This window comes from Talpa occidentalis, unplaced genomic scaffold (assembly GCF_014898055.3).
Source record: "Talpa occidentalis isolate TD23 unplaced genomic scaffold, MPIMG_talOcc4v2.1, whole genome shotgun sequence".
Lineage (NCBI taxonomy): Eukaryota > Metazoa > Chordata > Mammalia > Eulipotyphla > Talpidae > Talpa > Talpa occidentalis.
The window spans coordinates 79,565,658-79,701,465 of record NW_026555331.1 but is presented as its reverse complement, the minus strand read 5'-3'; the positions used below and the strand labels follow the sequence as shown (position 1 = coordinate 79,701,465).

General features: G+C 43.2%; 2 gene segments (V, D, J or C); both read right to left on the bottom strand.

Annotated features, from left to right (window-relative positions):
* The window catches only part of LOC119241772 (T-cell receptor gamma chain C region C7.5-like), a 16,821-nt gene extending 7,149 nt beyond the window's left edge, over nucleotides 1-9,672 (bottom strand). Inside the window, 3 exon segments of the C gene segment in view lie at nucleotides 8,146-8,171; nucleotides 9,213-9,522; nucleotides 9,630-9,672. Coding sequence covers nucleotides 8,146-8,171; nucleotides 9,213-9,522; nucleotides 9,630-9,672 — 379 coding nt within the window.
* Nucleotides 9,673-14,603: 4,931 nt separating this feature from the next.
* Nucleotides 14,604-113,036, bottom strand: LOC119249988 (T-cell receptor gamma chain C region DFL12-like). The segment is given in 7 exon segments: nucleotides 14,604-14,746; nucleotides 16,954-16,962; nucleotides 17,250-17,270; nucleotides 20,807-21,141; nucleotides 24,755-24,803; nucleotides 112,566-112,877; nucleotides 112,994-113,036. Coding segments are annotated over 7 exon segments (912 nt in total).
* Between the last annotated feature and the right edge of the window lie 22,772 nt (nucleotides 113,037-135,808).

The following is a 135,808-nucleotide window of genomic DNA, read 5'->3' as shown; positions in this document are numbered from 1 at the left end:
ATTTTTCACTTTTTTTTTTTTTTTATTTTATTTTTTTTAAATAATAAATTTTATTTTTTATTCCCCCATACAATTGCAAACGCCCCATTCTGACCCCAATCCCTCCCCTCCCGCCCCCCCCCCCCCAAAAAGTGTCTCTGGTTCATAGTTTTTGTTGATTTTGATTTTCACTTTCTTATATTCATTTTCCTGGTCCCTTATTTAAGTTTTCTAGATTCCTGCTATGAGTGAGACCATCCGGTATTTTTCTTTTTTTTTGGCTTATTTCGCTGAGCATGATCCCTTCCAGCGCCATCCATGTTGCTGCAAATTGCATGTGTTTATCTTTTTTGAATGCTGAGTAATATTCCATGGTATATATGTACCACATCTTCTTGATCCAGTCATCTATTTTTGGGCATTTGGGTTGTTTCCAAAGCTTAGCTATTGTAAACAGTGCTGCTATAAACATAGGGGTGCAGGTGCTCTTTGGAATTGATGTTTCTGTGTCCTTTGGGTAAATACCTAGGAGTGGAATTGCTGGATCATATGGAAGCTCTATGTTTAGTAGGTCCAGAAATCTCCACACAGCTCCATAGTGGTTGGACCAGTTTGCACTCCCACCAACAGTGCAGAAGAGTTCCTTTTTCTCCACACCCTCGCCAACATTTGTTGTTGCTAGTTTTTTTAATATGTGCCATTCTCACTGGTGTAAGATGGTATCTCATGGTAGTTTTGATTTGCATTTCCCTGATGACAAGTGATGTTGAACATTTTTTCATATGCCTGTTGGCCATTTGCATTTCCTCTTCAGAGAAGTTTCTTTTTAGCTCTTCTGCCCATTTTTGACTGGATTATTTTCTTTGTTGTTGTTGAGTCTCATCAGCTCTTTGCAGATTTTTGTGATCAGTCCTTTATCATTAGTGTTGGGTGCAAAAATGTTCTCCCAGTTGGTGGGGTTTCTCTTTGTTTTTGTTATTGTCTCTTTTGCTGTGCAGAAGCTCTTTAATTGATGTAGTCCCAGCTGTTTATCTTTGCCTTCACTATCACTGCTTTGGGTGATGTGTCTGTAAAGATGTCTTTGATGTGCAAATCCCGTAGTGTTTCGCCTATATTTCCTTCTATGTATTTTATGGTTTCAGGTCTTATGTCTAGTTCTTTAATCCATTTTGAGTTGATTTTTGTGTATGGTGTTAGGTAGTGGTCAAGCTTCATTCTTTTGCATGTAGCGACCCAGTTTTCCCAGCACCATTTATTGAACAAACTTTCTTTGCTCCAATGCATAGTCTTTGCTCCTTTGTCAAAGATTAGTTGACCATAAATCTGTGGGTTTATTTCTGGATTTTCTATTCGATTCCATTGGTCTGTATGTCTGTTCTTGTTCCAATACCATGCAGTTTTGATGATTATGGCTTTGTAGTATAGTTTGAAGTCTGGGAGTGTGATGCCTCCATTCCCTTCTTTTTTTTTTCAGTAGAGCTTTGGCTATTCGGGGTTTTTGGTGATTCCATATGAATTTCATCAATAATTGTTCTATTTCTTTGAAGAATGCCATTGAGATTTTGATTGGAATAGCATTGAATCTGTATATTGCTTTTGGTAGGATGGCCATTTTAATAATGTTTATTCTTCCAATCCATGAGCAGGGGATGTCTTTCCATTTCTTTGTGTCTTCTTCTATTTCTTTTAACAGTGTTTTATAGTTTTCTTTGTATAGGTCCTTTACCTCTTTTGTTAGATTTATTCCCAAATATTTGATTTTTTTGTTTCAATAATAAAAGGGATGGTTTTTTTGATTTCTTCTTCTTCAGATTTATTGTTTGTGTATAGGAAGGCTACTGACTTTTGCGTGTTGATTTTGTATCCTGCCACTTTACTGAATTGATTGATGAGTTGAATTAGTTTTTCTGTGAAGATTTTGGGGTTCTCTATGTATATTATCATATCATCTGCAAATAGTGATAGTTTGACTTCTTCTTTTCCTATTTGGATTCCTTGGATGTCTTTCTCTTGTCTTATTGCTCTGGCTAGGACTTCCAGTATTATATTGAAAAGCAGTGGTGAGAGTGGACATCTTGTCTTGTTCCAGATCTTAATGGAATTGCTTTCAGCTTTTCACCATTGAGAATGATACTGGCTGTTGGCTTGTCATAGATGGCCTTTATGATGTTGAGGTATGTTCCTTGTATCCCAAGAATTTCAAGGGCTTTTATCATGAATGGGTGTTGCACTTTGTCGAAAGCTTTCTCAGCATCTATTGATATTATCATATGGTTTTTATATTTCTTTTTGTTGATGTGTTGGATAACGTTGATTGATTTTCGGATGTTAAACCATCCTTGTGCCCCTGGAATGAATCCAACTTGGTCGTGGTGAATTATCTTATGGATACATTGTTGGATTCTGATAGCTAAAATTTTATTGAGGATTTTTGCATCAGTGTTCATTAGGGAGATTGGCCTATAGTTTTCCTTTTTTGTGTTGTCCTTATTCGGTTTTGGTATTAGTGTAATATTGGCTTCATAGAACGTGTTTGGTATTGTCCCTTCCTTCTCAATTTTTTGGAAGAGTTTGTGAAGGATAGGCACTAATTCGTCTCTGAATGTTTGGTAGAATTCATTTGTAAATCCATCAGGTCCTGGGCTTTTGTTTTTGGGGAGGTTTTTAATTACCATTTCAATTTCGCTGCTTGTAATTGGTCTGTTTAGGTGTTCTATTTCTTCTTTATCTAGCTTTGGGTGATTGTAGAGTTGTAGGAATTTGTCCATCTCCTCTAGATTGTTGAACTTGTTTCCATATAACTGTTCATAGTAGTTACTGATTATTCTTTTGATTTCTGCTGTGTCCGTTGTGATTTCTCCTCTTTCATTTATGATCCTGTGTATTTGTGCTTTCTCCCTTTTTTCCTTTGTGAGCCTGGCTAGGGGTTTGTCTATTTTATTTATTTTTCCAAAGAACCAGCTCTTGGTTTCATTGATCTTTTGGATTGTTTTTTTAGTTTCAATTTCATTTATTTCTGATTTGCTTTTTATTATTTCTTTTCTTCTACTGGTTTTGGGGTTTTTTTGTTGTTCTTTTTCTAGATCTTTGAGCTTTGAGATTAGGTTGTTTCTTTGAGTTCTTTCTTGTTTTTTGATGTGAGCTTCTATTGCTATATATTTTCCTCTTATTACTGCTTTTGCTGCATCCCATACATTTAGGATATTGGTGTCCTCCTTGTCATTCAATTCAAAGAATTTTTTAATTTCTTCTTTGATCTCCTCGTTAGTCCAGTGGTCTTCCAGTAGTGTGGTTTTTAATCTCCATGAGGTAGGATAGTTCCTTGCCTTCTTTTTATGATTTATTTCTAGTTTGATGCCTTCGTGGTCAGAAAAGATGGTTGGTATGATTTCAATCTTGGTGTATCTGTTGATGTTTGTCTTGTGCCCCAGTATGTGATCGATCCTGGAGAATGATCCGTGTGCGCTTGAGAAAAATGTGTACTCCATTTTTTTTGGATTTAGTGTTCTATAGATGTCTGTTAAGCCCAAATGCTCTAGGTCCTTATTTAGAGCTTTAGTTTCTTTACTTATTTTTTGTCTTGTTGATCTATCCATTGTTGATAGTGGTGTGTTGAAGTCTCCCACTACGTATGTGTTTTCTCTGATGTCTGTTTTCAGAGAGGACAACAGTTGTCTGATATATTTTGGTGCTCTTTCGTTTGGTGAGTATATGTTAATGAGTGTTATTTCTTCTTGAAGTATTGTCCCCTTAATCATAATGTAGTGACCATTGGGGTCTCTTTTTATTTTTTTGAGTTTGAAGTCTGTTTTATCTGATATAAGTATAGCTGTTCTTACTTTCTTTTTTGGCCCATTTGCTTGTAGGATTGTTTTCCATCCTTTGACTTTGAGCCTATTTTTATCTTTTGTAGCTAAATGTGTTTCCTGGAGATAGCAAAAGGTTGGGTTTTGTTTCTTAATCCAGGCTGCAACTCTGTGTCTTTTATTGAAGAGTTTAGTCCATTTACATTTAGAGTTAATATTGATATGTTAGCATCTGTATTTGCCATTATGTGTGTCTTTCCTTTGATTTTATTTATTTATTCTTTTAATAACTTTTTTTTTTCTGGTCTTCTTTCGTGTTATTCGTCCCTCTGAGGTTCTGGCTTTAGTATTCCTTGTAGTATTTTTTGGAGTGGGGGTTTAGTCGTAATGAAATTCCGGAGTATCTCTTTGTCTGGGAAGGTCCATATTCTTTCTTCATGGAGGAAAGAGAGCTTTGCGGGATAGAGTATTCTTGGTTGGCATCTGTTTTCTTGAAGTCTGTTGACTATGTCCCTCCACTCTCTCCTTGCCCGTAGTGTTTCTTCAGAGAAGTCTGATGTCAGCCTGATTGGTTTTCCTTTGAATGTTATCTGTGTCTTCCCTCTTGTCAGCTTCATTATTTTTCCTTGTCCTGGATTCTTGGGAGCTTTACTATTATGTGTCTTGCTGTGTTTTTCCTTTCGTTGTGGAAGTTTGGTGTTCTTCTTGCTTCTGTATATCAATTTTCAGCTCCTTCTTCGCATTTGGGAAGTTCTCTTCAATTATCTCCTGAATATTTTCTCTGTTCCTACATCTCTCTCCTCTCCTTCTGGAATTCCTATAACTCTTATATTTCCTTTCCTCATGGAGTCAGATAGTTCCCGAAGTCTTTCTTCATTCTTTTTCCTTCGTACTTCTCTTTCCTTTTCTGTTTTGGTTCTTTTTATTTCTGTGTCTTCAAGAGCACTTATTCGTTCTTCCATTTCATCTATTCTGCTTTCATTGCTTTTCCCAGAGTTCTTTAGTTCCTCCATTAATTCTTTGATCTCCTGCATTTCTTTTATTTCCCTCTTTAGGGACTCTATTTCCTTCTTCTGATCTATCACTTTTTTAATCATGGCAATTTTAAATTCTCTTTCTGGAAGGCTCAGAAGTTCTTCCAAGTTGCTGTCGTTGCAATCTGGGGAGTGGTTTTCTTTTTGTGGTGTGCTTCTTTCCTGAGGAGTTGTTAGGTTGCGTGTGGTTCTTCTACTCCCTACTGTCTGTTTTCTAATTTGTCGTATGCGTTGGGACACTGTGTTGCTCGGACTGACTGGCATCTTGGGTGAACTTCTCCGCTCCCCTCTGGCTCTTCCAGGAGCCATCTCTGTCTTCTGGGGGAGCTTTCTGCTGGTTTTAGGCAGTTTTTACTGAAGCAATGTCCCTGTTCTAAAATGGCGAAGCGGGATGCAGTCCCTGCGCCTCCGGTTTCAGGCACACTCTTCTGCGCCCCCGGTCTGCCCCGGACGTGGGTGCCTGCTCCCTCTGTGGGCTCAGACTGCTGGTCGGAAGGGGCCTGGCGTGGGGTGGGCTAACTTCCTGGCTGGCCACTGGGTCCTCCAAAAGCCTTCTGCCCTTTTCAAGCAGTCTTAAGAAATTTCTGTTCTATGGGGTGTTAGTGACTTTTTTTTCCTGGTCGCTAGGTGGCGCCAGAGATCTCTCCTATTGTCCTTGGGGGGCTGTTTTTCGCCCCCCCCCCCCCCGTGGGACAGGGAACAGAGCGGGAATGGTAGGGTAAACCTCAACAGCTTTGGGGTGCTGTGTCTGCCTTGTGCCCCACCATCGTGGGGAACCCACGCCCCTAATTTCGTGCCCCGGGTCTCAGTTCAAAGCCCTTAGGTCCAGGATGCGGGCTGTAGCCCAGGTCAGTGGCGCGGGAATGGCGCCTTTTGCACTGCTCCCGTGCTTGGGCGCCTGGTTCCTGCTCACTCAGGGAGGGACCTTCACCTCAGTGAGGACCTCCGCGTCTCCCCGCAAGCCTAGGTCGCAGGCGCGGGGACCTGGGCCCCTGTGATCCCGGTCCGCGTTTTCTTTTCAAGCGCGCCAAGCGCGCCGCTTTCCGCGCAAGCTTACCGGCAGCCCGGGCTGTGTGCGCGTCTCCTGGGGTCTTTGTTCTTCTCTAATGGCGCCTGGAGCTGTTCGCTCACCACCGCGGCGAATCCTGCAGGGTTCGCCTCAGCTCCCGTTCACGGGGTGTGGTGGCTGCAATAGTTCCTTTCCACTCACAGTCCCGCTTGCTGCATCGTTTGTTCTTGTTGGTTGTTTTGGTTTGTTGTTTTCCTCCTCTCTGCCGGTCGGAGAGTGCCGCCTCTGTGGGCGGGGGAGGGGAGCAGGGTTCTGCGCTTCCCTCCCTTCTGGTCCTCTTTTATGGCCACTTTTTTCTTCGGGCAGTTTGCTGGAGTCACCCGTTTATCTTCCGTGTCCCAGTTCTCTCTGGGACCTGCCGCTTTTCCTCCCTATTAACTTTTTTTAATGGGAGATCTTACTCGCAGCGTCTCCTCGCCGCCACGTTGCTCCCGAGAATTTTCTTTTTTTAATATACGACAATTATCTTTTCCCTTAAGAACTCTTTTGTTGTCTTCCATAGATTTTGGTGATTTGTAACAATATTTTTGTTTATCTCAGTGTATTTTTTAATTTCTGCTCTGTTTTCCTCTTAAGGCAATTATCATTAATCATATGCTCATAGTATTTCCTGTATTTTTATTTTAATCTAATAGTTGATTTTCTAGTTTCCTGTGTCTTTGTAAGTGATGCATGTCTGACTAATATTATTTTATTTGGGCTCTTTCACCTCTTGAGTCACAACTTAGATTCTGTTTCCCAGATTGACATGATTATTTCTTTAATTATGTTTCCTATGCTTTTTTTCTTTTTATTCTTCTGGGATTACCATGATAACCATATTTATTTCTCTTTAAGTGGTCCCAGAGAGCCCTCATACTCTTCCCATTTTTTCATTATTTTTTCTCTAACTCGTTTTTTTCTTGTGTTCTCCAACATTGTATTTTCAAGCTCACTAATTCTCTTCATTGCTTCCATTTGTCTGTTATTGAGGCCCTCAAGTGAATTTTTATAATCAACTATAGTGTTTCTTAACTCCATTACTTCAGAATCCAACTGCCTCATATTTTTTTGTTATCTAATTACATTGTTGCTTAATATGTTGGTTTTTTGTTTTTGTTTTTTTTTTAATTCCACCAGCATTTCCAGTACTGTTGCCCTGATTTCTCTTTCTCTCGTGCTGTATACCTTTTCAGGGATTATTTCCATAGTTTGTCTTTAATGCTCCATAACCTCACTGAGAGAGGGCTCATTTCAGGGTTCTCTTGTTCTGGCATTTTTACTCTTCTCTTCTGCCTTCTCTATTCAATTTTGTATGAATAGTGGGGGTAGGTTTTCAACTATTGTTTTTGCATCTGCTGGAGTATTTGGGGATATGGTACTGAAGGAATAATAGGTTAAAAAAAAAAAGGACAAGGTAATAGGCATCGAAAATTACATCCAATAGACTCAGGAATTTGAACTTCCTTCTGTGAGCCCTTTCTTTTGGGGAGAGTTGTAGGTGTTTTGGTGTCTGAGCCTGGGCTGGTTGGTGGCTGGTGTTTTGCATGTCTATCAGGAATTTAGTGATAGGCTTTTCCATAAGGAAGTCCAGGTACTCTGACCCAATTCAGGCTATATCTAGTCTGTGTTATGAACATCACATTCAAGTAGGTCCTCTGTGGCCCCATCACAAATGCTTTGCAGTAGTGCACAGTTGATCTTAGATGTGTGCTCATTCCCCTCCTTATCCAGTGCAGTGCTAAGTCTTAGGAGTTCTGGTGCTAGCATGTGCCTCAGTCAATAACTATATGGGGCTCTGCACCACAGCCTCTCCTCCCTCTTGTGAGCTGTAGTGTCCCATTATTACTCTAAAAACATTGGCTTTTTTCCCACCCATTTCTGATGGCTGATGCCTTTGTGTGTTCTGAAAATTAGTTTTTCTCTCATAAGTTTTTAGCTATTCTTTGAATCAGTTTTGTTGTGTTTATATGGAAGAGGCAAGTTTAGAATCTTCACTCTGACACCATCTTGCTGGACAGCCATACATTATCTTTGATTTAACTTGTTTTACTTTTTAGTATGCAAGCTTTGTTTTCACTCTCATGTAGTAAAATGTATCAATATTTCCTCCTATTTTATTTTGAATTTTATTTATTTATTTACCCCCATGGCACAGCAGGGCCTGGTAAAAGTTCCCTATAGAGGGTCAGAAAAGAAATATTTTAGAAACTGTGTATCATATGGTCTCTAAAGAAATTATTCATCTCTGCCATTGAGCTCAAAAACAATCATGGACAATATGTAAATGAATAGGTGTAGCTGTGTTCCATGAAAACAGGGTTGGGAAACAAACTTTAAATTCAAACTCATCATAAAATAGTCCTCTATTGTTCAGTAATTAATTTGTGAATAAAAATTTGTTTATTCTTTCTTAGTGGGAATTATAAATTAGATGCTTTTTTTTTCTGCTTAGGTTTCATAGGCAGGATGCATAGTGGTTACAAGGACAGATACTGAAACAAGAAACCAGCCCTATACCCCTTCACTAACTCATTGACCACAAATGAATAAATAGCCTTTATATGACTTTTTTCCCATTTATAATACATGTGTATCATGGTAGTGTCAATGATAAAGTGTCATTGAAGCTTTTAATATAAAGCATTTAGAATAGTGGCTGAGAAAGAGCCGTAGCTCTGAAGGAAAAGTCACAGTGATCCTGGGCAAGCTGACAGCAAAACCCTGGGATGAGGAAGATGGTAGGGAACCCACCTAATATCACTGGGTGTGATATTAGGTAACCCCCTAGCCTCCCAGGGCACATGAGAACTGCACAAAAGCAAGTGCACCGGCAGGGCCCTAACAATCCATCAAGTAGAAGGAATATCTGTCTTCCTCCCCCATGAGGAAAGGAGGTAAGCTCCACCCCCCCATTCTCATACAATATATATGGAATAAATAAACACTGGTTTCTTCTTGATGGCCTGAAAGAGTTGAGGAAGCAGGGAATCTTGTAGTTTTAATGTGATTTTATCTCTCTTAGGCTCAAATTATTCATATTCATGTTGAACAATGAAGGTGACTTTGCGGAAGTGCTGTGATGACTGTAGAAGATGAACTATCTGGACATTTCCTGGCACTCAATGATTTTCTGTTTTGAGTCTGATACATATATTTACAGGTTATAGCTGAACAGTGATAAAATAGTTCACAACTCCCTTTCTGTAGGAAAGGGTGTGCAGGATGGGCTCCCAGGTGTGAGGCCTCTGTGGTACCCATATTGGGAAGGATGTGGGTGGGCAAAGCCCTGAAGCTGGCTTTTGTGAAGGTGATCTTGACAATTGTAATGGTGTGTGAAGTGGGGCATAGTAGTACGTGGCTTCATCTTCTTTCTCTAAGAAATTAATTTGCAAAGTGGAAGTGGAAGTGGAAGAGTCTTTACTTGCTTCAAGTTTGATCTTCGAACCTATTTTCTCCTGAGTGGGTTTTGTTGTAGATACAACATATGTTAGATGTTCTATATTCTGGTTAGGCTTCTGTCGGTACCAGTGTATGTAATCATTGTTAAAGTCATACTGATCGCTGATGTACACCTTACAAGTTATGCGGGAACTCTTTTCTTTTATCTTGGAAACTAACATTTTAGGCTGCTCCAACAACTGTCCAACACCAACTGCAAAAAAATAAATGAAATTCCCATGAACAATTGATTGACACGGAGGCAACAATAAAAATTTTTCTTAGTGTCTCCTGTAAATGAAAAGGAGGGAGGCAACTTACAAGCCCAGAGGGAAGAGAAGATGACAGCTTCCAGGAGAGGCATCCTGTTGGCTGGCTGGCTCCCAGGGAGAAGGTAAAAATGTGAGGTCCCTGTGAGCAGGAGGTCTGAGGCCAGTGCTGGGAGGGTGGAGCTGGTGCTGGTGTCTGATGGGGAAGAAGTGGTGACTGGTAGTTTACTGGGGTTCTGCATGGTCTGCTGCAAATATGAGAAGCTCTGTGGTTTCCTGCACCATGAGAGCTGACAGGTGTGGCAAGAGGGTTCAAGATCTAGGAAGAGATGCCTGGTATGAAATTTCACAGGGCCAGAAATATTCTCTTATCCACTCAGCCGTCCCCCCGAAATGCCACAATGTGAGATCATGATACAAACATGTGAGGACATACCTGCTCTGTTCAGCCCCTATGTCTGTCTTTCTGCAATGTGCTGGTAATTCAGCTCTTGTGTATTAAACCTTAACTTTCTATAACACAAGAAAACAAATTTGGAAATTGTACTATCTCATCAAAGCTTTTTAATGTGCCTTAGGCACATGTATTGGGTTATTTTTATGTTTTTTCATTTAACAAGATATTTCATACAGATTAAGACTCAGACATCAAATTTCATTTATATTCTGGGTAACTTCAAGAAAGGGAAGGTCTGCAGTTGCTGTGAGACAGAGCAAACTGTGGAAACCAGCTTCTACTCACCCTGAACCTTGGAACTCTTGTCTTAACATGGATTATTAGCAACGAGGAGCCGGTGTGCTCTGTTACTGCTGCGGCTGCGGCTGCTACTGTGGCTGCTGCTGCTTCTCACCCTGGTCTAGCTGTGAAAGCCAGGAATTTAGTCCTTAAACCCCTGTGAGTTCTTGTTCCATGAAGCCATAAAAAGGAATTCGTAGGCAGACTCTCAGATAAATAAGTGGGGAGAAGCAAATCTTTAATTAGAGAGTAGAAAAATGTTTATTTAGAGGAAAAAGAACAAAAGCGAAGACTCCAAAGTAATGATGCCAAGGAGCAGGAAAAGACGCCGCCATGAGCCCGTGTAAAGGGCATATTTAAACCTTTTTTTTTTTTTTTTGGCCTATTTTAAAATATGTAAAGAGACAGTTCCCTTCGTTAGCTCTTAGCCTAATAAGGAAGAAAACTTTATGTTTTAATTGAGACTGAAACTAAGCTGCTTCTATTCTAGTTGTAACTAACAGGTTAAGAGCAGGGGTCCTGAAGCCAGGCGGCTTGGATCAAATTACAATTTGTGGCTTATTAACTGCCTGACATTGGGGATGTGCTTTCACCTCTCAGCTGCAGTTTCCCGGTTATAGATCAGAGATCATTGTTCTGGCTCACCGGGCTCTTGTGAAAATAGTTAGCATGTACTTAGGCCAGTGCTCACTCCGCTCTCTGTATTCTTTAGAAAGTTAAACCGTGATTATGTAAATTATAGTATTAATTGAAGTTATTGAATTTAAACACTTTCTTCCAATGGTGGTTAAACTCAGTGCAGGGTTTGGAAGGACAGAGAGCAGGTTTTCAGATCCAGCAGACTGGGTAAAGGAGGAGTGTAGGGTAAAGAAAATATCAGGCTTTTCTGCCCTTCCGCCATTAGGATAGATGATGGATCCTTGTCCTGAATGCATGCCTGATGGCGGGCACCTGGAATAGGGTGTGGGCATAGGTAGATGGGATTCAGCTGAGCTAAGACTGTGCTTTTAAGGGCGGCGTCACGGGGGGACGCCAGCAGCCCCAGCCAGCAGCAGCAGAACCTGAAGGAGAAGCCGACGCAGAAGCAGAGAACGCCAGAGAGCCCAGATAGAGTAAAGATTTGCTGGGGGCTGGGAGGCCTGCCAGCCTCCCAGCCCCCCAGCCAGCACCCCTGCCTGCCATATGCCTGGTGAACCCCAATAAAGGACCTGCAAAACTACTGAGGACTCTGACTCCTCCTTTACCCGGTCTGCATGGGATCAGAAAACCTGCCTTGTGCCCTGTCCTGCCCCTTACAAGGAGTCAGGCACATGGCAGGCAGGGGTGCTTGGGGGCTGGGAGGCCGGCAGTGCTCCCAGCCCCCAGCAAATCTTTATTTCTTTACTCTATTTGGGTTCTCTCTGGCATTCTTTCATGACCTTGCTTCTCTCTCTCTCTCTCTCTCTCTCTCTCTCTCTCTTTCTCTCTCTCTCGGCTTCCGTTCGTTCTTGGCTTCTGCTGGCATCCCCATGACGCCGCCCTTAAAAGCACAGTTTTAGAGCAGGTGTACCCACTCCAGGTGCCCGCCATCAGGCATGCATTCAGGACCACATGGTTCCCTCATCTATCGATATAGCGGGAGGGCAGAAAAGCCCGGTACTTTTTACCTTACCCTATACTCAGGTAATGTGACGTGGTCAAGAACAAATGACACAGTGAGAACATGGCCCAATGTCAGTCTTTCAGGGGTCAGAAATTACTGGGTCAAGAAGATAGTTAACGTAACTCCTACCTCACTGTAGTGGTGGGAGGACATGGACTAGGATCTCTATGACTCCAGCAGACAGGTGAAGGAGGAGTCCTGGAGCCCTCAGTGACTTTTTAGGCTTTTATTGGGATTTACCAAGTACACAGCTGGCAAGGACTGCCAAGGGGCTGGGAGACCTGCCAGACTCCCAGAGCCCAAGTCTTCACTCTTCGTGGGCTCTCCGGCGTTCTGTGGTGGTCTCTGCTTCTCCTTAGCTCTCTCTTTTGCTTTCGTTCTATCTGCTTCTCTGTTCTTCTTGTGGTTCTTCTGGCATCCCCTTGACACTGCCCTTATAAGCCCAGTCTCACAGCCCAGGTATACTCACCTACACATGCCCACACTCCACTCCAGGTGCCACCATCAGGCATGTATTCAGGACCTCAGGGATCCGTCATCAACCCTAATGGTGGGAGGGCAGAAAAGCCTGATATCATTTACTTACCCCACACTCACAAATATAAGTGGACATGCCATGGTCTTCCACAAGGTAATTCTGAGCACCTCAGAGTCCACTCAGTCCATGGGAGGACTGGGGAGTCAGTGGGGTACATCTGCAGTGCTCCCTCATGTTATGCCTGAGATTCTGAGTCATTTCTTTTACGCCTCCCCCCCCCGCCCCCCATAGAGTAGCTGTGCATGGAGGACAGACCCCTCAGAATCAGGCAGGTTTCCTGTACCATTCATAACTAGGGGAGAAAATCCAGAGTGTATATGTGAGGAGATAAAATAGAGGCACCCACAAAGTCATTAAGAAATTCCCACTGACAACTGGAAGAATGTCTAATGAGAAAGCAGTGCATGTTTTGTCTTTCAAAATGAAAAAGAAATAGTAATAATGGGTTACAAAATACAGGCTTTGAGTTCAGAGACACAAGGTTTTAAGTATGCCAATTAGTTTCAAAACAGTAACTGAGCAACTAACTTAGACTCTCCAGTCTCTTAAACTGTGCACTATAATTGTTCCTACATCTAAGGTATCCTACATGGTTAAAAGGATGAACTAGTATGTGGTAGAAATTCACCAGCTCCCTACTCTATACACATCTGACCTCTATGCAGGGTGACAGGATGCATATGATTGTCAGTGTTTGTGTGTTTGTGTGTTGGTGGGGGAGTATCTACTATTAAAGAAGAGTCACCAATAGTAGATACTAATGTTGTGGGTTGCATATGAAAGTACTAATAATTCATCTAATCCCATAACACCTAGGGGCAGGGTGTTGTAACTTCCTTTTCAGATGAAGAAGGATGGCACAAAGATTCATGTAGCTTAACCATGGCCACACAGATGCGAACACCAGGCCCAGGATTCAAACCCAGGTGCACTGCATGCAGGTGCAGGAGCTTCCCCTCCTCCATGCTGCCACTCCCATGTTTGTGCGGCTCTCATGGATTATGTGAGGATCAGGAATCACGAGGCTTGTGAAACACTTCTGCATATTGCAAGTCATGGTTGATTTATTCAGTTGCCGTGGAAATAACCCAAAACAAATGAATCTTAAAAGTTTGCCTTTGAGGGCCTCCCCGGTGGCGCAGCGGTTGAGCACTGGGTTGCGAAGCTGCCCGCAGCCTCTGTGGCGCCGGTTCGATCCCCGGCTGCTCCCCGGCCACTGGAGGAGGGTCCCACATGGCGCGCAGACCTCTCCTGCCGCCCGCTGCTCCCCTCAGCAGTGTACTTCGGTCCTTCTGCCTGCTCTGCTCCCCGCTCTGGCTCTGGTGAATTCTCTCACCCTCCCGCGCTTCTGACTGTACCCAGTGCATGTATAAACAAAACAAACAAACAAATAAATAAATAAATAAAGCATGCCTCTATAAAAAAAAAAAAAAAAAAAAGTTTGCCTTTGCAAGAGAAGTAATTTCTACCCCTTCATTTGTCTGTGGCTTCCATAGAGCCAATGTCCCATAGAAAGTTCATAATTGCTATTTCTGGGAAAGAACTAGAAATATGTATTGACTCAGTTGTATGTATTGAGCTCTCTCCTTTTCTCAACTTCAACATCAATCAGATTTCAACAAATTGAAATACACAAGGACAAAAGCAGATTTTCATTTTTTAATTTGTTGTATTTATTATACAAAACAAGATACAGAATTGAAGAAGCAGAGAGAGCAGTTTCAGGGTGTATCAGATGAAAATCTTCAAGGCATTCATGTGGCTAAAGCGCACTAAGGGGATATGACTAGAAATTGCATCCTGACTAGTTAGCAGGCAGAATAAACGGGGTGAATAGAACAGTTTATGGAGGTTTTTGAGACATTAGAACTAAACAAACCTTCAGTCAGATATCCCTTGTCCCTGACACTGAAAATGGCAGAATTTGTTACAGAGTAAAATTTTCTGTTTGTTCAGGTTTTGAAAAGTCATTACACAATAATAATGAAGAAGAAGAGTACAAGAACTAAAATAACCCAAACCCTGAAAGCCGGTATGGCAGGATCCTCAGCAGAATCTTCCAGTGATAATAAATGATGAAAACTGCTTTACTGTTTTGTGCCACCATCTGTTAGGGAATCTTCCCATTGCAACAAGCTCCTCGTCTCCTGAACAGACTGAAGGCGATGATGGCAAAGTAGATCACGCTCTTGAGAAGGAGGAGGACGTAGGTGTAATAGGCAGAGGTGTGGGGGAACTGCAGCTGCAGTGACCCTAAGAAAAGTGCCGTAATTAGTTGTGGGTTTTTTTGAAATAAATCAGTTAATAAAGATGGGGGTCACAATAATTTTTTCCTGATAGCTAACACTGAAGTGACATTCACGTGCCACCAAAATCTGAAAGAAACAGCTACAGCCACCACCAGCACCAAGGACCACAGCAACAACAGTCTCAGGTCAAGTTCAACAACCTCCGCTACATTTTCATAGAACATTACAAAATATTGAAAAATAAGGTTCAAGTTCTTCTAAAAGAGTCTTAAGGGGAAAAAAATTGTGATAAGTTTTAGCATTTCTTCACCCAGACCATTTCTCTAAGTAAAAATAGGACTAAAATAATAATTTGTCCTTGATCAAATGCCAAAAACTTACTTTGAGATCTTTGCATGCAAATATTTAGTTTTCACTAAATCTATGATATTATTATCTTCCTTCCAATGTTATAAATCTGATTGTCAGAGAGGGAAGTAATTTGCATGATGTCATGCATTTAGTAAGTACAAGAAGCCAGATTTCAACTCCAACAACCTAACAATAAAGAATACATTCATAATGATAATTCTCTGTTTCCAAATGTAATATATACCCATACTTCAAAAGATTAAGCTTATGTGTAAGATTGAATTGCTGATTCAGAAGTTGTCCCACATTATACATGTAATGATAGTCTGAGGAAAAGTAATCCACTGTTGACCCGGTGGGAGATCTTAGAAGAGGTTAATCCAAAATCTCTAAAACTTTTGGAGGTTATGGCTCACGCATTTCTCTTTCCTAAATGCATCTCATCGTGCTGATGATGTTATAGGATAACTTCATATAATATATTCACAATGTTCCAGGAAACATATGATGTCAAGAAATAAAAAGAGACAATGACTCTGGCCAGGCAGGCCACTCAATGAACCAAAGGGTGATTAAGTCTCTTCCTTTGTAAATCTCCCTTTCACATGCTTATCTTGATAGAGTCAGAACTCTAAAAGCAGTGATAAAAGGAATTTCAAGTGGGGATTTGTTTATGATTCCCTACCGTCATCAGGTAAGGCATTAGATAAGGTCTTAGCCCTTTTGATACTGGAAGATCAACAAGGTTGGAGCCATTGCTATTAGTCATTTTCTTTATACATATGCAGAGGAAAGAAATAGAAACTGGTCCTAATTCTGTGCCAGCTAAAGGAGACATTTCACAAGGTCACTTTATCTCTTCAACATCTGAGTGAGGTGTAAGTATTCCCAATTGATAGAGGAAAAGCATTGCTCAGAAAATGTAAGTTGTTTGTCCATACTTATGAAATGAATACTCAAAGAACTAGAGTCAAAATCGGGTCTGCAGTACTCTCAGGCCCATGCACTTCTCCTCCCTACCTCCAGGTGTCCACTATATCTCAGGACCTTAATGTTGGGATTTCTTGCCCCGAAACTGTATCTTAGAGGAAGAATGGAGAAGTGATTAATTGAAAATTCAAGATCTAACTGTGTGGCAGGGTACAAGGAACTTCATTAATCTTTGTTCATTGTTCTCTCTAAAACAATCTGGGGCTGGGGCGTGAGAATACTGCAACACCTCATGAGAGAATTATGAGAATTCAACAGAAAAAAATGCATTCCAAACATAGCACCATGAAGCTCTCAGTGTCAGTTCATGCCACTAGCTACTGGCAAGGACAAAAGACTTAAAAAATAATCTAAAAACAAGCTGATATCATGTTTTCCCATAATATTAGAAACCAAGGTAACACAAGTGAATAAAATAATTCAAAGCATAGAGCTGTGCACTCTAATCTCAGTCATCTCATACCCAAGCCAGTATTTACTGTGTTAAGATGCACATCACTCATTCTATTATATAAATCCATAGATTTTTTTCTACCTTACAACAGGGAAGCTCAAAAGCCAAGTGTGCAGAAGAAAAAATAGGTTATAGCAGACATAAAAACAAAGATGTACAAAAACTTACTACTTTCATCTTCCAGACTAAACTTTTTAAGGTAATTATCAGTATCTAGAAGGAATAAGAGCATGTACTAATTGTTCATGTTCACTATTTGACAGTGCATTTCTGTGTATGAAAATGATAGATAGATAGATAGATAAGCAGATGGATTGAGTAATTTTTTCTTTTTTACATCAATTTGAAAGTTAAGCTGATCAAGTGAAAAACGTGCTGTCGCGTTACAGAAAATCAAGGCATGTGCAAAAACTTACTGTTTTCATCTGTTACCACAGCGGGGGTGGTGTACTCAAGACCGTCTTCTTTTCCTGTTGGAGTCAGAGTTCCTAGCACGGTGGTTGTCTCAGTGTAGGTGTTCGAAAAATTCTCCTTGACTAGAAAAAAAAGAAGGGGCTGCTTTACAGTCTTCAGCACACACCACATATTGCTGACTTGAATGATCTGTACCAAAATGATTTATTTTATTCCTAGAGTCTACACCAAAATCTAACAGGTTGAAAGAAATGTGTTTTAGGAATAGTCTCAGCTATGCAAAGTGAAGCAGCCATACTTTTCCAAATTGTTGTAATGCCTACTCAGACACATGATTTTTCAAAGTTGTGGGTTTTGTGGACATGACAAAAATAGTTTTAAAAACCTTTAATCTACTATGATTATTACTGTGCAGGACCTGTGCTAAATTCACTATCTCATTTAATCTCCTAGTCACACTGAAGAGAATTGTGTCCTGGAGGGCTCCAGGTTACACAGGAGGAAATAGGTATCGAGTCACATCCGTGGTTGCAGAGTCAGCATTCAAAGGGTCTTTGTTGGAATTGAATGAGATAAGGCAGGTAGAAATCACTTATTAAAATTAATCCATAAAAAGAGAAAATAATCCGTAGGGAAATAACATAATTACACCGTTATGGGCAATGAAAAGAGCTTTTCTTCTAGAGGTACTAATTATTATTAGCAAATGACATTTTAACAAAAATCTACAAAGAGCTGACGAGACTCAACAAAAACAAAGGTAATAATCCAGTCAAAAAATGGGCAGAAGAGCTAAAAAGAAACTTCTCCAAAAAAGGAAATACGAATGGCCCACAGGCATATGAAAAAAATGTTCAATATCACTTGCAATCAGGGAAGTGCAAAACAAAACTGCAATGAGATACCATCTCACACCAGTGAGAATGGCACATATGAAAAAAACCAGCAACAACAAATGTTGATGAGGATGTGGAGAAAAAGGAACTCTCCTGCACTGTTGGTGAGAGTGCAAACTGGTCCAACCACTATGGAAAGCTGTGTGGAGATTCCTCAACCTATTAAAGATGGAGCTTCCATATGATCCAGCAATTCCACTCCTAGATATTTTACCCAAAGGACACAGAAACATTAATTCAAAAGGGCACCTGCACCCCTATGTTTATAGCAGCACTATTTATAATAGCTAAGCTTTGGAAAAAACCCAAATGCCCCAAAATAGATGACTGGATCAAGAAGATGTGGTACATATACACAATGGAATATTACTCAGCAATCAAAAAAGACAAACACAGGCAATTTGCAGCAACATGGATGGAGCTGGAAGGGATCATGCTCAGTGAAATAAGTCAGAAAGAAAAAGAAAAATACCAGATGGTCTCACTCATAACAGGAATCTAGAAAACTTAAATAAGGGACCAGGAAAAAGAATAAGAAAGAAAAAATCAAAATCAACAAACAACTATGAATCAGAGACACACTGTGGGAGGGGCAGGGAAAAGAGGGATTGGGGTCAAAATAAGGGTGTTGCAATTGTATGGGGAATATAAAAATAAAATTTTAAAAATATATTAAAAAAATGACATTTTAATTATAGGAACAGCATTTAGTAAACATCCTTCTAGGGAAAGGATGATAGAGCAAGTCATAATCATAGCTCTTTGATCATAAAAACCTTGAGGTGAGAGTTGTACTTACATCAATGTAGAAATGCAAAATAGCAAATATATATAAACATTTTGCAAATTTCAAATTTTTTAAAAAAATAATTGAACGCAGAGTGGAAGAAACAGTCACAACTGTTGTTTCAGTTTATCCTCTTCCTACCAGATGTGTTCTGTCCATAAGGACTTGGGTCTGTTATGCCATTTTACGCACTCAACGATAACTTTTTTAGATGTGTTCTACCAAAGGGGGTTTGAGGTTTAGGTTTTGGGTAAATTCCAAGAAAGAAATGTTAGTAAAATTATGTTTAGATGTTAAGTATCCTCAAAAACTGCCTTTTTATGTCTCGTCTTTTTGCTTACAGTGACTTTATTCATTGAAATGTAAATGACATCTTTTCATCATATACTGATTGAGGTAAAAACAAGGCAGCATTATTTTTCATAGTAAAATCTATGTATTCTGAGTTCTTTTTCCCAATAAAGATTAGCTGAAAATTTGGGTGAGACTGGTTTAATCTCTCTTCAAAATTACTTCATTTATTTTTGTAATACTTTTAACTTTTATCAGAAACAGAAACTAATAAAAAATCTTCCAGAAATGGCATTAGAAAGATCTTAACAGAAACAACCTCATCCCTTTTATTTCCATGAGAAGCCAATGGAAGACATTTTTTTCAGAACTAAGCACCAAGTAAAACACAGTATGAACTGAACTTCTCTCCTTGAAGGTAACCATTACCATGAATCTTGTTATGTTTCTCACTTTTCGCCATCACTTGAATAATCTAATAGGCATATAAGCCCAATCATTTGGCTTCAATCAAATACAAAGAGCTTACACTTTGTATTTTTGTTTTCCCTCCATTTCTTAGAATTAGAAAATTAGGCCACATTTTGTAATCTTACTTTAGCTTTTTTTAGGAAAAGATGTGCATAATACACACACACACACACACACACACACATATATATATATATATATATCATTGTGTTTTTAAAAACAAGTGTTTCACTGATGTTATTTCATTTTTTCTTTGTACAGTTCCAGGACAAGGCCAAGATTTGTCTCTGAATAAAATTTTATTGATGAAGAAATTTAGAATCCAAGAAGATAAAGGTTTATTTAGTTCAGAAATTTGGACAAGTATACAGAAAATATCACATTCAAATCTCTCCCTATACCATGTGGATGTGCACAGCCTTTGCATAAAGGGGCTTCTTTGGAACATCATTCCTTAATCACGAGTGACCCTCAGTGACTAGGATATGAGTATATCTATTTATATCTGTATGTAACTTGTATACAGTATATCTGTATGTAACTTGGACAATGTATAGTGTGTGTGTATATATATATATGTATATATATATATATATACACACATATATATATATATATATATATATATATATAAAACTGGGGATAGTAATTAATCTTAGTATATTCACTCCCACATCCCTTGCCAGGCCAGAAACATATGATTTACTACAATAAATGTTTGTGGAGCTGAATTTACCAATGGCAAGAATACACTCATTACATAGAATCAAAGTATGTTTATAGACATTATCCGCACCCATTTTAGATGAAATATATGCTAGTTTACAAGATACCTTAAAAAAATAAAAAACCTATGACCATAACAAAATTGCAGCAACCAAATTGAGCAATATTTGTTGAGACGTGATGGCTTCCTCAGGTCAACATGATTTTGTTGCCTAATAACTCATTTTTTATAGATTAAAATTTGAGCATAGCAAGATTAATGTAAGAGTGATGTTGCTTACAAAGTAGAACAGTTCTGAAAGGCATATAATTGTTTTTATTTCCTCATCAAGCAAATCATCAAAAGTGAAATCTCTGTGATATTATGTGCTAATTGCAAGATGCCTCCATGTATGTCTGTTTTAATACACTGGAAAATCCTAAAAAGCATCATTGTGACCTTAATTTTTTGGATGATATGACTGAAACTGAGAAAAATAAGTAAATTTTTCTTTTTTATGTTCAAAGCCGATATTGTTTTGATTCTGTAGGGAAATAGCAGCACGCTTATGCTACTGTTGAATTTAACATACTGGAAAGATGTAATAATTTTTGTTTTCATTCATATTTGACAGTCAAGGCAGTATCATCCTTTTGGGAGCAAAAGGTTTTTAGGGATGATGTAATTTACATTTATATACATACCTTCCATTATTGAAGGAAAGAAAATCTCTTGATCAATCCCTTCTCTGTTAAACTCGTGTTTGACAACACAAACGTGGCCTTTATCCATTGATGTTTCAGTTACGGTCAGCCAGCTGAACTTCATGTACGTGATGTACGTGTGAATAGTCCTGATGGTATCTCCCTCCTGTGACTTCAAAATTTTATCACCATTCTTTTCTTTCCAATCTATCTTAATAACATCAGGGTAAAATTTCTCAAGAATACAAAGATATGTTCCAGCCTTATGGAGGTTTATTTCAGCAACTGAAGGAAGAAAAACTGTGGGCTTGGGCGAATAATCTTCTTCAAGGTTTCTGTCTGTGGGGGAAATGGAAGAGCATTAAAAAGAACCGCTAGGGAAACCAGCATTGTGTTGTTTGGAACAACCCAGCATGAAGTGAAAGGAAGAAGAGATGTCATAGTATCAATGCTGACTTTAAGTGGTAATTTATCCACAATAGCTTGCGAAGTATTTATTGCTGTGCTTATTATTTTCAGTGGGAGTTTCAAGAGATTATGAGACTTGAGCCCGAAGTAACAGCTATTCACAGAGCCTGGATTAAAACCTGCCCTTTGTTCTCTCTCTGCATACTTTTAATTGTTCCATATCAGGAACATAAAATTTTTAATTGTTCCATATCAGGCTGCCAGCATTCAACACATTTATTTTAAAAAAATCTCTATTGTAATAGAACATGTTTTGAAGGTGGATGGTAGTGGAGATGGGAAAGGAGACCAGATAACTTTGGTGATACCTTCAAAAATAAAACTATTTGATCGCTTTTAAAGTAACTTCCTTGCAATTCTGTGAGTTTTGTAACTAAAGCACTTTGACCAAATAATACATTCTCAAGTTCTACGCACTGTGGACTATTACTCTTTACCTAACTTTTCTGACTGTGCCACATTTACTTTATTTCACATATAAATAAATGTCAGGAGCCTCCCTGGAGGCACAGGGTTAAAGACAGTGCTAATAAGCTATCCAGCCACTGAAGCATGAGTTTGATCCCAGGTCAAGAAGCTAACCCACATGGCACAGCAGACCTCTCCTGTCTCACCCCCTGCTCCCCTCAGCAGTGTATTTCAGTAGATCTGCCTGTTCTGCTCCCGTCTCTGGTGAATCCTCTCAGCCCCCTCCCCCACCTCTGGCTTACACCCCAGTTCTTGTATGCATAAATATAAATAAATCTTTAAAAATAGATAAATAAAATAAATGTCAGGTGGAAGACTGACTTTTTAAAAAAATTTCACAGTCTCTTGTTTTAATGGAATATGCTTCCAAGTATATTTATCAACTTATCGATGTATGAACAGCATATCAATTTATGAAGTTTGAAGTTTCAGCTTGAAACATGAATCCCATGCCTACTTTGATTCAATAGAGCTCTCCTAGTTAATTTCTAATATTTTATAACATTTGGGATTTTCAATGGGACAATATTAAATCTGGATCTCCAAAGCATAGAATTTAGATACAAAGTAGATATATTCTAAAATGTCTATGAAAAATTAACTGATTATTTTCAGAAATGCTCCTATATTATTCTTATCAAGTAATGTATCATAATTTTCTTTCAATTTAGGAAATGCTCAACAAAATCATATTTTATTTATAATTTAATTTGAAATTTAATCACAACCACCTTTTTTGACTTTATCTTTTCCTAGTTTGTATCTGCTCTGTGCAGATGGCTGCTGAGCTGTCTCAGAGTGCCACAATTTCCTATTTTCTTTTCACATGCTGAATAAAGTATCTACATAATTGGTCTCATCTTAAAAGTTATGGTTCCAGAGTTATTTGTAGACATAGTGTCAGACTAGATCACAAAGCATCATATATTTTAAAAGGTCTTTCATTTGAATACTAGAATGTTACTTGTTAATGCATTTATTATTAATTAAATGATTGAAATTATAAATGTTATAACTCTTCTAACTTGAATTCCAATAGAAACTCATAGTTTTTTAACTAACAGTTTCTTTGGGTTAGCTTTGAGTTAGTTTAATAATTCAGTGTAGCAAATGCTCATGAAAAAAAGAATTAGATTTCTCTTTTAAACTAAGAAGGAAAAAAATTACTGAGGATTTCACCTGTGTAGCAACGCTTGTGATAGTCACACTAAATCAGGAAGCAAATAATGTTGACTTTTGATCATGTTGAAAATATAACTAACTCACCTTGTGCTTCTATCACTTTCATACATTCTGCTTTTAGTGAAATAGTATTGTAGATTACAATCAGATTATAACTGTAAATCGGTGTGTATTTCTCCAAACTTATACTGTCTTTTTAATTTAAAAATAAGTTAAAGTTTTTCAATAGTACATTACATTTACAAAATTTTCATCTCTACTATATTACATAATCTAATTTGATTCTTAGAAACCCATTTTCTTCATAGGACTACTTCTAATCATTATGCTAATGAAATGGAAAATTAGTTGGTACATCAAGTTTCTATATGATAACGCACTATTCTAGCTTCCTATTCCTTTTCCTTAGCTAGATTATTTAAATTTTATTCTTCTTAGGATAAAAGTTTTAAATTTCCATAACTTTCCTCAAGAAAGAGATAACTAGATTATTTATTATGCAGTTACTGCTTACATTTTAAATCTTTATATTACAAGATTTTTTCCTTAAATATAATTTTTAAAACTTATCAATGTTAGTTTTATTGTGGTCAAAAAAATTTTGATGATACATAGAAAGGAAAACAGATTTAAAAAATAAAATAACTGTCCATTAAATTTTCATATTCAAATAATACATTTGAGGTAAATGTCTCAATTGTTTGTATTTCATTAAAATCAATGAAATTTAGTATGGATTTCATATAAATATACCAATTGTTAAATGTTTTCAATCGAAAATGTGATTCTCCAAAGCTGTATATTGATACTGACTTACGTTCTATCTATGTAATACATTCTATCGATGTAATACTGAGTGGACAGCAAGATAACACTTCATTTGAACAGCTAGAAATGCAGCTGAATCCTTTAGAAAATGTCTGATCAGTCAGTGCTATTGGTTGTAAACAATTCTCCCCTGACATTTGACATGTATCAGCCTAGCCCTCTCATGTGTTAGACAATGTTTCGAATACTTTGTTCACACTACCTCATTTGGTTCTCACCCAACCCTTGCTGGACACATACTGTTTATCTTATTTTATGGGAAAAGAAAATGAATCCAGAAAATCAACACCAAGCTCTAATAAGTGGAAAGGGTTGGAACCAGAACTCCAGGTGGGTCTGACTCTAAAGTCCTTAACTCTTTTACAATAACATTTCACCATCAGAAAAGAAAATTTGTCAATTTGTAAAACTTATCTGTAATAATAACTTTGCCCTTGGGGGCCTTCCTGGGGGCACAAGGGGTTAAGCACAGCGCTATGAAACTATCCGCAGCCTCTGCAGCATGAGTCGAGTTCAAGCCCTGTCAGGGAGATACCCACATGGCACAGCAGACCTCTCCTGTCTCGTCCATTGCTTCCCTCAACAGTGTATTTCAGTCAGTCTGCCTTTTCAGTTCCCCACTCTGTCCTTTCAGTTCCCCACTCTGTCCCTGGGGAATCCTCTCCACCCCACACAACACTGGCCTGTACCCCAGTTTTTGTATTCATAAATAATCTTTAAAAAAATGAACTTTGTCCTCAGGCCAAACATTTTCACGTAACTACATAGATTATATATGCAGCACTTTCCACAACAGCACATGTACACAAAACCAATCCTGTTCCAGTATCTGCACAATGTCCATGAGATCATTTAATACAAAAGTGTTTTAATATCTCTCCTAAGACTTCCAAATCAAATCCTCATCACATTCCTGTTTTTTTTTAATATTTTTATATTGTTCCAATATAATTATTTCATGCCTTTCCCTATTAATTGAAAAAAGATTGCTTTCTCTGATACTTACATGTAACAACAACCTTTGTTCCGTCACCGAATTTTTTTGTATAATCAGTCCACAATGATTTAACCCATTGCAAAAACTTCAGTAGACTAAGCTAGCTTCTCTGAGCACCTCAGGTTCTAGTGTAACTATGATGGCCTGCAATTGAGACCAAGTTTCTGCTGCTGATTTATTTTGCTCAAAAAATTTCCATGGTTGAACAAATTAAGGGAATTAAGTTGTCGTGTTTTATTATCTGAAACCAATAAATTTAGTGTAAGTCTGTTCAAATCCCTATCTGTAGTGAAGTGAAACAGATCCAAAATGAAACCAAAAAACACCAAAACGAACACGGTCTGAAAAGCAATTTGACTAAAAATGCAACTGAAATAGAAGATTATCATTGTTATTATGCATTTGTTTGATGGGTGTGTGCTCTGACATGACATTTCATCTTATGCCCTTTACTAACAGGATTCTATATGCTGGGGTTGCAAATAGATCCAAAGTAAATTAGGAAAAAGGCTCATTACTTCAATTGGACTCCACTTTATTCTAATATGTCCTGAATTCATAGCCAAAATCAGAGTTAACCTGGCTTTCACATGTCACTTAAGGCAATCACGTCTCTTATCTACATTAACCTTTGGCTAATAAAATCAAAGAAGACTTCATTTATAGTGTAATATATGTGATCAGTGCATGAAACTATTTCATTTGTGTTGTCCACATAAAATGGCTCTTTTCCCAACCCACAGTCTAATCTACTTGCATTCTACCTTCATCAGAAATTTCACACTGAAACTGCCATCTATCTAGCTCATACCTAAAGTTCAGCTGCAAACTACTTACCACAGGCCTTCAAGATAAATGCCTAGAGAAATGCCCTCCTCGAGTCACCTTAGGTCACTAAAACATTACCTGCCTGACCATATCTGCTGAGGGTCCCACCTGTAAAAGCCGGCCCAAAACAAAGTTGCAACAGAGTGTAAAGTGGGTTTGTTTAAAGACCATTATCTTTTATTTTATAAAATGGATATTGATGTGAATCCATGTCTGCTTCAATTTTCTTCTCAACAACTTATGTATTGATTACATTGTAGGGAAAACATATCATATTTGAAAACTTGCGGTACTTCACTTAATCCAACGATAAAAAGTATTGGATCCACTGCATTTTTTTCTCCTACCTTTGAACTCACTTTACAAAATTTTACCCTGAGCTTCTTGCTAGATGATCACTGTCCTTTTCTCATCTGCTTTCCTTAGTGCTTTTGCGCTTCTATTTTTTATTTCGCTCTGACAGTATGTGTGTATTTTATTTTAGGTCTTTTTGCGTTGATTTTGGAAATGGGCACTTTAAATAAGTGACAAAAAGTTTGTACAGTTTAGTTTAGTAAGGTCTATCTTCAGTATGATAAGATGGATGGAATAATATATTTGTAAAATCCAGTTTTGTGATATAAACAAAAAAATATGCTGAATGAAAGTGCCAGAACATAGGTGAGACATTTTTACCCCAAATCATCCCTCATACTACATGGTTTATCTTGTTTAGGTCTTGTGCAAATTTTCACATTAAAAGATGTTCTTCTAATACTGTATTAATTAAGAAAATTTACTGCTTGGACAAGACAACACCCTGAAATAAACACAGTTTGTGCAGTTTTGTTGCAAGAAATTTAAATCCGGGCTTCCCCGGTGGCGCAGCGGTTGAGCGCGGGGTTGCGAAGCTGCCCGCAGCCTCTGCAGTGCCGGTTCGATCCCCGGCTGCTCCCCGGCCACCAGAGGAGGGTCCCACATGGCGCGCAGACCTCTCCTGCCGCCCGCTGCTCCCCTCAGCAGTGTACTTCGGTCCTTCTGCCTGCTCTGCTTCCTGCTCTGACTCTGGTGAATTCTCTCACCCTCCCGCGCTTCTGACTGTACCCAGTGCTTGTATGAATAAATAAATAAATCTTAAAAAAAAATTTGGAAAAAAAAAAAAAGTGTATCTTAAAAAAAAAAAAAAGAAAAAAAAAAAAAAAGAAATTTAAATCCAATGAAGAAATTTTAACATGGATTTGATAAACATTACTTGGAGTTAAAGTCACTATATTTCATGTTGCACATATGCCAAATGAGATAATAAAAGGAAGAAGGGTTTTTTTGCAAATAGGTTAATTGTCTCATCATATAAAATATCCAGTGACATTATCATATAGGGATCCAAAGCAAACTCTCAGATATATAGATATTTCAGATATATGCGAAGATTCTGAACAAAAATTTTAATGAAATTGAGGACAAAAATATCATTCTTCAAACGATATTTTCATTTTTATAATTTTTGCATTTGTAAAAATATTTAATTACTATTGTGTCTTTTAAGAATTGCTATACTTTGGGCATCCCTGTTGGCTCAGGGGTAAAGTCTCAGTGCTGTTAAGCTATCGTCAGCCACTTTGGCATGAGTTTGAGCCCCAGACAGGGAGCTGACCCACAAGGCTCAGCAGACCTCTGCTATCTCCCCCGCTGCTCCCCTTAGCAATGTATTTGAGTAGACACACCTGTTCTGCTCCCCACTCTGTCTCTGGTGAATCCTCTCATCCCTGCACCTCTGGCTTACATCCCAGTTCTTGTATGCATAAATAAATAAAAATAAATCTTTTTTAAAATGAATTGCTATATTTTATAGTTATAGCTAATTCCAAAATTTATATTTTCTGTAACTTTTCACAAGTTATACCAAATTGCATATTTAGCATAGGAATTATACAATATTTTTCTTCATCTAGGATGAAACATAAAATTATGAAAGAATAGCTTAACCAAGTGATAGTATTCGTGTTTGACGCTTGATCATGGGTTTTCACTTGAGGAGATAGGTTTTAAGGAAATATATTTTATTTTTAATTGATGTAGCATTGGTTTCCAACAGTATAAATGACTTAGGGGTATAATGATGTAATTTCAAACTCAATACGAATAATCCAATTAAGATATGAAATAATATAAATGGGTACTTGACTTTTTATTTGTATCATTATGTTTATATATTACAGCTTTAAAACATAACCATTTCTTTTTCCAGATTTGTCCACCAGAAAAATGAGGGCTCTCACCGGGCAGGTTGTAGGGGCTTCTCAGGCCCTGCCTCCCACTGGCCCACCTGGGGTTCTGATTGGTGTACTGGCCCCTCTTCCACATGGTGAGTCCTGGGTTGCTTAATGAGCAGACCAACAGCCATCTTGCATGTGCAGCTTCTGCTTCTGCTGAGAAGCCAGGTGCCTTCTTACATGGAAAGTTCCTGCTTGGACTTGCATCTCTATACCAAGGACACCAACTTGGGTAGGAAAGACTTTATCCAGCCACATGTCAACCTATAAATTTTCTCTCTCCTCTCCCATTTTCACATTTTCATTATTACTTATCTCTATGTGATGGATTTTGGTCCTGTCCTGTATTATTAAGTGCAACAAGTGAGGACCCACCAACCATGACAGCTCCTCTCCTCAGTATTTCCTCCATTTCCAATTGCTTATAGTTTTGCATCATTTCTTCAGTTTTGATTATAACTTCATAGTTCACAAATTTCATCTGAATTTGGCAGATCATCAAATGCTATGAATCTCAGATGTCATTTAATAATTTGGTTGCCATCTTGGAACAAAAATATAATTTGTGCATTTTTTGTCATGTTGATTTTAATTTGGAAATTTCGATGATGTCATAAATTTAGTACATGAGAGCCTCCCCAATGGATCAGGGTTGAGCGCAGCCTTGTGAAGCTGTCTGCAGTCTCTGCAGCATGGTTTGAGTCCCCACCGGGCAGGGAGATACCCACATGGTGCAGCAGACCTCTCCTGTCTTGCCTGCTGCTCTCCTCAGCAGTGTTTTTGGTCGCCTGCCTGTTCTGCTCCCCGCTCTGTCACTGGTGAATACTCTCACCCTCCTGTGCCTCTGGCCTATACCCCAGTTCTTGTATAAATAAATAAATCTTTTTAAAATAAATAAATAAGTAAATTTAGTATATGAATAAGTTCTGAAAAGAAAGAAATCTAGGGTTATAAAAAAAAAGTAAACCTATTATCTGACACATGCAAGAGGTAAAAGTATATGCTATGTGTGAGCCACCAGCTTTCTCAGTTTCATACAATACACAATGATTTTACCCACTGCTTACATGATATCAGATATGTTTTCATAAATCACAGAGGGTCATTGGAAAGTTCTCAGTTTACTTGTTTATAAAAACTCAGGGCAGTTTTGGGGAGAAGACATTTCATTTTATTTTCATACTATTTCTTCAACTTAGCATTTTTACGGTTTGTGTTCCTTCTTAACTTTTTGATCTTTTGGTCTCTTATGGTGTGTTTTTGCACTTTGGGTACTTAATGTGGCACTATTCAAATAGTTCTTAATTTATACAACACTCAAAGGCAAACATGTTTGATAAAACACTTATTTGTCTTGTTTTTAAGTGATATGCATGAAACACACTTGTATGGGGGAAATTTTTCTTGGGAAGTAAACACTCTAATTTAGCTCCAAATTTCCTGTCCACGTTTTTTCCACCTCTGGTATAACATCACAAGCCATGGCTTTGGAAGTGAAAGGAAGAACATTCATAAAATGGGGTCTGCTGTGAATTAGGCACCATCCTAACATTCATTTCTATTCAGCAACACATATAAAATGGTTAATGCTCTTCAAAAGGAGAGAAGGAGCTCAGAGTTATGATTTCAGACTTGGCAGGAATTTGAGTTCAAGTTTATAAGATTTAAATTTTTTTACTATATTACCTTGGAAGAGTTGCAAAGATGTGTATAGCAGGGACATAATTTCCAGATTTGTGTAATATAGAGGATCTGTATCTAAAATGATCAGGTAGAAGCTACTGGTTATTGCTTTATGAGAATCACAAGAAATATCAACACAAATGAAGCAGGTTAAGTAGTTTGTTTGTATATCCCAAATAAGACATAGGAAGTGAGTGCCAGCAGCTAGCAAGAATCTGTGAAGTTTGGCTCTAACTCAATATGACCATCTCATGAAATCCCATAATTTAGCTTCTTTTAACTTGTCATTGAATCACAGTAGGAGATTAAAGTGTCTACAGGAACATTTGAGCTACACAGTTCAGAATTATAATTATTACTTAGATGAAGTGGTTATTTCTGTCAGGGGCTTGGATTCAAACTTTGTCAAAATTTTGCTTTGTGAATTCTTAGAATTCTTGCTAATTTCAGAGATTAGAAAGTATATCTCAATATAGCTTTAAAATGCATTTATTTTATAAGAAGTTTTGAGTATCTTTTTATCTATTGTTTAAGTATTTTTTTTCTTTTTTGCACAAAAGAACTGGGCTGTAGGCCAGATGTGTGGGGAATGAGAGGATTCACCAGAGACAGAGTGGGGAGCAGAACAGGAGGATCTACTGAAATACTCTGCTGAGGGAAGCAGCGAGCAAAACAGAAGAACTCTGAACTCTGCTGCACCATGTGGGTAGCTCCCTGGCCCGGAATTGAACTCAGGCCATGGCAGTGATAGCACTGAGACGTAATCCCTAGGCCACCAGGGAGGTCCTGTGCATCATTTTATATGTTTAAGAACTATTAGGGCCTCCCTGGTGGCACAAGTGTTTAAGAACAGCACTAAGAAGCAATTGGCAGCCTCTGCAGCACAAGTTCGATCACTGGCTAGCCAGGGAGCTACCCACATGGTGCGGCAGACCTCTCCTGTCTCACCCACTGCTCCCCTCAGCAGTGTATTTCAGTCAGTCTGCCTGTTCTGTTCTCCACTCTGTGTCTGGTGAATCCTCTCACCTCCTGCACCTCTGGCCTGTATCCCAGCTCTTGTAGACATTATATATATATAAAGAAGTACTTTAGTACCTCTGTTAATGAATTTGATTTTCATGTCTCTTGCCATTTTCCTATGGGATATTTTAATTGGTTTTCCTCCATTTTTAAATGTATTTTTATATTAGGGTGAGTAAGCTTTATCTGCTAAATATGTTGCAAATATTTCTAGTAGTTTATCATTTGCCCTTTTTAAATAATTTATCTGTAAAAACTTTTTTCCCACCACCATTCCTTGTGACCTTGTCCCTTTCTCTTCCCCGCACCCTCTTAATCTCAGAGCCCTCAGAATGATTATTAACGTTCACTAGTTTTTGAAAGTGTTTTCTGTTGTTGAATTGTCTCCTATCTGAATGTTCAATATTTGTTTTTATCGATCTGCTTTCCAGACATACTTGTCTTAAATTCATTCTATATTGTTGAAAAGGGCTGTATTTTTCCTTTCATGTAGCTAGATAATAATAATCCATGGGGTGTGTGTACCACCTTTTCTTGGTCCCCTGAAAGAGAATTAGGCTTCTTCTATATCCTAGCTATGGTAAATAGTGCTGCTGTGAGTATTGTGGATGATAAGAATTTTTGTTAATGGTTTATTTTCTGTGGATAAATGTCCAAGAGTGGGATTGGGAGGCCGTATGTTATTTCCATTTTCAATTTATTAAGGTAAATACATTTTTCTTTCTATAAAGGTTTCACTAGTTCACCTTCCCACCAATAGTGTAATAGCATTTCTTTTTCTCCACATCCTCTACAATTATTGGTGGGTTTTTTAATATGTGCTACTTTTATGGAGTTGAGATGGTATCTCACTGTAGCTTTAACCTGTCTTGCTCTCATTAGGAGTCACAATGAATGTTTTTTCACATTTATTTTGGTCATCTGAATAATCTATAGTTTGTCTTTAATGATTCACAATTCCACTGAGTGAGGGCTTATTTCAAGGTTTTACTGTTCTGGTATTTTTACTGTGTTCTTTTGTCTTCTCTAATCAATTTTGTATGGGTTTCAATTTTGCAGGGGTAGATTTTCAACTATTGCTTTTGCACCTAAAGGAGTAATTGGGTATACGGTACTGGAGATATAATAGCTAAAAAACAGTACTAGGCAACAGGCATCAAAATATTCCTCCAATAGACTCGGGACATTGAATTTCCTTCTGTGAGGCATTTCTTTTGGGAGAGTAGCAGGTGTATTGGGTGTCTCAGCCTGGGCTGGTTGGCGGCTGATGTTTTGGATATCTATCAGGAATTCAATGCTAGCCTCTTCTATAAGGAAGTCCAGGTACTCTGTGTTATGAGCACCACATTCAAGCAAGTCCTCTGTGGCCCCACCACAACTGCTCTCCACCAATGCACAGTTGATCATGGGCATGAGCTCATTCTCCTCATTACCCAGTGCAGTGCTGGGTATTAGGAGTCCTGATGCTGGCATGTGCCTGAGTCAAAAGGGATATTGGCCTCTGCACCACAGCCTTGCTGCCCTCCTGTGGGTTGTACTTTCCCGTTATTGCTCTAAAAAATGTAGTGTTTCCTATCCCTTTCTGATAGCTTGGCACGTCTTTTGTGTGTGCTAAATATCAATTTATCTCTTGTAGGTTTTTGACTTTTCTTTGAATCAGTTGTGTTGTCTATCTGGAAGAGGCAATCTGGAATCTTCACTCTGATACCATCTTGCTGGACATCCATTTATTGTCCTTTGATTTAACTTATTTTGCTTTTTAAGGCATATACGTTTTGTTTTCATTCTCATGTAGTAAAATTTGTCAATATTTCTTCCTATTAAATCTTGAATTTTAGTTACAGTTATAAACTTATTCCTTTAACCCCTGTTGCATAGCAGGGCATGGCAAATGTCCTCAGTATAGGGTGAGATAACAAGTATCTTAGACACTGTGCATCATATAGTCTCTACTGTGATTCCCAACCTGTATCACTGAGCCCCAAAACAATCATGGATGGCCTGTAATTGAATAGGCAGGACTGTGTTCCATTAAGAGTCAGAGACAGATGTCCTATTAAAGTGTCCTAAAAGAAGTCAACTATTTTTGTGTTTTTAAAAAAAGAAATAAGAGGTTTGCTTTTTTTATGTTCTCATAGATTTTGTATTTTGTGATTTTGTATTCAGAAAGTGAAATTTGCCACAGTGTTTATCTTTACTCCTGGGAAACAAACTTTAAATTCACTTATCATAGGATAATCCTCTATTTGCTTCAGTAATTAATTGATGAACAAGAGTCTGTTTAGTTTTTCTCAGTAGGATTACAGATTAGATGCATTTTCTTTCCTTGGGTTTCAGAAACAGGATTCACAGTAGTTATAAGGGCAGATACTGAAATAAGAGACCAGCCCTAAACCCCCATTTACTAACTCTTGGTCACAGATGAATAAATAACTTCTGTATGCCTTTATCCCATCTATAATACATGTGCATCATGATGGTGTCAATGATAAAGTATTGTCATTGATGAATTAAACCCAAACTATTTAGAGTAATGCCTGAAAAGGAATAGTAGTTCTGAATAAATGACTGCAGTAATCCTGGGCAGGATGATAGCAAAATCCCAGGGAAGAGGAATCCGATGGGAGAATCCACCTGGGTGTGAGATTATTTAAACCACCAGCATTCCAGCTCACATAAGCACCACACAAGAGCTAGTGTGCTGGAAGGACCCTAACAATCTGTCAAGTAGAATGAACACCTGTCCTCCTCCGCAATGAAGGAAGGTAAATGTGAGCTCCATCTCATATTCTCCCTCAAAATGTATGCAGTAAATAAACACTGAATTTCTCCTGGCCTGACAAAGTTGAAGAAGCATGGAATTTGGTATTTTAAATGCTATTTTTTCTCTCTTAGTGTTAAATTAGGTACTTTAAAGTGGAAAAATTAACATGACATTACAAAAGTATTGTGATGATTATAGAAGATGTGCTATCACTGGCACATTTCCAGACACTCAGTGATTTTCTATTTGAGTGTGATATATATATTTGCGGGTCATCCCTGGACAGTATTAAAATAGTACACAACTCCATTTCTGCAAGAAGAGAGGCTCAGGTTGGGCATCCAAGTGTGAGGCCTCTGTTATGCCCACATTGGGAAGGATGTGGGTGGGCACAAACCTGAAGTGGTTTTTGTGTAGGTGATCTTGGTGAGTCTAATGTTGTGCATCCAGCAGGCGCAATAGTACATGCCTTCATCTCCTTTTGCTAAGAAGTTAATTTTTAAGGTTGAAGTGGAAGTACTAGAGTCTTTACGTGCTTCAAACTTCATCGTCACATCTGAATACTTCTGAGTTGGACTTGTTGTGGATTGGACATATAGTAGATGTTCTATATTCTGGTTAGGCTTCTGGTGATACCAGTGTATGTATACATCGTTAAAATTTGTAAGAGACACCTTACAAGATACCTCAGCACTTTGACCTTTCATCTTGGTAATTGACATTTCAGGCTGCTCCAACTGCCCAACACCAACTGCAAACAAAGAAATGAAATCCCCATGAACAAATTATTTACACAGAGGCAACAATAAAAAATATTCTCAGGCATCTCCTGTAGACTGAAAAGGTGGCAGGACAACTCACAAGCCCAGAGGGAAGAGAAGATAACAGCTTCCAGGAGAGGCATCCTGTCGGCTGGCTGGCTCCCAGGGAGAAGGTGAGAAAGTGAGGTCTTTCTGAGCAGGAGGTTTCAGGAAGGGTGGGGCTTGATCTAGCATCTCAGAGGAAGTGGTGGCTCAGATAGTTTACTGGGCTTCTACAACACAACAAAACAAATTCAGAAACTGCAGTGTTTTTTAATGCACTGTACGTTTTTTAAATAATTGAGGCATTACCATACAAATTATGATGCTGTGAGATCTAATTTCATTTATAATCTTGGTGCCTCCAAGAAGAGAAAATACTGTATTACTGGAGGGTAGAGCAAACCGTGGAAACAGTTTCTACTCACCCTGGACTTTGGAGATATTTCTTGAACATTATGTCATGTGCAGGAGTATAGTCGAAGCAAGGTATGTTTAATATATACTAAAAAGTTTTAAAAGTTGTATGGCATCTAATTTCCATTAAGGACGTGATAGTTGTCAGGCATTGTTCTAAATGTTTCCTTATATTATTTTGTTTGATCTCTCAACCATCCTCTGTCATAGCTATTATGATAATCTCCATTTGACATGAGAGTATGGTGGAAAAGAGAAGTCACTCATTCAAAGACAAATTTTATATATATATATATATATATATATATATGTTTACATATATTTAATATATTTCTGTGTGTGTTTGTATCTTTTAAATGCTTACATTATCACATTATGTGAAGGCAATACAAAAAACACTTAGATATAAGAACCTGGTGCATAATGATTCTTCAATGATGTAATCAAGTCTTATATCTAGCATTATCAAACAAAAGAAAATTATTTTAATATTTTATAATAAAGCTACAGTATTTAGGGGAATATGGTAAGTCAACCAAAATACATATAAGAGACACAAACATCTATTTTCTCAGGAATAATCATCTTTAAAATTTTGGAGATTCCCTTCTTCCTTAACACAGTATTTCTTTTAAAAGGATTTTATATATTCATGAAAATATTCATGTTATGAATAATTTAAAATTTTATTAATATATTCTGAAAACATTTGTTTCAATGTCTATATTGTATTCTGCCACTTTAATGTAAGATAATTCCGCTGTCGGGACCTCGCTGGTGGTGCAAACAGTTAAGTTGTAGCACTATGAAGCTGTCCGCAGCCGCAGTCAGGGAGCTGGCCCACATGGCGCAGCAGACCTCTCCTGTCTCACCCACTACTCCCCTCAGCAGTGTATTTCTGAGAATCCACCTGTTCTGTTCCCCAATTTGTCTCTGGTGAATCCTCTGACCTCCCCACCTCTGGCCTGTACCCCAGTTCTTGTATGCACAAATAAATACATCTTTAAAAAAAGATAATTCAGCCATCTCTTTCCCTGATATTCACCATTTAGTCCAACAAAGATCTTATCCTTTAAGATTTGAACACAGGGTGTCTCACTGTGGACACCTCATCACTATTGTGTGAAGATCCTTTAAGTTCTATATCAGACTCTTGTAAAGAAGGAAGTGGAGATACTGATAAACTTGTTATGCATTCCTGTCTGAAAAGAACTTGCTCTCATATTCTCTCATTCTTTTAGGTCCTGCTCTCTACTTGAGCTTCTGTTAAAGTTTCGGTAACTAGTAAGGCAGCAAATAGGTCCAAGAAATCAACAGTGGCCCACACAGACTGGATATCATGGTCAGGATACATGGACAGGTGAGACTCACAAATGGTTGCATGTATCAGAATAGGAGGGGAAAGCCTGGCAGGCTGAGTCCATGTCAGTTTCCTTTGTATATCCTTTCATTCAATGGCCACCATGAATTGAGAATTAGAACCAAGTTCCTTAATTAAGCAGAATATGGGATTGAATATGCTGCCATGACCTTGGCAACTGTAAATTAAATAAGGGAATGTGTGTGGCACAGATGCAAGGTGCCATCAGTGTTCGTTCATGGGGTGCCTAGTGTGTACTACATAAAAAGAATGCAGGGATTAAAGAACACTTATTTCAGACATGGCATCATCAAACAATAGAATTTTTATTATTTTATGTTTTGGAAAGCAAATTGATAACATTGACATTTCTTGTATTCTTTGAAAACTCAAATCCTGGTGACATAATTCAGTATAAAATATTAAATTGTGTCATGAAATGTTCCACAGAGGTTAGTTATGTTTTTTTCCATGGGATAGGAGCAAGGCACACCACTTCTTATTTTCCTCATAGCAAAAGGATGGTCTATGCATCCAGGTGACCTGAGTCCAACCCCGCTCTGCCAAGGACCATCTGTGTGATTTGGACAATTTCCCGAAACACATAATTTCACTTAACTCATGAGTCAAAGGACTTAAAAATAACCGAAGAGGCCCCATGATTTATGACAAGGATTAAAGAAGTTAATGTGTACAGAAAAATGAAAGCACTAAATGAGAACTCCTCTCACACTTAACAGCTTTTTGTGGACCATCCCTCTCTTCTTTCATAGCTACAGCCAGGGTTACTCACAATATGTGGGGAGGATCATCTAATGACACCAGTTGCTCAGACCTCTGCTCTGATGACATCATGCAACTTTATTTTTTTTTCCCTAGGAAAAATAGACATTTACTCCATCCCATATTTACCTTAAGTGTCTGTATGTTAAAGAATTGTGATCTTCCAATTTTCAAGAGAGTCTGTCCTTTCAGATATGCAGGGACTTCTTGGGGCCTACCTGGTGACTTAGGGGTTAAGTCTCAGTGCTTTCACTCCTATGGCCTGAGTTCCATCCCCGGCCAGGGAGCTAACCCACAAGGTGCAGCAGACCTCTCCTGTCTTCCCTGCTGCTCCCCTCAGCAGTGTAATTCAGTAGATCCACATGTTCTGTTCCCCACTCTGTCTCTGGTGAATCCTCTCCCCCCCCCCCCCCCCCCCACACACACACCTCTGGCCTACATCCCAGTTCTTCCTTGCAAAAATTTTTAAAAAAAGAAAGAAATGCAGGGACTTCTTATCTTTGCCCATTCATTGTAACTCTCTCAATTTTTATTTCTTTACAATTTTTATTTCTTTATAATGGTTACAATGGAAGGCTGTCATGGAATTACATGTGATCATGTACAGGTACTACACAAAAGAATCCTTTCATACAATGATCCCCTCTGTCAGCCTGAGCCATTCAAGTATGAGAAAGTCTGTTGTGGTGATGTGATAAATGGGCTTGGATTGTGTCGACTCAACACTGACAAGACCTTAATTCAATTTGAAGTGATGTTAAATGAAGATTTGGGGACATCATCATCATCAGAAAATCTTCCTGCTTAAAATACGGCTTTAATGTGTGAGCAGAATCCACACAGACTTTCAGAAATCTCAGGAAGTGCAGGAGAGAAGGCAAGCTGATGTTTAGTTTGCTCCGTGGGAAGATGTGGTGGGCTGAGACCAGGAGAGGCCACTGATGGGGTGTATCAACACATCTGCTCTCTGAGACCTACCAGGATTGTAGCCAATTGATATCCTTTTCTATAAAGTTCATGGTAAATGCTGAAATTGCCATTTGAAAATATTTCCTTGTTACAAATTTGTTGTTTTTCTTAGCTAAGTGAACTGGAGTTGGGATTTTATTGAGATGATACATGTCAGATGAACCATAATGTGGATGGATTTCCACATTATGAACCATAATGTGGATTTCCAGTAGCAGTATATAATTGCATGTTCCATATCATCATGGAATATCATACAAGATGCATGAACATACTTTCTTTTATTCTGGAAATTGATATTTCAGTTTGCTTCAACATTAACCACCCGTGTTCTACTGAAAAAGAAAAACAGAAATTTCTGTAAACATCTGACATAGAGAAAACAAAAAGAACCTCTTTCATCTCTCCTCAATGCCGAAATAATTTAGACGCCACTTACAAGCCCTGAGCGAGAAAGCTGTGGATGTTCCCAGCAAAACATTCTCCTCTCCGCCAGACTGTGTCACAAGGAGACAGAAAAGTGAGGATCCCGGTCATGGTCCTTGGAGGGCACAGGTTAGTGGGAAGGAGATGAGGTGTGACTTGGTGTGAAATGAAGAAGTGGGGGGTCAGTAGTCCTGTGGGGACGGTCAGCACCTCCTGCACAGCAGTTCTGCATTCCTGATGGCCAACAGCTCTGAGACACCATTCATGATTCAAGGTCTGGATTCATTCTATGGAATGAAAAGGGGCCATTCTGGAGTTGACCCAATTCTCTTTCAAACTTAGCTGTTATTTCCTGAATTTTCACACTATAAAAATATTGCTCCAGCACTGGGAGGGTATGGTTTTTGAGCCCAGCACAAAAACTGGTCTCTCTGTTAATTTATTTGGATTCAGAACACAGCAGTATGAAACATGGATGGCATTTTGCAATGTTAAAAAAAAAGGCAGACCTAAGTTTCAAATTGACATTATTTATACATCATTTTAAAAGCGATAGTCATTTTGATTTAAAATACAATGGAAAACTTTGTTTTGTGGTGAATTAGGATATCAACATGCAGATTTTAAGTCAGAGACATCATATTTCCTTTATATTCTGGGTGTTCTTCCAAGGAGATGGTACTGAATTTCTAGAAGAAATATCACACAGAGCAATCTACTAGCCCTGCACCCTGAAACCATCTCAAATACATATCACAGAGAGAGATATTGTTAATCAATGTTCATCTTTAAATGCTAAAGTAAGCCTTTAGCATTGGTATTACGTCTAGTATCTATTGAGGGCTTACTAGCACTTTAGTAAAATTTTCTTGATCATTTCATTTATATTTCTCAATTGTGAGAGTTAGTGATTTTATCTCCCTTTGGCAAAAAAAAAGTGCAAAAGTTGACTTTCACGAGTCACAAACTTGATATATGTGGGAGCTTGGATGAGTCAGAGATGCTCATTAAAGAAAATCTGAGTAAATGTGTCATAGTGATAGAAATAAAAGCCATCGTCATTTATTTTTAAGTGTTTCTCTACATACATGTTTCATAGTACACATATTTTTAAAAAATTGTAAATGGCTTTACACATGGTTTCATATTCCTTTCTTTTAGTTAACTTCTTATCTTAAAAATATTTCAGGTCCTAAAAAAGTTTATTTGAATAACATTTTTAATGGCCCAAGCACCAACTTAGATTATTCTATTTAAACTCTTTGTTTCTGTTCCTACATCTATAATTGCCTAAATACATATCAGAAACTAAAGTTATATTATTATATGAAAATGATAATAAACACAAAGTATAGCTAATAGTCCCTGGTACATATTTTCAATGTTCAATAACACAATGTTTTCAAATTGTGCTATTATCATACTGACATAAAGGAGAAAATAACCTTGTTAATTATTATGAAATTTAATTTTTTATTAAAAAATTATTATAGTGCCTTTTAACAAATTCATAAAATGCATGAGAGTGAAGAAAAACATACATCTGCTCTATCATGAAAAAAGGCCTATCTTAAAACTCAAATATTTCCTTTTTTCTTGTTTCTTCTGCTAATATAGACATACACATATCTGAAATTTAATGTATATTTATTTTACTTGATGCGATTCTTTGTTATTTGAATGTAAGCACGTTTACTTTTATTAATAAGTCTCAAAATGCCATCTTAATGGACTCGTAATATTTTATCAACATAAATTATTGCCCTAATTCCTTTTGCTCATCATAGAATTTTTTTCCCTTAGGAATCATATTGAAAAACTTATATAATTATTATATTCTGAGATTCATTCCTCTGCAGATAAATACTGTTAAGATGCTCTGTTGTCCTATCAATACATGAAAACTAAATGCAAAGAATTTTCCAGGTATTTTGGGAAACTTAATTCACACTTTCCATGCATACTTCTTGGTAAGGAATCTTCTCACTTTGACAAGTTTCACTCAGGTTTTGGTCTCTAATTTGCTCACATAAAAATATAAAATATAGGAAAGTTTTGTTTAGATTCAAGAAGTCCATGGTACCCCCACATAGAAATTGCTATGATCATAAATAGCATCAGTTAAAATATAAACCAAAGATCTGTCTAGCCTGCAAACCCCTCTTTTTCACATTCCATTACACCTCAATATTAACAGCAGAGTGTGGATCCTAGAAATAGGGACTAGAGAGAATTAAATACATTTATGCTCTTTGGGGAATTTTTAATTGAGGTGAACATTATATATAAGAAACTTACAATGAAATATCTGTATTCTTACCAGAAACTCACTGAAGTTACTACTCTCAGAAGTAAAAATAAGGATGCTTTTATTACCTTATGTTTAAAAATCAATTCATAATTTGTTGGCATTTTACTTATTCTTGGAATATGACAAATCTCTCAAATCCTGGGCATGTGCTTCAGCATATATTAATAAATTCTCTCAGTTAATGTTCCCTAATGATTAGATCTGTCTCCTCTAGAGTTGGGAACGATGTTCCTTTTATTGTCTTAAAATCAAGTGGTTTAGTGTAATAGTCAAGAGGAAGCAGAATATCTGATTCCCTGCCCTACTATGCCAAGTAAAGTGGCATATATCAGCTCTACTAGCCATAAACTTGTGTGCGCCTTCAAAGTGACTGAAACACTTAGTACTTCACCTGCCTCATAAATCAGCTGTGCTTGATGATAACAGAACAGACTTGGTAAGTAATGTGGATTAAAGGCACTACGATATGCAAAAAATTGAAAACACCAATGGAGAACTTAAACACACACACACACGCACACACACATACACACACACTAGCTTTTCTGGTTTTGGTAAATTGTCTCTCCTTTCACGGGCAGAATCAAGGGTTACCAAATATGGTGAACTCATATAACAGCCCCAACGAATTCCAGGCTCTATTCTGATGACATGATGCTGGCAGAACCTTTCTCTCCACACTTCCCTCCAAAAAGGGCACTGTTCCATCCCTAATTTGCTCCAAATATCCTAGCGCCCACCTAAGGAATTGTAATCCTTAAATGCTCCTGACTGGTCTCACATTACAGTTCAAAAAGCATTGACTTCTTTTATTTACAAGATCATTAAGCTTAAATTCTCTAAGCTTTCATATCTTTAGTTATGAAATAAGCCAATGACAGTTGCATCACACAGGAGCTGTCTTGAGAAGGTGCGATAATAGTGGACATCGTGAGTCCATTTTTAACCTGGACCTTGCACTCCCGGAGAGTTTCTGGATGGGGGTGATGGCCAGTGGCACCGCCTGTGTGCCCTCAGTCCCCTGGCAGGAGTTTCAGTCACTAGGAAATAGTGACAAACTCAGCTTTGGAAGCAAAATTCCTGGGGTCAGTTGGAAAATATTATGCAAGTCACCCAAGATGACTTCTTGTAAAGCTATGGAGATGCTATAGACAAGGAAAGGCTGAGGTCGGCAGTTGAGCCGAAGGGCTGACTGTGGTGCCACTGCTGGGGAGGATGTGGGTGGGCACACAGCCAGGGAGGAGAACTTGTGTGGTTTGTCTCAACAGTTCCAGTACCGTGGGTCCCATCCAGCACAGTAGTAGGTGGCCGTATCTTCTTCTTCTATAAAATTTATGGTAAGAATTGAAGAGGAGATTGGAGCATACTTTCTTGCCTCAACTTTGTTGTCCTTTCCACCTAATGGTCTTCGAACTGGATCATTGGTTGACTTCACATAAAGCAGATGCTCCAAGGCCTGATTAGATTTCTGCCGGTACCAGTGAATGACTTCATTTTCAAAATTTGTGCTCCCTACCTTGCAATATATGTCAATACTTTTCTTCATTTCTGTGGAAATGGAAATCTTGGCCTGCTCCACTTTTGATAACCCAAGTCCAACTGTAAAGTAAAAGAGAAGAATTTCCAGTGAATTTCTGACATGTAAGAAATATTAAAGAATTTCTTTGCTCATATATGTAGAATGAAATTGTCAGTGACTCACGAGCCCATAAGGAGAAGAAGGTGAATGCTCCCAGCAGTGACATCCTGTCCATCGGCTTCTGTCCTCAAAGAGAAGGCAAAAAGTGGGAATCGGGTGGCTGGATGCCTCAGGTCAGTGTCAAGATGGGAGGGAAGGATGTTAGGGTGTAGGTTCTTGGGCTTCTAGTGCTGTCTGCAGACTCAGCAGAACAGAGGTTGCTGTTTCCTGTGGCCCTCAGGGTTGCCCTCCAATCTCAAGATAGGACTGCTGGTCTTAGGACAACTGTTATGCATGAATGTGAGGGGGCACGATTTCTGTGGAAATGGGGATGGTGTCTACTTGTCTGGGAGTAATTTCACAAACATTTTTGTCAGTGTTTTATTTTAAAATAGTACATTTAAATAATATTAGTTTTATAATAGAATATGTTTAGTAACTATGATCTATTTGTTAGGCATTTTTTCCTAAAAGTTCTTCAGATTTTTAATTTTCACAGCAATCAAAATGATGTGAATATTTTCAGTTTTCATTTTTACAGATCAGGGAAATGAAGTATGGAAAACTGACTTGACTTAATGTCACACAGCTTGAAAGTAGGACATGCTGGTAAAGGTGCTCATTAAAAAACACAGCACCATGTGATGTTGTTCATATGTGGAATCTAAAAAAAACAAACCTATAAAAAAATTATCAGAGGTAAAATGTTTGTTAACAGGGAATGGAAGCTGGGGGAATAAGACTGATGATATGTAAAGGTTCTAATACATAAAGAGTAGTAAATAAGCCATCATAATCTAATGTACAATATAATGGATATAGATAATAATATACTCTCAGATGTAATGGAATAAATATCTCTTTGATGACAATCATATTATAATATATAAATGTATCAAAGAAACAGTTTTTATCCTTAAATATAAAAAGTGTAACATCAAATTTATCAAATTTAAAAAAAAAGAAATTCAGAGAAACAAGGTAAAGGTGAGAATAAAAAATCCCATGCTCATATTACCAAGACCAGCAACCATTATCATTAATGGCTTGTTAGCTTCTAGATTTCTTCTTTATAGATACATGCAGATATATTGCAGATATTGATATGGCTTAGGGGGATATAAATACATTTATAAGTTACCTGTGTAAAATGTATAGGACTTTGTATTCTTTTTTCACTTTAATTCTAAGCAATTTCTTATGTCATTGAAACATTTTTTACTTAGGAGTTGCCTCAAATGAAACAAATTTCTAAATATCTTTGTGCCTCAAAACACTCATCTGAAAATCGGTGTAAAAATAATTCATATCTATTTTTAGATAATTGGTATCTCAAAATAATCCATATCCGTATTTATGCATATTGAATAACTAAAAGTAAGCAATACATTACCTGCCATATAGTAAAATTTCAATAATTTTTGATCTGATTATTACTCTTGTTTTTAAAAAATTAATTTCCCCATACTGTAAATCATTTCTCACCTTCCCCAATTTCATTGCTAAATGCTTTCATGACCATTTCAAATCAGTCAAATATTATTAGTGTTTTGCTCTCCCACATTTATAGAACTTCTTTTTTCTCCTATCCTTTCTTCACCTAAATTCTTGCATTTTATGATTTCGTTATGTTTTGTTTTGTTTTCTGAAATCTTCGCATGTACTAGAGCTCCTTCAAACCTGGGCAGCAATTGTTCTTGAAACTTATGTCCCTAGACCTTGTGGGACTCAGACTAACTTGTGTTCTCCAGAGGAGCAAAGAGAGGAAGAAACTAGTATGGGTACTAGATTTTTCCCCAAGGGCAGACTGTGACACCTGTGATCCACAGCTGAGAGCGCTCATTCTTTTTCTGAACCGGGACACATTCTGGAAATAAGAGGAGGAGAGGGACACCAGAACTGCAGCCTGGTCCAGTGTTGCTGCAGGCACTCAGCTCTGGGATATGGGTGCTGCCACCAAAGTCACCCAGACCTAGGTATTCTTACCTCCCCATCACTGCCAGATCCTGCAGCCCCAGCACTGGCATATGAGTCCAGTATACTACCTAGAAAAAGAGAACAAGAGATAAAGAGAGACAGAGAGAGAATAAAACAAACATTTCAATGAATACCTGAAATATCAGAGGAAGCATTACATAATTTCTTTACATTCACATAATCTGAACAGAAGAGAGAACAAATTCACTTATCAACAGAAGCTTGATTAGGTGTCTGTCACTACCTATGTGTGTATTGAAATTTGTATCTAGATATCCTATTGTGAAAAATATGCTTTCCATCTTCCAATGACATATTTTTAGTTGTACTTATCCAATTTTTAAGGAAAAGGAATGAATAGCCTTCCAAAAAAACCCAAAATTATCAAAACATAAAACATTAATTAATTAATTAATAGAATGAAGAGCAAGTGAATATTAATTGCAGTCATCCATCCTGTCTGCCCAAGCTCTGTATCCAAAAGAAGGCTGAGGAAGTAAGGAACTTGGAACAGGGGGATAAGAAAGACCCCCCCCTATAATGTTGACAGAGGAAATGGAGACTCAGATTCCTGTACCCTGATCAGTCATCTCTGAGGTTGCTGATTGGTCATGAATATATGGAAACCTTACTCAAAACTATTTGACACAAAATAAGCTATCCATTTGCTAGGGTGAAAGTTACTCATGCATTGTTATCTTGTTAGACTTAGAATCTTTTAGGTACATTCCTTTTAGTATCATTTCTTCAAGACTATTTAGTTGATTTCAGTAAGACATTGGCCCATTACCAAGTCTGCTGTGATCTTTTGTCTTACCCAGGTGAGTCTCTGCTCTCTGTACACCAAACCGCGAGGGCACAGGTCAGACACTCCCAGGACATAGATAACTACTCTGGTCCCAGGGTGACCCAGTACTTGGAGGGTCTCCTTGCTTGGTGGGAGGTGGGAGAGTTGCCTCACTGCCTCTGGGACATGCACTCGCAACAGTACTGTTTAGATAAAGTCTCCATAAAATCACCGTCCCCAAGATTCTCTAGCTGGAAGTAGTTCATGACCAAAGGTTGGAGTTAACAATCTTGTCCATCTCTTAACAAGTCCAACAGCAGCATTATTGATATTTGGGACTAAATATTTCTTTTTATTTTCCCATTGGGCATATAGGTGATTTTTATTTTTTTAATTATTTTATTTTATATATATTTTTCATCATTCTTCCTTTCTGTACAATACATGCTTTCTTCTCTCAGGTATAGGCTCCACAAAATTCTCATCACCAATTCACCTGTGCACCATCACCATGGGACTCAATACTTCTTTAACTTGGAAGACTGTCCCCTGCACAGCAGGATGTTAAGCACTGTCTCAAGTTTCTACTTACTAGATGCCAACAATACTGCCAATCCATTGTGACATTTGAAAATGCCATCAACCATTGCCAATGCCCCTGAAGGAGGAATGTCCCCAGTTAACAATTGCCTACCTAGTCCCTCTTTTTTTATGACATAGACACATCTTGTTACTCTTGTCTTAAACTTTGGGCCTCAGCCACGATTGCCATAAAATGAAACTCTCATTAAACATCCCGCATGTAAAAATTCTACTCATTCATGAGCAATATCATGGACTATTCTCTAGCATCTTCTCCTTTATTTGAGGTTTCTTTCCCTCATCTGAGTGAATATAACAGCAAATAAGTCTATCACTTAATATATAGCACTACTGTCTTTTTTTTGAACAGTTGTGACTTATTAGTTTTATATATCCTGTGCTAAATTTCATTTTCCTACACTACCATGTTTTAGTCACTGTTAAACCTTCCTACATTTTTTTTTTATTTTTTGTAAAGATTTATTTATGTATGTATACAAGAACTAGGAGACCTCCAAGCCAGAGGTGTGGGGGTGAGAGGATTCTCCAGAGACAGAGTGGGGAGCAAAACAGGCAGACTGACTGAAATACACTGCTGAAGGGAGCAGCGGGCGAGTCAGGAGAGGTCTGCTGCGCCATGTGAGTAGCTCCCTGGCAGGCTGGGGATCAAACTCTAGTTTCACAGTGCTGTGCTTAACTCTTTGTGCCACCAGGGAGGCCCCCTCCTACAGTTAAGCATGTGCCTTCCCTGTGGTGTCTGCTCCTTAAATCTTGCTTATTCTGAAGAGATAATTCTTATTCTAGATCAGAACAATGATAGATTTTAAAATATAACTATAATTCTTTACATTGACAAGGTGATTACAATTACCAAATTACTTGCACCTCTTATCTCATTTTATCCAAATAACAGTATTTGGGGACAGGGAGTTGCAGAAGGGAGGAGGATGTAGTATAAATCCTCTCAAGTGGTAAATGGTACAGATCGAACTCAGGTTTATTTCTTAAATACCAAGTCCACACAGTGTGCTATAGTAGTAAACACACAATTATTCAGTGCTGCTTTTTTTTATTTAAATATTTTATTTCATATAATTCTTACATTTTTTTCATCTTTGCACAAAGTATGCATTTTCATTTTGGTTATATTCCCCATACAATTACACCTCCCCCCTTATTTTGACTCTAGCTGCTTTTGATTCTAATTCTGTCTGTTACCAGCTTCATTTATTTGTGTTCCAACACGCAGTGTCCTCAACTGTGTACATGAAATAAGAAAACCTGTCTGTGAGGATCGGTTTAAGGAAAGTGCGTCACTCAACACCTAAGAGGAGGTGGCAGCTGAGTGGATTCATCCACCTTCGCCTCTTCCCCACCACACTGCCTCTTTTTTTTTTTTTTTAAAGATTTGTTTATTTATATATACAAGCACTGGATACAGTCAGAAGTGCCAGAGGGTGAGAGAATTCACCAGAGCCAGAGCAGGGAGCAGAGCAGGCAGAAGGACCGAAGTACACTGCTGAGGGGAGCAGCGGGCAGCAGGAGAGGTCTGCGCGCCATGTGGAACCCTCCTCTGGTGGCCGGGGAGCAGCCGGGGATGGGATCTGGGATCTGCTCTTTGTAAGGTCCTGTAGTTCCTCGACTTGCATGATTTCAGTGGCTATCCAGAGAGAAAATCTCCTCATCACGAGGTGCCAGGAGGTCTCCGCCTTGCCCTCTCGGTGTTCACTCTGTGTGCTCCAGCTCCATGGCCAAGGAGGTGGAGCAGCACTCCCATTCTCCACTGCCACAGAAACCCCACATCCCACCTCACAGCAAACAGCAAACAGGCGCAGCAGAGGGAGGGGCGGGCTGTGGCTGGCCTCAAATGTAATATTTTTCCTGTCAGTAAAAATGGATGACTAGAGAGTTAGGGTTTCAGTTAAATATAACAAAGACCTACAAGTAAAACATTTCACATATTAGTGAAAAACCTTTTGCAGCTGTGGTCTGGAGTGCGTAGGCTATCAGGGTCTGTGAGGTGACCACCCCTCACTGCCATCTGCAACGTTTCTCTCCCTAGAATTCAGTGATCTAGGCCTACAGATGGACTTGTAGATTTTCCATCGAGTATAATGAATATCCCACCTTTCCTTGTTAACTCCTGTTCATTTTGGGATCAGCTCGGCCACCGTCTGCTGGAGGAAGCTTCCCCTGGCCAGGACGTCAGGGATGAACTTGCCACCAGTTTCTTTCCAGTAACCCAACCCCACACTGCCCTCTCTCATAGCACTTCCTGCCCAAGCTGATGCCAGTTACTCATCGTCCATTCACTAGTCTCTGAGTTCTTAGGCAGGAGACCTTGCTTTGTTTAGCATTATATTTCCAGGTGTTTGTATTTAACTTAGACCTCAAAGTGTGTTTTCTCTCTTTCAATTTCTCTGTTTCTAAGAACAGAGGAGTTACTTGCTTGGGGTTGGAGGATCAGAAACCCAGATCTTCTTTTCCTTTTGTTATTTTTCAAGAAATTAAGTGGATTTATAAGAGGTACTGAACATACTACTTCATTTATATACTTGTCTTGTAGAGATATCAGTGTCATATCATTTTAGCAGGGTAATGACCTCATCTTACAGGTGAGAGAACAGATGTTCAGAGAAGTTGTTGAATCACCCAAAATTCCACATGGGATGGATTTTAAGGAGAAGAGGACGGCAGGAGGGCTGCTGTCTCATGCAGAGTTGGCTGCACCCCTGCTGTGAGGATTACACCCCTCAACATGAGTCTGAGGGCCAGGCTTGCCAGTCCATGAGGACACTGGGAAGTTGGCAATGCTGTTCCAGCACCTCTCATAGCTGACTCCTGCCTGCACAAGGCTAACAACGGGTGGGGCAACATTTCACCAACTGGAATGAGGAGTTGATTTCCAGTCTCAATTTTCACTCACTGTGGAAAATTTCCAGAGACTCCTTCATCCTTGAAATTATTCCGAAAATATTTTATTTGTGCATTATTCAGGGGAGATGACCAGTTTCTTAAATAGTCAATGTATAACATGCTCTCAACATATCAAGGTTGAGTCACCAAAGAAATCACAAATTGAAAACTTTCTAGCTACAACATTTTTTGTAAATGGTACAAAGAAACAAATAAAATTAGTTTTAGGAATATTTTTATTTAGTGCAAATATCCGAAATACTGTCATTTCTACCTACAATCGACAGAAAAATCACGGATGCGATATGTCACTATCGGGATGCTAAATCTTCAAAATACGGTTTATATTTCACAATTGATGTCGCCCGCAGCTGGGCTACTGCATTAGTGCTCCAATCCACGGTGGCTCGTGGCTACTGGGTCGAACAGCAGGGATTCTCCTCCAAATGCTGAATCGGTTGATCTTTACAAAAGTGCCTTCCTACTAGACAGCTCCCCAAGTCCTCAGGGGACTAAGCCTATCTGCTCATGAGCCCCTTTGGTGATTTTCAGAGGACCAGCCAGGGAGCAGGTTGCCTGGGCCAGGATGGGGCGGGATTAAACTAGGTCAACACAAGGGAGCCAAAGGTGGTGGGAGTTACCAGACCCGGGCGATTTAGGAAATCCAGGTGCTTTTTGAGCAGCTGCCTGGGCGGGGCGCCCTATTGTGGTATCCCAGGCAGCGCAGTAGTACATTCCCTCGTCGCTCTTCTGCAGCCTCAGCACTGTCAGGGAGCAGCTGGAGCCATCGCTGGACTGCATGGCCCTGACTTTATCTGCTTTCAGGACCGAATCCCATTGCACATCTGAATTGGACGTGGTCAGTCGGAGGAGCCTCTCGGGGGCTTTGCCCGAGACGTGGCGGTACCAGTGGATGTAGCTGACCTTGGTGCGGACCACACAGGGCAGGACAGCCGAGCCGCCCGCGCGTCCGGTTAATGACAGCGGCTGCTCCAGCGTGACTGCTGCCTGGCAGCCTGCGAGAGATGACGATGGGGCAGGGGATGGGGACCCTCACAGCCTCCTTACCATCTCCCCATTCTCCAGCCCTTCAACATCTTCCCAACACCCCAGCCCCACCCTGGCAATGCAACAGATGGAAGAACAGGACTTACAGGGAAACTGGAGGGCCCCCAGGAGGGCAAGGAGTCCCAGCATGGTTCTGTGCCTGCCCAGTGGACAGAAGCCCAGAGACCCCGTGGTGCTAACTGCAGGGAGGAGCCTTCTTGATGGGGGTCGGAGACCAGGTAGGACCTGCGTTCTGGCTGGTGCCAAAAGGTAACTGGTGAGAGAAAAGGGGAAGGAGGGAGAGGGCTGGAGAAAAGACAAAAGTCTGACCACGTGGTGAGGGGAGGGCTGATAAATGTGACAGTTCTGAGAAATGCTCCAGAAAGTTGGTGGACTAGTAATAATAGCAATAAGAGTGGATCAGTTTGCCCATCTACTCCTTTAGCACTGCACTGAACGGTTTATGTTCATTGTTTTATTAAATCCTCAAAATAACCCTATGGAATAAATATTATTGTATTCAGTTTAGAGATGGGAAGCAGGTTGGTATTTTTAGTAAGTTTTCCAAGGCTGCACACCTAAAGGAAATTAGGTTGGGCTAAAAAGCCAAGTGTGGCTGCAGACAACTCTCAGGCTTCATTTAACCACTTGATCCTAATAGAACAAAGAGGAGCTGCTGGCTTCTTACTTCAAAGGAAGGGACAAGCCCAGAACAGCAATCCCTGTCCAAAATGCTGCCCTCTCTGAGCTAACATGGTGCCATCTGATGCAGAGATCTTCTGAGGCGAGAGTGAATGGCCTTTAGTGACATGATAGATGTGTAACGTGTTGGTGCGTGCAAAGCTACTCATGCTGTTTGACAAAGTCCAGGCATGGGGGAAATTCCTGAAAAATCAGGAGGCTCCGCAGCTGACTCCTGCTACTTCCTTTCATTTGTTTATGGCAATTTCTGTAACCATGGGAATTTTCTATAAGTTTTAGAATAACATAATGGGTGCTGGCATTAATGCCGGTTTCAGTAATGCACACTCCAGTAGTTTGAGAAATGTACATTCTGACTTAACTGGCAATGAGATGGTTTCCAATAGTTCTCCAAGTCCCCCTAATTATAATTCATCTACGATGAGTAAGACTGAGTTCCTTAACAACCTACGCTTGATAGAGCTGTTGGAACTGAGCCCGGAAGAAGTCTCCATTGGAGAAGACTCTGAGGCACCCCAGAGACACAGTGGTCTGAGAAAAAGTACACCACATGCTGTTCCCACAGTATGGGGACCCTTTGGCCCAGCACAAAGAATAGGAAGCTGCCTTTGATTTCACAATGCTTGCTTGACCTTTAGTTAAGTAGCTTGACTGACCGCATAAATCACATTGTGTATAGCACCTGTTTCTATTTTCTGAATAACATACATCACCTAGGGAAATAATGTAACCAAGTTAATGTAATCAAGTAACCAAGTTAATCATAGACTAGGAAAATTAAGAAAGGGCTGTGCACTGTTAATGATCATTAATAATTTCTAAGAAAGGTAAAAATAAAATCAATCATGATTGCATGATGTAATGATCAAATGAAAAATTTCTGATGTATAAATAAAGCCCCGCTGAGGCTATCAGCAGGAGATGCTTGCTCCCTGATCGAGTGTCTGGTCTCCTCATTCGCCGACACCGTCCTTTCCTCCATGTGCCCTCCCTCGGCTGGAGCTGGACTCTGGCAACATGTGGTCTTGGGCAAGTCACTTCACCTCCTTTTCCCCATTTGTAAAAAGGGCCTCATGGGGTTGCATGGACAGTAAGCAGTTTTCTGAAACCAGAGTTTCATTCAAAGACAACAGATAATCGATCACATAGTGTTTCTGTGTAGCCTACGCTGTGCATAAGATTCCGACACCAGGCTGGGAGCCCTCCCTTTCTCCTTAGCCCCGACCAAAACCTCAACCAGAGACTCCTTTTGATGTGTCAACTGACAAATATAAAATAATGGAGGCTCAGTAGAAAATTTGAGAGGAGGTATCAAAAGACCAGAAACTGGCCCAAAGCGACCAGGAAAGGGAGATAGGGGCAGAAATGATTACCATAGTCCTTAAACAAGCTATAGAAAAGTGAAGTATCCCAGAAGAGCAGATCTAAGGTGGTCATATGCAGATTGGGGGCCATTGTAAAACATAAATTCTATCTCATCAAACAAATATAGAAAAATTCCTAGGCATCAACCCCAGAAATCATTAATTAAAAGCAGCTACAATTCCACAGAGGAAAGAGCCCCTCCCATAGAGAAGACTCTATCCGTGCAATTTTTGCACAAGCAACATGCAGCTCTCCTGCCTGCCTGTGACTGTGCAGCTGCTTCTTTTCACCAAATCTCCTCCTTGGCAAAGCAGCAGAGGCAGCTCCTCCCAAGGCTGCCCCTGACACTGTGCAGGCTTCCCTTTGAGCAAACCTGTCCCTTTCAAGACAACTCTTTCGCCCCCTTGTGTCTGTGCTAGTGTCTTTTTCTTTCCTTTCCCATTTTTATGTAATAAACCTGTTCTTGTGAATATAAATAAATGTCCTTGCCTTGAGGGGAAACTCACTCTGTGGAGCTGAGAGTTTTGATGAAACTTTTCTCTGAGGTAACCCAAGACCTCTGCTCCCTGAACCCGACACCTCTCCAAACTCACATCATAAAACAATCTAGTGATGAGTTTGATGTCTCTTTTTCAAGGGAACACAAAGCATGGACTGGGAGAACACAGTTCCTCACAACAGGGGCGCACTCTTCCCAAGGGTGCTTGGGCTCATGAGTTAGTTAATAGAACATTAGCAGCAGCAGCAGGGAGACAGGGTGCTATCAGCTAGGAGGGTGGGGATTTCCTGCTAAGGGTAGCAGGTCACTGGGGAATAAGGGACAAACATTTTTAGGTTTATATTGACTGGCTGGGTTGCATACTTGAAATTATTTATTGATGGAACATGGAAATCACTACAGATCCCCAACCTTTAGGGACTGGCTGCCTGGCCAGGGGAATGTGTTTCTGGTCAAGCACAGTATTTATAGGGACACAAAAGGCTTCTAGATTTCAAAAGCTAACATGGTACATGTGCAGGAGAAGCTCCATCTTGGCTCTGGAAATACATTTGCATGGGTGACATTTGGTTGTCTCTCCTCTGTTTCTCTTCTTATGGGGGTGTGTCTCTGCTGTTCTCTAAGTGGCATGAAAATAATACTTGTCTCCAAGAGATATACTTTAAAAAAAATAAAAAATTAGGGAAGGAATCTGGGCCTGGACAGAGTCAAAGGTATCCATGTCTTTCCTTCAGCCCTCAGGTGGAGTTCGGGGGTTCTGTTCAATACGTCAGTGGTCTTAAAGAAAAGAGAAATCAGGTGTGTTTGGGTATCATTTAATAAGGTTAAAACTAGGCCCCACCCCTTGTGCAGCAGGAAAGTTAGGGAAGCTTGTATAGATCAAATGGAATCAATAAGATTGCAGTGGGAACCAGGCCATCAGACTGATCACTGGCCAAGAATGTGGAAGCAGAGCCAGGACACATCCTATGTCAAAGGTCAATATCTAAGACCAGACATCTTAACAGTAACTGGCCCAAATGGACTCCCTAGTCATGAAAAGCCTATAAAACAGTTTATAAAATGGAGACCCAACCATTCAAAAGTGCTGAATTGTCCCCTGTGGCCCAAGGCTTTTCTTTGTCATGTATTTCAATAAATCCCTTCTCTGTTCTCCAATATCTCTCTGCTGAATTCTTTGACTCCAGGCCTACACCATATTTCCCCCACAACAATGGGTTGCCTGAGGCTGCAGTACTTGTGCTCAGCCTGAGTCATCCTGCAGATTCCATGAATGAAGCTGCTCTGATAGAACCTGGGTGAGGCAGACCCTGCCCCAGCAGGATGCTTCCGAGGAGGATCCAGGTACTGTAGTCAAGTCTGGACCTTCAGATTTAATCTCTGAGACTCTGTACTTTATCTCATCTGGTGCAGTGCTCTCTCACCATCAAGGATCTGAGAACTACGGGCTCCCCTGGAGTGGCACAGTGGGTTGAGCACAGCGTTGTAATGCTGTCCACAGCCTCTGCAGCATGGGTTCAATTCCTGGCCGGGAAGGGAGAGGGCGCAGCAGACCTCTCCTGTCTCGCCAGCTTCTCACCTCAGCAGAGTTTTCAGTCCTATGCCTGTTCTGCTCCCCGCCCTGTCTCAGGTGAATCCTCTCACCCTCCCGCGCATCTGGCCTGTACCCCAGTTCTTGTATAAATAAAAAAATCTTAAAAAAAAAAAGAATCTGAGAACTAATCTAATCTAATTGGACTTGTTGATTTTAGTCAAAAGGAATACACTGGATGTGACCATCCCAGTGAAATGGACAAGTCTTAAGACACCAAAATGGAGGAAAGCAATTGATATATTTTGAAAGAACAATAAATATAAAATAATGTCTTTCTTTTTTATTTAACTTATATCTTTATAATATTGTGTGTTGAATATTTTTTTCTTAAAAATTCATCTTTTGCTAGACAACCATATTCTGTTTATTAGAATTAGTGACTTCCTTTTTAAAAATATATTGCTGGTGACATATGTATAATAACACATTGTAAAGGAATCCCAGAAACTTAGGCACATAAATATGAAGAGGGGGTTGTTTGCTTCAGATTCCACTTTGTTTTTCATTTAAACAAGTCAGTTGTTGGAGATCCCAGGACCACAAGCAGGATGGGCACACCAACTCCTCCCTTCTAGCCTGTGCACCACTCATAAGCACACTTAATGTGCTATAAAGAGATTGTGATTTGGCTTGAAAAAGACACTGAGTATGAATTAGGAAGAATTTGAAATTTGAATCATGAAATAGGAAGAATTTAAAGTAAACTGAAAGGGAACTGCTAAGCAAATAAAATCTTTCTTGTTTACTGCTAAAGAGTCATAGGCTTAGTGCAGTAAATAAAGCAAAGTAAGTGTAGATAATAAGTTTGCTTCCTTAATAAGCATATCTAAACAAGGTTACATTTTAACCAGTCCTGACAGCCAACCAGGCTGATTGATCTCCCAGGCTATCCTTAACTATCTGCATCTTTCCCCCTTTTGTCAAGAATTTTTATGCTAACTGACCGATGTTATCAATGTAAGATGGTAATGTATAAAAGAAACCCTTTGTCTCTAGACCAGTGCTCAGTCCATACTGGGCTACCCAAGTCTGACACCTCATGCATGAGTAATAAACCTTCTCCTGACCTCAGCATTCCTGAAGTACCTCTTGTTCTTCCCTGTTTGCCTGGGTAAAAGGTGAGGATTTATTTCTGCAACAAAATGTGCTATTGGTATTGGCATTGGTACTGGAGTTCCCAGAATAGGATGAAAGACAACACGTCAGAACAACTGTTGTACTTGCTTTTATCATATATTTTAATTTTAATTATTTGGGGGGGGGTGTGTTTTTTAAAACGGTGTGTTTTGTTCACAGTGTGATATTACCTATTTTTGTGACTTTTTTATTTATAAATAAATAAATGGGGCTCATAAATATAATTTAGCAAAGAAAGAGGGGGAAATAAGAATATTTGAGGGCCTCCCCCGGTGGCACAACGGTTGAGCTCTGGGCTGGGAAGCTGCCCGCAGCCTCTGCAGTGCCGGTTCGATCCCCAGCCACTGGCGAGGATCCCACATGGTGCGACAGACCTCTCCTGCCATGCCCGCTGCTCCCCTCAACAGTGTGTTTCAGCAGTCTGCCTGTTCTGTTCCCCGCTCTGTCTGTGGTGAATCCACTCACCCTCCCACGCTTCTGACTGTACCCAGTGCTTGTATAAATAAAACAAATAAATCTTTTTTTTTTAAAAAAAAGAAGAAATATTTGAGTACCAAATATCAAGAACTATTTTAAATTAATAGTAATTAAGATTTTTGCTCTTGAAACAGGGTTGTGGCCCTCTTTGTAAATGGGAAGTAGTGATGTCCATGTCTAGTTTTACCCTTGGAGACACTGGCACATACACTGGAGGAGAGAGAGCAGGGAGGGCGATGTGAAATATGGAAGATTAGTTTTCACAAGTTGACTGTGAAAAAAAAAGTGGAGGTTATGAAAAATTAATCAATAATTTGAAAAGAAATTGGATCTCCACATTAACTTTCCTACGTTACCCTAAACACAAAAAATTATTCAAGGCAAATCAAACAAATAACTATGCGGAAGAAGACATTAGCAATATTGGTGGATGTAGATGAGAATATGATGATGCTTCAATGTAAGGAACAATCTTCCTTAAAGATTCAAAAGAGATTAAATACAGTCCCTGGTACAACAGACCAAAGGAAAGCTGGTTCTTTTAGGACACAGCCCCATGCCTGAGTTCACAGAAATGAGATAGAGCTGAAATTTTGTCTTGGGGTTTGGGTACATCACAGAGAAATGTGATGAGCCATCAAAGCAGCAGGGGGGGCTTTGTGGGTGGGAGAAGTACCTGAGAAACTTTCAAGAAGACATCAAGAGTCAAAATGGGGATGGCCATTTCAGACAGAGATACTGTTTTATGTGTCACTGCTAGCACATAAGTTCTTAAAAATCATTTGAGTAAAAATCAATTGTGAAGATTATTGACAAAATGACATTTTAAGGCTTCAGTTCCAGATTCTGATTCATTGTGGTGCTGCTACCCAAAACCTGCACTTTTATACAAAGGCTTCCAGGTACTTCTGATGCAGTGTATTTTGCAGTGCTTCCATGGACACACTTTGAGAAACACTGTTCTAGGAGTTTGGAATGCCAGATAAATGTTCAAGAGTTCTCACAGACAGTTGGCTGGTTCAATGAGCATGATATGTACTCATGGGCTATCCATATTTCAGTGTTAATTTTACATCTTTAACCATAGCACAATATGGCAGCCACAATCCTTTCCTAAAAATATTATCATATTTGTATAGTACTCTTCATTTTCTGATGTTTCAAGTGAAGAGACCCTTAATTTTAATTATTTAGAAAATTATCAGATTAGACCAATTCCTGTGCATGACTTGGTGTGTAGGGGCAGGAATGGACACACTGCAGGTTTTCTGATCCAGCAGATGGGGTAAAGGAGGAGTCCTGGAGCCCTCAGTGGCTTTTGCAGGCTTTTATTTGGATTTCCCAGGCATATGGCAGGCAGCGGTGCTGACAAGCCTCCTAGCCCCCAGCAAGTCTTCACTCTATCTGGGCTCTCCCCGGCATATTCTCGTGGCCTTGCTCCTCTGCTCTCTTGTGGCACTCTCAATCTCTCTCTCTCTCTCTCTCTCTCTCTCTCTCTCTCTCTCTCTCTCTCTCTCTCTCTCTCATGCCCCCTTAAAAGCCCGTCCCAGCCCAGGTGAATCCCATCTACCTATGCCCACACCCTACTCCAGGTGCCCGCCATCAGGCATGCATTCAGGACTGCAAGTATCCATCATCTCTCCTGATGGCGAGAGGGCAGAAAAACCTGACATTTTTCTTTACCCTACAAAGTCCCAGGTTTTTGTTCCATCATTTCTCTTACTCCTGAGAGATGAATAAGCTCCATTCCAAGACCTCATCTCTGGATAAGGATTGGGTCAATGTTTCAGAACAGCTGCCTCCCCACTTGCTCTCCCCATGTCTCCTCTGCTAGACCCAGCCCAGGACACCTCATCTGTGCAGGGAACAGACTCCCCTGGCTCCTGGGCCTGGGAACCATAAGGACTCTGTGCCAGGTAACTTGCCTTGGACCAGAGACGGGAACTCAGCCCTTAGGGAAGTCTTGGAGCTCAGCTGGTTGGGGGAGAGGGAAGAGAGTGGATATGAGGGAGGAACTGGACACTGAGTTCAGGGCTTCTCTTCCTTCTGAGCACAGTGACCTCAGGGCAGGAAGTGAGGCAGGGCCTGGCCCATCCTGGGTACCAGGGCTGAACCTGGCAGCTGCAAGCAGAATTATGTGCAGGCGAGGGGAAGTCTGCGTCACTGTGGCTGTCCCAGGTGGCGCAGTAATATACACCAGCATCACTATATTGAACATTTTGGACAAATAATTTACAGCTCCTCCCTGAGCCTTGTAAAGCATAGTATTTTCCTGAACTGATTCCAGCATCTATCACAGCTTTGGAAGTAGTGAATGAAAAGTAAAGAAGGCGGTGTGGGGCCTTTCCCTCTTGATGTCTATACCAGTGGATGTAGTCGTTGGTTTGATCAACAATATCACAGGTGATTTCAGCTAAAGACCCAGTCTTCTTGGTTACTGACATCTTTCTCCCTGCTGAGTTGAAGGATAGCTGACTGGCTAAAAAGGGGAAAACAAAATATAATGAGAAAGAGGTAGCTAGAATCCCTTCAAAAAATACAAAAATCCCATGAGTCTTTGAAATATACTTACAGGGAGCCAGGAAAATTAGGAGCAGAGCTAGAGCCCACAGCATGGCTTCCTGATGACCCTTGAAAGGGTATCGACCAGCTGGAAAGAGGAGTAGAACACTGTCTCACAAGTCAAATCCTACTCAACTACTGAGCCCAAGGACAGAGGCAGTGAGCCAGCAGGGACTGTGAGGTAACTGAGGCTCTGTCCTAGGAGAAGCCAGGCTGATGGTGCAGAGGAAATGGTGCTGGGGGTGCTGGGGGAGGAGCTCTGCCTCTGCTCCAACCCATTATGAGCCCCTCCTGTGGCAGCTGACAACAGCCCCTTCAGGGGAGCCGGGTCAGCGAGGGCATCCAGGGGCAGGAGAAGAGCTGGTGGAGTAGCCTGGGCGGGGCACTGCAGACAAAGCTGCCTGTGCCCAGTGCAGTGAGCAGTCCTGAGTCAGCCTAGTTTCATGCAATTCAGTGGCAGTTTTAAAGCTTCCACCAAAGTCTCTTCTTTGATGAAACTTCTTTATTTTTACCCTGAACCACTTTGCTTTTTATACTTGTGAGTAAACTTGAAGACACCCACAGCAAATCTGATAAGCAGTGGACCCACTTCAGGAAAAAAAACAAAACAAAACTGGATCAGTTATATTGGGCTGATTTTGACACTCCTCTAAAGTAAGTGTCTATGTGTGTGTGTCTGTGCCCTTCCCGTGGTGTAAAATCAGATAGAGTATTTCTGTTCATTCCAATAAAAGGCACTTCAAACAGGGCTGCCAGATTTAGAAGGAAAAATAAAATATAGTGTCGTGGACAGATCTGAAACCTACTTAATCTAAAGAAATGTCATGTGTATCTTGAATTCAAACTTACTTGGGCACCCTGTGCTTTATTTACTGAGAGCTGCAGTTTATTTGAATTTATAGAGGGGACACCAGTAATTAAATAATATAACAAAAGTAGGTGGAATTTTATGACATGTATACAGATTGTCATTTACCACCTTTATACATTTTTTGGCTTTATGGTTAAAATACTAATAATAATATAATAGGATATCTCAATCATTGTTTTTGCCTGCTTCTCTAAGGTGATTTTGTTCTGCTGTCTCATCACATGGTTGGGATATAAAAAGGGGACTGGGCATATATTGTCAGGGACACATGTATGTGATATGAGGTTGCTTCAGTGGCAACTGTGAAGGCCCAATATACCAGAGTGTCATGCAGGAAGCAAGCTTTCAATGTTGTATAATTGTGCAGTGGTGGCATCTTTCAATTAAGCCATGAAACCTAGATGCTAGAAAAGGAGATTGATTAAAATATATGATAAACTCAGAAAAAAATGTAACTAGTAATATACAATGTCAAAATGTAATTGTGCTTAATGGGGCTGGGGTGGGATGGGATTGGGGTCTTCTGGTCCTCAGTTAATTTGACCTGAAGATAGGCTGATGCTCTCCTTGCACAGAGGAGGTCAATACTGGCTTTACATGTCACCTACTTCACTGATAAGGGATGCACTGTGCTGCTGCAAGGCTGGTTCCCTTGTTGCAATTTTTATAGTCCAGCTCAATGGCTATCAATGAGGTGTAAAGAAGGTTACCCACAGACTGCACATTCTTGCATAGCTGCTTCACAGAGAGTCCCACCTGCTGTGACTCCAAGTCAATGCAGAGGGCTTTGCTCTTTTGCCAGCTAGACCAGAATATAGTTCTGTTCTCTGTTCACAAGTCTGAGCTCAGTATTGAACATTATCTTCTTCTCCTGCCCTGATAATTGTGCATGTCACATATCAGAGAGCAGAATTATTAGGGTGATGATAAAAGATTTATAAAACATCGGAATTATATAATATAAAATATTTAAATAAAAAAATAAAATAAAACATTTGACTTTGGCTTTTCAGCTCATCATGGAGAAATGGAATATCTGCCAGAGCAGCAGCAGCAGGCAGGAGAGCCAGAAAAAGTGGCCAGGGGGTGTCTGTGGAGGGAAGTAGTCCCTGAGAACCTTTCCAGAAGACATTCATGAGTTGGACTGAGAATTGATCCATTTCAGAGAGGCCACTATCTGTTATTACTGGCACATAAGTTCTTGAATCTCATTTGAGTAAAAATCAGTTGTGAAGATTATTGACAAAATGACATTTTAAGGCTTCAGTTCCAGGTTCTGATTCATTGTTTGCTGCTACCTAAAATCTGTACTTTTATACAAAGGCTTCCAGGTACTTCTGATGCAGTGTATTTTGCAGTGCTTCCATGGACACACTTTGAGAAACACTGTTCTAGGAGTTTGGAATGTCAGATGAATGTTCAAGAGTTCTCATAGACAGTTGGCTGGTTCAATGAGCATGATATGTACTCATGGGCTATCCATATTTCAGTGTTAATTTTATATCTTTTTTTTTTTTTTTTAAAGATTTATTTATTTATTTATACAAGCACTGGGTACAGTTGGAAGCGCGGGAGGGTGAGAGAATTCACCAGAGCCAGAGCGGGGAGCAGAGCAGGCAGAAGGACCGAAGTACACTGCTGAGGGGAGCAGCGGGCGGCAGGAGAGGTCTGTGCGCCATGCAGGACCCTCCTCCGGTAGCCGGGGAGCAGCCGGGGATCGAACCAGCGCTGCAGAGGCTGCGGGCAGCTTCACAACCCAGCGCTCAACCGCTGCGCCACCGGGGAGGCCCGTTAATTTTATATCTTTAACCATAGCACAATATGGCAGACACAATCCTTTCCTAAAAATACTATCAAATTTAAATAGTACTGGTCATTTTCTGATTTTTCAAGCAAAGAGACACTTAATTTTAATTATTTAGAAAACATATCAGATTAGACCAATTCCTGTGCATGACTTGGGTATATCCAACTGGGTTATGGGTAGAGAGAATTAGCTTTACTTAAAATGGAACAGTTCTGACTGTGGCCTTTCCAAGAAGGTTAAGGAGATCACAATGATTGGCATGTTTACATTAACCATTTTTCTCCTACACTTTCACTGTATTAAAAATACCAAGGTTGCTTATGGTGAGAGAAATAGCAGTTTGTCTCAAAGATAACACATTGGTTCCCGGTTTGAGGTCTCCATGAAGTCCCAGGTTTTGTTGATCATTTCTCTTAATCCTGAGAGATGAATAAGCCCCATTCCCAGTCCTCATCTCTGGATAAGGATGGGGTCAATGTTTCAGGACAGCTGCCTCCCCACATTGCCCTCCCCATGTCTCCTCTGCTGGACCCCGCCCAGGAGAACTTGTCTGTGCAGGGAGCAGACTCCACTGGCTCCCGTCCTAGGAACTGTAAGGACTCTGTGCCAGGTACTTGCCTTAGACTAGAGACGGGAGCTCAGTCCTTTGGAAAATCTTAGAACTCAGCTGGTTGGAGAGAGGGAAGAGAGTGGATATGAGGGTGAAATAAGACATTGAGTTCAGGGCTTCTCTTCCTTCTGAGCACAGTGAAGTCAGGGCAGGAAGTAAGGCAGGGCCTGGCCCATCCTGGGTACCAGGGCTGATCCTGGCAGCTGCAAGCAGAATTAAGTGTTGCCGAGGAGGGGAAGCCTGAATCACTGTGGCTGTCCCAGGCGCCGCAGTAATATACACCAGCATCACTATATTGAACATTTCGCATAACTAATTTACAGCTCCTCCCTGAGCCTTGTAAAACATAGTATTTTTGTGAACTGATTCCAGATTCTACCACAGCTTCGGAAGTACTGAACGAGAAGTAGAGAAGGCGGTGTGGGGCCTTTCCCTCTTGATGTCTATACCAGTGGATGATGCTGACAGTTTGGTCAACAATGTCACAGGTGATTTCAGCAAAAGACCCAGTCCTCTTGGTTACTGACATCTTTCTCCCTGCTGAGTTGAAGGATAGGGGACTGGCTAAAAAGGGGAAAACAAAATATAATGAGAAAGAGGTAGCTAGAATCCCTTCGTGTGCTGCCCCCTTTCCAAAAAATATAAAAATCCCATGAATTTCTATGCAATATACTTACTGGGAGCCAGGAAAACTAGGAGTAGAGCCAGAGCCCATGGCATGGCTTCCAGATGATCCTTGGAAGGAAATGGACCTGCTGGAAAGAGGAGCAGAATACTGTCTCACAAGTCAAATCCTACTCAACTACTGAGCCCATGGACAGAGGCAGTGAGCCAGCAGGGGCCGTGAGGTAACTGAGGCTCTGTCCTAGGAGAGGCCAGGCTGATGGTGCAGAGGAAATGGTGCTGGAGGCCCTGGGGGAGGAGCTCTGCCTCTGCTCCAACCCATTATGAGCCCTTTCTGTGGCAGCTGAGAGCAGCCCCTCTTGGGGAGCCAGGGCAGGGGGCCCAGACCTGGGGCAGATGGAGAGCAGGGGAGCAGGCTGGGGAGGGGCACTGCAGACAAAGCTGCCTGTGCCCAGTGCAGTGAGCAGTCCTGAGTCAGCCTAGCTGCATGCCATCAGTGGCAATTTTAAAGCTTCCACCAAGGTCTTTTCTTTGATACAACTTCTTTATTCTTACCCTGAACTTTTGCTTTATGTACTTGTGAGTAAACTTGAAGGCACCCACAGCAATCTGATAAGCAGTGGACCCCTTCAGTATAAAATAAATAAATAAATAAATAAAAGGATCAGTTATACAGTTATATTGGACTGATTTTAACTCTTCTCAAAAGTAAGCGACTGTATGTGTGTCTGTGTCTGTGCCTGTGTGGGGGTGTAAAATCAGGTAGAGGATTTCTGTTCATTCCAATAAAAGGCACTTCAAACAGGGCTGCCAGATTTAGAAGGAAAAACAGAATGCAGTGTGGTGGCAGTTCTGAAACCTTCTTAATCTAAAGAAATTTCATGTGTATCTTGAATTCAAACTTTCTTGGGCACCCTTTATTTACTGAGAGCTGCAGTTTATTTGAATTTCTAGAGGGTACACCAGTAATATAATAGTATAGCAAAAGCAGGTGGAATTTTACGACATGTACACAGATTGTCATGTACCACCTTTATACATTTTTTGGCTATATGGTTAAAATACTAATAATAATATAATAGGATATCTTGATCATTTTTTTGCCTCCTTCTCCAAAATGATTCATATTCTGTTGTCTCATCACATGGCTGTGATTTAAATAGGGGACTGGGCACATATTGTCAGGGACACATGCATGCGATATGAGGCTGCCTCAGTGGCAACTAAGAAGTCCCAATATTCCAGAGTGTCACCGGAGGCAAGCTTTCGGTGTTGTTATATCATCGTGGAGCGATGACATTTTTTAATTAAGCCAGGAAACCTAGAGGCCAGAAAAGGAGATTAATTAAAATATGTTAAAAACACAGAAAAAATATAACTAGTAATATACAATGTCAAAAATGTAATTTTGCGGGCCTCCCCTAGTGGCGCAGCGGTTGAGTGCTGGGCTGCAAAGCTGCCCGCAGCCTCTGCAGCACCGGTTCGATCCCCGGCCATCGGCGAGGGTCCCACATCGCGCGCAGACCTCTCCTGCTGTCCACTGCTCCCCTCAGCAGTGTATTTCATCGGTCTGCCTGTTTTGTTGCCTGTTCTGTTCCCTGCTCTGGCTCTGGTGAATTCTCTCACCCTCCCGCGCTTCTGACTGTACCCAGTGCTTGTATAAATAAATTAATTTTAATTTTTTTTTTAAAAAATGTAATTTTGCTTAATGGGGCTGGGGTGTGATGGTATTGGGTTCTTCTGATCCTCAGTTAATTTGACCTGAAAATAGGCTGATGCTCTCCTTGCACAGAGGAAGACAATGCTGGGCTTTAGATGTTATTTACATCATTGATAAGGGATCACTGTGCTGCTACAAGGCTGGGTTCCCTTGCTGCAATTTTTATAGTCCAGCTCACTGTACATCAGTGGGGTTTAAAGAAGGTTACCCACAGACTGCACTTTCTTTCATAGCTGCTTCACAGAGAGTCCATCCTGCTGTGACTCCAAGTCTATGCAGAGGGCTTTGCTCTTTTGCCAGCTAAGCCAGAATATGTATCACTGTTTACAAGTCTGAGCTCAATATTGCACATTATCTTCTTCTCCTGGCCCTGATAATTGTACATATCACATATCAAGAGAGCAGAATTATTAGGGTGATGATAAAAGATTTTTAAAGCATCTATAAAACATTTGACTTAGGGTTTTGGGGTCAGCATGGAGAAATGGAATGATCTATCAGAGCAGCAGCAGCAGCAGGGCAGCCAAAATGTGGGACAGTGGGAGGTTTTGTGGGGTGAAGACGTCCCTGAGAACCTTAACAGAAGACATTCATGAGTCAGACTGAGAATTGGTCCATTTCAGAGAGGCCACTGTCTGTTACTACTACCACATAAGTTCTTGAAAATCATTTGAGTAAAAATCAATTGTGAAGATTATTGACAAAATAACATTTTAAGGCTCCAGTCCCAAATTCTGATTCATTGTGTTGCTGCTACCCAAAACTGCACTTTTATAGACTTCCAGGTCCTTCTGATGCAGTGTATTTTGCAGTGCTTCCATGGACACACCTTGAGAAACACTGTTCTAGGAGTTTGGAATGTCAGATGAATGTTCAAGAGTTCTCACAGAGAGTTGGCTGGTTCAGTGAGCATGACATGTACTCATATGATGAGTACATATTCATATTTCAGTGTTAATTTTTTTTTAAAGAGGCATGTATTTTTATTTATGTATTTATTTATTTATTTGTTTGTTTATACATGCATTGGGTACAGTCAGAAGCGCGGGAGGGTGAGAGAATTCACCAGAGCCAGAGCGGGAAGCAGAGCAGGCAGAAGGACCGAAGTACACTGCTGAGGGGAGCAGCGGGCGGCAGGAGAGGTCTGCGCGCCATGTGGGACCCTCCTCCGGTGGCCGGGGAGCAGCCGGGGATCGAACCGGCGCCGCAGAGGCCGCAGGCAGCTTCGCAACCCAGCGCTCAACCGCTGCGCCACCGGGGAGGCCCATTTCAGTGTTAATTTTGCATGTTTAATCTTGGCCGAATATGGCAGCCGCAATCCTTTCCTAAATATAGTATCAAATTTAAACAGTACTTTTCATCTGATTTTTCACACGAAGAGCTTTCTTAATTTTAATTATTTAGAAAAATTATCGGATAAGACTAATCCCTATGCATGACTTGGGTGTGTCAAATTGGGTCTGGGTAGAAAGATTTCTGACTGTGGCCTGAACTTTCCAAGAAGGTTAAGGAGATCACAATGATTGGCATGTCCACATCAATCACTTTTCTCCTACACTTTCACAGTATTAAAAATACCAAGGTTGCTTATGATGAGGGAAACAGTAGTTTGTCTCAAAGATAAGACGACAGTTCCCAGTTTGAGATCTCCAGGAAGTCCCAGGTTTTGTTCCATCATTTCTCTTACTCCTGAGAGATGAATAAGCCCCATTCCCAGTCCTCATCTCTGGATAAGGATGGGGTCAATGTTTCAGGACAGCTGCCTCCCCACATTGCCCTCCCCATGTCTCCTCTGCTGGACCCCACCCAGGAGACCTCGTCTATGCAGGGAGCAGACTCCACTGGCTCCCAGGCCTGGGGAGCTGAAAGGACTCTGTACCAAGTAACTTGCCTTAGACCTAGATACAGGATCTCAGTCCTTAGGAAAGTCTGAGAACTCAGCTGGTTGGGGGAGAGAAATTGGATATTGGATAAGGAAGGAATTGGACACTGAGTTCAGGGCTTCTCTCCCTTCTGAGTACAGTGAAGTCAGGGCAGGAAGTGAGGCAGGGCTTGTCCCATCCTGTGTACCAGGGCTGAACTTGGCAGCTGCAAGCAAAATTATGTGCTGCAAAGGGGAAGTTTGAATCACTGTGGCTGTCCCAGGCGGCACAGTAATATACACCAGCATCACTATGTTGAACATTTCGGATAACTAATTTACAGCTCCTCCCTGAGCCTTTGGAAACACGGTATTTTCCTGAATTGATTCCAGCTTCTACCACTGTTTTGGAAGTAGTGAACAAAAAGAAGAGAAGGCGGTGTGGGGCCTTTCCCTCTTGATGTCTATACCAGTGGATGATGCGGACGGTTTGGTCAACAATGTCACAGGTGATTTCAGCTAAAGACCCAGTCCTCTTGGTTACTGACATCTTTCTCCCTGCTGAGTTGAAGGATAGCGGACTGGCTGCAAAGGGAAGAACAAAAAATAAAGAGAAAGGTGTAGCTTGAATCCCTTCATGTGCCCCCGCCTCCTCACATTCCAAAAATTACAAAACCCCATGAGCTCTATGCAATATACTTACCGGGAGCCAGGAAAGCTAGGAGTAGAGCTAGAGCCCAAGGCATGGCTTCCCTGATCCTTGTAAGAGAATCAACCAGCTGGAAAGAGGAGCCTAATAAGCTTTCACCAGTCAAATCCCACCTGACAGTAAAGTGAGTCCAAGGACAGAAGCAGTGAGCCAGCAGGGGCTGTGAGGGTACTGAGGCTCTCTCTGTCCTAGGAGAGGCCAGGCTGATGGTGCAGAGGAAATGGTGCTGGGGGCCCTGGGGGAGGAGCTCTGCCTCTCTCCAACCCTTTATGAGCCCCTCCTGTGGCAGCTGAAGCAGCCCTTCCAGGGGAGCTGGAGCAGGGGACCCAGGCCAGGGGCAGATGGAGAGCAGGGGGAGCAGGCTGGGGAGGGGCACTGCAGACAAAGCTGCCTGTGCCCAGTGCAGTGAGCAGTTGAGCCAGCCTAGCTTAATGGATACCGTGACAGTTTCAAAACTTCCACCAAAGTCTTTTCTTTGATGTACCTTCTTTATTCTTACCTTGAACCACTTTGCTTTTTATACTTGTGAGTAAACTTGAAGGCAACCAACAGTAAATCTGAATAGCTTTGGACCCACTTCAGAAAAAACAAAAAAAATGAGTAAGTTATATTGTGCTGATTTTGAGCATGTCTGTGTCCGTGTGGGGTGTACAATCAGGTAGAGGATTTCTGTTCATTTCAATATAAGGCACCTCACACAGGGCTGCCAGATTTAGAAGGAAAAACAAAATACAGTGTGGTGGACAGTTCTGAAACCTACTTACTCTAAAAAGAAATTTCCTATGTATCTTGAATTCAAACTTTCTTCTTTTTTTAAAAAAAGATTTATATATTTATTTATACATGCACTGGGTGCAGTCAGAAGCGCGGGAGGGTGAGAGAATTCACCAGAGCCAGAGCAGAACAGGCAGACCAAAGAAATTCACTGCTGAGGGTAGCAGCGGGCGGCAGGAGAGATCTGTGTGCCATGTGGGACACTTTCCAGCAGCTGGGGATTGACCCAGCACTGTAGAGGCTGCGGGCAGCTTTGCAGCCCAGCGCTCAACCGCTGCACCACTTGTGAGGTCCAAATTCAAACTTTCTTGGGCACCCTGTGCTTTATTTACTGAGAGGGGCAGTTTACTTGAATTTCTAGAGGGGGCAAAAATTATAGCAAATCCTGGTGGAATTTTGCAATTTTCTAAGTCCAGCTCACTGGCCATCAGAGGGGCTTAAAGATGGTTACCCACAGACTGCACATTCTTGCATAGCTGCTTCACAGAGAGTCCGTCCTGCTGTGGCTCCAAGTCTATGCAGAGGGCTTTGCTCTTTTGCCAACTAGACCAGAATATTTGTCACTGTTCACAAGTCTAAGCTCAGTGGTGCTCATTATCTACTTCACCTGGACCCAATAATTGTACATGTTACATGTCAAGAGAGCAGTATTATTATGGGGATGATAGAAGATCCGTTAAAAACATTGCTGCCTTAGTGCAAATATTCCAGCATGTATTTCTTATTCAGCCAACTGAATCACTATGTTTTACAGTGTTACATTGTAGAAACACAGGCAGAGAATATCATGAATCAGTTTTTCCTATGATTTCATGGTCCATGGATGGATGTAGGTCTCTATGGATAATGCTGCAGGGCTACAGCTCCATTGTGTGTGTAGTAAGCCTTCTGATAGCACACCCCACTGCCTCAAGATTCACTGTAGGGCCTCCCAGGTGTCGCAGTGGGTTGAGCTCAGTGCATGAAACTGACTGCAGCCTCTGCAGCTTCGGTTCGATTCCCGGCTGGCCAGGGAGATTCCCACGGCGCGGCAGACCTCTCCTGCCTCATCCACTGCTCCCCTCAGCAATGTATTTCCGTCCTTCTGCCTGTTCTGCTCCCTGCTCTGTCTCTGGTGAATCTCTCACCCCTCCGCACCTCTGGCCTGTACTCCAGTGTTTGTAATAATAAATAAATCTTTAAAAAAAAAAAAGATTCACAGGAGCCCTGGGGTTATTTTATACAAATCATGGATAAATTAGCATAGCCATGTTTAGGATCATTCTCACCCCAGTGAGTAGCAATGCTAGCTTTGAACAATGCCTGCCTGTGTTTGTGCAGATGTTATCTTTACTTCTCTATTTTCCTAAATAAACTTGAAAACATGAATATAATAATAATAAAAAACACAAAGGTGTCAGTAACCTGAATTGCATATTCTTATGTTCATTCCCTAAAAGAATAAAAGAAGCTGTTGGTTGAACAGAAATATTAGTCTGACCTGTGATATAATTGGGAACCAGTGAATGAATCTTTATCTCAGTGGACTGGTAAAGGAGGTGACAAGAGTCCACAGGAAGTCAGATAAGGTGATGATGGGTCCTCCTTTCATTTTCCTGTGCCTGCTGCTGCTTCGTGCCCCCCTGCAGCTCCTCAGGAAATAGCAACAGCTCAGACAGTGCAGTGGCACAAGTTCTAGGAAAGTGGAGTGTAGCCCAGAAACCTCAGGCAGAGCTGTGGCCCTTGCCTGCTTTCCCACAGGCTCTGAGGCTGCAGGTGCACCAGGTCTTCAGGGCACTGGGGGTGCAGATCCAACCCACACAGCTGCCAGACTCCCCCACTTCCTTGCCTTGGAATGGGCCAGTCCCAGGCTGGGGGCTCAGCTCTCTGGGCATGACCCATAAATCGAGTGGGAACCCATAAGGGGAATTTGACTTGGGGCCCTTGTATCTGTGAGGACACATTGCTTCAGAAAAACCAGAATGACAGTTTGGGGATGCACAGTCCCTCAGAGGACGTGTGTCCTTGGGGAAATCACAGTAAATGGCAGTGATATGTTTACCCTGGGAACACCTTCTAAAGTGTCAGCAATTGTGCCAAGCTGTCTGTTAAACAGCTCAATGTAATACCTTAAAAAGATTTTATCATGATTACAATTTAATAGCTATGATATTGGGGTGCTGTGCCCCTGGCTCCCTGCCCCATGTAAACTTGGGTGGAGCCGAGCGGCCCGGTGGAGCTGCGTTAACAGGAAGGCAGATGGCTGAAGAGCAAGAGCTCTTATTCTTGGGCCTGCCTTGCTGCTGCTCCTGCTGGGGAGGAGACCTGGAAGGAGAGATGTGAGGAGAGACATGGAAGGAGGAAGGGGATCTACAGAAGTGACCTTTACCTTTGACAGAGCAGATGACATCTATGATTTCTGCTGATAGCTAAGGCATGCCTCCCAGTCGTCAAACATTTATTGTTGGATGAATAGAATCTATGGCAGCAAATGAATGAATCCTCAACCCAATATGAAGTAGATTTTGATATGGGCTCAATAAGTACTAGGATTCATAATTTGTGCAAAATCTAGTATCACCACCCCAGGGCATATATTTGATATTTTTGCCATGGCAGTCTGTCTATTTGGAGCTAGATCATGCTCTGTGTTGCATTTTAGCCTCTAGGAAAAGGAATAGCATTTAATCGAATACTTATATGCTTTTTGTAACATTTATTTGTTTATGCATACAAGAACTGGGGTGCATGCCAGAGGTGTGGGCAGTGAGAGGATTCACCAGAGACAGAGTGGGGAGCAGAGCAGGCAGATCTGCTGAAATACACTGCTGAGGGGAGCAGTGGGCAACGCAGGAGTGGTCTGATGTGCCATGTGGGTAACTCTCTGGCTGGCCAGGGATAGAACTTCTGCTGCAGAGGCTGCCGATAGCTTCATAGTGCTGTGCTTACTTAACCCCTTGGGCCACCAGAGAGGGCCTAATACTAATATTTTTAATCAAAGAAAATATGTGGATCAGAAGAGCATTAATGTAGAAAAAATTGAATAGATCAAAATACGTCACTTAAATAATGTGGTATGTAAGACTTGGTAATGGGATGAGTCAAATGGTTGCCCCAGATAAATAAACATGGCTGCCATGAGAAAGCCAATTTGGAGAATAGATCCCTGGAAAAATGAGACTGGTTATTTCTGCATATTTATGCAAACCTTTCAATTTGAAAAATGTAGAATTCAGTGACACCAGAAAGTCACGTATGTGATCATGGTTAGAAACTGTATAAAGCATCCTGATGGTAACTAGCTTCCCAGCTCTTAAAAGTGCCGGGCTTCCCAGTGTGTGGCTTTCCAGCTCTTAACAGAACTAATGGACATTGGTCGACTGAGAGGCTCTCCTATCTCCTATTGCGCAGTCCCAGAAGGCACGTTAGTAGGTGCCTGAGTCTTGTCTCCCTACACTGTGAATTGATGGAGATGATGTGGATTTCCTGAATACCTGAAATTTGTCACACATGAAGCCTGATCTCATTTTGCCTGTTGTCAGGTGAAATGAGCCTTGGGGATTGTGTGGGGGTTGGTTTACTAGAAAGAAATTGGAGGCAAGTTCATCCCTGAGTTCCTGGACAGGGAGCTTCCTGCAGGAGAATGTGCTGAGCTGAGCCCAAAACAATGAACAGGACCCAGCAAGGAAAAGTGGGCTACTCCTCATTCCAGGCAGAAAATCTACAAGCAGCCTGTAGGACCAGATCTAGAATTCTAGGAAGAGAATAGTTGAAGATGAAAAGGCAGGGAGGTGATGGTCACAGCAGAGATCCTCATAGTCTCAGAACTCCAGATTGAATCTTCAGACCAAGGGTAAGGAAATTTGAGCAGGGACTTGAACAGACCGGTGTATGGTCTTGGGGAAGTGGGTAGGAGGAGCCATTTTAGAGTCAGGGAGATGAGTGGTGTGGAGGTATGCACAGATTCAATAAATACTTAGGATGCAGAATCCACAGGAATTGGGTGTCCCGACCCGCGGGATTCGGAGGCACGAAAAGAGAAGGGCTGAGGATTGAAATGAGGGGCTTGACAACTTGATGCTAGCGTTTGCTTCTTTATTTTTCCTTTTCCTTCTCTTTTCCTTTTCCCTGTCTTTCTTACTTCCCTGGCCTTCTCTCTGCTCCTCTCGCAGCACTCTCCTCTCTCCTGGTTCTCCTCTTAAATCTCTTTTCTTCTTCTTCTCTCTCTCTCCCGCGTTCTCCTCTTATACCCTCGTAGCTCCTCCCCCCGTACCTCCCAGTCTCATGTGCTTTACAGGAAAAACCTGTGGTTCTCCGAAGGCGAAACGGTAAAGCGAACTCATGGCACGCATATGCAACACGGCACATACTCCGGACGGCTCCGGACAATTGGGCTGTCTTAAATTATAGGGGAGAGAACAGACTGACTCTATTTTGCAAAAAGTTGGCAGAAATATCCTTCACTGAGACAAGGAGAAGGGATCAGTTGGAGAAAGGCAGCAAATTAATATCTGGGCTACTCACAAAGTCAGTCTGAGCTCCTGTGTCAGACAACGATGGTGGTGCCAGTCAGACAGATAGGGAGCATTTGTAGTTAGCTTAGACCTCCAAGAGTTTTTTCTCCCTTTGCATGTGGAGGGCCACAAGGGTTAAGTAGGTACCTGATTTGTATATGTGTTGTGATAGAGAAAGCACCTCATTTTACAGATAGAGAACAGATGTGAAGATATTGTTGATCCACCCCAAATTCCACATGTGGTGCCTTTTAAGAAGAGGACAGCAGGGGGGCTGCTGCTCTGCTCCCCACTCTGTCTCTGGTGAATCCTCTCACTCCCCACACTTCATGAAGTGTTGGCTGCACCTCCTGCTGTGAGGATTACACCCCTCAACATGAGTCTGAGGGCCAGGCTTGCCAGTCCATAAGCTTGGCAATGCTGTTCCAGCACCTCTCATAGCTGACTCCTGCCTGCACAATGCTAACAAGGGGTTGGGGGGGTAACATTTTACAAACTGGAGTGAGGAGTTGATTTCCAGTCTCAATTTTCAGTCACTGTGGTAAATTTCCAGAGACTCCTTCATTCTTGAAATTTTTCACAAAATATTTTATTTGTGCATTATTCAGGGGAGATGACCAGCTTCTTAAATAGTTAGTGTATGACAGATATCCATGGGAATCACTAAACGAATCACAAATTGAAAACTTTCTAGCTGTAGCATTTTGCAAAATGATCAAAGGAATCAGGTAAGTTTTAGGACTCTTTTTATTTAGTCTAAATGTCCAAGATAGTGTTTGTCATTTCACCATGATATCAATATAAAAATATCGGATGGGCTGCTAAATCTTCAGACAGGTTTGTATGTCTCCCATGCTAACCACGGTGACGAGTGGCTCCTGGATGAAACAGCGCGCATTCTCCTCCAAATGCTTCAGAAACGCTGAATTGGGTGGTTTTCACAAACCCGTCCTACTGCACAGCCCCCATGTCCTCAGAGGCATGAGTCCTGGCGGTTCAGGAGTGTCTTCCACAACGTGCAGGCGGCCATCCAGAGAGCCAGCAGGAGAGCCCAGCACGGGGCCGGATTAGCACAGTGAAAGGCAAGGGAGCCAAGTGGATGGAAGTTACCAGGCCTGGTGAAAGGAAATCCCATTGGTTTTTGAGCGGCGGCCGGGGCGGGGCGCCAGGCTGTGTGTCCCAGGCCGCGCAGTAGTACCTTTCCTCGTCGCCCTTCTGCAGCCTCAGCAGCGTCAGGGAGCAGCTGGAGCCATCGCTGGACTCAACGGCGGTGACTTTTTCTGCTTTCAGGACCGAATCCCACTGCACATCTGACTTGAACGTGGCCAGTCGCAGGAGCCTCTCGGGGGCCCTGCCCTCCTGGTGGCGGTACCAGTGGATGTAGCTGACCTTGGTGCTGACCACACAGGGCAGGATGGCCCAGCTGCCCGCGCGCCCCAGCACCGACAGCGGCTGCTCCAGCGTGACTGCGGCCCGGCAGCCTGCGAGACGCGGCGGTGAGGCAGGGGATGGGGACCCTCAGCTCCTCCTTACACAACCCTCCATTCCCCAACCTCCACCCCCTCCCCAAGACCCCAGACCCCTCCCTGCATCCCTACAGATGGAAGCAGATGGCGACTTACAGCGAAACAGGAGGGCCCCCAGGAGGGCGAGGAGCCCCAGCATGGCTGTGTGTGGCAAGTGGAGAGAATCCCGAGAACCCAGGGACAGCTGCGGGGAGGAGCCTCTTTTTGGGGCCAGGGCCAGGTTGGGGCCTGAGCTGCTGCTCCCTGGCGGTGCCAGAGGGTAACTGGGAGAGAAGAGGGGATGGAGGGAGAGGGCTGAGTGCAAAGACAGGTCTGACCAGGTAGTGGGGGGAGGGCTGAACAATGTGACAGTTCTGAGAGATGCTTAAGAAAGTTGGGGGAAGAATAACAAAAGAGCTGTTATTTATTGGCCGTTTACTCCTTTGGCACTCACTGACTGTTCTTTGTTTTCTTAGATCCTGAAAATAACACAATGGGATAAATATTATCTTCAGCTTACAGATGGGGAAGCAGGCTGATATTTCTTTTAGTTTTTTGCTTAGAAGAACTGAGGTGTAGGTAGAGGGGGGAGGTAGGGGAGAGGATCCACCAGTGCCAGAGTGGGGAGCAGAACAGGCAGATCATGAAACACACTGCTAAGGGGAGCCGCAGGCAAGACCAGAGAGGTCACTGGGCCACATGTGGGTCAGGTTCCCGGCAGGCAATGGAATCCAGGCCTCGGTGGTGTCAGTGCTGAGACTCACCCTGTAGGTCACGGGTGAGGCCCTCCTTTTTTTCAAAAAAAAATTTTTTTTAACGTTTGTTTTTTTTATCTTTTTCATGGCTGCACCCCTAAGGAAATTAGGTTGGCCTGTGAAACCAAGTGTGGCTGCAGGCACCTCTCAGGCTTCATTTAGCTACTTGATCCTAATAGAACAAAGAGGAGCTGCTGGCTTCTTGCTACAAAGGAAGGGACAAGCCCAGAACAGCAAACCTCTCCAAAAAGCTTCCCATTCTGAGCTAACATGGGACCATTTGCTGCAACGGTCTTATAAGGTGAGAATCAATGGCCTTCAGTGGCATGATAGATGTGTAATGGGTGATGTTGGGCAAGTCACCTCATTTCCTCGTTGTAAAGTCCAAGAACGGACACAGTGCAGGTTTTCTGATCCAGCAGACCGGGTAAAGGAGGAGTCAGAGTCCTCAGTGGTTTTTTTCAGGTCTTTTATTGGGGTTCACCAGGCATATGGCAGGCAGGGGTGCTGGGGGGCTGGAGGGCTGGGAGACTGGCAGGCCTCCCAGCCCCCAGCAAGTTTTCACTCTATCTGGGCTCTCGGGCGTTTTCTCTGCTTCTCTGTTTCTTCTCTTGGCTTCTTTCTCAGCTTCTTTCTTGGCTTCTCTTTTGGCTTCTGCTGGCATCCCCGTGATGCCGTCCTTAAAAGCCCAGTCTCAGTCCAGGTGAATCCCATCTACCTATGCCCACACCCTATTCCAGGTGCCCGCCATCAGGCATGCATTCAGGACTGCAAGGATCCATTATCTATCCTGATGGCGGGAGGGCAGAAAAGCCTGACATTTTTTCCTTACCCTACACTCATCCTCATTTATAAAATGGGCCTCATGGGGTCCATGGGCAGTAAACAGGCTTCTGTGAGCAAAGCATGTAACCTGGTCTCAGGTGCAGAGAACCTGCTCAGGAAATGTTTCCACTTCATTTCAGTGGCGATCTCTGGGGTTCACACTTAGGAGAAGTTATGAGGAATGATACAGTGTTGGAGAATCAGGTGGGTATGTGTCTGTGTGTGCAGTTAAAGAAGGCTAAATTGAGCTGGAAATAGATAAAACTGTTTAATTCAATTAATACTATAACCATCTTTATCCAGTTTGCTCAAGTGAAAGGCTCCACAGCTGTAGCCAATCAGTCAGCCATCGATCTTAGTAGTCTGCCCCAGCCTCCAACCAGGTACTCTTTTTGCTATATCAACTACAAATATAAAATAATGGAGGCTAGAACTAGAAAATTTGGGAAACAAATATCACCAGATGAGAAACTGGCCTCACAATCAAAAACTGGAGGTTGGTGTAAAAATGATTACCATAGTCCTTAAGCCACAGAAAAGCAAATTATGCATGAGAAAAGAACAGAGATAGGGTTATGCAGATTCCAATTCCACAAAGGAATGCACTGCTCCCAAAGGGACACTGTATCAGTGCAATTTCTGCACTGGCAAGATGCAGCTCTCCTGCCCATTTGTGACTTTAAAGCTGTTTCTTTCCACCCAAATTCTCCCTTGGCAAAGCAGCAAAGGCAGCTCTCCTCCCAAGTCTGCCCACCAGTGACTGTGCAGGTTTCTCTTCTAGCAAACCTATCCTATTAGGAGGCAGCTTTCTGGCCCCTTGTGTCTGTGCAAGCGTCCTTTCCTCCACTTCCCCTTTTTTTATATAATAAAACTGTGCATGTGGATATAATTAAATGTCTCTGCCTCATGGGAAAATTCATCCTATGCCACTGAATGGGGAGTTTTGATGAAACTTTTCTCATGGGTAACACAAGGACCCCACTCTCTGAACCCCACACATCTCTATACCCACATCATAAAACAATCTGGTGATGAGTTTGATGTCTTTTATTCAAGGGAACACAAAGCAAGGACTGGGAGAATAGAGTTCCTCACAATAGGGGTGCACTCTTCTCAACAGACAAGTACTATTAGGTGTTAATTGACTGGCATTTTTGAGCATATATTGACTGGCTGTGTTGCACACTTGAACTATTTATTGACAGAACATGGAAATCACTACAGAGTCCTGACTTTTAGGGGCTGGCTGCCAGACCTTGGAAATGTGTTTATAAACAAGTATAGTATTTGTAGGGACACAAAAGACTTCTAGATTTCGGCTTGCTGACATGGAACCTGGGCAGGAGCAGCACTGCCTTGGCTCTAAAATCCATTTCCACTGGTCATATTTGTTTTCCTCTCTTCTGATTCTCTTCTTACTGGGGTGTGTCTCTGCTGTTTGCTAAGTGGCATGAAAGGAGATAATCATCTCCAAGAGACAAACATTTAAAAAAAAATAGGTGAGGAATCTGAGGCAGGACACAGTCACAGTGTAGCCATGTCTTTCCATCAGCTATGTCTTTCCATCCATTTCCACTGGTCATATTTGTTTTCCTCTCCTCTGTTCTCTTCCTACTGGGGTGTGTCTCTGCTGTTCTCTAAGTGGCAAGAAAGGTGATAATCATGTACAAGAGACATACATTTTAAAAAAATCAGTCCTCAGGTGGAGTTTGGAGGGTCTGATCAAGAATCAGTGGTCTCCAGAGGAGAGATCCTGTGTTGCCTGAGGGGGCAGTACTTGAACTTCATTCCATGAATGAAGCTGCTCTGATAGAACCAGGGTCAGTCAGACAGTGGGGGTGAGGCAGACCCTGCCCCAGGCAGGATGCTTCTGAGGAGCCAGGTCCAGAACTCAAGTCTGGATCTTCAGATTTATCCTCTGGGACTCTGTTGGACTTTGTCAATCTGGTGCAGCGCTCTCTGGCCATCATCAAATCTGAAAACTAATCTAATTGGACATGTTCCTTTTAGTCATAGAGAATACACTGGATGGACACATGTGACCTTCTAGTGAAAGGGGCAAGCCCTGGGAAAGCAAGTAGAGGAAAGCCATTGATACACTGATATTTTAATGAGAATAAGGTGGATCAAATTTCTTTTTTTCCAATTTATATCTTTATAAGACTGTGTTGAACACCTGGAGTAGGTGACATACCTACACTCACAATTTGTTAAGGAATCACGGAAGCATAGGCACATGAATATCAAAGTGGGGTTTTGTTTCAGAGCCCTCATTGTTTCTCATTTTAAACAGATGTTCTGGCGACCTCAGGACCACTAGCACCCTGGCAGGGTGGGAGCACCGACTTTCAGCCTGTGCACCTTTCCTGAAACAAGCTTGCCATCTCAGCTCCAGCAACTACACCCAGAGCACCTATCATTGTAGACACAGGGTCACACCCTTCCACCAACCTTAACCGTGTTTTTGTATCCCTTGAAATAATTAAACCAGGAGGCACATATTAATGACCTCAGTCAACAGACGATAAAAGTTGAACTCCTTGACGTTGCTCACACGGGGTACCTTTAAAAAGCCGAGTTGAGCAAGCCCAAGATGAATTCAGTCACAGGATCTTCCTTTCAAAATATATGAAAAGACACTATCAAGCATCCATTCATAACACCAGAAATAATGCAGAGAATGATACAAAGATGTGCTATAAAGGGATTGTGAGACTTGGCTTGAAAAAGAAAAAAAAAGACAGACTATGAGTAACTAACTTAGAGATAATGCAGAATTCGGGAAATAGGAAGAATTTGAGGATAGATGTTCTATTGGTATTGGCATTGGTGCCTGGTTTATTGTATTTGCTTTTATTATATATTTTAATTTTTTATGTTTGTGTATGTAAGTAAAATACACAGTGCATTTCTACCGTGGCTCAAGTAACTTAATTACTTTATAAAAAAGTATGTGAGGTCCACAAAATTATGTAGTCAATAAAATTTGGGGGGGGGGAGTCTTGCTGTGGAGCAGCAGTTGAGCGCTGGGTTGAGAAGCTGCCCGCAGCCTCTGCAGAGCCAGTTCGATCCCCGGCTGCTCCCCGGCCACCGGAGGAGGGTCCCACATGGCGCGCAGACCTCTCCTGCCGCCCGCTGCTCCCCTCAGCAGTGCACTTCATCAGTCTGTCTATTCTGCTCCCTGCTCTGGCTCTGGTGAATTCTCTCACCCTCCCCCGCTTCTGACTGTACCCAGTGCTTGTATAAATAAATAAATAAATCTTTAAAAAAAAAGTTAAAAAAAAAAACCTTTAAAAAAATTGGGGGGAGGAAAGCAGAAATATTTTTACCAATAATCAAAAATTACTGTAATAAAGATTTTGTGTTCCTGGAAATGAGCTGTGCCCCATTTGTAAAAGGGAAAATGTGACTTCCACGTCTAGCTTTAGCCTTAGAGACACTGGCACGTACAGTGGAGGAGAGAGCAGGAGGAGTCATGTGAAAGGTGGAAGCTTAGTTTTCACAAGGTGACAATGAAAAACAGTGGGAGTAACAAGAGATTAGTCAATAATTTGGAAAGAAACTGGGTCTCCATATTAAGAGTCCTCCCTTACCCTAGACGCAAAAATTACTTCAAAGCAATTCAAAGAAATAAATGTGCAAAATAAAGCCTTAGCACTTTTGGAAAATGCAAAGGAGAATATGTTGATGCTTCAATGTAAGGAACACACTTCCTTAAAGCTTCAAAAGAGGTTAAACATACAGTCCCAAAAGAGGTTAAACACACAGTCCCTGGTACAACAGAACACAACGAAAGCTGCTTCTGTTAGGACACAGCTCCTTGCCTGAGCTCACAGAAATGAGAAAGAGCTGAAGTTTTGATTTTGAGTTTTGGAATCAACATGGAGAAATGTGATGAGCTGTCAGAGCAGCAGGGAGGGGCTTGTGGGTAGAAGTGCCTGATAATCTGCAGAAGACATCAGGAGTCAAAATGGGGATGGGCCATCTCAAAGAGAGAGATTATGTTATGTCACTGCTAGCATATAAGTTCTTGAAAATCATTTGAATAAAAATCAAGTGTGGAAATTATTGAAATATGTACATTTTAAGCCTCCTTGTGCTGGTTGCATTTCTGCTCCATGAAACCTGCACCTTTTTTAAAAAAAGATTTATTTATTTATGTATACAACAGCTGGGGTGTAAGCCAGATATGTGGGGTCAGGGTGAGGGGTGAGAGGCTCACCAGAGAGTTTGGGGAGCAGAACAGGCAGATCTATCGAAATACACTGCTGAGGGGAGCAGTGGGCGAGACAAGAGAGGTCTGCTGCTCCATGTGGGAAGCTCCCTGGCCTGCTAGGGATCAAACTCCTGCTCTAGTGGCTAGCAGTAGCTTCATAGCATTGACTTTAACCCATGTGCCACCAGGAGAACTAAAACCTACATTTTATACAAAGTCAGCAGGTGCTTCTAATGCAACATATTTTGGGTTCTTCCGTGGGCCACATTTTGCTAAACACTGTTCTAGGAGCTTGAAGTCCAAGCTAGGTTCATATTTAAGAGTTTTGGTAGAAAGTTAGAGGGTTCTAGAGGGAATATATGTGTTTATGGGCTATCCATATTTCAGCCTTAATTTTACATCTTTAACCCAGGCCCAATATAGCAGCTATAATTCTCCCCTACATGACTTTCAAATTTAAATATTGCTATTGATTTTCTGATTGATCACCCAAAGTGCCACTTAATTTTAATATTGAGAAATTATGTTGTATGACTTGGGCATGTCAAACTTGGGGGGATGAATAAAAAGAAGCTTTAGCTTTACTTAAGAACTTAATAGTTCTAGCTGTGCTCTGAACTTCCAAAGAAGGTTAAAGTGATCACAAATATTGACCTATCTAGAGCATTAGTTTTCTCCACACTTTCACGATATGAGCAATACCAAGGTTGCTTATGGTGAGAGAAACAGTAGTTTGTCTAAAAGGTGACACATTTGTTCCCAGTTTGAGGTTTTTAAGAAGTCCAAAGTTTTTATTCCATCATTTCTCTTACTCCTGAGAGATGAATAAGCCCCATTCCCAGGCCTCATCTCTGGTTAAGGATTGGGTCAATGTATCAGGACAGCTGCCCCCCCACATTGCTCTCCCCATGTCTCCTCTGCTAGACCCCGCCCAGGAGACCTTGTCTGTGCAGGGAGCAGGCTCCACTGGCTCTTGGCCTGGGGGAGCTGAAAGGACTGTGTGCCATGTTGTTTCCTAAGACCTAGAGATGGGAGCTCAGTCCTTCGGGAAGTCTCAGAGCTCAGCTGGTTGGCGGAGAGGAAAGAGGGTGGATATGAGGGTGGAATTGGACATTAAGTTCAGGGCTTCTCTCCCTTCTGAGCACAGTGACCTCAGGGCAGGAAGTGAGGCAGGGCCTGGCCCATCCTGGGTACCAGGGCTGAACCTGGCAGCTGCAAGCAGAATTATGTGCAGGCGAGGGGAAGTCTGCGTCACTGTGGCTGTCCCAGGCGGCGCAGTAATATACACCAGTATCGCTTTCTTCCAGATTTTGGACAATAAATTTACAGTTCCCATCTTTATCTTTAGAAGCATGGTATTTTCCTGAACTGCCTCCAGCATCTACCACAACCTTTGAGCCAGAGAACTCAAAGTAGAGAAGGCGGTGCGGGGCCTCTCCCTCTTGGTGTCGGTACCAGTGGAGGTAGTTGGAGGTTAGGGAAGGAATATCACAGGTGATTTCAGCAAAAGACCCAGTCAGCTTGGTTATTGACATCTTTCTCCCTCCTGATTTGGAGGATGTCTGACTGGCTGCAAAGGGAAGAAAAAAAAAAAAATGATGAAAAAGAGTTTGCTCAAATCCCTTCGTGTGGCTTCCCACTGACAAAAAAAAAAAAGAAAGAAAGAAGGAAAGAAGGAAGGAAGGGAGAAGGAAAGAAGGAAGGAAGGGAGAAAGAAAGGAAAGGAAGGGAAGGGAAGGGAAGGGAAGGGAAGGGAAGGGAAGGGAAGGGAAGGGAAAGGGAAGGGAAGGGAAGGGAAGGGAAGGGAAGGGAAGGGAAGGGAAGGGAAGGGAAGGGAAGGGGAAGGGAACGGAAAGGAAGGGAAAATCCCATGAGCTCTATGTAATATGCTTACCAGGATATACTTACCAGGAGCCAGGAAAACTAGGAGTAGAGCTGGAACCCACAGCATGGCTTCCTGCTGACTCTGGAAGGAATAAAACCAGCCCCTAAGAGGAGCCCAATAAGCTCTCACAAGTGAAATCCTACTCAACAAGAAAGTGAGCCCATGGGCAGAGGCTGGGAATGCAGCTGGGGCTTCATACACAGGCAGCCAGGGGCTGTGAGGTAACTGAGGCTCTGTCCTAGGAGAGGCCAGGCTGATGGTGCAGAGGAAATGGTGCTGGGGGCCCTGGGGGAGGAGCTCTGCCTCTGCTCCAACCCATTATGAGCCCCTCCTGTGGCAGCTGAGAGCAGCCCCTCCAGGGGAGCCAGGGCAGGGGAGCCCAGACCAGGGGCAGATGGAGAGCAGGAGGAGCAGGCTGGGGAGGGGCACTGCAGACAAAGCTGCTTGTGGGTCAGCTCCCTGGCAAGGGATCAAACTCCTACTACAGTGGCTGCCCAAAGCTTCCAGTGTTGAGACTTAACCCCTTGAGCCACATGGCACAGCAGACTTCTCCTCAGCAGTGTACTTCAGTCAATCCGCCTGTTCTGCTCCCCACTGTGTCTCTGGTGAAGCCTCTCACCCCAGTACCTCTGGCCTGTAACCCAGTTCTTCTACATAAAAAGAAATAAAATCTAAACAAACAAAAAGAGACACCATTAAAAAAAAAAACACAAAACTGTTTGTGCCCTAGTGCAGTCAGCAGCCCTGAGTCAGGCTAACTTCATGCAATTCAGTGGCAATTTTAAAGTTTTTGCCAAGCTTTTTCCTTTTGTATCAAGGTGGTCCCCAGGAAAGGGGGAAGTTCCAGTTTCCTGTTCCATCCAAGAGAGGATGTTGCTGAACAGGGAAAAGAAGAAGCTGCAGAGGAGACTGAGGAAGGAAGGAAGCAAGCTGGATTGTGTAGCAGCAGGTTGGGCCACGGTGCAGGTTTTCTATGATTCTATGCAGACCAGGTAAAGGAGGAGAGAGTCCTGGATCCCTCAGTGGCTTTTGCAAGCTTTTATTGGGATTTACCAGGTACATGGCAGGCAAGTGTGCTGGGGGGCCGGAAGGCTGGCAGGCCTCCCAGCCCCCAGCAAGTCATCACTCTACCTGGGCTCTCCAGCATTCTCTAGTGGTCTCTGCTTCTACTCGTGGTTCTTCTGTTCATTCTGCTTCTGCTGGCATCATGGTGACGCCGCCCTTATAAGTCCAGTCTTAGCCCAGGTGAATCCCATCTGCATATGCCCACACCCTAACTCCAGGTGCCCGCCATCAGGCATGCATTTGGGACCAGAGGGTTCCATCATCTCTCCTAATGGTGGGAGGGCAGAAAAGCCTGATACTTTTTACCTTACCCTACAGACAGCCAGAAGGAGACCTGAAGGAGGCACATGGAGCAGAGAGACACGTGAAGAAACTGCGCTTGCCTTTTGTTGGTGGGCTGGTTGAAACAGATGTGGGTGAGAGACTATGGGGAGGATAACAATGGCAACTTATATCTTTATTTTGATTTTGCTCTTTTCCTCCCAGACTTGTCTGGTTGTTTCTGATCCTTTTCTGTGTGTTCCCACCAGAAGGTACTTTAGACTTGTGGCAGGCTTTCGGGCCTTGCTCTGGCCCAATTCTGTTTGGATGGACTTTTACCCATGAGGGGATGGGTAACTTTGGGTGCTGGATTTAGAAACTATATTCTTTGCCTTTCCTGTATTGTTTACTAATTGTACTGAAGTTCCTTTTCATTAAAGTCTCATGGTTTGTGTTGATGTGGCAGATGGCAGAACCTATTTAGAAGGGGTCTAATCAGTTTTTGAAAAGTTTTCACTTTATCCCAATAAAATGCTGTCTTACATATGGTTGCCAGATATTAGAAAAACAAAATGCACGTGTGTAGGGTAAGTGAAAAAGTATCAGGCTTTTCTGCCTTCCCACCATTATGATTGATGATGGATCCCTGTGCTCCTGAATGCCTGCCTGATGGCGGGCACCTGGAGTGGGGTGTGAGCATGAGTAAGTGGGTACACCTGGGGTGAGAGACTGGCCTTATAAGGGTGGCATCATGGGGACGCCAGCAGAACCACGAGAGGAGCAGAGAACAAGGCTACCAGAGAACACAGGAGAGCCCAGAAAGAGTGAAGATTTGCTGGGGGCTGGGAGGCCTGCCAGCCTCCTGGTCCCCTAACACTCCTGCCTGCCACGTACCTGGTAAATCCCAAATAAAGCCTGAAAAGCCACTGAGGGCTCCAGGACTCCTCCTTTACCCCATCTGCTCTAATCATAGAAAACCTGCTTTGGCTTCTCCTGCCCTTACAACATGTAGGGGCAGGAAGGGCACGGTGCAGGTTACTATGACCCGAGCAGACAGGTAAAGGAGAGTCCTGGAGCCCTCAGTGGCTTTTTCAGGCTTTATTGAGATCCTTTAAGAGGTACATGGCAGGCAGGGGTGTGGGAGGGGAGCGGGGTGGGACACTGGCAGGCCTCCCAGCCCACTGGGGAGTCTTCACTCTTTTCTGGGCTCTCCAGCATCCTCTAGTGGTCTCCTCTCTCCTCTGCTGCAACGCCACCCTTATAAACCCCATCTCAGCCCAGGTGGACCCACCCATGCATGCCCACACCCTACTCCAGGTGCTGCCCATCAGGCATGCATTCAGGACTTCAGGGATCCACCATCAACCCTAATGGCGGGAGGCAGAAAAGTCTGACAATCATTTACCCTACAACACGCTTCTGAACAATTTTGGAACCCACTTAATCTAACAAATGCAAATGTGTGTTGGATTCAAATGTGTCTGGGTACCCTGCACTAATTTACTGATATTTGTAGTTTACTTGAATTTATATAGTGGACTATAGACAATGAAGCAAGTATAGTGAAATCATGGCAGAATTTGTATGGTGTGTATATATGGATGGTTGTAGGGGCAGGAAGGGGCACAGTGCAGGTTTTCTGATCCAGCAGACCTGGTAAAGGAGGAGTCCTGAAGCCCTCAGTGGCTTTTGCAGGCTTTTGTTGGGATTTACCAGGTACACGGCAGGCAGGGTTGCTGGGAAACCAGGAGACTGGCAGGCCTCCCAGCCCCCAGCAAGTCCTCACTCTGTCTGTGCTCTACGGCCTTCTCTGCTGGCTTTGTTCTTGTGGTTCTTCTGCTTCTACTTCTCTGCTTCTTTCTCAGTTTCTGCTGGCATCCTTGTGACACAGCCCTTAAAAGCCCAGTCTTGGCCCAGGTGAATCCCATCTACCTATGCTCACACCCTACTCCAGGTGCCCGCCATCAGGCATGCATTCAGGACCGCTGGGTTCCGTCATCTATCCTGATGGCGGGAGGGCAGAAAAGCCTGATACTTTTTACCTTACCCTACAATGGTCATTCGCCATCTTTATAAATTATTGGGCTATATATGTAGTAAATTAATAATAGAATAATAGGATGCCTCCATCATTATTTTGACTTCTTTCTCTCAGGTGATTCATGGTCTGCTGTCTCATCAGATATTGGGATACAGATAGGAAGGGGACTGGCTGATCTTCTGTCTTGTCCGTGTTAGGAGAGCGGATGATGCTTGTGGGTCCGGGCACGTATGCTGCTTGAAGAATGGCAGCCAGCACACCAAGCCTAAGAGCAAGCAAGTATGCATTTATTGAAGCAAGAGAAAAGAACTCTGACAGCAGGAGGGCGTTCAAGGGTGGATGCCCGTTCACTCCAGCCTGTCTATGATTTCCTGTAGTCCAGTGTGTCAGACTATTGATTAGGCACTAGGTGATCCAGAAGTTCCGTGGTGGCTGTTTTTCTGCTCCCTAATTATCCTGTAACCAGATCTTACTCTAGGTAGTGACTAGCTCAGCAACACTGCAGTGAAACACTTCTATTTTCCTGGGAGCTGTTTTGTTCCTTCTGTTAACGTAGTGTTTAAAATCGCTGTCCATGCGTCAGGCTTTCCATTCCCCAAGTCCTTCTTGGTCTCAGTTACCGTCATCAGGACACATGCATGCGATGTGAGGTTGCCTCCGTGGCAACTCTGAAGGCCCAATATCCCAGAGTGTCATACAGGAAGCAAGCTTTCAGCGTTTTTGTTGTTTTCAGTATCAACGTGGAGTGTCGGTAGTGGTGTTTTTTTTTAAAAAGGCATGAAACTTAGAGGCCAGAAAATGAGATTGATTAAAATATGTGAAAACCTCAGAACAAAAATATAACTTGTAATATACAAAGTCAAAAATGGAATTGTGCTTAATGGGGTTGGGTGATACGGGATTGGGGGTCTTCTTGTCCTAAGGTAATTTGACCTGAAGATAGGCTAATGCTCTCCTTGCACAAAGGACAATGCTGGGTATAGGGTAAGGTAGAAAATAGCAGGCTTTTCTGCCCTCCCGCTGAGACAGGGCAAGCTAGGGTTATTAGGCAGTTTTAGGGACAGTGCAGGAGGGGACCTCTGAAGAATTTAGGGAGGCTTCAGAGATAAGGACAAGCAAGGAAATGAAACCAATTCCACTGGGAAAAACAAACATCCCAGCACCACAGATAATCTTGTTAAGGATGGTCCTGGTTTTCTTCAGATGATAAGATAAAGTGTAAAGATGCTCACCTGGGAGGGCTAGACCATAAAGATGAAGATGTAACAAATGGGGAAAGACAGACCTGTTAGATAAGGAATGTGAAGATCCCCCACTCAGTAGCAAATTAAGTGAGACAGCTGAAAACTGACCAATCACAAAGAGACTGGTGGAGTTTTAGAATAATGAGGGAAAGAAAAAGGTCTATATTCCCTGAGGCACAACTCCACTTTGGCTTCCTTGCCCCTCCCAGGCCTGGTTCCCTGGCCTGGGAGTCCCACTTTATTTCTGCTCTTTTTCTCCTCAATAAACTTTTTCCTCTTCTAAACAAACCTGCGCTTCTCGCTTGCTTGCCTGAGCGTCTGCGAAGTTCCTGCTGCGGCTTCGTGAGACACCAACCCGTGGGGAGTCTAGCGGCAGGGGCTCAGCGCTGCCCTGCAGCCTGGAATCCGTTCCTGGCTGGGAGACTAGGCCTGACAATTCCGGTATCACCGCCATCAGAATAGATGACGGAACCCTGCGGTCCTGAACGCATGCCTGATGGCGGGCACCTGGAGTAGGATGTGGATATATGTAGATGGGATTAACCTGGGCTAAGACTGGGCTTTTAAGGGTGGAGTCACAGGGATGCCAGGAGAAGCCAAGAGAGCAGGAGAAGCAGGAGAGCAGAGCAGCAGAGATCACCAGAGAGCCCAGACAGTGAAGCCTTGCTGAGGGCTGGGAGGCCTGCCAGCCTCCCGGGCCCCCAGCATCCCTACCTGCCATGTGCCTGGTAAATCCCAATAAAAACCTGCAAAAGCCACTGAGGGCTCCAGGACTCTTTCCTCCTTTACCCCACGTAATGGCAGGAATGGACACAGAGCAGGTTTTCTGTGATCCCATGCAGACGGGGTAAAGGAGGAGAGAGTCCTGGAGACCTCAGCGGGTTTTCAGGCTTTTATTGGGATTTACCAGGTACACGGCAGACAGGACCCCCATCGAGTCTTCACTCTGGGCTCTCGGGTGTTCTCTCACGTTCTCCCTGCTCTTATGGGTTTGCTTCTCTCTCAGCTTCTCTGCTCCTCAGCTTTTACTGCTTCTCTTTTGGCTTCTGCTGGTGTCCCTGTGACACCGCCCTTAAAAGCCCAGTCTTAGCCCAGGTGAATCCCGTCTACCTATGCCCACACCCTACTCCAGGTGCCATCAGGCATGCATTCAGGACCCCAAGGATCCATCATCTATCCTGATGGCGGGAGGGCAGAAAAACCTGAAATTTTTTACCTTACCCTACACCCCGCCTGCATGGGATCATAGAAAACCTGCTCAGTGGCCTGTCCTGCCCACTAGACTGAGCTTTAGATGTCACTTACCTCATTGATAAATTGTTCACTGTGTTGCTGCAAAGTTAGGTTCCCTTGTACTTTTCATAGTCTAGCTCACTGGCCATGAGTGGGGTTTAAAGAAGGTTACCCACAGACTGCACATTCTTGCATAGCTGCTTCACAGAGAGTCCGTCCTGCTGTGGCTCCAAGTCTATGCAGAGGGCTTTGCTCTTTTGCCAGCTAGACCAGAATATTTATCACTGTTCACAAGTCTGAGCTCAGTATTACACATTATCTTCTTCACCTGGTCCTGATAATTGCACGTCACATGTGGACAGCAGAATTATTATGGTGATGATAGAAGCATTATAAAAACATTTCCCCCTTAGGGGGCCTCCCTGCTGACCTAAGATTAATTCTCAAGGGGTATCACCCCTAAGACCTGAGTTTGATCTCAGGCCAGGGAGCTAACCCACATGGCACAGCAGACCCCTACTGTCTTGCCCGCTGCTCCCCTCAGCAGTGTATTTCAGTAGATCTGCCTGTTCTGCTCCCCACTCTGTCTCTGGTGAATCCTCTCATCCCCCGCACCTCTGGCCTACACCCCAGTTCTTCTATGCAATAAATATATATAAAAAAAATTTCCGCCTTAAGAAGTTTCCAGCATGCATTTCTCTTTTTGCTGGCTCTCAGTTGATAGTTGTGGAAATATGGGGAAGAATCTATTTATCATGAATGGTTAATTTTCCTACTATTCCTGATCTCTGAATGGTTGTAGGTCTGTAGATTTTGCAGGGAGTGCTATACCTCAATTGTGTTTGCAGTGACATTCCTGAGGGCATACTCCCCTGCTTCAAGAGCACTTGGAGCCTGGGGGTATGTTAAACAAATCATGAATAAATTAGCATGTTTTTATTTAGGAACATTCTTGCCAGGGTGTGTAGTACTTATATACTGTCTGCCCATGTCTGTGCAGGTGTCTCTCTTTTTCTCTTTTGCTTAATAAACTTGAAAAAATAATAAAACTAAAAAAAAAAAAAATTCCCATGGGTATCGTAACCTGAATTGCATACTGGGTGTTCACTACCTAAAAGATTGAAAGAAGCTGTTGGTTGAACAGAATTTTCAGTGTGGGCTGTGACATAGCTAGGAACAGTGACTATGCAAATCATCCCTCATCACAATGACCTGAAAAAAAGGTCTTGACTTGCCTTTTTTTTTCCTTTTTAAAATGATTTATTTATATTTATTTAGCATACAAGAACTGGGCTGTAGGCCAGAACTGACTTGACTTTGGAGGCGAGAGGAAGTCAGAATAGGTGGAAGATGGGTCCTCGGTTCATTTTCCTGTGCCCCATACTGCTTTGTGCCGCCCCACAGCATCTCAGGAATCAGCAACAGCTCCTGCCATTGCTGTGGCATCACCAGAGCAGGCACAAGTGTGTTGAGGGTAGGCCAAAAACCTTAAGCAAAGCTGTGGCCCTTGCCTGCTTTTCCACAAGTTCTGTGGCTGCCAGGTGCACTGGTCTTCAGGGCACTGGGGGTGCAGATCCACTCTACATAGCTGCCAGTCTCCCCCACTTCCTTGCTCCGGAATGGGCCAGGCCCAGCCTGGGGGCTCAGCTCTTTGGGCATGACCCATAAACGAGTGCCCAGCAATGGAGCTGCCACAAATGACACTTAAGGAGATTTTGACTTGGGCCCTTGTAACTGTGAGGACATGTTGCTTTGGAGAAGCCTGGGTGACAGCTTGGGAATGCACAATCCCTTGGAGGACATGTGTCCTTGGGGAAGTCACAGTAAAGGCTGTTATAAGGCATAGCCTGGGAACACCTTTGTAGGGTAAGGTAAAAAGTATGAGGCTTTTCTGCCCTCCTGCCATTAGGATAGGTGACGGAAACTTGTGGTCCCAAATGCATGCCTAATGGCAGGCACCTGGAATAGGGTGTGAGTATATATAGATGGGATTCACCTGGGCTAAGACTGGGTTTTTATTTTTTTAATTTACTTTTTTAAAGATAGATTTATTTATTTATACATACATACATGCATGCATACATACATACATACAAGCACTGGGTACAGTCAGAAGCGCGGGAGGGTGAGAGAATTCACCAGAGCAGGAGCGGGGAGCAGAGCAGGCAGAGGGGCTAAAGTACACTGCTGAGGGGAGCAGCGGGCTGCAGGAGAGGTCTGCGCGCCATGCGGGACCCTCCTCCGGTGGTGGCTGGGAGCAGCCGGGGATCAAACCGGTGCTGCAGAGGCTGCGGGCAGATTCGCAACCCAGCGCTCAACCACTGCGCCACCGGGGAGGCCCTAAGACTGGGTTTTTAAAGGCAGCATCACGGGAATGCCAGTAGAAGCCAAGAGAGAAGAAGTAGGACGAGAAGAAGCAGAGAAGCAGAAGCATGAGGAACCAGGAGAGCAGCAGAGATCACTAGAGAGCCCAGACAGAGTGAAGACTTGCTGGGGGCTGGGAGGCCTGCCAGCCTCCCGGCCCCTCAGCACCCCTGCCTGCTGTGTACCTGGTAAATCCCAATAAAAGCCTGAAAAGCCGCTAAGGGCTCCAGGACTCCTCCTTTACCTGGTCTGCTGGATCAGAAACCTACTCAGTGCCCCTTCCTGCCCTTACAGCCTTCCATAGGTGCCAGTGATTGTGCTGTTGCAGAAATAAATTTTAGCATTTTACCCAGGCAAGGGAAGAACACGTGGTACTTCAGGAATGGTGAGGTCAGGAGAAGCTTTATTACTCATGCATGAGGTCTCAGACCTGGGTAGTCCCATAAGGTCTGAGCGCCCATCTAGAGACAAAGGGATTCTTTTATATATTACCATTTTACATTGATAATATTGGTCAGTTAGCATACAAACTCTCAGCAAAAGAGGGAAAGATACAGATATTTGAGGATGTCCTGGGAGATCCGTCTAGATGGCTGTGAGACCTTGTTTAGATATGCTTATTTTTTTTTTAAGATTTATTTTTATTTATTCATACAAGCATTGGGTACAGTCAGAAGTGTGGGAGGGTGAGAGAATTCACCAGAGCCAGAGCAGGGAGCAGAGCAGGCAGAAGGACCGAGGTACACTGCTTATTAAGGAAGCAAACTTGTTACTTACGCTTACTTTGCATTATTTACCTCACCTGGCCTATGACTCTTTAGCAGGAAATAGAAAAGATTTAAACTGAAAAGATTTTAAACAATTTCTAAGAATGTCTTAAGTAGAATTTAATTCCCATTACAATTTAACTGTTACAATGTTAGGGGAGGTACCAGGCTTCCTGACCCACTTAACCATGTGTGGAGATGAGCCTCCAAGTAGAGCTGTGTAACAGGGAGGAGGCAGGTGGCTAAACAGAAAGAGCTTTTATTCTCAGACCTACTTCCCCCAGCTGCTGCTGGGGAGGAGACAATGAAGGAGGAAGGGGGATCTATAGAAATGACCATTACCTTTGACAGAGCAAATGTTGTGGGCCATGTCTCACAGCTGCCAAACACTAATTGTTGGCTGAATAGAATCTAAAGGCATAAAATGAATGACCCCTTACCACACTCTGAATTGATTTTGATTTGGACTTAATAAGTACTGGGATTCATAATTAGTACAAAATCTAGTATCACCAACCCAGGGCATACATTTGATATTTTTGCCATGGCAGTCTGCCCTACTTGGTGCATTTAGCCTCTAAGAAAAGGAGTAACATTTATTCTAATATTCATGATTTTCATCAAAGAAAATAAGAGGAGCAGAAAAACAATGTAGTGAAAATTGACGAGATCAAAATAAATCACAGAAATAATGTGGTATATAGAACTGGGCAGAAAATGGGGTGAGTTGGATGTAGAGCTTTCTATTTGAGAAACGTAGAACTGGTAACTCCTCAAAAATCATCCACAGGAGCATTTGTCTAGAAACGGTATAAAGCCTCCTGGTGGTAATGATACAGTTAACAAGTTTGTCTTTTCCCCATTTCTTGCAATTCCCCCTTATCTAGCACTAACAGAATTAATAGTTTGTCTTTCCCATTTGTTGCAGCATCCCTCTCCCCTTGAGAAGAAAAACAAGCTGGCGCCCACTGGTTTCAGTGCAGACCCTTCCCCCTCCCCCTAATGGCAATCACCTGTCTCTGTGCTGACACCTTCCCCTTCCCTTCAGATGAATGAGTTGACACCCATCGGCCTCTGTGAAGACCCCTTTCCCTTCCCCATCTCTGTGCTGACACTTCCCCCCTCCCCTTGATGAAAACCAGCTAGTACTCATCCACCTCCGTGCTGAGCTGGCACCCACTTGTCTCCGTGCAGACCCCTTCTCCCTTCCTTTCGGGGACCCCTACCCAGCTCCCCCTAGTATAAATGCCCCTGCCCACTGCCAAAGAGGCGGATGATGGTCTTTCCGACATGAGTCCGCCGCCCTCCTCGTTTGTCGACAAATAAAACCGCTTTCCTTTTCCTCAAACTCGGTTTCCTTTTATTGGCTGAGGGAAACTGAGGCCGGCATTCCGTAACAGTAACTGTGACTTCCCAATTCATAACACAGCGGGAAGAACCAAAGGACAGTTGTTGACAGAGACTCTCATATCTCCTACTATGCATGTCCCAGAAGGCACGAGAGTAGGTGGCTGAGTCTTGTCTCCCTACACTGTGCATGGTGACAGTTGATGGAAAACGTGTGGGTTAACTGTCCACCTGGAATTTGTCACCCATGAAGCCTGATCTCAGTTTGACTGTTGTCAGGTGAAATGAGCATCAGGAACTACGTGGCTTCACGAGATTATTCCTTATACCAACATATGGATGTGGTAGAAACTGTCACACCAGACCCCACACATCCCAGGCAGGCTGGCCTTGACAGCTAATTTTCAGTATTGGAAGGGTGAGGTTGCTCCAGAGGACCAGCACCTGCACACAGGATGGGGAAAGGCGAGGAGAGAAAATGAGCGCAAACCAATGAATATTTCATAAAAGACAGAATGAAAGAATATCTGTCAAAACCATGAGGAGCAGGAAGAGGTAAACAATTTACCAGGTCAAGGACTGCCAAGTTAGTGCTTAGGCCAAGCTCCCAAGACAGCCTTCCCACCAGTGAGGGCCTGGGGCACCTGGCCGTCAAATAATAGGCAAGGATCCAGCTCACAAAGACAGCAGAAGACACAGCAGGAGATGCTCACCAGAGCTACCAAGATGTGTCAGCACAGCACCAGACAAGCCACACCGGAAATAGCAGCTGCAGCAGCCAAACACTGAATCCCGGGGCTGCTTCTACAGTCCCTTATATTTCCTATCAGAGTCTCCACCCCCACGAATACTGTCCTTATTTCACCTGGGGCTATTCATCCTCACCTGGGTCCCCTCCAGGAGGTGTAACAGCCTTTAGCTATGCCCCTGGTTATGGGAATAGATGTTCAGAGGAGTTGGAGAGACTCTATTTTCCAGATGTGGTGGCTTTTAAGCAGAAGAGAAGGGCAGAGGTCTTCATGCTCATTCAGGGCAGGCTGCAGCCCCTGCTATGTGAATCACCACCCATCAGGCTTGAGGGCCACGCTTGCCAGTGGATGAGAACACTGAGAAGTTGGCACTACTCTTCCCTGTAACTCTTAACAGCTGACTCCTGGCTGCAAAATGCTAACAATGGGTGGGGTAACAATTTAGAAACTGGAACCAGGAGTTGATTTCCAGCCTCATTTTCACTCACCATGTGATCAATTACTAGAGAGTCCTTCATCCTCGAAATTATTCACAAAATATTTTATTTGTGCATTATTCAGGGAAGATGACCAGTTTCTTAAATAGTCAGTTTATAATTGTTAGTTCCATCCAGCAGAAATCCTTGTCACCGGTCCACACACAAACTGAAATATTTGTAGCTGAAACTTTTTTTAAACTGTTAAAAAGAGGGCCTCCCTGATGGTGCAGGGGTTAAAGACAGTGCTATCAAGCTGTCTCAGCCTCTGCTGGCCAGGGAGCAACCCACATGGCACAGCAAGACCTCTCCTGCCTCGCCCACTTCTCCCCTCAGCAGTGTATTTCAGTAGATCTGCCTGTTTGCTGCCCATTCTGTCTCTGGTGAATCCTCTCACCCCACTGCACCTCTGGCTTACATCCCGGTTTTTGTATCATAAATAAATAAATCTTTTTTAAAAATTTAAATAAAATGGTAAAAAGAAACAGATAAAATTCCTTTTTTAGACTAAATAGGACTATTTTTACTTAGTCCAAACATCCTAAATATTGTCATTTCAACCTGCAATCAATATAAAAATCACAGATGTGATATATGTCACTTTGGGGATGCTAAATCTTCAAAATTCGGTTTGTGTTTCACAAAAGAAGTCGCACACAGCTGGACTACTGCAGTATTGCTCAACACCACGGTGGTTGGTTGCTACTGGATTGCGCAGCACAGATTCTCCTCCAAATGCTTCAGAAACGCTGAATGGGATGATCTTTACAAAGGTCCCTTCCTACTAGACAGCTCCCCAAGTCCTCAGGGAACTGAGCCTATCTGCTCATGAGCCCCCTTTGGAGATTTGTAGTCAAATAATAGGCTGCCTGGGGCAGGATGGGGCGGGATTAAACCCGGAAAACCCAAGGGAGCCAAAGGCGGTGGGAGTTACCAGACCTGGGCGATTCAGGGAATCCGGTGCTATCTGAGCGGCGGCCGGGGCGGGGCGCCAGGCTGTGGTGTCCCAGGCCGCGCAGTAGTACCTTCCCTCGTCGCCCTTCTGCAGCCTCAGCACCATCAGGGAGCAGCGGGAGCCTTGCTCGGAATACGTGGCCCAGACTTTATCCGCTTTCAAGACCGAATCCCACTGCACAGCTGACTTGGCCGTGGCCAGTCGCAGGAGCCTCTCGGGGCCCTGCCCTCCTGGGGGCGGTACCAGTGGATGGAGCTGACCTTGGTGCTGACCCCGCAGGGCAGGACGGCCGAGCTGCCCACTTGCTCCAGCACCGACAGCGGCTGCTCCAGCGTGACTGCGGCCCCGCAGCCTGCGAGACGCGGCGGTGAGGCAGGGGATGGGGACCCTCGCTGCCTCCTTACCAGCGCCTCCCCGCGCACACTCCCAACCCTCCACCCCAACACGCCAGCCCCATCCTTTCATCCGGACCGACGGAAGCAGTCGCAATTTACCGGGCAACTGAAGGCACCCCAGGAGGGCCAGGAGCCCCAGCATGGCTCTGCGTCTGCCCAAGTGGAGTGAAACCCCGAGAACCCGCGGCCCTAACTGTGAGGGGGAACCTCCTTTGTGTGGGGCGGAGGCCGAGTGAGGACCAGAGGGGCTGCTTCCAGGCTGGTGTCAGGAGAGAGCTCCTGGGGAGAGACAAGGGGCAGGGAGGGCTTAGGTCTGAGAGAAAAGACTCGTGGTGGGGGTGGGGAGGGACTGATAAATGTGAGTACTGAGAAATGCTCTAGAAAGTTGGTGGGGTAATAGCAACAAGAGCTGATCAGATTGGCCATTTACTCCTTTAGAACTGCTCGGATGCTTAATGTTCATTGTTTTATTAGATTCTAAAAATTATCCAATGGATAAGTATTATCTTCAGTTTAGAGATGGGGAAAGCGGGCTAGTATTTTAAAATAAGTTTTTCAAGTCTGCACACTCAGAGAGAATTAGGTTGGGCTATAAAGACAAGTGTGGCTGCAGACAACAATCAGGCTTCATTTAGCCACGTGATCCTAATAGAACAGAATCGCTTCTTCCTTCAAAGGAAGGGACAAGCCCAGAACAACAATCCCAGTCCAAATTGCTGCCCACTCTGAGCAGCATTTAACCCAGAGACCTTATGTGGAAAGAGACCTTATGAGGAGAAATTAAATGCCCTTCAGTGACATGATAAATGTGTAATGTGTGGTCTTGGGCAAGTCATTCTGATGGAGGTTAAGAATAGAATATTTGGAAAGAAGGCACCACAAGACCAGAAATCTGGCTTACAGGAGGCCAAAAGCTGCAGATGGGGATAGAAGTGATTAAATAGCCATTTAGAAACTATCAGGAGGAGCAGACCAGAAGGTGGAGATATGGAGATTGAGGGCATTTATGGAGAATCACTGGTATTTACAAATCAACCTGCACATACCCTAGAAGTAATTAATTTACAAAAGTTATCTCCACACGGGAATGAGCACTGCCCAAAGAAGACTCAATTTCTGCACTGCCAAAGGGCAGAAGCCTTTCTGCTCACCCTTGCCTGTGCAGCTGTTCCGTCTCACCATCCTTTTCCCTGCAGCAGCCCTGTCTGCCTGTGACTACACAGGTGTTTTTCTTCGCCAAACTTTTCCTTCTGCACATCAGCGCAGCAGCCACCACAGCCCTCTGCCTACCTGCATCTATGCAGGCGTGTTTCTTCTCTAACCTTCCCCCTGTGCAAAGCAGCAGAAGAAGCCATGGCTCCCCACCTGTGACTCTTCAGGCCTCCCTGTTAACAAACCTGTCCCTCTTGGGGAAGTTCTTTCTGCCCACTTGTGTGCAAGCATTGTTTACCCTTCCCTCCCTTTTATAATACTACCCTTTTTGATGCAACTAACACCTCTGTCTCATGGAGAAACTTGCCTAGTAATTCTCCAAATGCTGCTGAAAGGGGAGTTCCATGAAACTTCCCAGCGCTAACCCAAGGACTCCGCTCTCCGAACCCAAAACCTCTCCAAACTGCCTTCAATTTAAAATCATTTTCCTCATTTTAAAAAGGTCCTGATGGTGTTGCATGACGGGTACACAGGCTTCCGTGAGCAAAGCATGTAGCACAGTCCCGGATGTATAGAACCTGCTAAGGAAGTGGTGGGTATTGTTTCACCTGGGATAGATGCAGTGCAGGTCTCTGGGGTTCCCACATAGGAGAAACAATGAGGAATGATACAGTGTTGCAGAGCCAGGTAGGTGTGTGTCTGGGTGTGTAGACAAAGGGAGAAGCCTAAATTGAACTGGAAACAGTGGAAGGGGGTGCAGAGCAGGGAATCCTGTTCTGCCAGCAAATCCTAAGAAATTAAAAGGTAAGCCTGAAAGCATAGCTGGGGAATGTTCCGGAATCTGAGAAATAAGGGTTGCCTTGTGTAGGGGCAGGAAGGACAAAGGGCAGGTTTTCTATGATCCAGCAGACCGGGTAAAGGAGGAGTCAGAGTCCTCAGTGGTTTATGCAGGTTTTTATTGGGATTACCAGGTACACGGCAGGCAGGGGCGCTTCACTCTGAGCTCTCCGACCTTCTCTCATATGCTCTCTGCTCTTCTCATGGCTCTGCTTCTCTCTCGGCTTCTCTTTTGGCTTCTACTGGCGTCCTCATGACGCCGCCCTTAAAAGCCCAGTCTCAGCCCAGGTGTATCCCATCTACATCTGCCCACACCCTACTCCAGGTGCCCGCCATCAGACATGCATTCAGGACCGCAAGGATCCATCATCTATCCTGATGGTGAGAGGGCAGAAAAGCCTGATTTTTTACCTTACCCTACACCTTGCTTTCCAACTGAAAGGAAGGTTTAATTTACTTTTATTGTAACAGTGTGGTCCCCAGGAAAAGGGAAAGTTCCAAGCTCTCTGCCCCCACCCAAGGGAGGGTGGAGCTGAGCAGGGAAGGGAAGAAGCTGCAGAGGAGACTGGGGAAGGAAGGAAGCAGGATGGAGAGCCAGAAGGAGACCTGGAGGAGGCACATGGAGCAGAGAGACATGTCAAGAAGCTGCATTTGCTTTATGGTCTTGGACTGGTTGAAACAGATGTGGGTGAGAGACCTGTGGGGGGGTTACCAATGGCAGCTTTGATCTTGATTCTGATTATGCTGTTTTCCTTTCAGACTGGTCTGGCAACATGTTTCTGACCCTTTTCTATGGGTCCCCACCTGAAGGTGCTTTAGACTTGTTGCAGGCTTTCGCACCAGAGAGGCCCTGTTTGGCTGGACATTTACCCACAAGGGATGGGTAATTTGGGTGCTTGATTTGGAACTATGTTCTTCCCCATTCTACCCCTTTTCTGTACTGTACACTAATTGCTCCTTTCCTTGGGAGGGGGCAGGTCTTATGCACTAGAGTATGTTTTGTCTTGATGCGGCAGATGGGCTGATGGCAGAACCAATTTAGAGTGAACAGGTTTGGGGTACCTCTCTCCCTATCCTGTTATAATACTCCTACCCTTCAGGGCCTCCTATTTGCAATTATGCTAATTAGTTGTGCTTATTACCCCAGGGCCTGGAGGAGGAGCATGGCTTGAATTGGGCAGGTTGGTTGTGATCCTTCAGCAGCACTAGCAGACCCAGTTCCTGAGAGCCTTGTCTACAGTCAACGCTGACTGGAAATATGCAGTTATAACCAAGACTTAAGCCTCAAGTGTCCCTGAAATGCCAGCTTTGTGGCTGTGATGAGTTGGTGCAGGGAAGGCCCAATATAAGGCCAGCCAATTACTTTACACACAGTATATTCTAGGACTATCATTTACACCCTGTGCAGGTGGCTGTCCTGGCTGTAGTAGATTATTTAGTGGGAAGAGAAGGGACAATTGTGACATTTGCATAGCAAGATGACACATGAAAAGGAATGGATTCAGAAGGTGAGCAATTTAAGTGATGAGATGTCAGATGAACTATTTTCTTTCTATTTGTGTTTACTAGATTTTCATCAATGACAATTATTAATTGGGGGGATAACTACTACTGTTGTTTTTTGAAAACAAAATTACTTCATCTTGTCAGCATTAAAAACTGTCTATAAGTTATAAGCATTTTTACTCATTTACTGCTCAAATTAAGGCTTCTCCAGCTGTTGGTAACAATTGACCGTAGACCTTAAAAAAAGTCTGCCCAAACCACCAACCAGATTCTCTTTCAGATGTGTCCACTATAAATACAAAATGATAGAGGCTTAGAGGAGAATATTTCAAAGGAGGCCCCACAAGACCAGAAACTGGAGGTGGAAGTATAAATGATTACCGTAGTCCTTAAAGTAGCTATAGCAAAGGAAAGTATCCAGAAAGACAGAACAGAGGTGGCGATACACAAATCGGGGGCCATTAAAAAAAAACCACCAGTCCTTTCAAATCTAGCTAGTCAAACCAAATAAAGAAAAAAATCCTTAGGTGCTAGCTCTAGAAATAATTAACAGTAGTTAACAATACCACAAAGTAACGAACCCCTGCCAAAAAGATGTGTCTTATGGCTCTCCCCGGTGGCGCAGCGGTTGAGCGCTGGGTTGCGAAGCTGCCTGCAGCCTCTGCAGAGCCTGTTCTATCCCCGGCTGCTCCCCGGCCACCAGAGGAGGGTCCCACATGGCGCGCAGACCTCTCCTGCCGCCCGCTGCTCCCCTCAGCAGTGTGATTTGGTCCTTCTGCCTGCTCTGCTCCCCGCTCTGGCTCTAGTGAATTCTCTCACCCTCCCGCGCTTCTGACTGTACCCAGTGCTTGTATAAATAATAAACAAATAAATCTTTAAAAAAAAATGTGTCTTTGGGACTTCAGAAAGTGCAATTTTTGCAATGGCAGGATGCAGCTCTCCTGCCTGTCTACGACTGTGCAGGCTTCTCTTTTTGCAAATGTGTCCCTTTCAGGGGCAGCTATTTCTGCCTGCTTGTGCCTGTACAAGTGTCCTTTATTTCCTCCTTTCCCTTTTTTATATAATAAACCTGCCCTAGGTGATATACATAAACATCTCCTTCTGGAACAGGGCTGTGGCACCATTTGACTTCAGGCTTGGAAGAGCAGGGAGGGCGATTGTAGGGTAAAGAAAATGTCAGGCTTTTCTGCCCTTCCGCCATCAGGATAGATGATGGATCCTTGTCCTGAATGCATGCCTGATGGCGGGCACCTGGAATAGGGTGTGGGCATAGGTAGATGGGATTCAGCTGAGCTAAGACTGTGCTTTTAATGGCGGTGTCACGGGGACGCCAGCAGCAGCAGCAGAAGCCGAAGCAGAAGGTGAGCAGTAGAAGCTGAAAGAGAAGCCAAGAGAGAAACAGAGAACACCAGAGCCCAGATAGAGTGAGGATTTGCTGGGGGCTGGGAGGCCTGCCAGCCTCCCGGCCCCCCAGTACCCCTGCCTGCCACGTACCCGCTGAACCCCAATAAAAGACCTGCAAAAAACCACTGAGGACTCTGACTGCTCCTTTACCCAGTCTGCATGGGATCAGAGAACCTGCACTGTGTCCTGTCCTGCCTTACAGCGATGTAGAATATAGTAGCTTAGTCTTCACAGGTTGACTATGAAAAAAAGCAAAATGAGAGATTAGCCAATAATTTGAAAAAAAAATAAAAAGTCCTCCACATTAAGATTCCTGCCTTACCCTAGGCAGAAAAATTACTTCAAGGTAAATCAAAGAAATAAATATGCAGAACAAAGCCTGGAGAATGTAGATAAAAATATGATGCTTAAAGGTAAGAAACAGGGTTCCATAAAACTTCAAAAGAGGTTAAACACACAGTCCCTGATACAGCAGAACAAATGAAAGCTGATTCTGTTAGGACACAGCTCCTTGTTGCCTGAGGTCACAGAAATGAGAAAGAGCTGAAGGTTTTGGGCTCATCATGGAGAAGTGTGATTGTAGGGTAAGGAAAAATGTCAGGCTTTTCTGCCCTTCTGCCATCAGGATAGATGATGGATCCTTGCAGTCCTGAATGCATGCCTGATGGCGGGCACCTGGAGTAGGGTGTGGGCATAGGTAGATGGGATTCACCTGGGCTAGGACTAGGCTTTTTAAGGGCGGTGTCACGGGGACGCCAGCAGAAGCTGAAAGAGAAGCCAAGAGAAGGTCGAGAGCCCAGAGTGAAGACTTGCTGGGGACTGGGAGGCCTGCCAGCCTGCTAGCCTCCCAGCGCCCCTGCCTGCCATGTACCTGGTAATCTAAATAAAAAGCCTGCAAAACCCACTGCTGACTCTGACTCCTCCTTTACCCCGTCTGCTGCATCAGAAAACCTGCTCTGTGTCCTTCCTGACCCTACAGTGATGAAGAAATATAAGTAGGTACAAAGATTGGCAGATCTACAACAATCACTTTTCTCCACACCTTCTCTATATTAATAGCATGGTGTAAGGGCAGGACTGGACACAGTGCAGGTTCTCTGATCCCATGCAGACCGGGTAAAGGAGGAGTCAGAGTCCTCGGTGGCTTTTTTGCAGGTCTTTTATTGGGGTTCACCAGGCATATGGCAGGCAGGGGTGCTGGGGGGCCGGGAGGCTGGCAGGCCTCCCAGCCCCCAGCAAGTCTTCACTCTATCTGGGACTCTCTGGCGTTCGTTCTGCTGCTTCTCGGCTTCTGCTTCGGCTTCTACTTCGGCTTCTACTGCTGCTACTGGCGTCCCCGTGACGCCGCCCTTAAAAGCACAGTCTTAGCCCAGGTGAATCCCATCTACCTATGCCCACACCCTATTCCAGGTGCCCGCCATCAGGCATGCATTCAGGACAAGGATCCATCATCTATCCTGATGGCGGAAGGGCAGAAAAGCCTGACATTTTCTTTACCCTACACATGGTTGCCTGCAGTGAGAGAAATAGCAGTTTGTCTAAAAGACAACACATTGGTTCCCAGTTTGAGGACTCCATGAAGTCCCAGGTTTTCTTCCATCATTTCTCATTCTCCTGAATGATGAAAAAACTCTACTCCTAGTGTCAATACAACTCCCTTTCCCACATTGTTTCCCAATATTTCCCCTGATAGATCAACTTAATGAATTGAAAAGACTCTGCCAGGTGACTTGCCTAAGACCTAGAGATGGGAGCTCAGTCCTTAGGGAAGTCTTGGAGCTCAGCTGGTTGGGGGAGAGGGAAGAGAGTGAATATGAGGGAGGAACTGGACACTGAGTTCAGGGCTTCTCTTCCTTCTGAGCACAGTGAAGTCAGGGCAGGAAGTGAGGCAGGGCCTGGCCCATCCTGGGTACCAGGGCTGAACCTGGCAGCTGCAAGCAAAATTGCAGCACTGTGTAGGGTAAGTTGGAATCACTGTGGGTGTCCCAAGCGGTGCAATAAAGAACAACAGCATCACTTTTTTCCAGATTTCAGACAAATTCACAACTCTTTCCTGAGACTTCATGAGCATGGTATTTTCCTGAACTGATTCCTGCTTCCACCAAGTCTTTGAGCCAGGGAATGCAAAGTAGAGAAGGCGGTGTGGGTGGGGCCTTTCCCTCTTGATGTCTATACCAGTGGATGAAGTTGATGGTTTGGTCAACAATATCACACGTGATTACAATGGATGCTCCAGTGCACTTGGGTATTGACATCTTTCTACCTTCTGAGTTGAAAGATATCTGACTGGCTGCAAAAAAAAAGAAAAAAAAATAGTAAGAGTTTGCTCAAATCCCTTCATGTGGCCTCCCACTCCTGAAAAAAATAGAAAAATTCCATGAGCGTCTATGCAATATACTTACTGGGAGCCAAGAAAACTAGGAGTAGAGCGAGAGCCCACAGCATGGCTTCCTGCTGACCCTTGGAAGGGAATAGACCAGCTGGAAAGAGGAGCAGAATACAGCCTCACAAGTCAAAACCTACTCAACTACTGAGCCCAAGGACAGAGGCAGTGAGCCAGCAGGGGCTGCGAGGTAACTGAGGCTCTGTCCTAGGAGAGGCCAGGCTGATGGTGCAAAGGAAATGGTGCTGGGGGCCCTGGGGGAGGAGCTCTGCCTCTGCTCAAACCTTTTATGAGCCCCTCCTGTGGCAGCTGAGAGCAGCCCCTCTAGGGGCGCCAGTGCAGTGGGACCCAGAGCAGGGGCAGATGGAGAGCAGGGGAAGCAGGCTGGGGAGGGGCACTGCAGACAAAGCTGCCTGTGCCCAGTGCAGTGAGCAGTCCTGAGTCAGCCTGGCTTCATGCAATTCAGCGGCAGTTTTAAAGCATCTGCCAAGGTCTTTTCTTTGATGCAACTTCTTTGTTCTTACCCTGAATCAATTTGCTTTTCATACTTGTGAGTAAGCTTGAAGGAAACCAACAGCAATTCTGATGAGTATTGGACCCACTTTAGTAAAAGAAACTAGATCAGTTATATTGGGCTACTTTTGACTCTCCTCGAAGGTAAGTGAGTGTGTGTGTCTGTACCTGTTAAGGATGAGGGGGACAAAATCTGGTAGAGGATATAAGTTCATCTCAATAAAAGCAACCTCACGTAGGGCCGCCAGATTTAGAAGGAAAAACAAATACAGTGTGGTGGACAGTTCTGAAACCTACTTAGTCAAAGAAATTTCATGTGTATCTTGAATTCAAAACTTGGGCACCCTGTGCTTTATTTACTGAGAGCTGTGGTTTACTTGAATTTATAGAGGGAACAACTGGTAATTGAATAGTATGGCAAAATCAGGTGGAATTTTACAACATGTGCACAGATTGTCATTCACTACCTTTATAATTTTTTGGCTATATGGTCAAAATACTACTAATAATATAATAGGATATCTCAATCATTGTTTTTCCCTCTTTGTCTAAGGTAATCCATGTTCTGCTGTCTAATCAGATAGCTGGGATTTGAAAAGGGGACTGGGCTCATCTTGTTAGGGACACATGCATGTGTTAATGAAGCTGCATCAATGGACCCAATATCCCAGAGTGAGACGCAGGAAGCAGGCATTCAGTGTTGTATCATCGTGGACTGGTGGCATTTTTTAGTTCAGCCATGAAACCTAGAGGCCTGGAAGGAGTTTGATTAAATATATGAAAACCTCAGAACAAAAATATGACTTGTAATATACAAAGTCAAAAATGAATTGTGTTTAATGGGGTTGGGGTGGGGTGGGATTGGTGTCTTCCTGTCCTAAGGTAATTTGACCTGAAGATAGGCTGATGCTCTCCTTGCACAGAGCAGGCCAATGCTGGGCTTTAGATGTCACTTACCTCATTGATAAGGGATGCACTGTGCCGCTGCAAGGCTGGTTCCCTTGCTGCAATTTTCTTTACCTCACTGGTCATCAGTGGGGTTTAAAGACCTGTTATCCACAAACTGCTATTCTTGCATAGCGGCTTCAAAGCGAGAGTCTCTCCTGCTGTGAATCCAAGTCTAAGCAGAGGGCTTTGTTTTTTTTGCCAGCTAGACCAGAATATTTGTTCACAAGTCTAAGCTCAGTATTGCACATTATCTTCTCCTGGTCCTGATAATTGTACATGTCACATATCAAGAGAGTAGGATTATTATGGGGATGATAGAAGGTCTATAAAATCATTGCTGGCTTAGTGCAAATATTCCAGCATGTATTACTGATTCAGCCAACTCTGAGGTATTGCCTTGTAGAAACACAGGAAGTGTCTATTCATGAATCTTTTTTTCTATGAATTCATGATCCCTGAATGGTCGTAGGTCTCTATGGATAATGCTGCAGGGCTACAGCTCCACTGTGTGTGCAGTGAGCCCCCTGAAAGCACACCCTACTGCTTCAGGATTCATTGGTGCCCTGGGGATATTTTATACAAATTCATGGGAAATATGGCATGTGGGAAAATTCCTACCAGGGTGAGTAGCAGTGCTTGCCTTTTTTTTTTTTTTTTAAGATTTATTTCTTTTTCTGTATAAGCACTGAATACAGTCAGAAGCACGGGAGGGTGAGAGAATTCACCAGAGCCAGAGTAGGGAACAGAACAGGCAGACCGACGATGTACACTGCTGAGGGGAGCAGCGGGCAGCAGGAGAGGTATGTGCACCATATGGGGTCCTCACCCAGCGGCCAGAGATCAATCAAACAGGTGCTGCAGAGGCTGTGGGCAGCTTCACAACCTGGTGCTCAACCACTGCACCACCAGGGAGTCCCAGCAGTGCTTGCCTTTTAACACTCCCTGTCTATGTCTCTCTTTATGTATCTCATTTCCTTACTCAGCTTGAAAAAATAATTAAAATGAAAAAAAAATAAGGGTGTCAGCAACCTGAATTGTATATTGCATTTTCATTTCCTAAAAGAGTCATAGAAGCTGTTGGTTGAACCGTCTACACTGTGACATAATTGGGAACCAGTGAACGAATCTTTATCACAGTGGACTGGTAAAGGAGTTGACAAGGGAGGGCGATGTGAAATATGAAAGCTTAGTTTTCACAAGTTGACTATGAAAAAAAGCAGGAGCAATGAGAGATTAGTCAATAATTTGAAATGGCCCTCCATATTAAGATTCTTACCTTATCCTAAACACAAAAATTACTTCAAAGCAAATCAAAGAAATAAATGCTGAACAAAGACTTCATACTATTGGAGAATGTAGATGAGAATATGATGCACCAAGGTAAAGAACAGGCTTCCAAAAACTTCAAAAGACTTTAAACACAGTCCCTGGTACAACAGAACAAGTGAAAGCTGGTTCAGTTAGGACACAGCTCCTTGTTGCCTGAGGTCACAGAAATGAGAAAGAGCTGAAGTTTTCACTTTGGGTTTTGGGTCCATCATGGGGAAATGTGATGAGCTGTCAGAGCAGCAGCAGCAGGGCCGCCAGGAGAGCAGGGTTTCTGTGCTTCAGAGAAGTCCAGAAGGCAGTCACGTATGAGGCTGGGCATTGGCCAGTTTCAGAGAGAGATGTATTTTATCTGTTATTGCTAATAAATATAAGTAGGTCACAAAGATAGGCATATCTACAACAATCATTTTTCTCCTACACTGTCACTGTATTAAAAATACCAGATTGCTTATGGTGAGAGAAATAGTGGTTTGTCTAAAAGGTAAGTAATGGTTCCCAGTTTAAGGTGTTCATGAAGTCCCAAGTTTTGTTCCATCATTTCTCTTACTCCTGGGAGATGAATAAGCCCCATTCCCAGTCCTCATCTCTGGATAAGGATTGGGTCAATGTATCAGGACAGCTGCCTCACCACTTGCTCTCCCCATGTCTCCTCTGCTAGACCCAGCCCAGGACATCTTGTCTGTGCAGGGAGCAGAATCCACTGGCTCCCGGGCCTAGGAACTGTAAGGACTCTGTGCCAGGTGACTTGCCTTAGACCTGGAGACGGGAGCTCAGTCCTTCGGGAAGTCTTGGAGCTCAGCTGGTTGGGGGAGAGGGAAGAGAGTGAATATGAGGGAGGAACTGGACACTGAGTTCAGGGCTTCTCTTCCTTCTGAGCACAGTGAAGTCAGGGCAGAAGTGAGGCAGGGCCTGGCCCATCCTGGGTACCAGGGCTGAGCCTGGCAGCTGCAAGCAGAATTATGTGCAGGCGAGGGGAAGTCTGCGTCACTGTGGCTGTCCCAGGCGGCGCAGTAATATACACCAGCATCACTGTCTGCCAGTTTTCGAATCAAAAAATTACAGGTCCTTCCCGAGCCTTCATAAACATGGTATTTTTTTGGACTAATTCCGTCTTCTAACTCAATCATTTTGTCAGTGAGCGAAAAGTAGAGAAGGCGCTGTGGGGCCTCTCCCTCTTGGTGTCGGTACCAGTGGATGTAGTAGATGGTTTCGTCAACAATATCACAGGTGGTTACAGCGGACGACCCAGTCCTCTTGGTTATTGACAACTTTCTCCATTCTGAGTTGAAGGATATCGGACTGGCTGTGAAGGGAAGGAAAAAAAAGTAATGAGAAAGAGGTAGCTCCAGTCCCTTCTCATGGCCTCCCACTGACATAAAATGAAGAAAATCCTATGAGCTCTATGCAATACACTTACCGGGAGCCAGGAAAGCTAGGAGTAGAGCTAGAGCCCACAGCATGGCTTCCTGCTGACCCTTGGAAGGGAATGGACCGGCCTTTAGGAGCCGAATAAGGTCTCACAAGTAAAATCCTACTCAACAAGAAATCCCATGAAGCTGGGGCTTCATTCACAGGCAGCCAGGGGCTGTGAGGTAACTGAGGCTCTGTCCTAGGAGAGGCCAGGCTGATGGTGCAGAGGAAATGGTGCTGGAGGCCCTGGGGGAGGAGCTCTACCCCTGCTCCAACCCTTTATGAGCCCCTCCTGTGGCAGCTGAGAGCAGCCCCTCCAGGGGAGCCAGGAAGGGGGAACCCAATCTAGGGGCAGATGGAGAGCAGGGGGAGCAGGCTGGGGAGGGGCACTGCAGATAAAGCTGCCTGTGCCCAGTGCAGTGAGCAGTCCTGAGTCAGCCTGGCTTCATGCAATTCAGTGGCAGTTTTAAAGCTTCCACCAAGCTATTTCTTTGATGCTACTTCTTTATTCTTACCTGCAACCATTTTGCTGTTTATACTTGCAGTGAACATGAGGCAACCAACAGCAAATCTGGTAAGTATTGGACCCACCTTAGAAAATGACAGAAGATCATTTATATTGGTCTACTTGGAACTCTCCTCAGACGTAAATGGGTGTGTGTGTGTGTCTGTGCCCTGGTTGTGGGGGGCAGGAGAGGGGGTACAAGGGACATAAAATCAGGTAAAGGATTTCTGTTCATCCCAATAAAAAGCAATTCACACAGCACTGGCAGATTTAGAAGGAAAAAATAAAATACAATGTGGTGGGCAGTTCCGAGACCTTCTTAAAGAAATTTCATGTGTATTTTGAATCAAACTTACCTGGGCACGCTGTGCTTTATTTGCTGAGAGCTGCAGTTTACTTGAATTTAGAGAGGGCACAACTGGTAATTAAACAGTATAGCCCAGCCATGGTGGAATTTTGTGACGCGTACACAGATTGTCTTTCACCATGTTTATATTTTATTTGGCTACATATTCAAAATACTAATAATAAAATAACAGGTTGTCTCCGTCATTGTGTTTGCCTCTTTCTCTAAGGTGATTTATTTTCGGCTGTCTTATCAGATAGTGGGATGGAAAAAGGAAGGAGACTGGACTGATCTTCCTTTCTTGTCAGGGGCGAATGCAAGTGATATGATGCTCCCTCCGTGGCAACTCTGAGGGCAGAATATTCCAGTGTGTCATGCAGGAAGCAAGCTTTCAGTGTCTTGTCATTGTATCTCATGGAGTGTGCGTTTTTCAATTACGCCATGAAACCTAGAGGCCCGAGAAGGAGATTGATTAAAATGTATGAAAACCTATGGGATAAATACTGTTTTCAGTTTAAAGACGGGGAAGCAGACTGGTTTTTTAAATAAGTTTTTTAAGGCTGCACACTTCAACGAAATTTGGTTGGGCTATAAAGTCAAGTCTGGCTGGAGACAATGCAAGGCTTCATTTAGCCACTTGATCCTAATAAAACAGAGTTGTTTCTTGCTTCAAGGAAGGGACAAGCTTAGAACTCAATCCCTGTCCAAATATTTTGCCCACTCTAGCTAACATGGGGCCATTTGATGCAGAGGACTGATGAGAAGAGATGAAGGCCCTGTAGTGACATGACAGTTGTGTCATGTGTGCTCTTGGGCAATTCACTTCACCTGTTTTGGCTCATTTGTAAAAAGGACCTTGTGGGGTTATGTGGACAGTAAACAGTCTTCTGTGAGCAAAGCATGTAGCACAGTCCCTGACACATAGAACCTGCTCAGGAAGTGGGGGTATTGTTGTTCCACATGGGGCAGGTGCAGTGCAGGTCTCTAGGATTCACACATGGGAGAAATTATGAGGAATGATACAGTGCTGGAGAACCAGGTAGGTATGTGTCTGTGTACGTAGACAAGGAGAAGCCTAAATTGAACTGAAACAGTGGAAGGGGGTGCACAGGAGAGAATCCTGATCTAGCAGCAAATCCTCAGAAACTGAAGTCTGTGAGATGTAGCTGGGAATGCATCTGAAACAAACTTTGAGGAATAAGGGTAGCCTTGCTTTGCAACTAAAGGAAGGTTTCCTTCAATTTTACCAATTATCCCATGGCTTCTGGATTGATTTGTTGCTAGTTTGTTATGCTTATAACAAATACCCCAGGCCCTGGAGTTGGGGTTGGGGAAGAAGGCGGCTGATTGGGCAGGGAGGTGGAGGTCCTGCAGGCTCACCAGCAGACGCAGTTCCTGAGAGCTGTGCCTGTTGTAAAATATGAATGGAAAATACTCAGTTATTCTCAAGACCGGAGGCACAACTCTCAACCAAATGCAAGCTTTGTGGCTGTACTAATTTGGTGAATTTTAACCAAATATAAGGCTAATAGGATTCTTTGCTAACAGTATATTCTTGGGCTATCATTTATACCCTCTGCAGATGGCTGCCTGGCTGTAGTAAATTGTTAAGTGAAAGAAAAGGGACAATTGTGACATCGGCATAGCAAAATGTCCCATGGAGAGATTCGATTCAGATGGGGAGAATTTGAGTGGTGACAAATCAAATGAATATTTTTCATTGTCCTATCTTTTCATCAATTAAAAAATGTAACTTTGGGAGAAAAAACTCACAACTTGTGTTCTAAAAAAATTATTTCATCTTGACAACATTAAAAACTGTCTCAATAATATAACCATTTTATTCAATTATTGCTCAAATTAAAGGATCACAACTGCTGGCAATAATCAGTCATAGATCTTAATGAAATCTGCCCAGACTTCCAACCAGATACACTTTTTGGTGTGTCACCTGTCAAATATAAAATAATTAAGTAGGGCCTTCCCGGTGGCGCAATGGTTGATCGTTGGTTTGCGAAGCTTCCCGCAGCCTCTGCAGCACAGTTTCAATCCCTGGCTACTCCCCAGCCACCAGAGGGTCCCACATGGTACACAGACCTACCCTGACGCCCGCTGCTCCCTTCAGCAGCGTACCATGGTCCTTTCTTCTGCTCTGCTCCCCGCTCTGTCTCTCTGGTGAATTCTCTCACCCTCCCGCGCTTCTGACTGTACCCAGTGCATGTATAAATAAATAAATCTTTTTTTAAAAAGTGTGATTTAAAAAAATAATAAAAAATAAAATAATTTAGTAATGAGTTTGTTTTGTATTTAAGGGAAGACAAAGCATGGACTGGGAGAACGCAGTTCCTCACAACAGGAGCGCACCCTTCCCAAGGGTGCTTGGGCTCATGAGTTAGTTAATAGAACATTGGCAGCAGCAGCAGGGAGACAGGGCCCTATCAGCTGGAGGGTGGGGATTTCCTGCTAAGGCATGAAGGTCACTCAGGGAATAATGGACTATTTGGCCTGGGTTCACAGGCTGGGGTTGCAAATCTGACCTTACTTAGAACATGGTGTAACGGCACAAGGACACGAAGCAGCATCGCTATGATCCGAGAAGATGGCGGGTAAAGGAAGAGTCCTGGCTTTTATTGGGATTTACCAGGCACATGGCAGGCAGGGGTGCTGGGGGGTCAGGAGGCTGGCAGGCTTCCCAGCCCCAGCAAGTCTTCACTCTTTCTGGGCTCTCCGGCCTTCTCTGGTGGACTCTGCTTCCCTGCTCTCTTGTGGTTCTGCTCTTCCGTTCGTTCTTCTTCTCCTGTGGTTCTTTCATTTGTTCTGCTGGTGTCCCCATGACGCCGCCCTTATAAGCCCAATCTCTCAGCCCAGGTTAATCCCATCTACACATGTCCTCACCCTACTCCAGGTGCCTGCCATCAGGCATGAATTCAGGACCACAGGATCCACCATCAATCCTAATGGCGGGGGCAGAAAAGCCTGACACTTTACTTACTCTACACATGGAAATCACTACAGATCCCTGAACTTGAAGGATTGACTTTCTGGCCCAGGGAATGTGTTTCTGGTCAAGCACAGTATTTATAGGGACACAAAAGGCTTCTAGATTTCAATACCTGACATGGCACCTGGGCAGGAGCAGCACTGTCTTGGCTCTAAAATCCATTTCCACTGGTCATATTTGTTTTCCTCTCTTCTGTCCCTGTTCTTAGTGGGGTGTGTCTCTGCTGTTCGCTAAGTGGCATGAAAGGAGATAATCATCTACAAGAGACATACATCAAGAAAAATAATAGGAGAGGAATCTGGGTCAAAACACAGTCACAATGTAGCCATGTCTTTCCATCAGCCCTCCGGAGGAGTTTGGAGGGTCTGATCAAAATCAGTGATCTCCAGAGGAGAGATCATGTGTTGCCTGAGGGGGCAGTACTTGAACTCAGCCTGAGTCATCCTGCAGCTTCCATGAATGAAGCTGTTCTCATAGAATCAGAGGTCAGTCAGACAGTTGGGGGGTGAGGCAGACCCTGCCCCAGGCAGGATGTTCATGAGGAGCCAAGTAGTGAAGTCTGGACCTTCAGATTTATCCTCTGGGACTCTGTTGGGCCTTATCTCATCTGGTACAGTGCTCTCTGGCCATCAGGAATCTGAGAACTAGGGCCTCCCCTGGTGGCACAGGCAGTTGAGTGCAGCTGCTGTGAAGCTGTCTGCAGCCTCTGTGGAGCTAGTTCAATCCCAGCTGCCTGGCGAGGGTCCGACATGGCGAGCAGACCTCTCCTGTCTCGCCTGCTGCTCCCCTCAGCAGTGTATTTCATCACTCTGCTTGTTCTGTTCCCTGCTCTGTCTCTGGTGAATCCTCTCACCCTCCCGCACATCTGGCCTGTACCCTGGTTCTTGTATAAATAAATAAATAAATCTTTAAAAAAAGAGGGAGATAAATTAGACATTTTGGAAAAAAAAAGGAATCTGAGAACTAATCTAATTGGACGTGTTCATTTCAGTCATAGGGCATACATTGCATGGCACAGGTGACTAACTAGTGAAATGGGCAAGTGCTGGGAAAGCAAATGGAGGAAAGCCATTGGTATATTTTGACAACAAAACTGTGTATACAAATTTTGTTCTTTTTTTTCAATTTATGTCTTTATAACATCATGTGTTTAATAGTTTTTTTTTTCTTAATTGTCTGTTAAGACACTGCTTAAAGATCACAGAGACTTTGATTCATAAAGATGAAAGGGAGGGTCTTCATTTTAGTTCCTCATTATTTCTCATTTTATTATTTTTAACTATTTATTTATGGATACAAGAACTGGGGTAGAAGCCAGCGGCATGGGTGGGGTTGGTTTGAGAGGATTCCCCATAGACAGAGTGGGGAGCAGAACAGGTGGACTGACTGAAATACACTGCTGAGGGGAGCAGAGCGCCAGACAGGAGAGGTTTGCTGCACCATATGGATTAGTTCCCAGCTTGGGGATGGAACTCATGCTGAGGTGGCTGTCCATAGCTTCACAGTATTATGACTTAAACCCTTGCACACCGGGGAGGTCCCAGTTTTTCATTTTATACAGGTGTTTGTTGGAGATCCCAGGGCCATGAGCTCCCTGGCAGGATGGGAGCACCCACTCCCTCCCTTGTAGCCTGTGCCCCTTTCCAGAAATAAGTCTGTCATCTCAGATCCAGCAACTACCCCCAGCGAACCTATGGTGTTAGACACAGGATCATGCCCTTCCATCAACATTGACCTCTTTTTTTATCCCTTGAAAATAATTAAAGCATGAGGCACATACCAGTGATCTCAGTCAATACATGACAAAAGTTCAACTCCTTGACTCACACAGGAGTACCTGAAGTAATCCGAAGTTAAGGCTTACACGGGGTGCCTTTAAAAATTTGACTTGAGGTCCTCCCCTGTGGCAGGCATAGCCCTATGGGTTGAGCTCAGCACTGTGAAGCCAGGGAGATTCCCACATGGTGCTGCAGACCTCTCCTGTCTCACCCTCTGCTTCCCTCAGCATTGTATTTCGGTCCTTCTGCCTGTTCTGCTCCCTGCTCACGTCTGGTGAGTCCTCTCACCCTCCCTCGCCTCTGGCCTGTACCCCAGCGCTTGTATAAATGAATAAATCTTAAAAAAAAAATTTGGGGTTGAGCAAGCCCAGGATTAATTCAGTTACAGGATGCTTCCTTACAAAATACATGAAAAGACACTATTAAGTGTCCATTCATAAGACCAGATATAATGCAGAGAATGATACAAAGATGTACTATAAAAGGATAATATTACATCCCGTTGTTTGGAGATTTGGCTTGAAAAAGAAGAGACTAAGTAGGAATTATCTCACAGATAAGTGGAATTTAGAAATAGGAAGAATTTGATGCTAAATGTACTATTGGTATTGGCATTGGTGCTGGTTTCCAAAGTAGGATGCATAAGACAACATGTTTGGTATGCAAGAAAGAGTTCATACTACTTTTGTATTTGCTTTTACCTTATCTTTTAATTTTAATTGTTAGTGTATGTAAGGTAAAATACCCAGTGCATTTCTACCTTGGCTCATGTAACTTATTACTTAAAACAACTACTGGAAACTGGTCCTAAAACTTACACACAAAATAATAAGCCATTATGGGGGTGTGGGGAAATAAGTAGAAATATATGCTTCTCAAAAATCAAGAATTATTTTATTTTATTTATTTTTTTTTTTTAAGAATTATTTTAAATTTAGAGTAACTAAGATCTTTTGTTCGTGGAATAGGGCAGTGGCCCCAGTTTTAAAAGGGAAGTTCTGACTTCACGCTTTACCCTTAGGGGAACTGGCACTACACTGAAGGAAGAGCAGGGAGTGTGATGTGAAATATAGAAGCTAACTTTTCACAAGTTGACTATGAAAAAAAATCAGAGTAATGACAGAATAGTCAATAATTTGAAATTGCCCTCCACTTGAAGATTCCTACCTTACCCTAAACACAAAAATTACTTCAAGGCAAATCAAGGAAATAAATATTGGCCTTAGCATTATTGCAGAATGTAGATGAGAATATGATGATGCACCAAGGTAAGGAACAGGCTTCCTTAAAGCTTCAAAAGACTAAACACAGTCCCTGGTACAACAACAGGAGAAGTGAAAGCTGGTTCTGTTAGGACACAGCTCCTTGTTGTCTGAGGTCACGGAAATGAGAGAGAGCTGCAGTTTTGACTTTGGGTGTTGGACTCAAAATGGAGAAATGTGATGAGCTGTCAGAGCAGCAGCTGCAGGGCCGCCAGGAGAGGAGAGTTTTAGTGCCTGGGAGAAGCCCAGGGGGCAGTCATGTGTCAGGCTGGGAATTACCAAGTTTCAGACAGAGACATATTTTATCTGTTATTGCTAATAAATATAAGTAGGTCACAGACATAGACTAATCTATAGCGATCAATTTTCTCCACACTTTCACTTTATTAAAAATACCATGGTTGCTTATGGTGAGAGAAACAGTAGTTTGTCTAAAAGATAAGACGACAGTTCCCAGTTTGAGATCTCCAGGAAGTCTCAGGTTGCATTCCATCATTTCTCTTACTCCTGAGAGATGAATAAGCCCCATTCCCAGGCCTCATCTCTGGATAAGGATTGGGTCAATGTATCAGGACAGCTGCCTCCCCACATTGCTTTCCCCATGTCTCCTCTGCTAGACCCCGCGCTGGAGACCTTGTCTGTGCAGGGAGCAGATTCTACTGGCTCCTGGGCCTGGGGGAGCTGAAAGGACTCTGTGTGCCATGTTGTTTCCTATGACCTAGAGATGGGAGCTCAGTCCTTAGGGAAGCCTTGGAGCTCAGCTGGTTGGGGGAGAGGGAAGAGAGTGGATATGAGGGAGGAACTGGACACTGAGTCCAGGGCTTCTCTTCCTTCTGAGCACAGTGAAGTCAGGGCAGGAAGTGAGGCAGGGCCTGGCCCATCCTGGGTACCAGGGCTGAACCTGGCAGCTGCAAGCAGAATTATGTGCAGGCGAGGGGAAGTCTGCGTCACTGTGGCTGTCCCAGGCGGCGCAGTAATATACACCAGCATCGCTGTCTGCCAGATTTTGGATGACAAATTTACAGGTCCTTCCCGAGCCTTCATAAACATCATATTTTTCTGGACTAGTTCCGTCTTCTAACACAACCTTTGAGCCAGTGAACGAAAAGTAGAGAAGGCGGTGTGGGGCCTTTCCCTCTTGATGTCGGTACCAGTGGATGTAGTGGACGGTTTTGTCAACAATATCACAGGTGATTATAGCGGACGACCCATTCTGCTTGGTTATTGACAACTTTCTCCATTCTGATTTGAAGGATATCTGACTGGCTATGAAGGAAAAAAAAAATAATAATAATAATAAAGAGGTAGCTCGAACCCCTTCGTGTGGCCTCCCACTGACATAAAATGAAGAAAATCCCATGAGCTCTAAGCAATATACTTACCAGGAGCCAGGAAAGCTAGGAGTAGAGCTAGAGCCCACAGCATGGCTTCCTGCTGACACTTGGAAGGGAATGGAGGAGCCCTTAGGAGCTGAATATGGTCTCACAAGTGAAATCTTACTCAAGAAAGTAGGCCAGAGAAAGAGGCTGGGAATGAAGTTGGGGCTTCATTCACAGGCAGCCAGGGGCTGTGAGGTAACTGAGGTTCTGTCCTAGGAGAGGCCAGGCTGATGGTGCAGAGGAAATGGTGCTGGGGGCCCTGGGGGAGGAGCTCTGCCTCTGCTCCTACCCTTTATGGGCCCCTCCTGTGGCAGCTGAGAGCAGCCCCTCCAGGGGAGCCAGGGCAGGGGGCCCAGACCTGGGGCAGACTAAGAGCAAGTGGAGCAGGCTGGGGAGGGACACTGCAGACAAAGCTGCCTGTGGGCAGTGCAGTGAGCAGTCCTGAGTCAGCCTAGCTTCATGCAATTCAATGGCAGTTTTAAAACTTCCACCAGGGTCTTTTCTTTGATGCAGCTTCTTTATCTTACCCTAAACCACTTTGCTTTTTATACTTCTGAGTCAACATCGCAACCCACAGCAAATCAGATGAGTACTAGACCCACTTCAGTCAAAGAAACTAGATCAGTTCTAATGGGCTACTTTGACTCTCCTCAAAGGCAAATGGGTGTGTTTGTCTGTGCCCAGGGGGGTTAAAATTAGTTAGAGCATTTCAGTTGGTCCCAATAAAAGGCCACTTCACAAATTGCTGCCGGATTTACTAGGGAACATAAAACAGTGTGGTAGGCAATTCTGGAAACTGCTTGATCAAAAAAAAAAAAACCTTCATGTTTATCTTGAATTCAAACTTCCTGGGGCACTCTGTACTTTATTTGGCAGTCCTGCCTTCAGAGGGTATAATGGTATGGCTGCTTAGTGGAATTTATAACGGGGTCTACAGGTAATTTAAAAAGTGTAGTAAAATCGGGCCTCCCCTCGTGGCGCAGCAGTTGAGCACTGGGCAGCGAGGCTGCCCACAGCCTCTGCAGTGCCGGTCGTTCCCCGGCAGCCGGCGAGGGTCCCACAAATGACAAAAAAAAGGTCGTAAAATCATAGCAGAATGTGTATGGTATGTTCACAGATTTTCATTCACCACTTTTATAAATTATTTGGCTCTGTTTAATATACAAATAGAATAGTAGGATGCCTCCATCATTGTTTTGGCCTCTTACTCTCAGGTGATTCATGTTCTGCTGTCTCATCAGCCAGCTGGGGTACAGAAAGGAAGGAGACTGGGCTGATCTTCCTTTCTTGTCAGGGTCACGTGCATGCGATATGAGGCTGCCTCAGTGGCAAAATATCCCAGAGCGTCCTGCAGGAAGCAAACTTTCAGTGTCTTCATTGTTGTTGTTTTTATGTTTAATCATGGAGTGGAGGCATTTTTCAATAAGGCATGAAACTGAGAGGCTAGAAACAGAGACTGATAAAATATAGGAAAACCTCAGAACAAAACTAGCTTGTAACATAATAGTATAATTGTGCTCAGTGGGGTTGGGGTGGGGTGGAGGTGGGGAGCTTCTGGTCCTAAATTAATTTGATGGGAAGATATGTTAACACAATCTATGCACAGAGAGGGCAATGCTGGGCTTGGGAATTCACTTCCCTCCTGAGCAGAGAATGCATTGAGTTCAGACAAGGCTGGGTTCCCATGTTTCAGTTTTCATTAAGTAGCTCAGGGGGGGGCCGTCAATGGGTGTTTAAAGACTGGTTACCCACGTCTGCGGATTCTTGCAGAACTGCTTTACAGGGAGGGTGGCAGCAGCCAGACTTGACTCTATGCAGAGGGCTTTGCTCTTTTGCCAGCTAGACCAGAATATTTATCACAGTTCACAAGTCTAAGCTCAGCATTGCACATTATCTTCTTCACCTGGTCCTGATAATTGTACATGTCACATGTCGAGAGAGCAGAATTATGGTGACAATAGAACCATAAAAAATTTGCTGCCTTAGGGAAAAATTTCCAGCATACAGATTATTGTTTGTATTTCTGTTTCTGTTAACCCTCAGGTGAGATCTTGCAGAAATACAGGGAAGTGTCTGTTTATCCTGAATCATTATATTTTCCTATGATTTCATGATCCTTGAATGGTTGTAGGTCTCTGTGGTTTGCTGCCCAGTGCTGCAGCCCCATTGTGTGTGCAGTGACCTTCCCAAAGTCACACTCCCCTATATCTAGAGCACCTGGAACCCCGGGGGGACATGTAATACAAATTCACAGTAAAATTAGCATACTTGTGTTTGAGAAGATTCTTACAAGGGTGTCAGTAACAAGGGATTGTACACTCTGTTCATTCCCTAAAAGATTAAAAGAAGCTGTTGGTTGACCAGAATGATCACAGTCTGGGCTGTGACATGGTTGGGAACCAGTGACTCTTTATGCAAATCACCCTCATCACAATGGGCTGGCAAAGGAGTAGACTAGAATCCACAGAAAGTCAGACTAGGTGGATGTAAGGTCCCCGATTCATTTTCCTGTGCCCAGTGCTGCTTTGTGCCGCCCCAGATTCTCAGGAAGCAGCAACAGCTCCTACCAGTGCTGTGGCATTACCAGAGCAAGTACAAGTTCTAGGAAAGTTGAGTGTAGGCCAAAAGCCTCAGGCAAAGCTGTGGCCCTTGCCTGCTTTCCCACAGGCTCTGTGACTGCCAGGTGTACTGGTCTTCAGGGCACTGTGGGTGCACATCCACTCCACACAGCTGCCAGTTTCCCCAACTTCCTTGCGCTGATATGGGCCAGACCCAGCCTGGGGGCTCAGCTCTCTGGGCATGACCCATAAACCAAGTGCCCAGAGATGGAGCTGCCACAAAGGTATTTTCTTTGATGCAATTTTTTTTATTCTTGCCCTGATCCACTTTGCTTTTTATACTTGTAAGTAAACTGAAGGCACCCACAGCAAATCTGATAAGTAGTGGACCCATTTTAGTCAAAAAAGAAAAAAAAAAACAAAACCTGGATCAGTTACATTGGGCTGATTTTTACTCTCCTCTAAAGTAAGTAGCTGTGTGTGTGTCTGTGCCCGTGCAGGGGTGTAAAATCAGATAGAGGATTTCTGTTCATCCTAATAAAAGGCACCTCACACAGGGCTGTCAGATTTATAAGGAAAAAGAAAATACACTGTGTAGGACAGTTCTGAAACCTACTTAGTCTAAAGAAATTTCCTGTTTGTCTTTAATTCAAACTTAGCTGGACCCAGGGCCTCCCTTAGTGGCGCAGTGGTTCAGAGCTGGGCTGTGAGGCTACCCGCAGCCTCTGCAGCACAGGTTCATTCCCCGGCGAAGGTCCCACCAAAAAAAAAAAAAAAAAAAAAAAAAAATCAAACTTAGCTGGACCCCCTGTACTTTATTTACTGAGAGCTGCAGTTTACTTGAATTTATAGAGGGAACACCGGTAATTAAACAGTATAGCAAAGGCAGGTGGAATTTTATGACATGTACACAGATTGTCAGTCACCAGCTTTACACATTTTTTGGCCATATGGTTAACATAATAATAACAGCAGAGGAGGGGCAGCCAGAATGTGGGGGAGGGGGTCCGTGGGGGAAGAAGTCCCTGAGAACCTTCCAGAAGACATTCATGAGTCGGACTGAGTATTGGTCCATTTCAGAGAGGCCACTGTCTGTTACTGCTAGCACATAAGTTCTTTAATATCCTTTGACTAAAAATCAATTGGGAAGATTATTGAGAAAATGACATTTTAAGGCTTCAGTCCCGGATTCTGATTCATTGTGGTGCTGCTACCCAAAACCTGCACTTTTATACAAAGGCTTCCAGGTACTTCTGATGCAGTGTATTTTGCAGTGCTTCCATGGACACACTTTGAGAAACACTGTTCTAGGAGTTTGGAATGCCAGATGAATGTTCAAGTGTTCTCACAGACAGTTGACTGGTTCAAATAGCATGATCTGCACTCATGGGCTATCCATAATTCAGAGTTAATTTTACATCTTTAATCTTGGCTGAATATGGCAGCCACAATCCTTTCCTAAAAATACTATCAAATTTTTATTTAGTGCAAATACTGAAATGTTGTCATTTCTACTTACAATCAACAGAAAAATCACAGATATGATATGTTACTATCCGGATGCTAAATCTTCAAAATACAGTTTGTATTTCACAAATGAAGTTGCGCGCAGCTGGGCTACTGCTCTAGTGCTCAGTACCACTGGTGGCTCGTGGGTACTGGATTGCACAGCACAGATTCTCCTCCAAATGCTTCAGAAACGCTGAATGGGATGATCTTTACAAAGGTCCCTTCCTACTAGACAGCTCCCCAAGTCCTCAGGGAACTGAGCCTATCTGCTCAGGAGCTCCCTTTGGTAATTTGCAGAACAGCCAGGGAGCAGGCACAGTGTCTTGGATGGGGTGGGATTAAACCAGGTCAACCCCAGGGAGCCAAAGGTGGGAGTTACCAGACCTGGGCAAATTAAGAAATCCAGGTGCTTTTTGAGCGGCTGCCAAGGCGGGGCGCCAGGCTGTGGTGTCCCAGGCCGCGCAGTAGTACCTTCCCTCGTCGCCCTTCTGCAGCCTCAGCACTCTCAGGGTGCAGTTGGAGCCTTCCTCGGAATACGTGGCCCTGACTTTATCCGCTTTCAGGACCGAATCCCACTGCACATCTGAATTGGCCGTGGCCAGTCTGAGGAGCCTCTCGGGGGCCCTGCCCTCCTGGTGGCGGTACCAGTGGATGTAGCTGACCTTGGTGCCGACCACACAGGGCAGGAAGGCCGAGCTGCCCGCTCGCCTAGTCAATGACAGCGGCTGCTCCAGCGTGACTGCTGCCAGGGAGCCTGCGAGACATGGAGGTGAGGCAGGGGATGGGGACCCTCACAGCCTCCTTACCCATCTCCCCATTCCCCAGCCTCCCACATCTTCTCCAACACCCCAGCCCCACTCTGGCAATACAACAGATGGAAGAACAGGACTTACAGGGAAACTGGAGGGCCCCCAGGAGGGCAAGGAGCCCCAGCATGGTTCTGTGTCTGCCCAGTGGACTGAAGCCCAGAGACCCCATGGTGCTCATTGCAGGGAGGAGCCTTCTTGATGGGGGGCAGGGGCCAGGTTAGAACCTGAGCAGCTGCTTCCTGGCTGGGGCCAGAAGGTAACTGTGAGAGAAAAGGGGAAGGAGGGAGAGGGCTGGGGAAAGACAAAAGTCTGACCACGTGGCGAGGGGAGGGCTGATAAATGTGACAGTTCTGAGAAATGCTCCAGAAAGTTGGTGGACTAACAATAGCAGCAAGAGCTGATCAGTTTGGCCGTTTACTCCTTTCGCACTGCACTGAATGGTTTATGTTCATTGTTTTATTAAGTCCTGAAAATAGCCCTATGGAATAAATAACATTGCGTTCAGCTTAGAGATGGGGAAGCAGGTTGGTATTTTTAATAAGTTTTGCACACCTAAAGGAAATTAGGTTGGGGTCAAGAGTCAAGTGTGACTGCAGACAACTTGGGCTTCATTTAGCCACTTCATCCTAATAGAACAAAGAGCAGCTGCTGGCTTCTTACTTCAAAGGAAGGGACAAGCCCAGAACAGCAATCCCTGTCTAAAACGCTGCCAACTCTGAGCTGACATGGGATCATCCGACGCAGCGGTCTTCTGAGGCGAGAGTGAATGGCCTTCAGTGACATGATGGATGGGTAACGCTGGTCTTGGGCAAGTCACTTCACCTCCTCTTCCCCCTTTGTAAGAAGGGCCTCATGGGGTTGCATGGACAGTAAACAGGTTTCTGAAACCAGAGTTCAAAGACAACAACAGATAATGATCACATAGTGTTTCCATGTAGCCTATGCAGCGTATACAAGCAGATTCAGACACTAGATTTAAAGCCCTCCCTTTCTCCTTAGCCCCTACCACAACCTCAAACAGAGGCTCCTTTTGATGTGTCAACGACAAATATAAAATGATGGACTCAGTAGAAAAATTGGGAGGAGGTATCGAAAGACCAGAAACTGGTTCCTAGAGACCAGAGAAGGGAAGTAGGGTTAGAAATGATGACTAATCACAGTTTTTAAACAGGCTATAGAAAAGTAATGTATCCCAGAGGAGCAGATCTAAGGTGGATTGGGAGGCATTGTAAAACATAAAATCTAGCTGCTCAAACAAATGTAGAAAAATTCCCTGGCATTAACCCCAGAAATCATTAATTAAAAGCAGCTACAATTCCACAGAGGAATGAGCCTTTCCCAAAGAGAAGACTCTATCCATGAAATTTTTGCACAAGCAACATGCAGCTCTCCTGCCTGCCTGTGACTGTGCAGCTGCTTCTTTTCACCAAACCTCTCCCTTGGCAAAGCAGCAGAGGCAGCTCCCCTCCCAAGACTGCCCCTGACACTGTGTAGGCTTCCCTGCTGGAGACCAGCTCCAGCTAGAAGTCGTGTCAGGGATCTCAGAAAGGAGAGGACAGAGTCGGTGAAGATTTTTCTCTTTCTCGGAGGGCTGAGGGGAAGTGGAGTGAGGTAGGGTTGAGGAAGACACAGACACTTTAGTTCATGCAAGTATCTCCTGCTGAGGGTCTCAGCGGGTCTTTATTTATACCTTAAGATCAGCGGTGGGATTACATCAGCTTAAACATTGAAGCAGAACAAAGACAATCAATACATATTTTCTCATGATTATGTGAAGACTCCCTTGGCCTTACACCTATAGGCCATTTCTTTGGTAACCTAAGAACAATTAGTTTCCTAGGTATAGCTCATTTACTAGCATGATCAATCACACAAGACAGCACAACATTTGGCAACATTTAAACTTTCCCAATTACAAACGTGGGTGTAAAATTCCTATTCTATATTCAATTACTAAAATCAATCTATTTTCTAGCACTCAATTATCTTGGTTAATATATTAATTACTTGAAGGTGGTCTAAAACAGTTCATCAAATCTACGTAAGTTCTACTGAAGTCTAACTCTTAACTAGAAATTCCTAACCTCCATGCGGCCTGCGAACTATTGACCTCATACACCAGGAAATGTATTGTTGCTGCAAACAGGTACCCCCCAGGTTAGGCTGTGGTTTCCAAGCACAGCTGGTTCAGGGCAGCTTGCTCTCCATAGTTCTCAGGGCCAAAACATTTCTATCCTAACTATACCTTTAACAATTTTTACTTCTTTAGTGATAGTTCATGGGTAAGAACAATAAGCCAATTGTCACCTGGGTCCAAATTAGGTTTTCACATGCCAATTAATAACTAACTTACTTCAGCATTAACCAAGAACAAAGAGGAGAGTATTAGCAGGCTATGCCATGGAGACTCCCTAGTTCAGATCTTCTTTGGGAAGTGCAAGAACTTCCTTCTTCTGGGAAGTACAACTTTCCCTCTTCGGGGAACACAGGAACTCCCAGCTTCTCCGGAGTCTCCCCCAATGCCCGGACCTTGTCAAGAGACAGCATGGGAGGCACGGCCTGCCGCACTTCCCTTTGAGCAAACCTGTCCCTTTCAGGAGCAGCTCTTTCTGCCCCTCTTGCGTCTGTGCTTGCATCCTTCTCTTTCCTTTCCCATTTTTATGTAATAAACATGCCCTTAAATATAACTAAATGTCTCTGCCTCCAGGGGAAACTCACTCTGTGGTGAGAGTTCTTTTTTTTTTTTTAATAAATTTTATTTTTATATTCCCCATACAATTGCTATCCCCTTATTTTGACCCCAATCCCTCCCCTCCCCACCCCCCACCACCCATAGAGTGTCTCTGGTTCATAGTTGTTTGTTGATTTTGATTTTCACTTTCTTATAGTTATTCATTTTCCTGGTCCCTTATTTAAGTTTTCTAGACTCCTGCTATGAGTGAGACCATCCGGTATTTTTCTTTTTCTTTCTGGCTTATTTCGCTGAGCATGATCCCTTCCAGCGCCATCCATGTTGCTGCAAATTGCTTGTGTTTATCTTTTTTGAATGCTGAGTAATATTCCATGGTATATATGTACCACATCTTCTTGATCCAGTCATCTATTTTTGGGCATTTGGGCTGTTTCCAAAGCTTAGCTATTGTAAATAGTGCTGCTATAAACACAGGGGTGCAGGTGCTCTTTGGAATTGATGTTTCTGTGTCCTTTGGGTAAATACCTAGGAGTGGAATTGCTGGATCATATGGAAGCTCTATGTTTAGTAGGTCCAGAAATCTCCACACAGCTCTCCATAGTGGTTGGACCAGTTTGCACTCCCACCAACAGTGCAGAAGAGTTCCTTTTTCTCCACACCCTCGCCAACATTTGTTGTTGCTAGTTTTTTTAATATGTGCCATTCTCACTGGTGTAAGATGGTATCTCATGGTAGTTTTGATTTGCATTTCCCTGATTACAAGTGATGTTGAACATTTTTTCCATATGCCTGTTGGCCATTTGCATTTCCTCTTCAGAGAAGTTTCTTTTTAGCTCTTGTGCCCATTTTTTGACTGGATTATTTTCTTTGTTTGTGTTGAGTCTCATCAGCTCTTTGCAGATTTTTGTGATCAGTCCTTTATCATTAGTGTTGGGTGCAAAAATGTTCTCCCAGTCGGTGGGGTTTCTCTTTGTTTTTGTTATTGTCTCTTTTGCTGTGCAGAAGCTCTTTAATTTGATGTAGTCCCAGCTGTTTATCTTTGCCTTCACTATCACTGCTTTGGGTGATGTGTCTGTAAAGATGTCTTTGATGTGCATATCACGTGATATGTGGTGAGAGTTCTGATGAAATTTTCTCCGAGTTAACCTAAGACCTCTGCTCCCTGAACCAGACACCTTTCCAAACCCACATCATAAACAGTGCTGCTATAAATGGTGTATGTGTATGGTGATGACTTTGATGTCTCTTTTTCAAGGGAACACAAAGCATGGACTGGGAGAATGGAGTTCCTCACAAAAGGGGCACACTCTTCGCAAGGGATGCTTGTGCTCATAAGTTAGTTAATAGAACATTGGCAGCAGCAGCAGGGAGACAGGGTGCTATCAGCTAGGAGGGTGGGGTTTCCTGCTAAGGGTAGCATGTCACTGGGGAATAACAGACAAGCATTTTTAGGCTTAAATTGACTGGCTAGGTTGCATACTTGAACTTATTTATTGATGGAACATGGAACATACTACAGATCCCCGACATTTAGGGACTGGCTGCCTGGCCCGGGGAATGTGTTTCTGCTCAAGCACAGTATTTATAGGGACACAAAAGGCTTCTAGATTTCAATTGCTGACATGGCACATGTGCAGGAGAAGCTCCATCTTGGCTCTAGAAATGCATTTGGATGGGTGACATTTGGTTACCTCTTCTGTTTCTCTTACGGGGTGTGTCTCTGCTGTTCTCTAAGTGGCATGAAAATAATATTTGTCTCTAAGAGACATACATTTAAAAAAATGAATAGGGGAGGAATCTGGGCCTGGACAGAGTCAAAGGTATCCATGTCTTTCCTTCAGCCCTCAGGTGGAGTTTGGGGTTCTGTTCAGACCTCTGTGGTCTCCAAGAAAAGAGAAATCAGGTGTGTTTGGGTATCATTTAATAAGGTTAAAACTAGCCTCCACCCCTTGTGCATCAGGAAGGTTAGGGAAACTTGTACAGATCAAATGGAATCAATAAGATTGCAGTGGGAACCAGGCCATCAGACTGATCACTGACCAAGAATGTGGAAGCAGAGCCAGGACACATCCTCTGTCAAAGGTCAACACCTAAGACCAGACATCTTACCAGTAACTGGCCCAAATGGACTCCCCAGTCATGAAACCCTATAAAACAGTTTATAAAATGGAGCCCCAACCACTCAAAAGTGCTGAATTGTCCCCTGTGGCCCAAGGCCTTTCTTTGTCGTGTATTTCAATAAATCCCTTCTCTGTTCTCCAATCTCTCTCTGCCGAATTCATTGACCCCAGGCCTACACGTATTTCCCCCACAACAATGGGTAGCCTGAGCAGGCTGTACTTGTGCTCAGCCTGAGTGATCCTGCAGCTTCCATGAATGAAGCTGCTCTGATAGAACCAGGGGTCAGTGAGACAGTGGGGGGTGAGGCAGACCCTGCCTCAGGCAGGATGCTTCTGAGGTGCCAGGTACTGAAGTCAAATCTGGACTGTCAGATTTAATTTAATCTCTGGGACTCTGTACTTTATCTCATCTGGTGCAGTGCTCTCTGGCCATCAAGAATCTGAGAACTGGGCCTCCCTGGTAGTGCAACAGGTTGAGCGCCACACAGTGAAGCTGTCTGCAGCCTTTGTAGCACGGGTTCGATTCCCTGCAGGCCAGGGAGAAACCCACATGGCGCCGCAAATCTCTCCTGCCTTGCTTGCTGCTCCCCTCAGCAGTGTTTTTGGTCCGTCTGCCTGTTCTGCTCCCAACTCTGTCTCTGGTGAATTCTCTCACCCTCTCGTGCCTCGGACCTGTACCCCAGTTCTTGTATAAATAAGTAAATATTAAAAAAAAAAGGAATCTGAGAACAAATCTAATTGGACTTGTTCATTTTAGCCAAAAGGAATACAGTGGATGTGACCATCCCAGTGAAATGGATAAGACCTAAGATTCCAAATGGAGGAAAGCTATTGATATATTTTGAAAGAACAATAAATAAAATATCTTTCTTTTTTATTTAACTTATAACATTTATCTTTATAACATTGTGTGTTGAATATTTTTTCTTAAAAATTCATCTTTTGGGGGCCTCCCCGGTGGCGCAGCAGTTGAGCGCTGGGTTGAGAAGTTGCCCAAAGCCTTTGCAGCACCGGTTCGATCCCCAGCCGCCGGGTGAGGATCCCACATGGCGCGCAGACGTCTCCTGCTGTGCCCGCTGCTCCCCTCAGCAGTGTACTTCATCACTCTGCTGTTCTACTCTCTACTCTGGCTCTGGTGAATTCTCTCACCCTCCCGTACCTCTGACTGTACCCAGTGCTTGTATAAATAAACAAATAAACCTTAAGAAAAAAAATCCATCTTTTGCTAGACAACCATATTCTGTTTATTAGAATTAGTGACTTCCTTTTTAAAAACATGTTGCAGGTGACATATGTACAATAACACTTTGTAAAGGAATCCCAGAGACTTAGGCACGTAAATATGAAAGAGGGGGTTGTTTGCTTCAGATTCCACTTTGTTTTTCAGTTAAACAAGTGAGTTGTTGGAGACCCAGGACTACAAGCAGGATGGGGGCACCAACTCCTCCCTTCTAGCCTGTGCGCCTTTCCAGAACAAGTCTGTTATTGTTACCAAGCAGCCCCGATATAAAATGGGTTGCCTGGCTGTGGGTCCTCACCCTCGCACTTAAAAGGGACTTAATACTCCACTACAGGCACACACAAAAGGTTAATAAAAGGATTATTTACAAAGGAAAGGGAAATGAGAAAATGTACAACCTAGGGAGAAAATAGGGAAATAAAGTCTTTAATGCGTCCTACCGATCTGCCGACCTGGAAACCCAAAGGCACTCCGAGAGCTGGCCAAGCACTATGAGCTGGCGGGGAGCCAAAAAGGGAACCCTCTCCCCCCAAAGCCCATGTGTCTGGTTTTATACCAAACCTGGCTGCTTAACCCCACCCTCAGGTTCCAGCCACCTTCCCTTTGGTGGTGATGGGATTTGTCTTTCCCAATGTCCTGATGGCTTTGGTCTGGAGTGGGGGTGGAGTCCACAAAGCCTGTATGGAATTAGCTTTAGGACATCCTTTCCCCCTAACATTATCTCAGATTCAGCAATTACATCCAAATCACCTATCATATTAGACACAGGGTCCCGCCCTTCCACCAACATTAACCATATTTTTTGTCTCTTGAAAATAATAAAACTCTGTGAGGCACATGACAGTGACCTCAATCAACAGATGATAAAAGTTTAACTCCTTGACATTGCTCCTTTAACACCTTAAAAAGTCGAGTTGAGGGCCTCCCCGGTGGTGCAGGGGTTGAGCGCTGGGTTGCGAGGCTGCCTGAGGCCTCTGCAGTGCCAGTTCGATCCCCGGCCACTGGGCAAGGGTCCCACATGGCGCGCAGGCCTCTCCTGCCGCCCGCTGCTCCCCTCAGCAGTGTACTTCGTCAGTCTGCCTGCTCTGCTCTCCCGCCGGTTCTGGTGAATTCTCTCACCCTCCCTCACTTCTGAGTGTACCAGTGCTTGTATAAATAGATAAATAAATTAAAAAAAAAAAAGAAGCCTGGGGGAAGAAAAAAAAAATGGTTTCTTTAAAAAAAAAGTCAAGTTGAGCAAGCCCAGATTAATTCAGTCACGGGATGCTTCCTTTAAAAATATATGAAAGACATTATAAAAAGTCCACTCATAAGAGGAGAAATAATGCAGAGAATGATACAAAAAATGTGCTATAAAGAGATTGTGATTTGGTTTGAAAAAGACACTTGAGTATGAATTATCATGAAATAGAAAGAATTTAAAGTTAAATTGAAAGGGAATAGCTAAGCAAATAAAATCTTTCCTGTTTCCTGCTAAAGAGTCATAGGCCTGGTGCAATAAATAACGGAAAGTAAGTGTAGATAACAAGTTTGCTTCTTTTATAAGCATATCTAAACAAGTTTACATTTTAAGTCCTGACAGTCAGCCAGGCTGATTGATCTCCCAGACCATCCTCAAATATCTGCATCTTTCCCTCTTTTGTCAATTTTTATGCTAAGTGACAATGTTATCAATGTAAGATGGTAATGTATAAAAGAAACCCTTTATCTCTAGACCAGTGCTCAGACCTTACTGGGCTACCCAGGTCTGACACCGCATGCATGAGTAATAAAGCTTCTCCTGACCTCAGCATTCCTGAAGTACCTCTTGTTCTTCCTTTGCCTGGGTAAAAGGCGAGAATTAATTTCTGCAACAAAATGTACTATTGGTATTGGCATTAGTGCTGGAGTTCACAAAATAGGATGCAAGACAACACATCAGAACAACTGTTGTACTTGCTTTAATCATATATTTTAATTATTTTTTGGGGGGGTATGTTTTTTAAAATGGTGTGTTTGTTCACAGTGTGATATTACTTATGTTTATGAAGTTTTATTATTTTATAAATAAATAAATGGGGTTCATAAATATAATTTAGAAAAGAATGATGGGGAAAATAAGAAGAAATATTTGAGAACCAAATATCAAGAACTATTTTAAATTTATAGTAATTAAGATTTTTGCTCCTGGAACAGGGCTGTGTCCCCCTTTGTAAATGGGAAGTTGTGACGTCCACGTCTACTTTTATCCTTGGAGACACTGGCACATACACTGGAGGAGAGAGAGCAGGGAGGGCATGTGAAATATGGAAGATTAGTTTTCACAAGTTGACTGTGAAAAAGTGGAGGTAATAAAAGATTAATCAATAATTTGAAAAGAAATTGTCTCTCCACATTAACTTTCCTACCTTACCCCAAAACACAAAAATTACTTCAAGGCAAATCAAAGAATAACTATGCAGAAGTAAACCTTAGCAATACTAGTGGATGTAGATGAGAATGTGATGACGCTTCAAGGTAAGGAACAGGCTTCTTTAAAGTTTCAAGAGAGATTAAACACAGTCCCTGGGACAAGGAACAAAAGAAAGCTGGTTCTTTTAGGACACAGCTCCATGCCTGAGCTCACAGGAATGTGAAAGAGCTGAAGTTTTGTTTTTGGCTTTGGGTGCATGACCAAGAAACGTGATGAGCTGTCAGAGCAGCAGGGAGGGCTGCCTGTGGGTGGGAGAAGGGCCTGAGAACTTTCCAGAAGACATCAGGAGTCAGAATGGGGATGGGCCATTGCAGAGACAGATACTGTTTTATGTGTCACTGCTAGCACATAAGTTCTTGAAAATCATTTGAGTAAAACTCAATTGTAAACATTATGAAAAAAATGACATTTTAAGGGTCCTGTCCCAAATTCTGATTCCTTGTGTTGCTGCTACCCAAAACCTGCACTTTTATGCAAAGGCTTCCAGGTACTTCTGATGCAGTGTATTTTGCAGCGCTTCCATGGTCACAATTTGAGAAACACTGTTCTAGGAGTTTGGAATGTCAGTTAATGTTCAAGAGTTCTCACAGACAGTTGACTGGTTCAATAAGCATGGTAAGTACTCATGGGCTATCCATATTTCAGAGTTAATTTTGCATCTTTAATCTTGGCCAAGTATGGCAGCCACAATCCTTTCCTAAGAATACTATAAAATTTAAAGAGCACTCATCATCTGATTCTTCACCCAAAGAGCCCCTTAATTTTAATTTTTTAGAAAAATGATCAGGAAAGACTAATTCCTGGGCATGACTTGGGTGTGTCAAAAAGGGGGATGGACAGAAACATTTAGCTTTGCTTCAAACGGAACAGTTCTGACTGTGGCCTGAACTTTCCGAGAAGGTTAAGGAGATGACATTGATTGGCATGTCCACTTCAACCACTTTTCTCCTACACTTTCACGATGTTAAAAATACCAAGGTTGCTTATGGTGAGGGAAATAGCAGTTTGTCTAACAGATAACACATTGGTTCCTGGTTTGAGGTCTCCATGAAGTCCCACGTTTTTATTCCATCATTTCTCTTACTCCTGAGAGACGAATAAGCCCCATTCCCAGGCCTCATCTCTGGATAAGGATTGGCTCAATGTATCAGGACAGCTGCCTCCCCACATTGCTTTCCCCATGTCTCCTCTGCTAGACCCCACCCAGGAGACCTTGTCTGTGCAGGAAGCAGGCTCCACTGGCTCCAGGGCCTGGGGGAGCTGAAAGGACTCTGTGCCAGTTTAGTTGCCTTTAGACCTTAGGAATGGAGCTCAGTCCTTAGGGAAGTCTTGGAGCTCAGCTGGTTGGGGGAGAGGAAAGAGAGTGGATATGAGGGAGGAACTGGACACTGAGTTCAGGGCTTCTCTTCCTTCTGAGCACAGTGACGTCAGGGCAGAAAGTGAGGCAGGGACTGGCCCATCCTGGGTACCAGGGCTGAAGCTGGCAGCTGCAAGCAGAATTATGTGCAGGCGAGGGGAAGTCTGAGTCACTGTGGCTGTCCCAGGAAGCGCAGTAATATACACCAGCATCACTATGTTGAACGCTTCGGATAACTAGATTACAGCTCCTTCCTGAGCCTTCATAAATATGGTATTTTTCTGAACTGATTCCAGCCTCTACCACAGCTTTGGAAGTAGTGAAGGAAAAGTAGAGAAGGCGGTGTGGGGCCTTTCCCTCTTGATGTCTATACCAGTGGATGATGCTGACGGTTTGGTCAACAATGTCACAGGTGATTTCAGCTAAAGACCCAGTCCTCTTGGTTACTGACATCTTTCTCCCTGCTGAGTTGAAGGATAGCTGACTGGCTGCAAAGGGAAGAACAAAAATTAATGAGAAATATGTAACTAGAATCACTTCTTGTGCTTCCCCCCCCCCCATTGCCAAAAAATACACAAAATCCAGTGAGTTTTCTGTACTATATACTTACTGGGAGCCAGGAAAACGGGGAGAGCTAGAGCCCACAGCATGGCTTCCTGCTGACCCTTGAAATGAAATGGACCAGCTGGTTAGAGGAGCAGAATACTACTCACAAGTCAAATCCTACTCAGTAAGAAAGTGAGCCCATGGACAGAGGCAGTGAGCCAGCAGGGGCTGTGAGGTTAACTGAGGCTCTGTCCTAGGAGAGGCCAGGCTGATGGTGCAGAGGAAATGGTGCTGGGGGTCCTGGGGGAGGAGCTCTGCCTCTGCTCCAACCCTTTATGAGCCCCTCCTGTGGCAGCTGAGAGCAGCCCCTCCAGGGGAGCCAGGGCAGGGGACCCAGACCAGGGGCAGATGGAGAGAGGGGGGCAGGCTGGGGAGGGGCACTGCAGACAAAGCTGCCTGTGCCCAGTGCAGTGAGCAGTCCTGAGTCAGCCTGGCTTCATGGAATTCAGCGGCAGTTTTAAAGCTTCCACTAACGTCTTTTCCTTGATGCAATTTCTTTATTCTTACCCTGAAACACTTTGCTTTTTGTACCTGTGAGTAAACTTGAAGGCAACCAACAGCAAATCTGATAAGCAGTGGACCCACTTAAGTAATATAAAAATTGGATCAGTTATATTGGGCTTATTTTGATTCTCCTCAAAAGTAAGTGGCTGTGTGTGTGTCTGTGCCCGTGAGGGGGTGTAAAATCAGGTAGAGGATTTCTGTTCATCCCTATAAAAGGCTCCTCAGACAGGGCTGCCATATTTAGAAGGAAAAGTAAAATACAGTTTGGTGGGCAGCTCTGGAACCTACTTACACTAAAGAAAGTTCATGTGTACCTTGAATTCCAACTTACCTGGCACCCTGTGCTTTATTTACTGAGAGATGCAGTTTTCTTGAATTTATGAGAGGACAACTGCTAATGAAATAGTATAGCAAAAGCAGGTGGATCTTTGTGACATGTACACAATTCGTCATTCACCGCCTGTGTACTTTTTTGGGCTACATTTAAAATACTATTAATAAAATAAGAGGATGTCTCAATTATTGTTTTTGCCTCTTTCTCTAAAGTGATTCATGTTCTGCTGTCTCATCAGAATGCTGGATTTTAAAAGGGAACTGGGCTTATCTTGTCAGGGACACATGCACACGATATGAGGTTGCCTCAGTGGCAATACTGAAGTCCCAACATCCCAGAGTTTGACACAGAAAGCAAGCTTTCAGTGTCCTTGTATCATCGTGGAATGGTGGTATATTTCAATTAAGCCAGCAAACCTAGGGGCCAGAAAAGGAGATTGATTAAAATGTATGAAAACCCCAGAACAAAAATTAAACTTGTAACATATAAATTAAAAATGTAACTGTACTTATTGGGGCTGGAGTGCGGTGGGATTAGATTTCTCCTGGTCCTCAATTAATTTGACCTGAAGATAGGCAGATGCTCTGATTGCACAGAGGAGGGCAATGCTGGGCTTTGATTGTCACTTACCTCACTGATAAGGGCTGCACTGTGACTGTGCTGCTGCAAGGCTGGGTTCCCTTGTTGCAATTTTCATAGTCCAGGTCACTGGCAAACAGTGGGGATTAAAGAATGTTACCCACAGACTGCACATTCTTGCATAGCTGCTTCACAGAGAGTCCCACCTGCTGTGACTCCAAGTCTATGCAGAGGGCTTTGCTCTTTTACCAGCTAGACCAGACTATTTATCGCTGTTCACAAGTCTGAGCCCTAATATTGCACATTATCTACTACACCTGGTCCTGCTAATTGTACATGTCATATATCAAGAGAGAAAAATTATTATGGTGATAGAAGATTTATAAATCATCTATAAAACATTTGACTTTGGGTTTTGGGCTCATCATGGAGAAATGGAATGATTTGTCAGAGAAGCAGCCAGGCAGCCAGATAATGGGGGTGGGTGAGTTAGTGGGGGAGAAAAGTCTCTGAGAACTTTTCCAGAAGGCATTCATAAGTCATACTGGGGACTGGTGCATTTTAGAGAAGCCAATATCTGTTACTACTAGCATATAAGTTCTTGAAAATCATTTGAGTAAAAATCATTTGTTAAGATTATTGAAAAATTGACATTTTAAGGGTACCTTCCCAAATTCTGATTCCTTGTGGTGCTGCTACCCAAAACCTGCACTTTTATGCAAAGGCTTCCAGGTACTTCTGATGCAGTGTATTTTGCAGTGCTTCCATGGTCACACTTTGAGAAACACTGTTCTAGGAGTTTGGAATGTCAGTTAATGTTCAAGAGTTCTCACAGACAGTTGACTGGTTCAATAAGCATGGTAAGTACTCATGGGCTATCCATATTTCAGAGTTAATTTTGCATCTTTAATCTTGGCCAAGTATGGCAGCCACAATCCTTTCCTAAGAATACTATAAAATTTAAAGAGCACTCATCATCTGATTCTTCACCCAAAGAGCCCCTTAATTTTAATTTTTTAGAAAAATGATCAGGAAAGACTAATTCCTGGGCATGACTTGGGTGTGTCAAAAAGGGGGATGGACAGAAACATTTAGTTTTGCTTCAAAACGAACAGTTCTGACTGTGGCCTGAACTTTCCAAGAAGGTTAAGGAGATGACAATGATAGGCATGTCCACATCAACCACTTTTCTCCTACACTTTTACTATATTAAAAATACCAAGGTTGCTTATGGTGAGGGAAATAGCAGTTTGTCTAAAAGATAACACATAGGTTCCCACTTTGAGGTCTCCGTGACGTCCCAGGTTTTTGTCCTGTCATTTCTCTTACTCCTGAGAGATGAATAAGCCCCATTCCAGGGCCTCATCTCTGGATAAGGATTGGCTCAATGTATCAGGACAGCTGCCTCCCCACATTGCTTTCCCCATGTCTCCTCTGCTAGACCCAGCCCAGGAGACCGTGTCTGTGCAGGGAGCAGACTCCTCTGACTCCCGGGCCTGGGGGAGCTGAAAGGACTCTGTGCCAGGTTAGTTGCCTTAGACCTTGGGAATGGAGCTCAGTCCTTAGGGAAGTCTTAGAGCTCAGCTGGTTGGGGGAGAGGGAAGAGAGTGGATATGAACCCTGGACATTGAGTTCAGGGTTTCTCTTCCTTCTGAGCACAGTGATGTCAGGGCAGGAAGTGAGGCAGGGCCTGGCCCATCCTGGGTACCAGGGCTGAAGCTGGCAGCTGCAAGCAGAATTATGTGCAGGCGAGGGGAAGTCTGAGTCACTGTGGCTGTCCCAGGAAGCGCAGTAATATACACCAGCATCACTATGTTGAACGCTTCGGATAACTAGATTACAGCTCCTTCCTGAGCCTTCATAAATATGGTATTTTTCTGAACTGATTCCAGCCTCTACCACAGCTTTGGAAGTAGTGAAGGAAAAGTAGAGAAGGCGGTGTGGGGCCTTTCCCTCTTGATGTCTATACCAGTGGATGATGCTGACGGTTTGGTCAACAATGTCACAGGTGATTTCAGCTAAAGACCCAGTCCTCTTGGTTACTGACATCTTTCTCCCTGCTGAGTTGAAGGATAGAGGACTGGCTGCAAAGGGAAGAAAAAAACATAATGTGAAAGATGTAGCTTGAATCCCTTGGTGTGCCCCCAACTTCTTCCATTCCAAAAAATACAAAATCTCACAAGGTTCTATGCGATATACTTACCAGGGGCCAGGAAAACTGGGAGTAGAGCTAGAGCCCAAAGCATAGCTTCCTGCTGACCCTTGGAAGGGAATGGACCAGCTGGTTAGAGGAGCAAGTCAAATTCTCACAAGTCAAATCCTACTCAATAAGAAAGTGAGCACATGGACAGAGGCAGTGAGCCAGCAGGCGCTGTGAGGTAACTGAGGCTCTGTCCTAGGAGAGGCCAGGCTGATGGTGCAGAGGAAATGGTGCTAGGGGCGCTGGGGGAGGAGCTCTGCCTCTGCTCCACCCTTTATGAGCCCCTCCTGTGGTGGCTGAGAGCAGTCCCATCAGGAGAGCAGGTGGGGCAGGCTGGGGAGGGGCACTGCAGACAAAGCTGCCTGTGCCCAGTGCCGTGAGCAGTCCTGAGCCAGCCTAACTGCATGCCATCAGTGGCAATTTTAAAGCTTCCATCAAGGTATTTTCTTTGATGAAAGTTCTTTATTCTTACACTGAAACACTTCGCTTTTTGTACTTGTGAGTAAACTTGAAGGCAACCAACAGCAAATCTGATAAGCAGTGGACCTACTTCAGTTAAACAAAAAAAAAAAGAGGGCCTCCCCGGGTTGCGAAGATGCCTGCAGCCCCTGCATCGCCAGTTCGATCCCCAGCTGCTCCCTGGCCACTGGAGGAGGGTCCCACCTGGCGTGCAGACCTCTCCTGCCACACCCGCTGCTCCCCTCAGCAGTGTACTTCGGTCCTTCTGCCTGCTCTGCTCCCCGCTCTGGCTCTGGTGAATTCTCTCACCCTCCCGCGCTTCTGACTGTACCCGGTGCTTGTATAAATAAATAAAAATAAATAAATAAACAAATCTTTAAAAAATAGTAAAAAAAAAAAAACTGCATCAGTTCTACTGGGCTGATTTTGACCCTCCTCAAAAGTAAGTGGGTGTGCATGTGTGTCTGTGCCCGTGCGGGGGTGTAAAATCAGTTAGAGGATATCAGCTCATGCCAATAAAAGGCTCCTCACTCAGAGCTGCCAGATATAGAGGGAAAAACAAAATACACTGTGGTGGACAGTCCTGAAACCTATTTACTCTAAAGAAATTTCACGTGTATCTTGAATTCAAACTTACTGGGTACCCTGCAGTTTACTTGAATTTCTAGAGGGGACAATCAGTATAGCAAAAGCATGGTGGAATTTTGCGACGTGTACCCTTGCTGCAATTTTCTTAGTCTAGCTCACTGGCCATTGGTGGGGATTAATAAAGGGAGCCCACAGACTGCAGATTCTTGCATAGCTGCTCCACAGAAAATCTCACCTGCTTTGACTCGAAGTCTATGCAGAGAGCTTTGCTCTTTTCCCAGCTAGACCAGAATATTCATAATTGTTCACAAATCTAAGCTCAGCACTGACATTATCTTCTTCACCTGATCCTGATAATTGTACTAGTCACATGTCAAGAGAGCAGAATTATTATGGGGATGATAGAAGATGTATTAAAAACATTGCTGCTTAATACAAATATTCCACGATATATTTCTGATTCAGCTAACTCTCAGGTGTTGCCTTGTGAATCACAGCAGAGTCTACCAGGAATCATTTTTTCCTATGATTTCATGGTCCTTGGATGGTTGTAGGTCTCTATGGATAATGCTGCAGGGCTATAGCTCCATTGTGTGTGCAGTGAGCCTCCTCATAGTACATCCCACAGCATCAGGATCCACTGGAGTTCTGGGGATATTTTATATAAATCATGGATGAATCAGCATGCCAGTGTTTGGGATCATTCTTACCAGGGTGAGTAGCAATGCTTGCTTTAAACAATGCCAGCCTGTGTCTGTACAGGTGTCTTTCTTTACTTTTATATTGTTCTTAGTTAGCTTGAAAAAATGAATATAATAATAATAATAAATAAGGGTGTTAGCAACCTGCATTGTATATTGCATGTTCATTTCCTAAAAGAGTAATAGAAGCTGTTCACTGTGATATTACTGGGAACCAGTGAATGAATCTTTATCTCAGTGGACTGGTGAAGGAGGTGACAAGAGTCCTCAGGAAGTCAGATAAGGTGATGATGGGTCCTCATTTCATTTTCCTGTGTCTGGCGCTGTTTTGTGCCCCCCTGCAGCTCCTCAGGAAATAGCAACAGCTCATGCCAGTGCTGTGGCACAAGTTCTAGGAAAGTGGAGAGTAGCCCAGAAACCTCAGGCAGAGCTGCGGCCCTTGCCTGCTTTCCCACAGGCTCTGAGGCTGCAGGTGCACCAGGTCCTCAGGGCACTGGGGGTGCAGATACACCCCACACAGCTGCCAGGCTCCCCCACTTCCTTGCCCTGGAATGGGCCAGGCCCAGCCTGGGGGCTCAGCTCTCTGGGCATGACCCATAAACCGAGCGCCCAGCGACGAAGCTGCCTGAAGGGGACACCTAAGGAAAATTTGACTTGGGCCCTTGTAACTGTGAGAACACATTGCTTCGGAAAAGCCAGAATGACAGTTTGGGGATGCACAGTCCCTCAGAGGATGTGTGTCCTTGGGGAAATCACAGTAATGGCAGTGATATGCTTACCTTGGGAACACTTTCTAACGCGCCAGCAATTGTGCCAAGCTATTTCTTAAACAGCTCTATGTAATACCTTGAAAAGATTTTATCATGATCACAATTTAATAGTTATGATATTGGGGTGCTGTGCCCCTGGCTCCCTGCCCCATGTAACCATGGGTGGAGCCGAGCGGCCTGGTGGAGCTGCGTAACAGGAAGGCAGATGGCTGAATAGCAAGAGCTCTTATTCTTGGGCCTGCCTTGCTGCTGCTCCTGCTGGGGAGGAGACCTGGAAGGAGAGATGTGAGGAGAGACATGGAAGGAGGAAGGGGATCTACAGAAGTGACGTTTACCTTTGACAGAGCAGATGAAGTCTATGATTTCTGCTGATAGCTAAATCCTGCCTCCCAGTTGTCAAATATTTATTGTTGGATGAATAGAATCTATGGCAGCAAATGAATGAATCCTCAACCCAGTGTAAGGTAGATTTTGATATAGACTTAATAAGAACTAGGATTCATAATTTGTGCAAAATCTAATATCACTACCCCAGGGCATTCATTTGATATTTTTGCCATGGCACTCTGCCTATTTGGAGCTAGATCATGCTGTGCTGGTTGCATTTTAGCCTCTAGGAAAAGGAATAGCATTTAATCTAATACTCATGATTTTAATCAAAGAAAATACTGAAAATTGAATAGATCAAAATAAGTCACAGCAATAATGTGGTGTATATAACTTGGTAGAAAATGGGGAGAGTCAGATGGTTGCCCCAGATAAATAATCATGGCTGCCATGAGAAAGCCAACTGGGGAGAATAGATCCCTGGAAAAATGAGACTGGTTATTTGCACATATTTATATAAACCTTTCAATTTGAAAAATGTAGAATTTAGTGACACCAGAAAGTCATGTATGTGATCATTGTTAGACACTGTATAAAGCATCCTGATGGTTACTGTGGCTTCCCAGCTCTTAACAGTGCGGGAAGAATCAATGGACAGTTGTTGACTGAGAGGCTCTCCTGTCTCCTACTGTGCAGTCCCAGAAGGCACGATAGTAGGTGCCTGAGTCTTGTCTCCCTACACTGTGAATTGATGGAGAAGGTGTGATTTCCAGTCTACCTGGAATTTGTCACACATGAAGCCTGATCTCATTTTGTCTGATGTCAGGTGAAATGAGTCTGGGGATTGTGTGAGGGTTGGTTTACTAGAAAGAAATTGGAGGCAAGTTCATCCCAAGTTCCTGGACAGGGGAAGCTTCCTGAAAGAGAATGTGCTGAGCTGAGCCCAAAACAATGAACAGCACCTAGCAAGGAAAAGTGGGCTACTCCTCATTCCAGGCAGAAAATCTACAAGC